Below are 143,854 nucleotides of genomic sequence, written 5' to 3' on the forward strand. Positions count from 1 at the left end.
AAAATATGGAAAAAAATAAAGGCATTCAAAAAATTAAAGACCTATATGCAGACGGCATGCTGCTCACATTTGATCAGTTATGTAAAAAGTATTTAATACCAACTTTTAATTTGAAAACAGAAGTTAAGTAGACTGCTTCATGTTTTTGCAGAGATGTATGACCCGATAATTAAAAAGAAAGCACTTTTTTAAATATTTACAATTGAAAAACTATTTGTCATCAAAACTGCAAAGGATTGCTGAACTTCCACCATTGACAAAAATAGAGGAGGCATGCATTAAGAATACAAAAGGGAAAGGTTTTCTCTCTATATATTATAATTTACTGATGCTTTCCTCCAAAGACTCAGCAGCAGATAAACTGGATGCTTGGAGAAGGGAGATCCAAGAGGACATAGATGAAAATGACTGGAACCAGGCTTGCTTAAAAGCACAAAAACAAACAATAAACACACGCTTTAAACTACTGCAATATAAATGGCTCACGAGAACCTATATAACACCTGTCAAGCTTCATCATATGTCCAATGATATTCCGGACATCTGTACTAAATGTTTAGTTGAAAAAGGAACTCTTCTTCATTGTCTATGGGAGTGTCCTAAAATCCAGGAATTTTGGAAAGATGTTATCAAATATCTTTCTGAAGTGTTTAAGGTAAAAATCCCTTTAAAAGGAAAACTCTGTGTACTTGGAATATATCCAAGGGAATTTAAGCAATCGGGGGAAAAAATGAAATTACTGGACTATGGACTACTTCAAGCCAGAAGAGCCATTGCGCTATGTTGGAAGAGTATGGATGCTCCCTCCATGGGACTCTGGAAGAAGGAAATTGCAGTCTCTCTAGGCCTGAAAAGACTAACATATATTGCCAAGGGCAAACAATGGGACTTTGTGAATATGTGGAATCCATATATGGATATTTTAGGGAGTGGAGGTGAAGGACATTTATGAAAAAGAAGGAAAAGAAGAAGGGAAGGAAGGGAAAATCTTGTCTCTCCTAACCCATTGTATTTTTGTATTACTGTGAGAACTGTGCTCATTTCTACATTTGAATGTGATGTAGGCAGGTTTGATGTATGGATGGGTGTGTGAATGTGAGGGTGTTCAATATTTGTTTGTATTGTACTATAAAAAATTTCAATAAAAATATATGGAAAAAAAATATAAACAAATATAATTTAAATGTCAGTTATTTGATGTGGACAGTTTTTCTCTTTTAATGACTGATCAGACACACAGATTAACAAAATACAGACACAGCAGGAGTCACAACTTTACAAACATCACAGGAAGCAAAACAAAATGTTCAAGCACACACAGCATCGGGCTGACATAATTACATTTTAATTACTTGGGCTGTCTGTAGTCGGTTCCAATAACGGTTAATTAGGCAGAAAGAAGTCCAGTCCTGAGGGTAGTAAGTGTTTACTGTTTACTGTACGATTTAGTCCCATGTTGCAACCCCGGCATAATGAGGAAGCTCCAGCAGGTGGCTGGCAAATAAAAAATAAGCTAGCAAATAATAAATAAATATCTGATCAACCCCCACCAAACAGCAGTCAGAAAAACTAGCTGGTGAAGATAATCAGTCCCTTTTTTTAATCCCATAACAGAGCCAGTAGTAAGTAACCCAACAAGCACCAATCTGTGCTTGTTGGGTGTATAAATGCTTCATTTTTCTCATAGTGGTTTTTATTTTAGATAATTACTTAGAGAGAACATTAAGTGTTCAGATTCTTATTGTGTTCAATCAGCAGCCTTTTTTGAAGCGTGTGCCAAACTCACCGTCCTTTCCAGTAATACGTGTTTGCTTATTGTTTTGTCTTCCGGGTCTGATTTGCAGACAATGAAAGCCTGTGAAAGCCATGCTTTTCGACAGCCAGCATGTAAATATCGGATGCTGAAGTTTCCTTAAAAGATGCCACAAAAAGAAAAGCTCCTGCCACAGTTGGGATTACCACACCGCAGTCGGGGAGTTGTTCAAAAGTCTCAGCAAAATTACTTTTATATAAATATTATTGTTAAAAAAAAATTGGAGTAAAACTCGTGTCTTCGTGAAATAATTGCAGTATCTTGATGGACTCAGTGGAGCTTTAATTAGATTTTCACATTTGAGTTTTTCCATTTTTAATGCAGCGATTTGCTTCCATTAATTTGTGAGCAGTATTATTTTAAGCTTGCTGACACTTGCTTGGTAACATAACATAACCCTAAGAAAGGAAAGGTAACCACAGGAAAAACCCATGAAAATGTTTGTGCAGGCTTGTTGGAAAGGTTCAGCATCATGCATTTTTTTTTCTTTAAGATGTCAGATCAGAGGATTTTCTTATAACTTGGAAAAGAACTGAATCACACTTTATATTTTTGGCTTTGTCTAAAAATCTGTCTGGAAAGGGTTGCAAAACCATTTCTAAGATTTTGGGACAATGAGAGTCCATAAGCGCACATGGAGAAAACTTGGAACTGTAGAGAACCTTCGAGGAGTGGCCAGCACACCAAAATTACTCCAAGAGCGCATGGACGACTCGTGCAGGAGGTCGGAAAAGAAGCCAGAACAAGATCTAAAGAACTGCAGGCCTCACTTGTCTCAGTTAAGGTCAGAGTTCATGATTCAACAATAAGAACGAGACTGGGCAAAAATGTCATCTATAGGAGAGTTTCAAGGAGAAAAGCACGAAAAACCATACACACTGAAACAGGGTGGTGGTAGCGTGATGGTCCCGGGCGGCTTTGCTGCTCCAGAACCGAGACAGCTTGTTATAATTGAGGAACTGTGAATTCTGCTCTTTACCAAAAATCCTGAAGGAGGCATTAGTTGGTGCCCTGAAGCTCAAGCTTACACAGTTTCAGGTGGACAGTGATCCAAAATACACCATCAAGTCCCCCCTAATGGCTCAGAAATGACATAAAAATGAAGTTTTTGGAAGTGTCCGGTCAAATTTTGGACTTAAATCAGATTGAGATTCTTTGACACGACCTTAAACAGTTTATGATTGAAAACTTTCCAATGTGGCTTAAATAAAACAATTCTACAAATAAGAGAGGTCTAAAATCATCCACAGTGATGTGAAAGACTTTGTGCCAATTATTGCAAACCTTTGATTGCAGATGTTGCTGCAACATATTAGTATTCTTCTCCTTTAAGTGTTAGCATCAATCCTCAATCAGATATCAGTTCTTAAAGTCTATTTGGGTTTAAACTCTGCCCTGTTAAAAGACTGTTTCCCACCTTGACCCACTGTCTACCTGAAAGAGTTTCAGGTACACTGACCCACTCTCAGTACACTGACATGACCACAGAGGTCATGATTAAGGAGCCTGTCAGAATGCTTGGGGCACAAAAACAAACATTTTGGTCCCCAGCAGCAGCATTCAAATCATGTGCTTGCGTCATTGTTTCTTGGCCTTAATTACACATCAATAGTTCTGAGACATAATGACCCTAATCTGGTCAAAGTAGCAGAGTAGGGTACATAATCTGCTTTGATCAAAATGGTTAAACTAGAGACAAAATGCCCTACATAGAGCCTGACTAATACATCAGTGGGTGAAGATTTATTGATTTATTGGTATCGGCTGACAAATGAAAATGTAAAAAGTAAATCTACGACTAGTTGTGACAATCTTAGTAGGTAATATCTGAATAAAGATTCATACAATAACATACAATAACTGTTTAGAAAATCTATACATGGTTCATGTGTCTGAAAGGAAAAAAGTATTGTCTGCTACATCGGATTTTCAGCTCATCAAATATCAGTATTGGTCTTAAAGATCATTATTTTAATCTTTGCAGTTTATCACACTGAAATTCAAGAGACCTTCAGCAATGATGGAGATGAATAACTTTTCAACAATAAGTAACATAAGTAAGCTATAAGAACATTTATAATATATTTGTTTTTTTGCTTTTAATTTGCGATTATTATCTCCTTTTATTGTTTTGTTATTCATCCATCCATCTCTTTTCTGGTGCTTAACCAATCCAGGGTCACGGAAGGGCTGAAGACTATCCCAGCTCTCAGTCTGTTGCTGGGCTAACACGTCGAGACAACCACTCATGCTAACATTAATAACCTAACCACTACGCTTTACTGTAAGACCCTTAAAGAATTTTAAAAGATTGATAAAAGTATTTTTTAATGTTGCTTGATTTGACAAACGTTTAGGATGTGTCTTCTTCTGCCCCACTAGAAGCACAATATATGAGGAAAAGTGAAAATCTAACCTTTTCTTCCTACGTTATGAGACGTTGTGAGAGCCAAAAATAAACCAGAGGGTAGCTCATGAATGGGAAGTGGGACACGGATTTATCCAACCACTTACTATACTTTCTAATCTCATCAGGACATCTCACTCCTACGAGCTGCACACTCCACATGGGATTAGGCTCAGGATATAAAATTCACACTGCTGCAATTCTCTTCTATTTCATTTGCAATCCTGCACATCCCTGCATTGCATAAAAGTCCTGCAGACAAATTACTGGTAAGCTTTCTCTCGCTTGTGCTTGTGGGAAGGCGACGGCGACCATCACCTCTTGACCCCGCAGCTTCGGCTTTCCTTTCGCCATTTCAGGCATGTTGTTGTGCACATGAGACACTCTGAGTTTACCTTTCATTACACGCTGTGGCAAATACCTCCTGTTTTTCCCATAAGTGGTCACTTTCCCACTGAATTGATGCATCAACAGGAGATGGTGTTGGTGGCCATTCCTACGGCCTGCAGTGATTTACAGATAAACGCCAACCAGAGGGTATTTCAGAGTAAACCGAGCGTCTGTCAGAGACATGGGACAAACAGAAATCCTGGAGGAGCAGCTCTGATTATTCCAGTAAGGTTTATTTTAGCTAGACAAACAACAGGATATGATTATCTTGCAACAAACAAGCTTTGATGGAGGATGTAAACAGGTAGTGAATTGGCGGTGACGATTAAGATGGCATTGTGGGGTTTTTTTTTAAAAAAAAAAGGAAAAGAATAAAAAAAGTTTTCAGGAAGAACAGCCTCGGATATTTTCAGCCCGTGAGAGTTCAGTTGTGAAGACGGTGTGAAATACGTAATCCTGGTGTTTTTGCGAGTGTGAGAACATCGCAGGATCAAAGGGAGAATCAAGTTCTGTTTTCAAACAATGGCTGGATTGCAAACAGATTTTCCTTCCTCACTGTTTCTCCCTCGGTTTCCTAAATAACAGAGAATCTTAGTCTATTTAGAGAAGAGCCAGACAGTTACCGGCAGGAAGAAAATTAAGGAAGGTTTTTTGTGATTGGCTCTTTCCTTAACAGCATGTGATCCTGGATTAAACTGGAGGGAAGGAAACAACTAAATTAATTAATGCACAAATCCTCCAAATTAGTTTCTCTCCCGTGTATAGATTATGTGAACGTGGAAATCTCGACTTTTTATCTGAAAATATTTTAATTGAGGAGCCACTGTGTGCCCGTCAATTCATATTAATCGTAACACACTGTGATTACATGACAGGTACTTTCTGCTGCTTCCTTATTTCCCAGTGACCTGCCACAGACGATAGATCTTCATGATTAGGCGCAAATTTTATTTATTTATTTATTTTAATGCCGGATGCTCTTCCTCACACAACCCTCCCATTTACAGTGGGGCAAAAAAGTATTTAGTCAGCCACCGATTGTGCAAGTTCCCCCACTTAAAATGATGACAGAGGTCAGTAATTTGCACCAGAGGTACACTTCAACTGTGAGAGACAGAATGTGGGGAAAAAATCCATGAATCCACATGGTAGGATTTGTAAAGAATTTATTCGTAAATCAGGGTGGAAAATAAGTATTTGGTCACCTCAAACAAGGAAAATCTCTGGCTCTCACAGACCTGTAACGTCTTCTGTAAGAAGCTTTTCTGTCCCCCACTCGTTACCTGTATGAATGGCACCTGTTTGAACTCATCATCTGTATAAAAGACACCTGTCCACAGCCTCAAACAGTCAGACTCCAAACGCCGCCATGGCCAAGACCAAAGAGCTTTCGAAGGACACCAGGAAAAGTATTGTAGACCTGCACCAGACTGGGAAGAGTGAATCTACAATAGGCAAGCAGCTTGGTGTGAAAAAATCAACTGTGGGAGCAATCATCAGAAAATGGAAGACATACAAGACCACTGATAATCTCCCTCGATCTGGGGCTCCACGCAAGATCTCATCCCGTGGGGTCAAAATGATCATGAGAACGGTGAGCAAAGATCCCAGAACCACACGGGGGGACCTGGTGAATGACCTGCAGAGAGCTGGGACCAAAGTAACAAAGGTCACCATCAGTAACACACTACAACGGCAGGGAATCAAATCCCGCAGTGCCAGACGTGTTCCGCTGCTGAAGCCAGTGCATGTCCAGGCCCGTCTGAAGTTTGCCAGAGAGCACATGGATGATACAGCAGAGGATTGGGAGAATGTCATGTGGTCAGATGAAACCAAAGTAGAACTTTTTGGTATAAACTCAACTCGTCGTGTTTGGAGGAAGAAGAATACTGAGTTGCATCCCAAGAACACCATACCTACTGTGAAGCATGGGGGTGGAAACATCATGCTATGGGGCTGTTTTTCTGCCAAGGGGACAGGACGACTGATCCGTGTTAAGGACAGAATGAATGGGGCCATGTATCGTGAGATTTTGAGCCAAAACCTCCTTCCATCAGTGAGAACTTTGAAGATGAAACGAGGCTGGGTCTTCCAACATGACAATGATCCAAAACACACCGCCCGGGCAACAAAGGAGTGGCTCCGTAAGAAGCATTTGAAAGTCCTGGAGTGGCCTAGCCAGTCTCCAGACCTCAACCCCATAGAAAATCTGTGGCGGGAGTTGAAAGTCTGTGTTGCTCGGCGACAGCCCCAAAACATCACTGCTCTCGAGAAGATCTGCATGGAGGAATGGGCCAAAATACCAGCTACTGTGTGTGCAAACCTGGTAAAGACCTATAGTAAACGTTTGACCTCTGTTATTGCCAACAAAGGTTATGTTAAGAAGTATTGAGTTGTATTTTTGTTATTGACCAAATACTTATTTTCCACCCTGATTTACGAATAAATTCTTTACAAATCCTACCATGTGGATTCATGGATTTTTTCCCCACATTCTGTCTCTCACAGTTGAAGTGTACCTCTGGTGCAAATTACTGACCTCTGTCATCATTTTAGGTGGGGGAACTTGCACAATCGGTGGCTGACTAAATACTTTTTTGCCCCACTGTATCTGGGTTTGAGTGTTGTGTGTCCTTCCGGGCTCAAACCGGGGATCTGTGATTACAGACAAAGTCCACCATCCCAAATCACAGGCTCAGCTGTGAAAATGCACCCACCTTAAGATGTTGGAATGCTTATTATAATTTTAAAAGGTTCTGCAGCTCATTCTGAATACGCCCATGTCAGCTGATCTTTTTGTAAACTGTGGTTTACAGTTTGAATTAATAACTATAACAGTAAAATTGCGCAAAACAAGTTAAACAAGTTAAACTTCATGAGGGGGAAAGGAAGTCCAGATATCCTCTGTTTAACAGAGGATTGAAGTTGATGGAAAATGCACAATTTGAGTTCACTTCAATGTTTTTAATAACCGGATAAAAACGGTAATTAAAAAACAATAAACAAAAATTCTAAATGATGCATTTGATAAAAGTCATGGGCATTGCTTTGTTTTATGATAATCACATTACTACTCATTTATCTACCTGATAATTCGCCTCATGTTTGACTGACTTCTTTGGGTTTTTACTGGCAGCACGGTGTTTACAACTTTAGTAAATATCCATCTTATTTCACCACTAACCCATAATCACATCAGTGTCATTTTAAAGGAACACTTTGTCTGCTACTACACAACAATATTGCTTGTTCGGTTCATTAATTTACAAAGAATGTGGGTCTGTACACACAGCGTGCACCTAATATAGTCTGGTTTCAAATCAGGAGATTACAGTACTTTATGTTTCACTGTATGTGATCAGTAACCTCGTGAACTGAATAATGTTTACTTCCGGAGGTTATCTGGCCTTTTTTGGAGCTCTCTGTTCCTTATTTGGGTGTTTCCTGTGTGATGTCTGTTATGGAAAACAAAATGCTCTTTGGTTTATTGTCTTTCTTTTTTTATGTGTGTGTAATAAACCCATAAAATGTGTATTCCTTCGAGTCAGAATATATATATATATATATATATATATATATATATATATATATATATATATATATATATATATAATATGTATAAATATAGTTAACTAGTAAATATTGCTTATTTAAATATTTTTAATTGTGAGATGCACATAAAAGTGCAAAGTGATTATGCTTACTGGCAAAACTGTTGTTTTTCCTTTAATTAATTTTCACAAGGCTCTAGTGATAATAATAATAATAATAATTTCTTTTTAGAATTACAAAGTACCCTGTCTACTCAAATAAAGTTAAATTGAACCTGAAAAGAAAAATATTTTAAGAGATGCTTGTTTAGATATGTATTATTACTGTTATTATTATTAGTAGTAATAGTATTAGGAGTTAGTAATAGTGATATTTAAGGAATAACTTAAATATCACTAAATGGTAAAGTAATTTATTTAGGGAGCAACTTGAATGATTATTTTTTAGCTAATCATTAATATTTAGGTCTTTAAATTTCATAAAGTGTAAATGATTATTGTTTTCAAATTCACAACAACCACAAACATGCAAAAAATAATAATTTAAAGATTAATTGGGAGTTTTTGATGAATTTTATATCGATCATTTGACCGATTATTTCGTCTGTAGTCGTACATTTAAAGTTCTAAGTACGTTTCAAATCGAGTGACACGGCAGTAAATCTAAAGCAGTTTTCGAGGTAAACTTCTCCTTGTTGCAAATTAATCGCAGGAGTAACTGTGTTACTTTCTAACGCGTTACCGGCTGACAGTAGGATCAGTTTGTTGTGTAATCCAATAAGCTCCAGTCCGTATTTCCCCTCAAGCCCATCTGGCTCACTGGCAGGGTTTGTTTACTGGCGGAGGGGCTGGGAAGAAGGGGATCCTACAGGACCAGGGAGACCTACCTCTGTGTGTGGAAGAAGAAGAAAAGGAAAAAAACAACTATAAACTCCGATAAACCTACTTTCCTCTCGTTTAGATACACACTTTTGACCGTAGCGGGCCGCCGTGCAGTGCACTGAGCACAAATTGGAGCGTGTATGTGAATTTCTTTTCTTTTTTTAAATTCCCAAACAAAAACAAAAAAAGGAGAGTGGTGCTTCTGCTTCTGAGCTGCGACGAAGTCTGCGCTGTCAGCCTTTCAGAGAGCGGAGGTGTTGCTGAAATATCTACACGGACTGTGGAGGAAGTTTTCCAGCCAAGCCGACAAAATTCACAACACAAACATGAAAACTGGGCTGTTTTTTGCTCGCTGTGGGACTTGACGGGATTTTTTCTTCTTTTTTCTGTCTCTATCTCGCTCCCTCTTTTTTTCACGCTAACGTTACGCCACGCATGCCACAACCATCGAGTCAGCAGCAAACGACTCCCCTATTTTTTAAAAAAATCCCTCTTAATCACACTAAAGCTCGCTTTTATTAAGATTTTTGTGCATGCATCATTTCTATTTTTTGAGGATGAAATGCATTGCAGCCGAGTTGCCACGCGTCGCATTTGGTGAAGTTAAAATTAACTGAGTGGGCTGCTGAAAAGCGGCGCAAACTTCGCTTGTGGCCTGAGCTGGAGTGGAGCAGGAGCCAGGCTAGCTAGCTCAACTGTAGCACCAGCGCTAACCAGCTTCTTCTCGGCTAGCGAGCCCGTTTTTGCACTTTTTTTTTCACCGACACTGACACACTCAGCTGGGCCAGAATAACAACCAAAAAGCACTTAAAGTCATAAAAGAGCACCCACGCCCTGTGTTGGCGTTTGTTGATGGTTGCGCCCCCCGCCCCACAGTGAGGTGGCTAACTTTAGCAGCAGCAGCACTGCTAGCTTGTGTTTGACTGAACACGTTGGAGTCGTTCCTCCGCCCATCTTCCGGGATGTCTTTTATTTATTTTTGTTTACCTGTTGGCCCACGCCGCAAAACAAAACCAGTTTCCTGAAGGTACTTCTCTCTCTCTCTCTCTCAAGTCCGAGCTGTCCTGCTCGTCGGGAGGTTTTTCTTTTTATATTTTTCTGATTTTCGACCGGGAGTAAGCGCTGCATGGTGTCAGATATGTGGCTCCGGACTTTGCTTTTGGGGTTTGTTTTGACCGCAGTCTGCTTTATGATGAGCTGTCACCAAGCGAGTGCAGAGAGTAAGTAACACCAATTTTCACATTTCATGTTAAGCTCTTTTTAAAAACTGTGTGAAACTTAGAGTAAGTAGCTGTTTGTGCTGTGCAGATGCCTGTTTTCTACCCTGAGAGAAAGCAGAAGTTTTTTTGCGAAAAAGAGCGGAAAACGCACAGATTGAAATTACGCTTGATTAAAAAATGACAGCCAAGTGCTGCGAAAATTCTCCTCAGTTGCAGTGATTGGGTTAACGAAAGCAATCAAAAAATCTTTACACATATTTTAATAGTGCCAAGATAATGGTTGATCGATTTCATAAGTGACTTATCAGGTTTTCTTTATCTACAGATATTTACACCCACGTAGTAGCTGCTGTAGTTATTATATGAACATCCAAAAACACAGTAAATCACTATTATTATTATTACGGTTTTACTCTTAAATGAAGCAAACATCCCGCTGATTAGTCGGATACCCTGCTGCAATATTGCCATACTGTTTTTTTTTTCTCTTGTTTTGTTAGTGATGGTGAGTTGATAAAAAGCACGCAGGCTGCAGCAGCAGTGCTGTAGACAGCCCCTGCATTGAAGGGACAAAGGTTAGCAGTTATCGGCTGTGTGAGTCTGCACTAACTGTAAACAAATTAAGTAAGTAGTCTGAGAATTTAGTAGAATTAATTGGTTGTTATTGTAGATGCTTAAGCTTGGCTTGTTGCTCTGCTCTGTGCAGGAATGTGACAATAAGCCCTCTTTAAAGCCCCTCACAATCCCTTCTACACCCTGTTGATAAGAATGAATGAACGGCATTTGCAGTGACTCTGCAAACTGACAGTTTTCCACTGTGGGAATCTTTATTATAAGGGTAATATTACTAAGAAAAGGTGTGGGACATTTTTAAAGATGTCTGCACAGCAGAGCAGTGATATGGCAGAGATCAGTCATTGCCCCATATACCAGGAAGTTCAGTTTTATCAGAGCAGATGATTCATTCCAAGTTATCTTTGATTTATAGGTCAGAAGAAAAAATTTAAAACCTTTTTTTTAATCTGCAAATAACTCTTGGGTTGTTTCCTTATTGTCCAGCCAGAATAACTTGTTGAAATAATGCTTGTCACAGCCTTTGGTGGAAGAATATTGGCTCGTGTTTGGTACATCTGTCAATACTTTTTGAGTTTTATACAGTGAAATTACTCCCGAAGTGTGCATTTTTAAAATGACTTTAATGTTAAAATCAGACTTTAAATGTGGTGTAAATGCCCTTTTTATATGATCTTCAAAAGTCTGATGTAAACTGGTAAGCTAACCAGTTTTCCTCAAGTTGTTTGTTTACAAAAATGTTTGCCTGTAGGTTCATTTGATGGTCAATTTTGTGCGCGGTTGCAAAGTAAAAACGATGTTGTACTCATCACTTTTAATCCTGTTTAGTTACTGTAATATCTAAGAGAAAATGCTCTGCTTTTTGGTACAGTTCTGTTACACAAGCACACAAACACGTTTTCAGATGAACAGATAAACAGAAGCCCCTCCCGTGTATGTACATTATGACATTTATACAGTGTGTGCACAGCCCCAGGTAGCTTTGACACTCCTACTGCTTCACTATATGGCATTGGTTTGACGTAAGAGGCAATCGGATAAAAAGAAAAAGCGCAGAGTCTCTTGCCTTTCATCAGATTTAAATGAGGAGCGTTTGGAGCGATGCCATCAAGTCAGGCTGAGCGAGAATTTTAAGATATAAATCTGAAGCGAGTTGTGTAATTGCTGTGCAGCCCCCCTCTCGCTCCTCTCAGACTTAAGGGTGAACCACAGACGGGAAGAGTGGAACCTGGGCCCCACACTGCTCGATTTCATAAGCTGCACTGACCAGTGTTGAAGTCAGAAAATCTTTTGAGCTACTTGTTTTTCGCTGCCCAGCTCAGCTTGATGGAAAAACTCACTTAATAATGGAAACTTCATATTCACCGTGAATTGATTTCATTCACTAAACATCAATTGAAAATGTTGAAGCCGTCACCATTTTTGGTAAATATTGTGTATTTTATGCTTTTAGCTGGACCCTGTAAAAAGTACCACAGATCGATTAGAAAGAGTTTTTTTTTTTTTTACATTCACACTTTGAACATTTGGCGACTGCAGAACTGATGTGATAAACATCAGCTTAAGTCATTTATAAGTGTCACCTTCTTTACTGATGTAACAGTGCAAGTCACCAAGAAGAGTAATTGCCAATACATACATCCAAGAAACTGGAAATATGACTTCAAGTGCCAGAAGTTTACGATTCAGAAAGCAAATAATGTAGGAAAAAAAACATAAATACAGTTTTTTCTCCAAACGAGGGCAACAGAAACAGGTGCTTAGTTTGGGGTTGTGTTTTAACGTCAGGGGGGAAAACAGACTAGTTTATTCTAATTTAAAAAAACAACCGACTTTCAGAACCTCTAATATGTGTAATCCTGCTCTGTTGTTAAATTCTGTTAGTACTTCCCCAAATTATGTACTGTCACCTTTAAAATATACTGTGTGTGCTGTCACATGACTGTTCTGTGACTCCCCCGTCTGTGACATGAAAACATCATGGAGGAAATGTCAAACACTGAGCCAACTGCGCAGTTTGTACCAAATAAAAATGGGTTGGTTTTTTTTGCTGTTATTTGGACGCTACTTTGGTTTTAGTAAAGACAACATCAACCAAAGCAAAGGGAACAAAAAAAGAGTGCGAAAAAATAAGGCCATACATCAGTCTGTTCCAACACTTGGAGTACAAATAAATCAATATATAAATATTCAGGGTCTTATCACAGCAGTCTAATAGATTGGGTTAAATTTAAAAATATATTATTAAATATAAAATATATAAAAGCATGAGCTGCTTCGATCTTATGTCCCCTTACGTCGCGCTTCAAGGGCTCAGGTGGTCGAGTCGTGTTATTGTTGTGCCATGATAACATATCACCTTAAGAGCGTTAAACAGCCGGGGCTCGCCATGAAGCCACCGGCACCCTGTTGTCAAGCACCACTTTGGTCAAAAAATCAGGCAGCGATCCAGCAACCTGGCGCCCTTGATTTACGCCACCCGACAAAAAGAGCAATTGTAGGGCAATGAAACTGTCCCTTCCCCCCGCCACCTCTTCAAAAACACTACACACAAGCTGCCACTGTGCCCTCAAGTACCAAAGTCACAAGTGCAGTTGACATGTATACAATAGTGTGATTTTTGCATTTGTCATCCGAAACAATGGCTCTCTAATCCTTGTTGGCACGTTCAGGTTTGAAATTTATGCACTGCTTGAAAACGGTAATCTGACACACCTGCACTCATTCGTTTTATCCACTCATGCTGACGGTGAAACCTTGTAGTTTCTGATCTTTACCCTTGACACTGTGGCCTTGTTTAAAGAAAATATGCTTGTTAGCGTGCTGTCACACTTCAGAGGTAATAATTACCTCGGTGCTCGTGCTGTTTGTATGAACTCTGTGGGGTTTGTTTTTTTTAAAAGGCTCTTATGAATCCCGGTGGTTAAAGCCAGTAGTGACATTAGCTGTTTTGGCTGCTACTGCACTGTGTCAGCAGTTTTGCAAAGTAACAGGCGCCCCAAATTTAAAATGAAGGACAAATAATAGGGTTGTGATTTATATTTTTACATAAAAAGGGGGTACCAGCCGAGAGAATAATGTGTGAGTGCTGCTGAGTGGGTACTAAATGATCTTTGGTCCACAGCCACAGTATACAAATCACACAATCCCAAGGGGAACTTTGTGGTGTGGTCGGGCTCTCTGTTTTACTCAGTTTCACTCTATTTAAAGACTGAGGCCTGATTTCTTTGGTTTTAACGTTTTCCTTGTTTTTTGCACTGTATTGTTAATGTGCTGTGGTTCCCAGTTGCTGACATATTTGATGATTAAACTCTCAACCCACGCCCGCTTTCTGGACTCTTGTAAGAGATTCTACACTGCGGAGGATGACTTTGACTCTTGACCAATTTCTGAAGAAAGTTGCATCTCTTCAGAGTCGTAGTAATGTCACTTTCTGGCTGTTGTAATATCTGATCTTGCACAATTCAAAAATGATAAATTTCTGAGCTGTAATTGGTGCTCAGGAGCTCTCCATAGCAGATAGTTGGATGTTTTGTTTTGGTTTTTTTTTTATAAATGCAACATTTAGTTGAAGTAATTCTTAGAATAGTTTTGAGCACGATGTTAGATAAATGAAACCTTATTTTTACAATTAATTTACAATTTACAATTTTTCATTTTCACTTTGAGGTTTTAAAACCCGTCTTAAAGAGGATCACATCACGTGCCAGTTTGTGAATGTTCAGTTAGTTGTAGCCCTGTTTGAGAAAACAACACAACAGTGAAACTTAGAAAAGGGAAGTGTTGCAATCACTGAGTGCTTGCGCTCCTGCATGCTTATTGAGGCTCAGTGATAATATACACCATCAGCCTAACAGCCCGAACCCCCCCATCCACTTCCTTCTCTACATCAGAAGCCTTCTGTGCCTGTTGATGCTTGCAGCTGTAGTGAAAGGATTGCGGTTTTGTACGTAGTGCCACTGAGCACAAAGTGGACAGATTGTGGCGCTCAGACTGTGCAGCATTGACTCCTTTGGTTCACATATGCACACAATTTGTGTTCTGCATTAAAGCTTCAGTGAGCTATAGATTAGTGCATGTTGATTCAAATTAAAGTGCAACTTGTGACCTAGGCGGGATTTACACGAGGCATTCACAATCTGCTAACTGTGTGGATTAATTATGAGGACGGTAACATCATAACTGTGTCTGCACTTACTCATGAAATTAATTGTGTGGTCTCGTTTGCTGTATGGCTTCATTATTATATAGAATTGGGTCACACTGTTGGAGCTTGTGGGTAGATTTAGTTTTTCTCTCAAATGTGATCAACTTCTATGGATTTCCTTTTTGCCTGATTGACTTTTATTACAGACTGATTACATCGTGAAGCAGACCACCTTCAAACATCACCCAATGAATCTGAGTGCAATAATGTGCCGTAGAGCTTTTAGAGCGATTAGTCGATGAGCTGGTTAAGGGAGAATTAGTCTGCTTGTGTTCTGATGTGAGATTTCTTTCACATTGTCCAACCCTTAAGTTGGATTGCGCACTCTGAAAGTCAGAAAAGCCCCACCAACCCTGACTTCTTAAACACAAGTAAAACTGTAAAACTTGTAATTTGTATTACCGCTGCTGTGTATTTGCAACTCACTAGCAGGCAGCGATCCAACACTCACTATATAAGCTATACACAAGCACGCGGATGTGCTGCAGCGATGTTTTTAAGCACAATAAAACCAGGCATTGTGCTGTATTGCTAATGATGGATGAATGGCTTTACCTTGCTAGGGAGCACAACAAAGGCTGCTTTTCCATCTGCTACTACTGGAATGCAGTCAACTTGGGAATGACGTCACTCCCAGCTCCAATATCCAGATTCTGAGGTAAAAGGGGTAAAAGGAACGCTGCATGAATCCATGTCTGGAAAACTGGGTGATATTGACATAAGGTTGAGTTCCAGACCAGTTGGCTTTAAAAAAAAAAGTTTTATGTATAAAATTATTAAACAATGACAAATAATAATCTGCTTAATTATCAGCTTTAAAAATAATTGTTGGGCTGCAACTTCTACCTGGTGGTGCACAAGTTGTGTTGGACATTAGTACAAAGTCTGTGACGTCGGATTGCACTGGTTTGTGCGAGAGTAATAGAGTCCAGTTAATTCACAGCTAGTCACTGGAGTTGTGAGTCATATGTGCTGCCTCCTAAATGTAGGGATGTCACCAGAACCAATACATATGGTACCATTTGATTTTAAAATACTTCAAGAAATAATTCAAGTTGAGTTAGTTTCAAAAGCATCCAAAGTATTACGTTTCTTTTGTTATTCTGAAATGGACGTATTGAATTGGGTATCGAGAATTGCTTAATTCTGCCGGTATCGTTATAGACATTCCTACCTACGTGTTCCTCCTAGGCAGCACGCTCACTTAGGGCCATGTGTATATATATGGTTGCAGACACAGACAGGAAGCTGGAGATGTGTAATTTGTGCATTGTTATGTAAGTTTTCTGTCCACATGGTCACAAATAACATGCAAGCACATGGACATCGGCACGGGTCCTTGTGCTCACCATGATAAAATTGACCTCATGCGGACCCGAGCAGACTTCTGGATGTGGAAAGTACAGTCCGGGTGTAAGGGTGTTTGTATGTCATTCTTAATGAAGGGGCCAGGCACCCAGCAAGCATCTCACTTTCATCTTCTTTCCAAACTTCAGCTGGGCACCACGTCCATTTGTCAGGTTGCTTGCGTCGCCTAGGTCACAAGTGTGACTTTGTTGGTATTGTGTCTCGACCTCTGCACGTGCAACGTAAAGGATACATGGCTATTTTACACCATCTCTTGTGGTCATCTGAAATTCACAGGACATCGTTTCATGTCTGCACCGTTTAGTCGTTTAAACCGAACTCTGGTTTGTTTTCCTGCTTGGTGCGCTTCATTTCTGAAGATATAATTGCATTTGGGTGCAGACCAAAACAACTGCACCAGGACCCTTTAGAGGAGCTGGTCTCGTTTTTTTCCAGATGAACTCAAGAGTCGTTCATTTATCACGAGGTGTTCAGACCTCGAACCAACCTAACTGTTAAGTGTACACTGTAAGTTAAGTCCCTTCCAGGCTCCAGCTTTTCTTTGCATTTTGGGATTGGAGAGAGTACCGTTGACCAGCGGGCCACGGACGACGTACCGGTCTGTGAGTCGTTTGGTACCAGGCCACAAGAGTTAAGGCTCGGGTGTGAAATGTATGGTTTTTAGAGTTTTTAGAGTTTCTTTTTTAATCGTTTTAATCGTTAACTCAGTTTCCCTGGGTCTTTTCCTATGTGTTATGAATAAATCTTCTTTTTTTGGTACCAGTACTGATTTTATTTTATTGTATTTATCCACGACACCTTAAATGCCGGGCCGTAAAAATATTGGTCGGACATAAACCGGTCCGTGGCGCAAAAAAAGGAAAAATAGCCGCAATCTCCAATCGTCCTTTATATTTCTTCATCGTTTGATGTACCAAATGTTCAGAACTCAGACATATTCACCTTACAGTGAATAATTTACATTGAAAGCAGCAAATCTCCTCCAGCTCTGAGAAGCTGATTATTTGTTTAACTAACTGCTTATCAGAATGTTGTTTCAGTGCTAATGATCTGCATTTTCCCCTCATCCAGATAAGATAATCCAGACACGGTAGTATATTGTGGACGTGTAAATGGAGGCTGAGTTATTTGAGCGATAATTAATAAAATGCCCAAAGAGGCCAAAACCAACTATTTATCCTGCTGATGAATGGTGTTAAAAGACCCAGTTTTTCATAATAAAAGAATATGTTGCTCAAAAGAATTCTATTTCGTCTTTTCGTGCGATTTGTTGCTCATTATAAATTTCATTTAGGGAAAACATTTACACTGTGATTATTATAGTTATTATTAATACATTTCTGCCTGCTCTTTTGTGTCTATCATAGTGCTCCTATTCGATTAATTATAAAGTAAATCTCTCTCAAAGGTGTAGGCAGCGAGAGACATGATGTCTGTGGTGAATAGAAATGTGCCCCTCTAACGACTCTAATTGATGACTCAAAGCAGTCTTTTCAGTGTCTGGTTCAGACTAAGGGATGTATGGAGAGTGGAAACCTTTGTGAAATCTCCCAGTTTCTCTGTTTCTCACAATACAGCATGTAAATTCATCAGTGGTCCCAGTTTGTCTTGTTTCAGTCATGACATGTTGTCATGAGCTAAATTTAAGCCGCCTTAGTTTTTGTCTGCCAGAGTTTTGTTTTTGAACTTGCTGTTCGCAGGTAGAGAAGAGTGCTCGGACAGTTTCTTTCTCTGCCGCTGCTCCAAAATTCCTCACTTACACACCAGGGCTGCTATGTTCCACTTTCCAATGTGAGCCACTATCGGTAGGACTGGAGTGTATTAGATTCTCTATTGGGAATGTGGTGCTAAAAATACTGGCCTGGCTGAAAGTGTACACTGATAGGAACTTGCACTCGCCGCCCTGTGATTATTCCCCTTCTCATTTTAGTCCTCTGCTTTCTGCCTTAGCTGTGACTACACAGCCACTGACCCTTCGTATTGTAAACTTCGGCTGTTGTTTGTTCTTTTTAATGGCGTTGCTCGACTGTGTGTGGGGCCTTGTATGATACAGAGAGAAGCTTGTAGTTGTAAATGTGTTTCCTAATGGATCTACAGTAGGCTGCTGGCAGTTTGTCAGTCAGTTTGATGTGAAAAGTTTAAATTTGAAGTAGATGTGCTGAAAGTAAAAGGATTGTGGCCCGTCATATGTGCTTACAAGTTAGCAGTGCCTCCAAGGAGAGCTGCTGATCTTTGTGTAGTTTAAGAAGAGAAATGTGCTTTTTAACAAACTGAGCTGCTTTTAATGGGCAGCAGCTGAAACCCTCATTTGAACATTTTACGCTCCGTTTTAAACACGCCTCCGAGTTGTAGGCTCAACTCCAGATAAGTGCTGGAGAATTAGCTTCCTGGTTAAGGTTACAAAGTGAAACGCTTGTTGTTCAGTCTCCCGGTGATTGGACTCCGTGTTTGTGCTCTGCTTGTCTTGTACTGTTATGCAACAGAAGGTGTAAAATGAGCTGCGGCCATAAAGACAAGTACACCTAGTGGTTACATTCGTCTCCACACGGCTGACCGGTTGACTGGTTGATGTCCCCGGCTCAGCGGTTGGTCCTTTGGTAAACAAATGCAGTCCACTCTCAGCAGGCCGCACACCTCCAGCATGACTAAGGCTGGGGTGACCCATATAGCACTTCCATGAGGTTAAGAGTTTGGCTCATTTGAAAAAAGGCATTTTAGGAAATTACCTTTAGTTTTCTTTATACTCAACTCCCTGTTTTTTTTGTAGCTCTTGCAACACACTGGACATTCATCTAAAGCTGACGAAATCAATTTATTTATTAATATTTCTTAATTTCTGCTGCAAGTAATAAAAGTAATTTTATGTCTGCATGACTCTTACACCTGGCAGAGTCATCAAAAGTCCAAAATCTTTTAATTCATGCCTTATTTTTTAATTCTTTCTATTTCAAGCTGGGCATGTTCTGTTTACATAAATATGCAGGTCAGGAAACTTAGTTCAGGGTGAGTAAAAATGTGAGAGGATTTCAAAAAAATACCCAGAAACTGCTGTGGTTCTTAGGGTTAGCTGTAATATTGTTGAGTTTTGGACTAAACATAAGCAGTGGTGTCAAAATAACACTTGACAGACGAGTGATAGTTTCTGGCTAACATTAATCTCACGTGTTGCGTCACAGCGATACAGTAGACAGAAAAACATGTAACCCGTCTGCGGGGTGGCATAGTTAAGGAATTTCTCATCGAACAGGATCATGTGTCTGGGTGAGCACTGACAAAGCCACAAATCTGCTACTGGTGCAATACATGGCCATTACCAAGGACAAATATTTTTAATGCATTAGCTAATGTTTTTTATGGTCTTGAGTTACAGAAGCAACTCCACAAATCAACTCGGCATAACCAAGGATGAGCATAGCCTCACGTTGATGACAGCGCTCCATATTTGACAGAGGCTCACAGACAGATATGTGGTTGCTAAACAAAATGTCAAGGAAGATGGTCTGGTCTTTATCAAAGTTAGGGACATAGCCACATATTTTCTTCAGGAAAGAAATATCTCCTAATTATCAAGAGATCTATTTTCCCCCCCATCTGTCACGTCTTACTTCTTCGACCTTGTTTTTCCTGTGCACAGAGCAGACATCTTGTGTAATGCACGTTCGGCACTGAGAAGAGCAGACAACACATAAGATTAATTGTCCTTAGAATTTTTTTTTGTCTTCACACCCAAGAGCCAAAACATTTTTCTGAAACGCATCACAGTTTCGTCACTCTTAATGGCGTACTGTACATTTGAACCTCTCCACCAATTTACTGTTTATTATTCTGTATGTGACACTAGAACTCGTTTCTAAAGAATATGTTTCTGTCTTTCTGATTCTCTTTTCAGTTTGTCCAAGCAAGGACATCCGCAACAATGTGACCAACCTGCGGACGCTCGAGAATTGTACTGTGATTGAAGGCCACCTGAAGATCCTACTCATGTTCAGGACCAGGCCTGAGGATTTCAGAGGCATAAGTTTCCCCAAGCTGACAGTCATCACCGACTATCTGTTGCTCTTCAGAGTTTACGGGCTAGAGAGCCTTAGCGAACTCTTCCCCAACCTGACGGTCATCAGAGGCAACAACCTCTTCTTCAACTATGCCCTGGTTGTGTTTGAGATGCTCCAGTTGCGCGAGATCGGCCTTCACAGTTTGATGAACATCACCAGAGGAGCTGTGAGAATTGAGAAGAACCCTGATCTCTGCTATCTCTCCACCCTGGACTGGTCCAAGATCCTGGACTCGGTGGAGGACAACTACATCGTGGCCAACAAGAATGACAGAGAGTGCGGCGATGTGTGTCCAGGGGCGGCAGTCGGAAAGACCACCTGCCAGACGACCACCCTCAATGGGCACTTCAGTGAACGCTGCTGGACCCACAACCACTGTCAGAGAAGTAAGCAGCTTTTTATTAAGATTATCTACTAAAACGTGTGCTATCTGTGATGCAATCACCTATTAACACATCCATTCATCCATGTCAAGTCAAGTTTGTTTATATACCACATTTAAAAAGCAGCAGCTGTTGACTAAAGTGCTGTATTAAAAACAAAAAATAAATAAAATCAAATAACATAAAACAAAGGACAAAATGATAGCCTTTAAGAAAGGAAACAAAGTGAGAAAATCCGAGTAAAAACAACACAAATAAAAGGAACTCTGAACTCAAGCATTTAGAAGCCAAACATTAAAAATGGTTTTCAGGTGTCTAATGTCAGAGAAGTACCAATGTTGGCCAGTTTGATTCACAGTTTTGGTGAAAAAACTGCAAAGGTTTCTCAAAACTTGGATTGTTGTTACACACTTCTAGATTCCTTGCAAAGGATTTTTTAAAAAACATTTTTAAAGGGCTGAGGTCAAAGTCAGGAGCACCGAACACTGACCTCTGCTTTCTGTTCATTTAAGTTAAGAACATTTAAAGCCATCCATGTCCAAATATCTCCCGAAACAGCGCAGCAGGGCCTTCAGAAGAATTGATGTTTGAGTGGCACGTAAGTCTTCAAGTCATCTGCATATAAATGAAACGCAAAAATAAATAATAAGTAATAAATAATAATAAATAAATTTTTTTTAAATGAGCAAGGGGGAGCATATGAAATAGAAAAAAGGGCATTTGAGAAGATGTATCTCGGTATTAAATGCAGCGCTGAGGTTTAAAAGTACTAAGATGGCAGAATCTCCTTAGTCAGTAATAGTTAAAAGGCATTTAACTTGAAAGTTCAATCCATCCATCCATCCATCCAGTGAAACACCATTCCACCTACCCATTCATCCTGAACTTTTCAGTGACTCAGATAGTCACAAGCCTTCTTTTATAACAAATGTTTTTTAAATACAAATTCATTGGAAATTCAAATTCACTTCTAAATCTACACTTGACAGTTTAGATATACAAAGATAAAACTTGAAAGGTCTCAAAAAAATAGTCCTGCAATAAATCTGGCCTTCACGAGGAGGATAATGTCCAGTTTTCACTAACAATGTTTGAGGTCGTGTGTATTCGGCTGTGTGATCATTCTTGAATGATGCAGTTTGACATTGACCCGTTTCTATTGTGTGCTTATACCCTTATTGATATTAATATGAACAAAAGAACATGGCTACCTGTATGGATAGCATGGCCGTGTGGATACCATGAAAGGGCATGGAGGGCACCACAGGAGCTCCTTGTGACATAGCAGGCATTAATGACAGCAGACTGATTGTAAAATGGCTTAAAGCACAGGTGGTGCAGTTAAAGTAGGTTTTTGTATGCAGGCTGAAGCATCTTAACTGGCATTGCATATGATCTTTGCCAATAGGATGTGCAGAAGGAACTCAGCTGAAGCATCGGCTGATGTGTTGTGGCACTGATTGCTGGTTGAGCTTGACTTGTGGGCTGCCAGAGCCCAAGCTGTGCTCATTTTGTTGAAAGATATTTGTTATTTCCACACAGGTGAATTGCTTTTGCTTCTGTTGTTGACCAAAGGCTCTCTTTTTGGCTCGAGCTGAGCCTAATGGGGAGTGACAGCTGAAAGGTCACCGATGTAAAGGAAAATTGTGCCCTGGATTTACAACATAGCACAACACAAAACAAGGGCTTCAGTACAAAATGTAATGCAGCAAAATCTCCTTCATAGCTTGATTTTTCAGTGTAATTGTGGATTTAAAGTCATAATAAAATGAAATTCCATCGAAACATAAAACCAAGTGAGGGCTATTGTGTTTCAATGCATTTGTTTCCTTCAACAATTTTAATCAAGGGAGTTATCGAAATGTTCAGATCTTTTTATAATGATTATTGTTAAATAATGTCCAGATTTCTCTATCTCAAGTTGAGATCTATTTACGAGCCACCATTTTTATCTGGAGATCAACTTGGCTCAGTTTTTCTCCCCTTTATGTCACCATTTAGTGTTTGCAGCAGTCAAAAAATCATGTGGTTTTTTTTTTTTTTTTTTTTCCATGATTGTATAAGAAACTGTGTCTAACATTAAAAATTAGATTTGCCTTTTAGTTTGTTATGATTTTTGCCAGCGATTAGTGGCAGCTTTGCAGAGCCCTTCTCAGCTTCTTTTCATTGGTACATCAATATTTCCATTGGCTTTTGCCACACGTCTTACCCATCCAGCTTTTACAGAGTTCAGTTCAACTTAAATAAGAGCTGATGAGGGTATTTGTTAGAAACAAAACATGTCTTTGTGTCAGAGTAAATCTCATAAATATAAAATACAGAGACATAACAAAACAAAAATGGGCATGTCGCTCCTTCTTGATGTTGAAATGTCAGACCTCTGTCATGTGCTAGGGTAAGTTAAGTAGGCCAAGCTCTGTGTCAATGTTGCCTGAACTGTACTCTAATGTGATGCAACACCTTTCCAGTTAGTCTGTGAATGTTTACTCTCAATAAACTGTAGTGTCGTCATTTCTTATGTTGTGGGGACGTTGTATAGAAGACGTTAGACATCATGAACATTCATGATGTCTAACGTACATTGTGCCTTTTACTGTACAACAAGGAGCCCACCAATTTACACATAAAGAGTTCAAGTTCAAGTGCTGAGAAGAGTTTTACACATGGGTGTCGGCCCATATCATTACACAACGCTGCCTACATTATGTCCTGATGCATGCTCAATAATCCAGGTAAGGAAATCCCAGAAAGTTGATTCTGTTCGTCTGCATGCAGCGCTTTCAGTGGGAGAAACGTTTCATCACTCATCTGAGTGTCTTCTTCAGTCTCAGGTTTATGAACCGTAAAGTTTCAGGTGAAGCCACTGGAGATCCCATATGTGTCAAGATTATCGGTACAGCTCCAAACACAGCATCTCTGTGCCTTTCAACCCCCAAATAACACACTACACCAACAACTGAACTCAAGGGGCTTTATATTGTAAGTAAAGACCCTACGATATTAAAAAGAAACCCCCCAAATCACTTGATCTCCATAAGCAAGCACTTGGTGACACTGGGAAGGAAAAACTCCCACTTAACAGGAAGAAACCTGGGCTCGGGGAGGGGCAGCCATCTGTTGTGACTGGTTGGGAAAGAGGGGAAAGAGAAGAGAGCACAAAATACAGTAGTAGTATATAAACAACCAGAGAGAATGAAGAGTATCAGGAAAACCAAACAACCTCTAGCTAAGTTGATGGCACAACACAGAAGAGCTACCTCATTACTGTACTGTCTGTTTACACCTACATGCCAGCGGTCCCTCCTTCGGTGATGAGGATGGATATCCTGGACAGGGAGTAGTGACGCTGAACTGAGGAGGTGCCTTAAGAGTGGATCCTCCACCATGGTAGAGTGCTGTAATTAGGGCTGCTCAATTAATCGAATTTTAATCACGATTACGATCTGGGCTTTCAACCTAAACCAAACCAAAAATGCCTGAGCCGATTATTAGCCCCTCCCTCGTGCTTTACTCTCACGCTGCTCCGTGTGGCAAATCGAGCGCACCTCTCTGCATTTCGAACACGTGTCACAACAATTAAGAGCAGCGGTCCCCAACCTTTTTTGCGCCACGGACCGGTTTATGCCCGACAATATTTTCACGGACCGGCCTTTAAAGTGTCGCGGATAAATACAACAAAATAAAACTAGTACCGGTACTGAAAAAAAGAAAATTTATTCATAACACACGTGACAAGACCAAGGAAAACCGAGTAAACGATAAAAACGATAACAAAATAACACTGAAAACCGATTAAAAACCCTGAAAACTATACATTTCACACCGGAGCCTCAACTCTCGCGGCCCGGTACCAAACGACTCACGGACCGGTACCGGTCCGAGGCTCGGGGGTTGGGGATCGCTGATTAAGAGGACCCGAGGGAAGCTCGGAAAGCTAAGCAGAAGTTATTTGGAGAGGAGAGTGACTGCCGTTGGTTGAAAAGAGAGGTAAAAAAAAAACTTCAGTGGTGTGGAAACATTATGGGTTCGCGGAGTCAGACGTGGATCAAGTAGACATAGTGTGTAAACTTTGCTACAGTGTCGTAGCTGCACCACAGAGCAACACTGCAAAGTTCACGAAACATAGATGTTTACATTTTTCATTTATTTTTTATATTGCAAACATTTGCACTGTTATCAGTATTTGCACACTATTTTATATTATTTTTTGACAATCTTTAAAGTCATTATTCAATACATTGTTATTGTTAAATAAATATCGTCAAATAATCGAGATCTCAATTTCAGTGAAAATAATCGTGATTATCATTTTTGCCATAATCGAGCAGCCCTAGCTGTAATTGTAGCCATTTCCCAAGTGTCAGTGAATAATACTCATGGCCACTGATCAATGGCAGTGAAATTTGAATATTAACAGTCATGAAACTGAGGTTGTGGCTGATTGTTTGGCACTGGTGTGAGTTTCGGCTCCCACTGAAAAACTGGGACTGCCTAGATTAGTTTAACAAGTCCACTGAACCAGTGTTTGTTTGCAGCAGCGGTAGTTTCTGTTGCGCTGAGCGCGGCCCCATTATTACGCTCATCAGCGCCTTTGCCACTGAGAAGTGTGTTTATAGTTTTTCCACTAATGACTTTTTTGCTTGTGGCCACTTGGTTCACAGCCATCTGAAGTCCGTCTGAAGTATCTGCAGAATCGGCTCAGAAGACCTGTTGTCAGTTTGCGGTGGCGGTGAATCTTAATCCGGAAGTGTTTAAATAAAAAGTCTCACCGATGATTTCCTAATCGAGACAATGAATCAAGGCCAGATGTTGGCTGGCAAGCACTGATCTCCAATCATGGGCCTGCGGTATTGTGGTCTGTGACCTGCGGTTTTTTTTTTGCCTACTTTCACTAAAGCATGAAAAAGACCTGTTAAGCTCCAGCTAGAACCACAGGGCACAGTGTTGCATTCGGTGTCCTCTTCTGATGTACTCTGTCACTGCTTTTTATAGACCTACAGGAGTGCTTCAAGTTAGAGGCTTTCCAAAAACTTGCTGCATTTATTTCCATGATGATTTACACAAAGGAACATGCATGCATGTTAAATATAAACACAGGAATACACCTGATAATAAAAGAAAAATGTAATGTAACCTCTTTCTAATGCATAATAATTAATCACTTTTACTGCTTTTTGCTTTTTTATTTTGTTGTAAAAGAAGAACTAAAATTTATCATACTGTGATACTGTTATTTTTAAAGGAAGCTTTGGATAGACAGTGGTTAAGTGCCAGGGGTGACTGTGGGTCTCTTACACACACACACACACACACACACACACACACACACACACACACACACACACACACACACACACACACACACACACACACACACATTCTTTCTGCAGTCTGTACAACAGCACGAAACAAAGCTGCGCAACCACGAGGCTTGGCTCGGCTCCCATATTTGGAGTAACAACCCATTTCTCTTCCCTGCTTCTATATCAGGGGTAATTTGAGCCTCTCGGCGAGCAGCCGCTGCAGATTCCCCCTCCTTTTTACCCCAAATTGGAAGCTTCCGTTCAGCATAGTGGCAAAGCACGGTTACCGGAGATGCTCATTACCAAATTTGATTAGATTTAGCTACAGGGGCGCAAAAAAACACCATGTAAACAGCCGTAATAGTGGCAAACATGAGACACCGCCCTGCTCCCTTCTTTATATTTGCAATTTGCTCTTTGAAATGTCCAATTTCAGCTTCAATTCTGTTTGTTATGAAGTTTCATTAAAACTAAATGCCAGACAGAAAATACACATCCACGTACAGTGCACTAGTGTTTCTGTAGTTTAGTCATTCCAAGATACAAAAATGTTTTTGTTTTATTTTTTAATTTTTACAGAAAATGACACAATCACCCCCCAATTAGACAGCTAAGTTGTGGATTAATTAGTAACTGTATTTACTTAGGCCCAAAACAGACTATGCTTTGAAGTCATTATATCAAATAACCTGAATAATAACACATAAACATAAAAGGTAAATAATGTTAAATAAAAGTCAATTATATGTATTTTATTTTAGCTCTTTTTAACTAGGTCATTTACTAAAATCACACTCTCTTGTAGCCTGGATGTTGTTTGGAGGGTTAAGGCCGAACTCCATCGGTGCTCCGCTTCTGTACAGGTTAAGACATGCCACGTCACTATTCAACACCAGTAACCAAATATTCACCTAAAATTAGCCTGGGGAAATGTGCCAGGACACTGGAGCTGTATCGTCACCGCTAGACACTCGTTAGACTTGCTTACAGCATCATTCGTGACACGGTACAACAGAACTGTACTGTGAAATGAAGTCAAATGAAGTGCAATGTTTGTATTTTCCCCATTTTTCTGTAAAGTAGGTTAATATAAAAGAATAAAGGGAGTTGCAGTGTAACCGAGGGTAACCACAGGTTTATCAGCGAAGAGTGATTTATTTATTCATATAAGAGAAAACATGACATTAAACCGAAAGCAGCGCACTCCGCGGTGCATTAAAGCCAAAGTGAACAAACAGAACAGAGATGTTGTTGCAGAAAGGAATGCTGCCTAACCCTAAGTGAACAAACAAGACACAAGACATGTACTGGGCATAAACTCCCTAGAACACACACAGAACAGGAGGAGGAAAAGAAACGTACTCGACAAATACAGAAGGAATAGAAAGAGTCTGGAGGCCAGTAACAGGACCGAGATGATGATGATGATGATGATGCTGTCAGTTTCTGTCAGCACCAGAGTTACAAGGCTTTAAACAGTAAGCTGTTACAAAACAATCCATCAGGAGCAGACACTTCAACAGGCAAGCCAACCAGTCAGGTCATTCAGAAACAAACCTGCAGGCCTTATTTAAAAAGGCATGTTTTGGCTACGGGACAGGCTTAATGCACTATTATAGACAAATATTAAGCTTATAGAATGTAGTTTAAAAATGTGATCATTGTTAATTGATCCACAGACGCACACATTTTTCTTTCTGTGACCAGGAAAGTAATTTACAGAACAGTTTCCTTCAAATCTGCAACAAGTGACCCTGAAATAAATGAAGCCAGTTGAATAATGGTGCAATAAGTGTACTGTCCTCTCACCTCATCGTTTGGTGTCATTGTTAGGTTATGTGAATGGCACTACGTATGGTTCGTGTGTAGGCTGTAATTTAGCTGTAAAATCTCTTATTAAATGCAACTGCTTTGTCCTGTACTTAAACCATCCATGCACACTGAGATCAGCTGAACCTCACAAGGGTCAGTGTGAACGTGCTTCTATGGCCACATGGTCTCCACAAGCTGAATACGTGCACGTCTTTTTAAAGAGACATCTAATGTGGCGCAAACCAAATCAGCGCCTTTATGCCAAAGAAAATATCGACGCCCACTTTGAAAGACGTGGTCGCCACTAACAGTCGATGGTTACAATGCTCCTTCCTCTGTGCATATTTCTGTTAATATCTGAAGTCTTCTGGCTTTTTGTCTGAGAGGCGAAACAAACCAGGCCTTTATTTTCCTTTTAAAAACTGAAATTGTGAGCTGGCACGAGGGGGAATGTTGTACTTGAGTCTGTTTTCTTTTTAATGAAGTGCTGTTTCTTGCCAACGCTCAACTGAAGATAATGGGCATTTGATTATGGTTTGGTAATGGCTGTTATGTGGCACGGCTCGTTTGGCTGTTAAGTCAGCTAAGCCTGAGTCCTTAAAGGGGCTGGCAGCTGAAAATATTGGATGTGCTTCAATAAGAAATCCGGGACTTCCACTGATGATCCTAATATTTTCCACTGTTTAACGCTGCTGACAGACATTTCTCCAATGTGTCTGTCAGATTTGTCCTTTTATACATGAGAGAGAGGGATGAGGAATTAAATGCAGCGTTGCTTCTTCGCTGTCCCCTAGTCTTTCTTATCTAGTAGTCTTTTAATTTGTAAGGCGAATGTGCCTGAAGAAATAACAAACAAATTGGATTAGTGCGCAGTGTTTCACTTACCAGCTAACAGTTTAGCTCTGATTTGAGGAACATGAAGAATCACATTTACTGAAATGAAGGTTTATTGAGGCATTATCTGTCATTGAGAGGCTAAAAAGTCATAAAAAGTAGACCTATAATGCTCATTTAGCATTTTTCAGGATTCATAGTTCAAAATAATCCTTATTTCTCTTACACTGGGCTCGGCGTCTTTTGTCTGAAACAAGCTGTTTTAGTGCCTCAGTCTTTTTCCTTCTGATTGGCTGGCTCTTACAAACAAAATGCTGAGCTCATCATACAGAGCCGAGAAAAAAAAGCTGTCTCAACTCTTGCTCACGTGCAGACTTCAGTATGCGCATCCACTGTTTTATCAGTGATATAAAAGAGAAACAGAGCTGGGCGGGCTTTAAGTGTGTCTTTCGCCGCACAAACGCAGCCGCACTGGCTACAAAAATGTGTGAATATACTCGTGCAGGCTGCTTGGCGCAAACGGAAAGTGTGATTGCCAGTCAGTTGACAGTTTCAAAGCTTTGAGATTTGAAACTAACACTGTCACCACTGCTCCCTGCAGAGGCTCATAAAGGGCAAAAAATTAAATTGTCATTGGATATTCCACCCATCTGTGTTCTACAGGGTATCTGGGTACTGTTTAATTAATTGATTACATAAAAAGTTGTCAGACTTATTGCAAAGTCTCAACAGAAATGTGATATAGCTTTCCATCATACACTACTTAGGCGAGCATTAAATTGCTGTGTTTGGTATCAGAGATCTTTATATTAGACTGCTAAATACTGCTTGAAGGACGCTGGAGAAACAGTGTTTTAGGAGTTCATAGTCTCTGCCAGAGATGCGACACTCAGCGGGTACCATCCTCATCCTCTTCCTCCCCTGCCACCACAGCAACTTTCACCTGTGTCTGCTACATAATTAATAAGCATCCATGAGGTGGAGTACAGCTCTCTGCAGAGACACAGCCTGCCTCAAATTCAACGTGTGTGCAGGCTGATTCTCTGACAATCGGGGAATTGTTGCGAAACAGCCCGAGCGGGTCAGGTGACGATCGTGTGCCGGACCTCGCTTGAAATGGAGCGCCCAAAATAACCCTGGGCTCATGCCATGTATATCTGCGCTCCAATCATGAGATGAACTGGGAGATTTGTCAGGGTCAGTGTGTCTGTGTAACAGACGGACTATAAATCACACGGGGACATAACCTCTGCCAGTGTGTGTGTGTGCAGACAGAGCGGGCGGCCATTGTTTAGTCTTGCTGCTAGGAAACACGGGAGTAACATTGTGGTGTAATCGTGGATATGAACGCATCAGTTATTCATGCAGGCCGTATCGGAAGGAAAAGCAAAGCCACCATGGGGGTAAGGGAATGGGGCCCCACCTCGCCGTTGACCTCAAGCCAGTCCTCTGTGTCGACCTTGTCGCAGGTCCATCACGCAGCAGTCAGCGCTGGCGCCATAATCCCTTTCCATTCTAAACAATGGTGGTTGTAGAAGTTCACGGAGTGTTCTTCCCAATTGTTTCCTGTCTTTGTGGTCCGCTTCCTCTCCGAGGTTATGAATGGACGTTGAGGCCTAGAGTGTCGCCTCGGTAGCGGCAGACACTTTTATGAGACCAAAATACTGAAGGCTGACCTGTGGAGAGTTTAGCTCGCAGAAAAAAAGACAAACTTCGCTGCTCGTAAAGCTGTTTGTAGGGAAATGAAGGATTTTCTAACCAAGTTTTATTATTTGGGAAAATTGAGTCACCTCTGAGAAAATCTTTTAAAAAAGCTTCATCAAAGTGTCTTAAATGACTCATCGCTAATATTTTTATTTTAAACTATGACTCCGCAGGTGTCTCCATCTTTGTCATGAAACTTGAGAGCTAAACTGGTATTTTTCCTTCCACTCATCCCATGAATCTTTTTTTCTCACACACGGCACTCGTTCACGCTGATTTCCTATGATTTATATAATATTAATCCTGAAAGCTTAAATCTGTAGCTTTCTGCACACCCCAGCTGCAAGACGTAAATTAAATGGTATTTAAACTAAAACAAAGGTAGAAAATCCAGATCCGTGTGTGAAAGACGGCGTGTCCTTGATGAGCCTAAACAGCTTTTCTACCTTTAAACACACGCTAACACAAGCTGACTCACTTACACTGTGCACAATGTATCACACCTCCTTAATACAGGCTGCTGTGGTTTTATTAAAGGATTGAAACTGCTGTTTAGTGACGTCACAAATTTGGACCAGAAGCTGTTTTTTTTTTTCCATCCAAAAGAAGCAGCACAATCCCAATTTTATGTCTGAATTCCCTTTCTTTTATTTATGTTTCCGCTGTGCTTCTTTGCCAGTGTGCATCTCATCTGTGAGCTATTTGGTTTTCTTTCTTTCTTTCTTTTTTATCGCACCACAGATGGAGTTGTCTTTTTACTTAGAAATAACCAAAACTACATTTAAGAAGCGCCTTTCAGAACCAGTGCAACAAAGCGGTGCATTTTGGAAAAGTTATGCAAGAACGAGAGCACATCTATCAGAGGAAGGATCGATAAAATGCTCAAAGTTGCTTTGAAGTAAAATAAGTGAGCAAAGCTGCTGAACTGAGGTTGCTGTTTATTTGAGTTGGCCATGGCAAACACCAGCTCGGTTCACAATACAGTAGTTGAGCTGTGCAGTGATGTATGAGGACCTTAAAACCCAGTTAGCTGATAAATTGTGTATAAATTCTGACTCCTTTGACCTTATTGGTATCACAGAAGTTCAATTTGGAATTGGGCAGGAAGTGGGGAGGGAGGGCAGAAAAGATGGGACAAATGCGCCAGTCATTAAAACTTGTTCCTCTTTTTTTCTTCCCCCCTCAGCTACAACTATGCTCTTCATGGTCGCAGAGTACTATTTCACCAGCATAAAGCTAGCCTCAGAACCCCCAATACACGCACCACAAGTCTATTTCTTTGAGCTGACTTAAGTGCTCTGGCACTCAGTGTTGTGGAGCTGCACCCTGCAAACCCTCTCCGTTCAGCTACTGGAGCCTTTCCCATGGAATCCCAGACATCTCAGGCATCTGTTAAAGCAGGGCCGACAGGCGTTTCTTCAGCGGCGTGCACGCTCACCATCGCCATAGTGGATTTGAAACATCTCGCGAGTTTTGGTTTTGTCTAATCTATAGCTTTCACAATATCAGATTCTTTCTAGATGATTACAGTGGCCACAGTAATTTGAAATAAGTTTATTAGAACAATGTTTATTGATCAGAGCTACCACTCATCTAATTTACTGTGTTTTGTCTTTTATTTGGAAATTGAAAAAGTGAATTAAACTCTGTGTTTGGAGGTGGTGAGAGCGTTTGGAACCACATGTGCACAAAAGCATAAAATAAAATTGAATACAAATGATAAATAACATATCAGCATTCTTAATGATCGTGGTTATTCTTAATACTAGCATTTCACAGTACCATTACTCTGTCTGACGGTTATAGAAAAGCAGCAAATATGGCCACCTAACTATAAAATGAATGTTGACAAAAAAAAAAACTATTGAATTAAATGGGAAAAACACAAACGAGTTCACCTTATTGCACCTACCCTTTTTATTCAAAATGTCGACATTTTTATAACCAGATTTCACCAAAACAAAGACCAGAGAAAATAACACAAACTGATGCCTCATTCATGACACTTGTACTTTGAGTTTATATTTGTTCACTGTCTGACTATATCACACTTGTTTCAGAAGTTTTCCTCTCTGACAGATACAGATTTTATTTTAAATATTTTTTAAATGTATCTACCCCTCAACCTTTCAGTTAACTAGTCCAGACAAAATAATTTTTAAGCAAAATTTCAACGTTTCAAATAAATAAATACACATAAAAGAAGAAATGTGAGATGTTATTAGCAGTGGTGTCGCTGGTCATCACCAGTGGATTGTTGTTGTTTTTTTTTTAAATTTTCCTTTCTCTGTAAGACTTTGGTCAAATCAGCATCAGGTCTTAAATGTCACCCACTTGATTAATTGCCACCTTTGCACTTTCATTTGTCATGTATAGAGGGGAGGGGTAGGGACTAATATCACATCTGTTCCCGACAGGCAGTGCTATGGTAGTAAAATGAGTTTGTGTCAGGTAGTGCAATGTGTCTTTACTGCTTTAGATGAGCTGAAATCATGAATTCAGTGATGGAAAGGATAAAATCCTGGATAACTCTGTAAATATTATGTCTTGCAAAAATAACTGTAGAAAATGACTCAGCCACTCTGTCTTCTAAAATTACTCTTTCAGCATATTGGCAGAAAAAAACAGACCAGTGTATATCAACTTCAAGTCTTCATCAGAGTGTGTCACCAACACACAATCAGTCAGAATGAAACACCAGCCCTGGGTGGCAAACAGCTAACGCCTGTGTCAGACACAGGCATAAGTCTTGAGTCACCCCTTATTTCTTTTATATGCTGCAGGAAAACGGGATATAGGTGTAGTGATTTATTGATGCATTTCAAGCATGCATAGAAACAGAGGTTTATAAGGCAAATGCAGGTTTGTACAGAAAGAAATTTGCAGATTGTTCTTTGGACTTTTACCTGTCTCACTGAAGAACACCTGTCAGATCAGTCATCAGAGCCATATATCAGGCAGCTCGCATGTGATTCTCTGTCAACACAGCTGATGTTATTAACAGCGGTGTCCAGAGTAACATCAGATCAGCCAGTAACAAGTTGGAGTTTAGAAGAAGCTGGAGTCAGAGACTGGATATACTGCTGTGAAAGAGTAACGGAAAATAAACTGTTAGCAAAAATATCCCAACCTTTCGTACACAATGCTGCACTTTCTCTGAGTCCACCTTCCCACGGTTGTTGTGCAAAGCAAACGCACCCAAACTCGTACTCCCACATTAAAGTTCAATCTGTCTTTAATCTGTTACATTAGGGCAGATTATTCTTTACTCTAGGTCTTTCTCTGCTAGCCTTTTTTTTCAGCACGATCCTTGAGTTTAGCATCTACAAACAGAAATGTATTTTTTTCTTCATTTTTCTTCTTCTGGGCCTTCAGCAAAAACCTTCTTTCATAGAAACTAAATACTACCCTTGTCATAGCTGTGGAATTTTAATTGCCAGCCACTGCACCACCACGTTCCTGTTTGGCATTTTCTCAACTCTCATGTGATCTCAATGCAAAAAAGGTTTGAATAGGTCGTCGTTTCATCACCACCAAAAGAGGAAAAAGCTAAAAAAAATAAAAAATAAATCACTAAATTATTTCAGGGAGGATTGTGGTTAATGAAAACATGTAGAAACTCTTTACAGTTTATAGCGCTTTAACTGCTTGAAACAACACAATAAGAACCTCTTTATGCAGTTTGTGTTTTAATTGCTCAGCGGTCCAGAACAGTGGACCTGTTGAAAACTTGAGTGCGTCACTTTTTCTGTCTTTCTGACACCCCACATTGCTGCAGCTGGGCAATGCAAATCTTTTTTTCTTCACCCCCTTTTTCCAAGTTGGCACTGACTTGATAGGCTGACGGAGACCTGATGCGGTGTTGGTTGTTGCTGTCCCTTTTGGGCCGCGGGAGATTGAGCGCCTTATTGTGCCGCGCTGCCGCCTCATTCAAATGAAACCTCAGCTTATGAGATAACGTGCCAGACATTTCTGCAGGCTTATTCCCCAGCCTTCATGCAATCCTGCTGTACTTTGCACGGAAAAGACAGAAATTGACCAACGTGTCAGTGAAATAAAGCAATAAGAACCAGGAGACTTTTTTTTTTTTTTTGCACGCATCTGTAAAGAGAAAAGACAGAGAGGGAAAGAGAAGTGTTGATATATCGATATAATGTGACCAGGTGATTGTACAAACAGAAGATTAGAGATGGAGAACTCAAGCTCAGTGTGTCTAATTGGTACAGATCAAACTGAGAAAGAACCTCTGCTCGTCAAAAACTGCCAGCGTCGGTGTTGACAACAAAAAGAAGAAGAAAGAAAGCAGCCATGTATTTAGGGATTTGCATGTTTTAAGGAAAGAATAGCAAACCCCTCCAAACAGCCTCCTCGGGATCCTTCCCCGCTCTGGAAGATCAAAGGTAGCTTGGTGTGGCCTCGCTCTCACAGGTCATCACGGTCTCCACCTTGAAACATTTCTGACAACCGCACAAGAAATGAGTATCTCCTTCAGTGTGGTCGCTCGTTATTATTATTTAAGCCTGCATGGATTGCGATAGGGGATACTTGTGATAATGATCATTTAGGATCATTGAGCAGCTTCGCAGATATGGCAGAGTGTGGAGTAAGTCATTTGGACAGTGAACAAGTGACTTTCGATTTGTAAGTTTGCTCACTTACAAAGAAATGGACCGTCTCACTTTTATGGTAGTTTCATGTTAATGGAGAGAGACAGAGTATCAAAAAACAAAAGTTATAAATTGATTTGCACATCGTTGAGTGATACAAGTGTTCATTCCACAAGCATTGAATTGTTACTTGGTGGAGGAACTCAAACCTTCAGCTCACTCCACAGATTAAGGTCTGGAGGCTGGCTAGACCACTCCATGACCTTAATGTGCTTCTTCTTTAGCCACTCCTTTGTTGCCTTGGCAATATATTTTAGGTCATTGTCATGCTGGAAGACCCATCCATGACCCAATAATCACACCAACAGTGTCATCTTCTTCTTTGTCAGCTTCTTGCTCATGTTTCTTGATGTCCTGTCCTTTGACAGCTCTTTGGTAGAGGTTGAAATGGAAGAAATTGAATCTTTTGTCAGCTGTGCTTTAAACATATAAAGAGTTGAGATAAGGAGTATCTGTAATTGATTGATTGTAATCTGTGCCACATGGAAGCCATAATCTGGATGGTTAACGGGATAAAATAGTTATTTCACTCAGTGCAAATCAATTTAGAACTTTCATGTAAAGTGTTTGGTTTCTGGATTTTTGGTTAATATTCTGTCACCATTAAAATGAAACTACCATAAAAATGAGAAAATGTTCATTACTTTGTGAGTAAACTTACAAATTCAACGGGGATACGACGGATTTGTCTGAGACTGTCATTCAGGAAAATACTTTAGCGAGCCTGAGCATGAGTATAAATGGTGACATTGCTGGTGACATTTATGTGTATATTGGGCTGGACAGTGTAATTTATTTCCTTTCTGATAACTTTCAAACTGTAATTATATGAGGCTATCCTGCAAAAAGTGGCAGTTTTTCGCATTTTCAAAATCTCTCATTTATATTGAGATAGTAGCTTTATATTCTAGTGGTTTACACCATCATCAAACAAATTAGAGAGCTGCGGTTTAATCCTGAGAGGGGCGAGAAATCCCTTTGGGATAGTGTCAGGAAGTGTATCCGTTTCCACAGAAGTGACTGCTTGTAAAAAAGGGAGCAGCTAAACATAACTTTTAATTTGTATTGCAATAAGTAGCAGTGTATGGCATCAACTAAAATTTAATTTGTGTTATTTATTATTGTATGTGAAAAAGGCCTACATGATGTTCTGAGTGGACAAAATGAATCTTTTAACAAAGTATTTCTTAGACCAGCAGTCCAAAACCTGAAATGAAAAGACTTTATTGGGAGTTAATGGCAAAACTGACTAAATATTATTATTTTTTTAACTTTCTGTAAAGTATTACTTCAGCTTTGTTTGTTGCTCAGTTTAAAATCTTAGCACATCCGTGTGGTTTTGCTGCATAGGAGGTTGTAATCGGTTCTTTAATTATAATGGTTCCGCATTTAAAAATTCTCACTGAAAGCATAACGAAGGAAAAACATCATCGCCATCTTTCACCACATTTATGGATTTCCTTGGACTTTAACATTTAACTAACTGCAGTTGCAGCTGAGGGAGGAGCTGTCAGTTGCTGAAAGCGATATTTCAGTCTGGGTGGAAAAGTTTCCAAAGCTGTTGAAATCTGTAAGAACTCGTAACAGGTTGTAGACATGATGAGGCACGATCATCGTCCTGAGGCGCCGAGCTGTTCAGTGCACAATCAAGATTGTCTTAGCATGAGTTTGTAGCAGAAGGAAACCATGTTTTTCTCAACTGGCACTTTTCTTTTGAATGTCAGAGATGCATATGCATGCTAAAATATACTCCAGGCGCTCTTAATGGGAGCAGCTTGTGGTTTATATCAGCGTAAAGGCAGCTGATTCATAGCAGTGAGGAGATGGAAAGAGTGGAGCCACGCTCCTTGCTTTCCCTCAGCTTGAGCCTGTTTCTGTGTGGCTCTCGTGTTGGTTTGCGTATGACTGTTTGAGTAGGACACAAAGGGTTAAACCGTCTGCTTGTCTTCCTTGGAAAGGGGAGAGGCTACTTGAATGGCTAGCTTCTACAGCCAGCCAACACATTGGCTAAGGCTGAGGGTGGATCTGTTGGGTCTGTGCTGCGACATGGAGCACACTGGAGGATCAGGAGTAAGTCAGTACACACAGTAAAGCTTTTGTGTATGTGTGTCTCTTTGTGTTTGTATGTGAGTGGGGAGAAAAAGCAGAAATTCAGCTTTTAAATGAACTTTGGTGATGGAGGCAAAAGGTCAAAGCAAGAAGCAGTTTATTTTATTTTTCTACTGTCTGTAAATCCTGACTGACTGACGTTGATAAGGGGCAATTATATCATTTGTTTTTCTAGCTCGGTGCCCCCCTTTAGCTTCCCTCTCACATTCTCATATTGCTGCTGCCCTCACCAAGCACACTCCTCGTGTGCCTCAGCAGCTTACCTCTGTTAATAAAAGAGGACAGGGGGGTACATGTTGTTTTGTTCATTTAATGGCAGACCTCGTGACACTAATGAAGACAAGCCGCTTCAACACATGCACACTGAATCCGAATGGTGCTCAGCGATCGCTGCCCAGCAGAGGAAACTGCTACAACAACTGCTGCACGTTACTCAGATTCATTGTTTCCTTTCGCACACATTCCCCTTGCATTTAATGTCAGTTCAGCCTCATAAAGACGCACATGCTCACATCTATACGGCCTCACCTGTAATGTACCCTCATTATCAGCCCTGCTGCTGAGCGGTTTTAATCTGACTATCGTGGATGAGGAGCTAATCTCAGCGGGCAGGTCAGTCTGCTGTATTTACCTCTGAGAGTCCTACATCTCCCCTTGGACTCATCGACAACACAGTGTGGCACATTCACACACCTGCCAATCCACACAGCCTCCTGTTACGTAATGACTGATTTACACGCATGCACACAAGCAAACATGTGTAAACAGCCGATCTGCAGACTTGAGTCTTTAGTTGAGCTTGTTTACGCCCAGGAGACATTTAGTCGCATATTTTTTGTAACCGTCAGGACGCTGCGATCTTTCAGTGTTTTCATTTCTCTTGCAGAGCTCTCTATTCTCCCAAAGAGAGGCCCGTGGATACATTTTCTGCAGCCGCTTTAGATCATTTGTTTATTCCGTGGCTGTTTCGGCCAAGAGCTTAGAAATACATGGATATTAAACACAGGCCATAATTAATAATATGTTTTTAGGTTATATCATATCATACATTCCAACACTTTGTGGTGTGTGGCAGTTTTATCAACATTAAGGCTTCAGCTAAATATTGTTTTCATTGAAACAGGACAAGGTTTCTCACAGCCTGAGGAGGATAAAGCTGCAGCAACACAAGCATAAAAATGCCTTTACAAAACATCCCAGACCCAAATGACGAGCTAAACTAGTAACTGACATTTAGATTAAAACATAATTACTTATTATTGACCTTCATAAATAAACTCTGAAATAATTCTCCCAGCATTAATTAAAAAGACACGTTGGTATGTTCTAATGAGCCAGACAGTTTGATTTATTATTTGCCACATCTTAAAGATGGATTGTTTGCATTTTATATTAGTTTCTTTTAAAACCGTTTTGGAGGTGCACAAAATTATGACACACACTGGTCTGTAACACTGAGATCAGAGATGTGGGAGAAGAAATCTTCATAAAGGGCTGCTGAGATTTTAAAACATTTGGACAGAAGTTTGGAGCTCTATCACCGATTTCCAGTCTTTGTCAGACGAGCTCCAGTACTTCTTAATCAACAGCAGGTTTCATTTGATTTTACTGCCTTGCAAGCCGTTCAGATAAATTTTAAACATGTGAAGTCAGCTTTTAGGTCTGTTTGGTAAATCCTAAATTCATACTAACTATATGAGGTGGACATTTAAGTATTTTTAAGCATAATTGTATTGCAAATAAATAGCAGATATTGCTATTGAAATGTATTAATTAGTAAAAAAACAAAAAAAATCTTTTTAACCCCTTAATCCATCATTTTCAGCTTCTTTGTTATTTTTCCAATAACTTACAGACTATTTAATCTTCTCAGCTGTTTGCTAATTAGTTTTCATTAGCCACCGCTGCCCTTTTCATTATAACAACTATTACAGTCGCATATTAAACGTTTTTTATATAGCACCTTTAAAAAAACAGTCCTTTTAACGTACAGGCATGAGAACAACAGTAAAAGATTAGATTTAATCAGAGAGCAAACATAAAAGTTCACAAAAAACATGAAAATGTTCCTTGACTGATTAACTTAATCTTTCCATGTACTGCTTGGAAAACAAGATAAATACCACCCAGGGTACAAGTATCCCTGGTTACTTGTGGTCTTGTGGAGATTATCATATCATGTCTCCCAAGCACTTCAGTTGCTTAGTCATTGTTTTCTTACTTAACTTCATGAGCTTGGATAGTGCAAAGCTTAAATGACAATAAAAGGGATTGCAAATAAACTCATTTTTAACCAGCCCTCACGTGCAAAATACTTGCATACTTTAAATGCCAGTTTCTCCCCTTTGTCTCACTTTCACCAAGCCTTCTGGAGAAGTATTTTTCTTTGGTCGACTTGGTATTGGATCCCTGCTATTTGTATTTAGTATGCTCCTTGGCCAATGGCAGATGGTCCTCGGGGCTGCTGGCTTGCAGAATAGGGAGGGATTTCACTCCTTCTGACAGAGATCTGATCACATGAGGTAAAAGTTCAGTGTCAGTGGGGACTAATCAGAACATGTAGGTGTTTGATTTTTGATAAGCTCCTTTTCCTGTCCTTTCTTTAACTCGTGTCATCTTCGTTTCACCTGCAGCACACTCTTTCTAACCTCATCCTCCTTCTCCAATCCTCAGTGTGTCCTGTTCAGTGCAAACATCGGGCCTGCACCAAAGATGACCAGTGCTGCCACAGCCAGTGCCTGGGCGGCTGCCTGGAGCCCAACTCAGCCAGTCACTGTGTGGCCTGCCGCGGCCTCCAGCACGAAGGTACCTGCGTGCAGCGCTGCCCAGAAAACCACTTCACCTACAAGGGCTGGCGCTGTGTCTCATTCGAATTCTGTCAGAATCTGCACAACACATGCAAGCGGGAGAAGGAGCGCAGCAAGAGCACGGACTGCCGCGAATACGTCATCCACAACGGCGCCTGCATCCCCGAGTGTCCCTCTGGCTACACAACCGTCAACTCCTCCTCGTAAGTGCACACGCCGTCAGGCTGAGAGGCTCTTAATGGCCCATAGAAGAGCCACTGGATCAATGAGGCTGCAAACATAAACACACAGACCCCAACGATACACATTTACCTACTCAATGGTTTTGTTACACGATGCATAATTTTCCCTACAAACACGTCTAAATTTGTCTAAATTGGGTTGCATGTTGCTAAAAATGCTGCGATACTTTCATTTACCAGTGCATTTATAATAACTGCAGGCTGACTATTGTTAGTGAGCAGACATCGCAGGAATTTTGTTATGATGGTTTTTTTTGGCACAAAATGCGAGATTGCTTCAGGGCGCTTTTTTTTTCTTTTTAGTTAGAGGCAATCAATCAGAAAGATCTTTCATCCTGCAGTAACATGAAAAAACAAAAACAGAAAATATTCAACAAATTCAATGTGGAATTAAAAATAGTCGGTCGTGTTGCTGCCACTGTGTGTGTTTGTAGCACACCATGACGGTGCAGGAATTGGTCTTCTTGCTGAGCTCAGACGTTGCTCTGTGTCTGTGTGTGTACACAGACACAGAGCAACGTGCACACACAGACACAGAGACCTCTTTTTCTTTCTGTGTGTATATTTGTGTGTTTGTCAGACACCGCAGACAGCTAGGTCAAAGTGGTACGGCACAGCAGGGAGCCGGGCACGTCTGCATTTCTGAATTTGACTCAGTATCCTACATTTCTGTGTTGCTCACTCGCTCGCTGTGTACCAGCCAGACGCTTGTGTCTGCACTGCAGCGTGCGATCTTTATGTAAATGCAGACACTTGTGAGTGAACTGTGTTTTCCCTTTTCTCTAGCTCTGCAGTTACCTCAAATAGGTGTTGTGCTTGTGCTGACCTGCCAGTGACCTTCGCTGTGTCCCTCTGACACCTCCGCTTACTGTGACTGGGCTGTCCACAAGGGTGGGTGTGCCTGTAAGCACAAACACTCCAGACAGCCGAAGTCTTTCTGCTTGGGCAAAGGCTGAAAATGCAGCTCGGTCTTTCAGGACACGTAGTCGTCTGTTACAGAACCACTGGCCAGTGGTGAAACATCAGGGGACAGGCTGTCAGCACCCCGGGTGCTTGGCCTTGACTCCCCTGGCTGGCTGCGGAGAGATAGAGGGCGTGTCTGGCAAGCAACACGCAGCAACAAAGTCCATGCAGTCTGTCAGTGATGACAGGAAAGGTGGCAGTGCCACTGCTGCCAGGTGTACGGCGTTACGTGTATTTCACCTTTATTAATCCACAGATGATTTGCCAAGCACATAATCTCTGTTTGAACCACATGCAGCTTCACATTCATGGAGTTGCATGCGGTACATTCACACCTGACAGGTCATCTGAAAGCAGATCCATCTCCAGTGGAGCAGATGAGGTGCTTTGTTTGAAAACACCAGTGTTACAGCCTCGGGCTTCAGACAGCTTTAAGCTTTCATTTTCAGGCAGTTTTCTATTCTTTGCTTTATATTATGTGAGTTAGTGTCATCTCACACACACATCATCCCATCTCTGGCTCTAAGCACAGAAGCCCGACCTACATGCTGTTCAAAGGTCATGCCAATCAAATGAAAGTGGGCTTAATTGGTGGTCTGCCTTAAATGCAGAGGAGCTAAGCAGCTTCTTCCAGACGAAAAAGGAACCAAGGCACTGCACTTTTGCTCATCACAAGATAAGCAGCGATTATTTTGATATGCAAATCATACAAAGACACCCTAAAATCTAGGGATTAAAAACTTGGAGCTGGAAATATGAATAATAGGTCCCCTTGAAGTCAGAAAAAGGGTGAGTGTGTAAGTATATGGATGATAATTTATATTATTATCACCAAAAACCTTTAGCAAAAATACTGAATATAATATTTAATATACCTTTAGTTTTGTGTATAAAGGTTTTAAAGAGACGGCGCATTTTCCAGCTGCAGCTGATTTGTGGCGATTCAGCTGTACTCCCATTTCATCCTTTTCACTTTGACTTCCTTTCTGTTCCCTTTTTTGGTTCCTCCTTCTCAATGGCGTCCTCCTGCTGTTGTTGGCTTTAAACTAAGCTGTGGAAATGAAAGTGCTTTGAAGGATAAGCAGTGTACTCAAAGGTGTGATGAGTGTCTGGGCTGAAAGTGCAGATGTGGCACTCGGGAGGGAAAAGGGTCAAGGGTAGTTCAAGGCGGGTTTTGAGCCAGATTAGATAATAAAAGAGAACAAACCTTCCTTTACTCACCGGCATGAGTAAACTTCTATTTTATTTGTTTTTTTAGTCATTCTGGCTTTTAAACTGTTGTCATGTGGCTGGTTTGTTTTGTTGAAAGCTGTTGTTAATTTCATATACAACTATATCAGTGCCAAAGCTCACAGTGTATACTTCATTTTTGAAATATTAAGTATTTATAGTCTGTAAATGAGTGATTACCATTAAAAGCGTACCAGAAGAATCCATTATTTGCCATTTTTCTCTAATTGTCCTGCCTGCTTAATCAGCTGTTACTAAACAAAGGCCATTCTCACCTCATAAACCAGGACAATGACCTGGAGCAAACAGTCCGCCATCTTCTAATCCTCCACTTTAATCCCTTCAATTTGAAACATTTTCCACAGCAAATGTGTGCCGGCTGTAGGATGTCTGTTCAGTAAGCTGAGAGGGAGAGAAAAACGTGCACAGATGTACTCTGTTTGTGTTTACCTATCAAATATGTTTTGGCCTTTTTCCACTGAAGAAAGAAAGAGGGACAGAAAAACGGTAAAGTAACAGATTCTGTGCCTTGACTGTATTTGGATCAGTCATGCTTACGTGCATAGGCTCACAACAAAAGGCTGATTTTGAGCCAGGAGAAACCTTTGCCAATGCCACTCCTCCTCTACTGGATGTGTAAATAGACATGTTTACTAGCAGGGTTGTCATATCACCTTGAAATATGACGTCAGAGTTGATTTTGAGACGTTTGTCTGCTGTCCAAAAATCACTCATCGCAGGTTTAAGGTTTTAGTATTTCCGTGTGTGTGTGTGTGTGTGTGTGTGTGTGTGTGTGTGTGTGTGTGTGTGTGTGTGTGTGTGAGAGAGAGAGAGAGAGAGAGGGAGACAGAGAGAGAGGGAGAGAGAGAGAGAGAGAGAGAGCAGAATATAATTCAAAACTCATCTTGTTCCTTCCTGTTCTTTAGGCTCAACTGCACTCCCTGCGCAGGGCTGTGCCCCAAGGTGTGTCTGGGTCTGAAAGTCGTGGACTCGGTCACTGCTGCCCAGGAGTTAAGAGGCTGCACCATCCTCAACGGGAGCCTGGTCATCAACCTGCGTGGAGGAAGTGAGTGTGTGCGGTTTGTTTGGCTGAATCAGATTACATCGTGCAGCAGATCAGCACAGCAGAACAACAAACACAGAGATGTTGACATTGCAGGAAACCAGGAAGATACTCCAGAATGTACAATCAAACAACCAGCAACGTTAATTAAAGAGAAAATAAAAGCTATGGGAACTCTGGAAAACATAGATGTGTGATGATTTTTGAACATTTTAAAAGCTAAAATAAATTTTAATAGGAACAAACAGCAAGCTCATAGTTTCATTTAGATTTGATGTACAGTGGTGCAGAAGTTCCTCTTCATTTGAAAGTTAATGGATGTGAATATTTAATGCAGTCATTAAAATATAAACGCTGTGCTGAAATCAATCCAGTTATATTATTTACAAAGTAAGCCTGCGATTTAATGGGAAAAAGATGAAAAGAAAATGGGAATCACAAATGAATGAAAACAGTTTGTTGTGTGTCTTTTATGAGTCATGCTGCAGAATCGGTAGTCAGTTTTTAAAGCTCATGTTTTTTTTTGTTTTTTGGGGGATTTCTGTAGACAACATAGCTGCTGAACTGGAGGCCAGTCTGGGCCAGCTGGAGGAGGTCACTGGCTACCTGACAGTGCGACGTTCCTACGCCCTCGTCTCCCTTTCGTTTTTCCGTAAACTCCGTGTTATTCGTGGAGAGGAGCAGGAAATCGGGTGAGACTCTTTCTTCTTAGCTGTTCTCATCCTTGCCATGTCCTGTAATTATGAGTTAAAAGCGGAAGGACTGACCTTTTCAAAATGTCTTTTTGTGGTAGCCGTTTCTGGTTAGACTTTCCCAAATCATACACGAGGCTTCGTTGAGACGAAGTGGAAGACGCCTGCAGCACAATGAGCTGCACTTACAGAAGAAATAGCAAAGGACAGACATGATATAAATTGAAGACTAGCCATGCTCAGATAACCTCCTGCTCATGTTACTCAAAGGAGCTTTTTGTACCCTCAGCCAAATGTCATGTATCATTAAAGTATGTTCATGCTGTCTTCACTCTTCTTTTCCAGGAATTATTCCTTCTATGCACTGGACAACCAGAACCTGCGGCAGCTCTGGGACTGGTCCAAACACAAGCTGACCATCCAGCAGGGGCGCATGTTTTTCCACTACAACTCCAAACTCTGCATGTCTGAGATCCGCAAGATGGAGGAGGTGACGGGAACCAAAGATCGTCAGGTCAAGAACGACATCGCCTCTAAGACCAACGGAGACCAGGCTTCATGTAAGACCCTCGGCCCTCGAGTCGGCTTTTGCAGGATGTTATTATAGCAACGAAAAACACCGAGTCGGGCTTGGTACATGCAAACATACTCATGGTTATTGTTATGATGGTCATTTCCTGTCCTGTGTTTGCAGAAGTCTTCCTGCAGACCTTTTACCGACATTGTGTAACTTGTGTAGGAACAACCAACAAAGCAAAGCACTCATAACCGCTATGCATGGTAACTTGGTGATCTAGGCGTTGCTCTGATTGTGTCCTTTCCATCCTAATTCATATGTGTACGAGCTGGTTAACAGGATGTTATAAAACCTGGCACCAGCATGGTGCCTCGACATTGCTGGACCAAAGGTTTGACTGAAGAAATTCATGATTTCTCATCAACCTGGGAATTTTATCTCAGTTTCGTCAAAAAAATAAATAAAAATCTCCATAGTCACTTTTCAAGTTTTACATTTCCCAAGTGGGGTCCATTCTGTACCCACAGATCTTCAGTCTGTGTAACTTGGACTTGTGTTTATATAGTTGGGATCTTGATGATCAGCTTCTGATTGGCCCTGAGTCTCTTTTTTACCCCTCAGCTGTAAAAGGCTGATGGAGTGTTGTGTCACCCTCACTTTGTGAATACAATATTTCTACAAATAGACAATGTGAGACTTTCAAATTGACGTCATAGGTGGATCTAATAGGAGGGTGATGGGGGTAAGACTGGCGGCCATCAGGGTTTTTGATAACTCTGAGTTCAGGTAGATTTCCTGTCATCCGTGTTTTACTTCTGCTGCAAAGGCCACAGAAAACATTTGAATGCCAGAGCAGTGCGTCTTCATAAATTGAGCCACAGAGATGCACAAGGCCAAGGTCGTCTTTCTTTACTGACATGTTAAAAGCCTTCGTTTTTTCTTTATCAAAGACCTTGATAAATTTGGTAAACATGTAGGAGTGAAGCTGCAGACAGCGGCGCTGAGGAGACCTTTGTTGTTGTTGTTGTGTGCTGGAAGACTTTAATTGTATGTCTGCTGTGCTTTTGAATTGTTAACCCAGTTTTGTTAGTTCTTTGTAAGCAAGAGATGTGCTTTTACACATGTTCAGCAAAGCAAATGAAAAAGGATTTAGTTTGTAAGCTGAAGAAGAATTTAAGTTTAGAAAAGTACAATTGGCTGAACAAGTGGAGTTCATGAAGATCTTCTCACAAATGAACAAAAGCAGATATGATTCCTTAGTTTTCTCCAGTCAACAGAGATTTAAAAACCTGCATAATTACTCATTATCTTTAACCTTCACTATTTCTGTCTTATGTGCTCTCAGGTGAGAACCACGTGCTCAATTTTACCCAGATTCGAACCATGAGCGATAAGATAATGATCAAGTGGCAACCTTTCTGGCCGAAAGACTTCAGAGACCTGCTGGGCTTCATGGTGCTGTACAAAGAAGCGTGAGTTCATCTCGAGTCATCAGTCAGCCACTCTCACAATCAGACTCAGAATCTGACTCGGCTCTTTGCCAAACCAATATTGTTCTAAGCTGCTCAGATACTCTGCAGAGGACAGCAGAGATACAGTAACTTCTGAAAAGTATGTTTTAAAGCGACCAGATCAGTTTTAAAGAACGTTATTGTTTGTCTGTACTCACACATCTGATACATGCTCACCAGTGTTTACTGGCCCCTCAAAAGTTTCCTATAATTAAAAGTGATCCCTATAGACCGATAAAATCTTAAGATAACATCCTGGAATACCCTCCTTTCTAACCAGAAGCGCTGTGAGCGTCACTCTAACATCAGTAATCTTATATGAGCAGATTTTCCTCTGTAGGCTGTTGAAATAAATCGATAAATTATTTTTCTTACAACAGACCGTTTCAGAACGTAACGGAGTTTGATGGGCAGGACGCTTGCGGCTCCAACAGCTGGGTGATTGCCGACGTGGACCCTCCGCGCCGAGCCACAGACGGAGAAAAAGAACAGATTGAACCGGGTCATCTAATCTTCCCCCTAAAGCCGTGGACACAATACGCCATTATGGTGAAAACCCAGCTCTCGGCCTCTGACGAGAACCAGGTCCACGGAGCCAAGAGCGAGATCATCTACGTCCGCACCAATGCCACAAGTAAGTGTGATGAGTGGATCGCAGCTTCTTCCACCTGAGTATTGCCTTGATGTAGTTGAATTGTGAAGTATATTTTGATTGAAGACTGTGGAGTTGATTTAGGAGACTTTGTCCTCATGCAGGAACTTTACTACCTGCGACTGTTTTCCACTAGTTTGTTTTTTTAATACCAAAAATGTTTTGTGACTCTACCTTAACATTATAACAGAAGCAACTTGTCAGGGTATTATTACCAACCACAGCACTACTCAGACATCAATGATGTTGCATTGTCAAGCCTGTTCTGGACCTGAATCTAAGGACTGTCCTACCAAACCAGGCATAAAAATTGCTCTGTGTAATCTAAACATGGAAACCACTGCAAACCTAAAGCTAAAGATGTATCAGCTTCTTCAAAAGCAGGTCATCGGCTGTGAAATTCTCACAGTGGAAAAGGTCAATATCTTGTCCTGTACTAGAATTCAGCTATTTTTAGGCTCATCCTGCGGTGTTACTATCATTGACTGGTGGAGTCAGTGTTGTGTGTGTTGCTGTTGCCAAAATGTCCTTGGCACAAGAACAAGGAGGAGGAAGACAGATGGCATGATTTGCTTACAGTGCCACAGACCTGCAGGGCCTTACCGCGTGCAAGGTGTCCGTATCAGTCACTCAAGCAGCCATCACCGTGCTCTTCCCCACTGCTTAATTGTACCTTGCCACCCACAGATCTCGCTGTGTGCACCATGGTGATGGCCTGTCTAGCTAGCTTCCTTTTAGACAATATACGTTTCCTTCCAGATGAACCGCATGAAACATGACATCTCTCGCTCACATGAAATAGGCTTCCAGCAGAGGCGCATCACTCACACAGACAGCCATGTCAAGCAGGGTTTTGGGGTTTTTTTGTTTTGTTTTTTTTACCCGTCTGGCAGGCGCTCCGGGTTCCTGGCCTGTGTCAAATCTAACCAACAGGGCAAAGCTGTCATTACAAATAAGCTGTTGCTGGTGAATCTTTGTCAGACAATGTGGTCTGACCAGTGTGTGGCAAGAAACAAGGACAACATAATCACAGTGTGACAACAGAGCTCAGGTCTCTGCAGCTCCCAAGGGTTCTGTCTGGCGCCCCACTTTTCTCACGTACACTCTCCTGATCAAACACTGGAAGCTCGGCAGCGTCATAACGATACTCCATCTCAGGCCAGAACACTTTTGAGATCTGAAGTGTCTCTTGTTCTTCCTCCTACTCGAAAAATCTACGTCACACTCAGAAAGAAGGCCATGTGTCAGCGATCAAATACAGGGCGATGCCAGTCACTGATCAACCCACAAGCTAGCAACCTATTTTTTCTGATCTGCAGGGCTTTTTGTTATCAGCTGACCACAACTGATACAGATTCCAGATCATGAAACCAGATGTTAAAGAAAAACAAACTTGCAAAGCTGTCAGATTTTTCCCCCCCACATATTTACTAAACCTCACCAACAACACACACTTGTATAAATTACACACACACCCCCAGCAGTTAACTCAGTGTCAACATCAGTGCATGTGACACCACAAAATAATCACCGGGGTAATTACAGTAAACTAGAAGCAAAGCAATAGCTAGTTGTTTCAGTAAAACTGTCATCAAATTGCAGCTGAATGAAAAAGTTAAAGCTACTGCCGAAAGCACCCATGAAAAGTTCGATCTTCATTCCCCGTAACCTGAAACGCTGGGCTCTGTGAGAGTTGCACGTTACAAGCATCAAACTGTAATAACAAATAACAAAACTGACGGGGAATACCCTGAGCAGGCAGCTGCTGGTCACAGAGCCAAACTGTGCCAGTAAGCGTGTTTCAGTATGAAATGCAAATTGGATAGAAAGAGGACTCCTCGTCCTGCAATAACAACAAATGCAGATGATCAAACCGCAGCCCGATCTGTGGAACAGTGCAAGTTTTCATCTCAAAGAGAGTAGAGAGTCTCAATATAGACTCATAGAGAGAGTCATAAAATAGACTCGTAGAGAGTCTATTTTATGTAAATTCAGATTCCTGGTGCTTTTAATATGTGTACATTGAAGCGAGATGTTCCTAGTTCATTAAATGTGAGTGAGGGGGAAAAATGAATAATCAGTAGAAAATTACAGTGAAAATAGTCAAAACTGAGTTTAGACATTAACCAGACGGTCCTTTGCAGCAGATAACCACAATCTTCAATAACTTCGAAACTGTTTTAATCTGCTGAAACGGCAGCTGCTGTTTGGGATGCAACAGGCCTGTGTTGAGCAGAGTGTACAGGGTGCAGAAAAGCCAAATGTAATGTCCCCATAAGTATGCAGGTTCTCAGGAGCTTAAACTTAGCTGAGTTATGGTCCTGCAGATAGCAGTGCTAGGTGGTGACACGGCCTGGATCCAGCTCTTTAATTTATGCACCAATATATGGAAGAACATGGTGTATGTTGTCTGTCTTATTTATTCATTCTATTATGCATCTATGTGATGGTAAAATAGTGGAAAGACTAATTTCCTCCTGGCAAATTTCAGAGAATTCACAAATACAGGAAGAAAGTAAATATAGAAAAGTAATTTTTTTTGGCAGCAATTCTGGTAACAGGTCATAGTATTCACGTCCCGCAAACAGCCATCCATGTGTTGATAAAACACTCTGGGCAAAAAACAAAGATTTCCCAAATTTGGGAGTCTGACTATCTAGGGAGATCATGAATGACTAATTGAACACATCACTAACAATGAGTAACAATCTCAGTATTGTTCTTTTAATGTAAAGTCATAATTTAAGTATTTATTAAGTCTTCTGTGTATTTCTGAACTGCACTCTTGGGATAAATAAGGCGATTTATTACTCGGTGTGCTTAATATACGTGTTGCTTCATTTTAATCGGCTACTTCTGTGATTTTCCCCCCAGAACCGTCGGTACCGCTGGACCCCATTTCTTCCTCCAACTCCTCCTCCCAGATCATCCTCAAGTGGAAATCTCCCAATGACCCCAACGGCAACATCACTCACTACCTGGTCTTTTGCCAGCGTCAGCCCGAGGCCAGCGAGCTTTACAAGTTTGACTACTGCCAGAAGGGTTAGCCACATTGTTTGTGGTCATTTTGTGTTTGTGCGTCTGCTTCTGTGTCCGACACGCTGAATGCTTTTCATTAGCTCGGGAGCTCGTCTCAGTTTAAGGCTCTTGACTACTACAGGCTGCTGCAGTCTACTCGTATGACACAGTAAATATTTTGTGATGTAATTCTTCTTGATGGCTTTTGTTACCTTGAAGAAAGGAAAGTGCTGTGATAGTTTTATTTAACCTAAAGTGTATTTATTATGGCAGGGCAATTAACTGAATTTTATCTATAGTTGTTGTTTTGCTTTTCAGTTAATTTGAAAACAGATATCTATCTTGTCACCATCTTAACTGGCAGGTTCCTCTTTGTTTTATTGTGCCGGTCTCTACAGATAACTCCTGTGCAAGTAGCCCGACCAGTGAGAACACAATGGCTTCACTTTCAGCACCTGAAAACAAATAACTAATAGATTTGCTGAATCTATTTTCAGAATAATGCTTTTGTTTTGTCTCATTAGCCAAAGGACCAGTGACCTTGGGTCATGGTGAAACGTATATCCACATTTCACTAGAATCACTAATTCCCCTACAGTTTTGGTAAGAATTTGATCAGACTTGCACATAATAATAGGTCTCCACGATAGGTTCAAAGTTCAGGTTAAATATGTCCAATAACCTCTGAATTTGAATGCACTCTGCCCCAGATGAGCTACTACGTCATTGCTGTTCTGGTATTGAAAATCCAGCTTTTGTCTTTACAGCCGTGTGAGGGAGTCTTAACAAGTTTCCGTAGGTGAACCTGCACAAACATCATTAATGGTTGTTGTACTACCCTTTCATTTTTGTCTGACACTTGGGGTCTCTCCCTCAGTCCAGTGCAGGCTCTATGCACCAGAGCTGTTTGTTAGCTGATGACTTGGGACTCATTCCCTCTCCACGGGTTCATTATCTCAGGAAGCCACTGTTTCCTCCATCGGCACCTTTGGACCTCCTGTGGTGAAGGCAAAGGATGGAGGAGACCAGTGGATGAAAGACAAACTGAATAATCAAAAAGAAAACACACTGTTTAAAATATATTTTAAATGATGTTCCCAAAGGAAATGAGTCACCCAAACCAAAACACTGGCCTGTTTTTTCTAAAAGTCACTAAACAAGGAAATGAAATTGAGTAAAGTTGTGTCTTTTGTTAGGGCTGCAGTGCATAACTGAAACTAAATGAAACGTGGTACTAAAACAGCCATATTCTTCATCCACTTTAACTCCAATTCAGGAAGACTTCATATCTTAGTTGATTTATTTTGGTCGTAGCCCAGCCTGCATGTGTGCCTTTCCATCACTGCCCGTCTGTGTCAACGCAATCGCTCCTTTTTTAAACTCCCATAACGCTCGCTCATACAGAGATGGGAGTCTGCAGGGAGGTCGTGTCACTCGTAATTTATCTCCAGCAGAGAGAATGAGGACCTGGGGATGACAGTGACAGACATGCCACCGGGGCATGGGGGGTGCGAGGGGTTGTGCATAAGACTGTGTTGTGTATCCGTGTTTATCGCACCTGTCATCCCAAACTGCCTGGCTGAAATGCATTTTTATTCTCTCCTGACTACGTGTCACTAGGGATGAAGGTGCCATCACGACTGCCCACTCAGGTGGACAGTGACGAGGAGCAGAAGTGGAACCAGACAGAGGAGCAGGGCCAGGGGACACGATGTTGCGCCTGCCCCAAAACCGAAAAGGAGCTCAAGAAGGAAAAAGAGGACTCAGAGTACCGCAAAACCTTTGAGAATTACCTACACAATGAAGTCTTTGAGATCAAGTAAGACTCCTGACAACAAACCTGCACAGGAACAATAACAGTCACTAAAAATGTCCTATGTTTGTTTGTTTGTTTGTTTTATTGGCCTGACTTTTTAAATCATTTTTAAAGGGTTGGATGCACATAACAAGTAATGTGGTTTCTGTGTTTGAATAACTTTAAATTTGACCTCTGTCATCTAGACGCTCGAGAGACCGGCGTGATCTGAATGGCATCGCCAACCGAACGTTTTCCTTCCTAACCACCGCACCAAGCCCTCGCGCGGGTACGAGCATCCCCGAGGATGAGGAAGCCTTTGAAAGCACCAAGACCGTGGTCACCGTCCATGCCAAGGAGTCCACCATTATCTCCGGCCTGCGCCACTTCACCAGCTACCAGATCGAGGTCCATGCCTGTAACCACCCAACCGACCCGGCGCGCTGCAGCATGGCGGCGTATGTCAGCGCACGCACAATGCCTGAAGGTAAAGAGGCATTGCTAACGTTACCAAGGAACTTGGTTATGTAGGTCTGTGTAATAAACCCGGATCTCTTTTAGCTAACCTTCTTCTGACTCGCTCCTTGTTGCAAATAGAAAGTTTGAAAAGAAATGACCATATTTGGGATTTCCCCTCTCTGGGACATCATACAGAGCCGAAAGTAGTAAAAACCTGTGTATAACAGAGTGTTTAGCACAGAATGAACCCCTGAGCTTTTGTCTGTGAAGGTTCTCAGTCATCCAGGTCATCGTAGTCAAAGGAGCTTGCAAAGAAAAGCGCCTGGACTTCTTTAAGTTGCTTGAAGACGGATGAGAGGTGAAACGTCTTCAAGCAACTTAAAGAAGTCCAGGCGCTTTTCTTTGCATGCTCCTTTGACCCCTGAGCTTTTGGCTCACAGGAAACAGTTTTTAATATGAGCAGCTCATCTTTTATTTACTCCAAACACGCCCAACTCTTCACACAAATATGACTCATGTCGTTTTGTTCGCCACAGACAAAGCCGATGACATCTTGGGTCTCATCAAATGCGAGGTGACAGAGAAAACAGTACACATCACCTGGATGGAACCGCAAGCCCCGAATGGGATGATCATCCTGTATGAGATCAACTACAAGAAGCTGGGTGACTCTGAGGTGAACATGTCCACAGGCTTCCACATCTGCATGCACATTTGTCATGGCTTTACTGCCTTAGTATATGTAATAGTTTGAATCTTGGATGGCAGAGTTCATTGCAAGTTCATGCCAATGCAAATGGTTCTTACACCAAGCAATTTTTATATTCCTCTTTCTCATTAAACATAATGACTTTGGCTTTCAATGGAAAACAATATAGAACAAATTGTTCAGCTTAAAGCTCACCACGCAGCACAGACGGCTAAAAGCAACGCTTATTATTTGGTCTGTTGGTCTCACTAATGTCATTTGGGAGATAACCTTAATGGAGGAGTAATTTTAACGATGCACCATGTTTTAGTTGCTATAGAGATCAGTTAGTCAGAACATCTTGTTGATGCTGGTGATTTTATTTGTAGTGCAAAACAAACCAAAAGAGTAACAAACTTGTTTTTAACGCACAGATATGAAACAAAATGAGTCTAAATTAAGTTTTAAACTTTCCAAACCTGAACGGCCGCGTTGTTCCTCCGCAGGAGCTGCACTACTGCGTGTCGAGGAACATGTACAAAGCGAGTCGCGGCTGCAGACTGAAAGTGATGCATCCTGGGAATTACACGGTGAGAATCCGGGCCACCTCACTGGCTGGGAACGGATCATGGACCGAGCCCACGTACTTCTACGTCGAGGATCCAAGTAAGTAGACAGAATGAGTTCAGACATGGTTTGTCTACGGACACCTTCTGTTTTCTGAAGGCATGTGTAGACGGGTTTGTCCATTTATTACAGTCTGATCTATATCACGTTCTTTGTAAAACATGATGAAAATGTATGTTTTCTTCTTGGCTATCAGTATATTTTGATTTATGCACTAATAAGAAAAAAAGTAATCTCTCTTCTATAAACCTTGGCACTCTAATGTGCCAGCAAAATTAAAACAAAGATTTTGAACTTAGCTTTATGGAGTGTTTGGATATTAATTTACAAATATAAGTAAATATAAGTTTCAGCATGGTGACTTTGCTCTAGTCTTGCCTGATCTGACCAAATCCTGCTAAATCAGTTGTCTATTTTAGACACACAAAAATAATCTAATTGGCCTGCTGTGCACACAAAATTATAAAAGCTTTCAAAACCGTATTTAATAAAGCACCTCCTGTGGTCCTACCTAAGAAACCAAGGTGCTTATATTAAATTTTATACAGTTTGATGTTCTTATTTTGACCTGCTGCTGAAAAAACCCCTCTGAGTACAGCTCAGAAATGAGTGTAAATACAAATAAATGCAGAATTTTAACTTGAAAACACGCAGACAGACACCTGGCATGACTCAGTCTTCTTAAACCAAATCAAAAGCTTGTACTTGAAGCAGATTAGGATCACAGAGCAGCATATTGATCCCAGCTTAGCAGGTTTATTGTGTGCAGCTTGTTTTTGTTTTTCACCTGAAATTTGACTCACTGTCCGGGCGGACTTGTTGAACAGGCGATCCTCTGCATGTCGTCAAGATCGTCATCGGGCCCGTCATCTGCTTTGTCCTGGTGCTGTTTGTGGCTTTGGTAGGCTTCGTCATGTTCAAGAAAAGGTAAATATCTTTCACATCCGGCTCATTAGTCATTCTCTTATTATTCGACGTGTTACCAGTGTTCTTATTAAGCTTGTTTTATTTTTTTCTCCTTTTAGTCAAACCCAAGGACCCAGCGGGCCCATCTATGCCTCTTCAAATCCCGAGTATCTCAGCACTGATGGTAAACAGGGTTTGGGTCTCCTGTCAACAACAGAATAGTTAATGATTTTAGCTAATTTAAGGGATTTTGACAACTTAGTAGCAATTACACATCAGCGTTATCAGCGATTGGATCCCCTGGTTTGTGATTGGCTGGTGAAATTGTTCCTGGTGGATCAACTATTAAACTAACTGTTGCACCACGACATCTCTGCAGGATCTCATTAAATTAGTTTTGTTAGCATGAATTTAATTGCTGCTGCATTTTCTACTCTCACTTGCAAAGATTTAATCCAATAAGATCTACTATTGCATTAGTTGATAAACATTATTTTTGGGGTTTCAGCAGTACAACTAATGAAATTTGGATTTAATTTCATAATGTTATTCACATAGTTTATTTTATTTTATTATTAGTAATGATGGGCATGCCTGTTTTCCTATGCATTTAAATGTTTTTTCTTTCCCTTTTTCTTTTTGCAGTGTATGAGGAAGATGAGTGGGAGGTGCCCAGGGAGAAGATCACCATTTTGCGGGAACTGGGTCAAGGCTCCTTTGGCATGGTCTATGAGGGCATTGCCAAGGACATTGTCAAAGGCGAGGGTGAAACACGAGTAGCGGTGAAGACGGTGAACGAGTCGGCCAGCCTGCGGGAGAGAATCGAGTTCCTGAACGAGGCCTCCGTCATGAAAGCCTTCAGCTGCCACCACGTGGTAAAGAGAAGCAACATGTTTTTCTCATGTTGTTCATGAGCAGAGGACATTGATGGTTTTGGTTACTGGCGATGTGTAAAAGTTTAAGGTGGGGTTGGAAGCAGTGGGCCGTAGCTGTGTGTGTGTGTGTGTTAGCTGTTATTTTTGAGTATTTAGAACAGAAAGTACTAAATGTACTAAAATCAGAGCTGTGTGAAAGGCAAGCACCTGCTTCACCTGCTGACTTCTAATTCCCGTTTTTGAAAAAACTAAACTACATTAAGATGAAAATCCCCATGTTTCTATCTGCCAGGTGCGTCTGCTGGGTGTGGTGTCTAAGGGGCAGCCCACCCTGGTGGTTATGGAGCTGATGACCCACGGAGACCTGAAGAGCTTCCTGCGCTCTCTGCGACCCGACGCTGAGGTAAAACATTAGTTTGAATTATGTTTATTCTTCTTTTAGTTCAGACTGTACTTCTGGTTTCTTTTCTTCTTTTCACTTCTGCATTTTGTGAGTATAATAGGCAAACTAGGCTTAGGTTGCATTTTCTCGACTTTATGCAAAACAATCTTTTATAACTGGATGCGGAAATTATTTTTACACTGAGCAGCATAAAAGCTTTTAAAGCGTCATGTTTTAACTGGGCTAATTCTGCTCAGTCGAGGAGCTATTGCTGCTCTTACTGACACATTAGGCTCTACTTTGGTTCTTAGTGAGGTCTTATCTAGAGAGGTGCTTTAAAGATACATTCAGTTTACTGCAAAAGTGCAGATAAACAACACTTTAAATCCATCAGTGTTTAAAGTAAGCAGCTGTTAACAAAGTTGGAGTCATAGGGTATTTTTCCTGGTGAAACATCTGCTATTTTGTTTCCAGTCAGATTGTTTTGGACTAAATCACATCTACAGAATAATAGTGTGTTACATCAGAGACTGTGTGCACAAATATGGATCAGTTTATGTGGCATTAACACTGAAGCCTTCAATATCAAAATCTGCATTTTCTTTTAATACATGTTGAGGGGGCTTCTGTGTACAAAGCGATGCGGCGCCTTTTTAAGTAAACATGCAGATGGCGTTTTTGTTAGAGCAGAAGCAGGGCTGAGCTGCAGGATGCTGACAGAAGGTTTTAGCAGTAAAGCCAACTGAAAACATGGCAGCTGCCTTGAAACAGGTGGCTGGTGTGTTGGGAGCAAGGTTATAATAATTCACTAATCTAAAAACTAAAATGACTTAATATTGATTTTCTTGTTTTACTACGGTGACCTGACCAGACCTCAGAAAGAGAACAAGTCCAGAAATTTACTTTTTATTTTTCTAATTTTCATAAGATTAAAACACATCTCATTGATCCATCTTTGTTTATTTTCTTTCAGTTTTTAACTTGAAGATGTTAAACTGTGTCCGTTCTCTGAACTATTGTACTTTAGTTTTTGCATTTTTTTTAACTTGTGAAAAGAACATCATTGATCAATCACAGAGTTAACAATACAGTATGGTAACAAAAAATGTATGTGTGTTCAGTGTGCGTACTTTTGCCTTTTTAGCTGAGACGTGTGCTGGATGAGGATTTGGGACATAAAAGTGTGTTTGGGGTTTTTTTTTAATCAGAAACTGTTCAGTTGGCTACATTTTTCAGGCATAGTTTTGAGAAACAGTGTAGTTAACACAACAAACAGTGGAAATCTGAAATCTGCTGTATGGCTAGATAATGAGTCAAGTGTTTGTACAATATTTTGCTTGGTTGATCTTCAGTCTGATATCATGAAAAACTACTACTTAAACTGAAATTGAACATCTTTAAGATTAAAAATGTAATTTGCAATGAGTAAAACTCACTCTGGAAATTAAACTGGAACTAAATTGATTAAACTAAATTGAATTCAAAACTAAGAAAACTGCAAAAGTGTTTCTGAACTGACATGCTATGTTTGTTGACATCTGCACAAACCTCATTATTTTTCTGATAAGTTCTGAGTGTTCAAACTGAAAGTCGAGCCTGTGTCGGGGTGTTATGTTGTGTAACCGTGTACGATGTGTTATCTTGTCAATAATTTACCTAAAGTGTAATAATATAATGACTGTGCCTAGGGCTGCTCGATTATGGCAAAAATGATAATCATGATTATTTTCACTGAAATTGAGATCTCGATTATTTTACGATATTTATTTAACAATAACAATGTATTGAATAATGACTTTAAAGATTGTTAAAAAATAATATAAAATAGTGTGCAAATACTGATAACAGTGCAAATGTCTGCAATATAAAAAATAAATGAAAAATGTAAACATCTATGTTTAGTGAACTTTGCAGTGTTGCTCTGTGGTGCAGCTACGACACTGTAGCAAAGTTTACACACTATGTCTACTTGATCCACGTCTGACTCCGCGAACCCATAATGTTTCCACACCACTGCAGTTTTTTGTTTTTTTACCTCTCTTTTCAACCAACGGCAGTCACTCTCCTCTCCAAATAACTTCTGCTTAGCTTTCCGAGCTTCCCTCGGGTCCTCTTAATCAGCGATCCCCAACCCCCGAGCCTCGGACCGGTACCGGTCCGTGAGTCGTTTGGTACCAGGCCGCGAGAGTTGAGGCTCCGGTGTGAAATGTATAGTTTTCAGGGTTTTTAAATCGGTATTCAGAGTTATTTTGTTATCGTTTTTATCGTTTACTCGGTTTTCCTTGGTCTTTTCACGTGTGTTATGAATAAATTTTCTTTTTTTCAGTACCGGTACTAGTTTTACTTTGTTGTATTTATCCGCGACACCTTAAAGGCGGGTCCATGAAAATATTGTCGGGCATAAACCGGACCGTGGCGCAAAAAAGGTTGGAGACCGCTGCTCTTAATTGTTGTGACACGTGTTCGAAATGCAGAGAGGTGCGCTCGATTTGCCACATGGAGCAGCGTGAGAGTAAAGCACAAGGGAGGGGCTAATAATCTACTCAGTCACTTTAATGATCGTTGAAAGCCCAGATCGTAATCGTGATTAAAATTCAATTAATTGAGCAGCCCTAACTGTGCCAAACCTTTTGTTGGTAGATCAGAATTTCAAAGTCTGTCTCATGTTCCTCAGAATAACCCTGGCCGTCCACCACCCACTCTGAAGGAGATGATCCAGATGGCTGCTGAGATTGCGGATGGCATGGCTTACCTCAACGCCAAGAAGTTTGTTCACAGAGACTTGGCAGCCAGAAACTGCATGGTAGCTCACGATCTTACAGTCAAAATAGGAGGTAAGAATTCATAAAGTAAATGGGCACAAAAAACTGCTTAGATTTTGGTGCCTCATAGTGGAAGCATGAAAAGCCAACAATGCACTGTCACACTGATGGGTGTTTATATTCAGTCATCAGACATTACTAAGACAGTATTCAAATCCACAGCTTTAGGTGCCATGTATTGACTGAACAGGTGTGAGCAGAAGCAATGGTAATGGCACCCTTATAATTAAGATAAATTAGATATATCCTGAATACAAAAGGGAACTTCACAAGGTTACACAAGCTGATATCACAGCAGATAGTGAATGTAAAATAACAACCACCAGATCTTTCTGATAATTGGTGCAGGTTTGGCTGTAATTTGGAGTCTGATTTATGTTTTCCTTCCAGACTTTGGTATGACCAGAGACATCTATGAGACCGACTACTACAGGAAAGGAGGGAAGGGTCTGCTGCCCGTCAGGTGGATGGCACCTGAGTCTTTGAAGGACGGCGTCTTCACTGCACATTCAGACTGCTGGTTAGTGACACGTGTGAATTTTAGACTCCTTCTCCTCCTTCATCCTTTACTTCTCACTTTTGAAACCATCCATGTGGAAGTTTTAAATATATGACAGATATTTAGGCGACATGGGAGCAGACAGCATTGTTTATCAGTATCACCTGCACCTGTCTGCACTCTGTCTATCTGTTAACAGCATCAATCATGTTTGCAGGCAGATTTATTCTAGGGTCTAATTGCTGCGTTTTCATTCTCCTCATGTCGTTCCCTCTTCTTCGCTTGTTTACCAGGTCATTTGGGGTGGTGCTGTGGGAGGTAAGCACGCTGGCTGAGCAGCCGTACCAGGGCATGTCCAACGAACAGGTCCTCAAGTTTGTCATGGAAGGAGGCTTCCTGGACCGGCCGGACAACTGCGCTGACAGACTGTGAGTATGATCACGGGGATTTGGTGGCTACGCACTGAGAAAAACAACTTCTCCTGCTTAAACTACAAACTGTGTCAAAACACTTTTAAGCAGTTATTTCACAAGTCCACAGTCAAAAGTTGAACTTTATTCAATTTAGATCACTGAGATTGGAAGTGAAGCATAGGATTTCATGATGTTCATAAATAACTATTAACGATGTGCTAAAATACATTATAAAATGGAATGTGCAGGGTGCTAAATCTGAACTCAGCTGTGAGAGCAAATATGTAAATATTTTTTTTAAAGAAAAAAAAAAGAAGCTGCTAACAGATGTACAGTTTACTTTTTAGTTTCCTAAAACAGCTGGGCAGAGCAGTTTTTAGCAGGTGTTGCTTAAAGTGTGCTCTCAGGGTGGCCATATTTTTAGCTGTTGATGTCTGAGCATTTGCTGCAGCAGGACAGTGACTCAAAATAATCAGTGCACATGGACAACAGAGGTGAGGGGAAGGGAATAATATAAATCAGGGAGTTGGTTTTGTTTTTAATGTTGTTTATTAAAAGGATAATATCGTATCTATGAAGCCTGATCAGGTGAAGTTGATTTGACTGAAATATTCTTAACAGAACAACCATAAGTACATTATAAAAATAAAGATGTAGACAGTTCAGCTCCTAATCTCCCCGTCTCATCCTGCAGACACAACCTGATGCAGATGTGCTGGCAGTACAACCCCAAGATGCGTCCCACCTTCCAGGAGATCATCGAGATGCTGCGGGAGGACCTGCATCCAACCTTCCAGGAGGTCTCCTTCTTCTACAGCGAGGAGAACAAGCCGCCAGAGAGCGAGGATTTCGACCTGGACATGGAAAACATGGAGAGCATACCACTGGACCCCTCGTCGTACTCGCAGAGGGAGCAGTGTTTGGACAGGGACGAGGCCTCCTCCATGGGCCTGAGGGGCAGTTACGAGGAGCATCACATCCCGTTCACACACATGAACGGGGGAAAGACCAACGGACGAATACTGGCCCTACCACGGTCCAGCCCCTCCTAACATACTGTACACATCCCACACAAACTCATTGATGCTATAGATTTAAATATATTTTTGTTGTTTTTGTTGTTTTATATAGCTCACACTCAAACACTCTCCTCAGCAGCCCCTCAGTGCATATCTCAGGACCTTATTTTTCTCTTCAGATGCCACAAACACACACTACAGCAAGTCCAAGCTCGGACGCCAGAAGACACTTTTTGTATTTGAGGATGAATCTCCTGTGTCTCTCTTGTTCATGATTGTAGGTTATATACTGTATATAAATATATATATATTGCCAAGTTTGTGCTAGTCTGGGTGGATATTCGATTCAACTGTGAAACAAACTCTTGACAAACAAGAAGGCTGCTAACCCCACTGACCCCCCACCCCTAATTCTAGACTCCGTCTCCTCTCCCTTATTTCATCACAAGAGTTCATCCTGAGTTTTTGGGGAAAAGAGAAAAAAAAGTGCCCTTCTATTTTGTCTGTGGCCTACATCACACATCATGGAGCTGCGTCTGAATCTTTGCACGCACACGAAGACGAACTGAAAAGGAAAGCTTCGGGAGCTCCCTGCTGGATGGTCAGAAGCGGCCCATCCTCGAACAAACTCTTATTCACTGGAGAAGCTGGCTGAAGCAGCCTACCTCCTCACACTCTGCAGTATTCCAAAAAAGGCACACGGGATACACACAGGACGTTTGTCGGGTTCTGTTTTTTAATTTATATAATGGTCTTTCTTTTTTGTTTTCTCCTTTTTCCCTACTTATTTTTGTTTTGGAGTTTTCACACTTATAGCTGAAGGATATTTAAACTGTTTTCAAAAACACGTTGCCGAACGAGTTCCTCAGATTGACCAATAGCTGCTTCGTTGGTATATTTTAGTGGGTATAGAAGATAAAAAAAAATATATATATATATATAAATGTTATATTGATGTTTTTGTACATAGTTGATGTCAATTTTGAGGTATTTCCGGTCATAGAAAATGTTTTTACATGTTAGTCTATTACCTTTATTTTTTCTAATCCAGAAAATCATACTAATTAGCTTTTTTGGACTCATGATCAACCAACAGCACTTGGTCTTTTTACTATGTGATCTATGTGATGCCCGGGGGAAGGAGTGTGTGGCGTCTTCGGCTTAAGATGTTTGCCCGTCATATCAAGATCAAATAAAATAGTGCTGTAAATAATGCAGCGAGATGCATTTGTGAGTAGGCTCTGCCACTGCTTGTCTTATTTTTCCAGCATGTTTGTGTTCACAAAATGGTTATGTGTAAATTTGATGTTTGTGTTTTTCCCCAGTGAGTACAACACATCTGAAGCATTTTGTTTACCTAAAAAATATCATATACATACACAGAAGTTAGTTTACATACAAAGTGGCGGCTCTGCGTTACTTCAACACTTGATGCCGTGATGTTTCTGGGTGTCTTTGCCATAGCAACAAACACCTGTCACTTACAAAGCAACCTAGCCAAGCTTTGGTTAGGAGTTGGCTATCTGTCTGTTACTAAACAACATGGTGATGATTAAACTCTCCTTCACTTTGATGCTGAACTCCACAGCCGGCTACCTCACGCTCTACTGATATATTTCTAACGGGATTTGATTGGCTGAATCCGGCTCTTTTACCAGGAGTGAAGAAACAAATCTACAATTCAGCAGCATACGACTTCACCCCATTCAAAGTAGAGATGGACCGATCCGATATTAAGTATCTGTCCGATACTGGCCTAAATTACTGGATCGGATATCGGAGAGAAATAAAAAATGTAATCCGATCCATTAAATATCAAAAAAGCACCTCACAAAACTTGCGACATGGCGTAACTCGGCTCATAACCGTAGCGTGTTGGAGCAGTATGCATCACGTGATAGAGCGGCTGTGGCGTGCGAGATCTGTTGTCTGGTTCAGCATTTGGAGCTTCGCTACCAAAGTGGCATTTCATCTCCGAGAAAGTTATCCCAGAGAGAAGTAAAGCAAGTGTGTAAGTTCATCTCTGAATGTTTGTAAAGCATTCCAGCATTAAGCTCAACAACCTGAACAGCCTCTTCTCTCTCCTGCTGCCACTTCAATCGTGAAACTGATCAATGATCAGCTGATCAGCTTTTCTGTCGCGAGTGTATGTCTCTCATGTTTGTTTATCGGCCACTTCGCGCCAGAAAGAGGAAACCAGCGGCTGAACAACAGCAGCACGTTTAAGCTTGATAAGCTGTTGTTAGAATTTATTTAATATTACTTTGTACACCACGATCTTTTTCTACTTAGCTGACAGCTGGTAACTGTGCAGGGGCGGATCTAGCAAAGTTTAGCCAGGGGGGGGGGGGGCGATAGGGCATTAACAGGGAGAAGGGGGCACAAAGAAATACTTTTCTTTCTTATTCTCATTTAAAATGTCTAGTTTTTAATAATTATCTGAATCTTACACCCAAAGTTTTAATCTGATGTAAAATGTATAGAAGTCCATTACTGTATATAGTAACTGTTAAGTCTAATATACCTTAATATACACTTTTTCCTTTGGGAAGATACCATCTGTGCAGTCTGCACTTCTGTTGAAGAAAGATGTTGAATCTATTTAATTATTCTTGAAAAATAATGGATTTCTGTGCATTTTCTTTCACACTGAATCAAATTAAAGTTGATTACATCGATTAAGCATCATGAGGTGGAGGGTGGTTCCCAATTTCTTTTTTTTGCTGGGAGCTTGCAACCCTATTAATTAGGTTGCTTATGATATCACTATGAAATATTTTGGGTACATTGTATTTTTTTGCATACAGGTATAACAGAATAGCTTTAGTGTTTGTTTGTTTGTTTTTAACTTGAATTTGAACTTATACAAAATGCAGCAAGATATTACAAAAACAGTTTTAATTAAAAAACACTATATCAGATTCATATCGGTATCGGCCGATATCCAAATTTATGATATCGTATCGGACATAAAAAAGTGGTATCATGCCATCTCTAATTCAAAGCAAATGACAGTAGAGAGCTGTGAATTCTCATTACATGTAAGATCAACCAAATCTGAAAAAAGTTGCCACCTTACATCATCAAAATCAAATTGTTTGTGTGGTTACTGAAGCAATTCAACAGTTTTTCCCTCAAAATGTGAAAATCTGCAGTTAGAATTATTTTGTACAGCATTTTTGCTGGTACTAAGTAATTACTGTAGTTAGCCAGATGGAGTTTTCAGGACTCTTTCCCCATTGTACACCCACCAGGGTAATCCTTGTTTCTTTTCTGAACTGAGCAGTTTATGATATTTCAGGCCTGTTTCTAGAACAAAATGATTAGGTATGGATCAGAAATTTTTGAGGATAATCTCTCCCTGTATAGCCTACTTCTCTTTCCTTGGGAGAATGGCTGCTAAACTATGTCTTTAATGTTATATATTAATATGTCGAAACATACTTCATTAGGGCTACAAGTGAGTTTGTCAAATACTAAAAAATGTTGATGGGGGAACAGTTAACGCTTAAGTAAAAACTAACCAAATCCACTTTACACTTTTTCCAAGTGTCACTATTATGGAATATATCATTTTTACAGTAGTAAAAAAGGCACCAGTCTATGGTCTGTGACTTCTTTCTACCTACATTTTGATACCAAGATTCATAGCTGGAAGGTAAAATTTTGCATCAAGTGTACATGAGTTAGTGCTGTGTAGCTGACCTGGCACTTCTACTCCATGTCTGCGTGGGTTCTCTCCAGGTACTTCAGCTTCCTCTCACACAGTCCTCAGACATCGAATTAGGTTGTATGGTGATTCTGTTAGGCCTGTGGCATATTGGCAACCTGTCCAGAGTGCACCCTGCCTCTCACAGCTTATGCTGTGACCCTGAGTTGGATGAATGGATGGATCGATCTGCTAAATAATGTAAAACTGTACTTGAGACTGAATTGTGTTTTGTTGTTTACTGGATATTGTTGTTTGTTTTGTTATATCTGGGCCTGCAGGATAGGATCAATTAAGCTGAACTTCCACACAGTTGATAGTGAAATGGCGCCCCCTAGTGCATATCACTGTATATATGTCACAGGATTCTCCACAGCATTACATATACAAACATTTCAGATGCAGTGCATGATGTGACTAAATTAGCTTTCAGTGTGTACTGTTTTAAAAGTTTAACAGCTAAGCTGAGGTTACATGCACTAGTGAAACAATCTGTAACTCTGTGGTGTCTCACTCACTCAGAATATATCCCTTAAAACAGCTTCTAAATGGAAATGAAGAGAGTCACATCTTGCTTGCTTATACACTCAAATCCCTCTGAAGCTACTATGATAATTTCCTGAGGTAGTGCTGCTGGACAAAACCCAAACTGATTTTTCTCTTATGATACCTTAGCATTCTGAAACTGATGGAAATCATTCAAAGTTAGTTTAAGGAGCTTAGAAAGAAAGCAACTGGACTTCTTTAAGTTTCTTGAAAACGTTTCACCTCTCATCCATGAAGCTTCTTCAGTTTTAAAACCAAAATGTGGAGAGTCCCAAGTATTTAATCCCTGGTGGGAGTTGTCCCTTAAGAGTTGTCACTATTGATCATCTGGCTCACCACATGAGCCACGGTGTGAAAAAAGGCGTCGGTCATTATCAACAGAAGTTTCAGGTGAGGGATCTCAAAACTGCATTATAGGTGGCAGACAGTTGGTGTTGCAAAGTCTGTTCAAAGATTTTTCATTCAGTGGACACAGATGGCCCCTTTCGCTTCTCTTTCAAACCATCTGTCTTCTCTGTCCAAAGTGTGAACATCAGCATCCTTAAAAGTGTGACCTTTATCCTTTAGATGATGCAGCTAAGTTTTGTTGCTCTCCATAAAATCAGCTCAGCTCTATGTCCCGACTGTGGATCCAAGGCACAAACTCTTGGGAACAAGTCGGCTTTGTCTGCATCTTAGGTTAAAGTGGAGGTAGTTTCTATAGTCCGTTGGTTTTCTTGATTCCCTTTCATATTAAAGCAACAGTTGCAGTTTTTTCCTCCCAAAGTACGAGGCAATATTTCTGTGTAAGTTCTCAGTCATCCAGGTCATTGTAGTCCAAAGAGCTTAGAAAGAAGGTGTGTGGACTTTCTTGAAGACATTTCACACCTTGGTTGTGGTGAGGCACATGTGGGTCAACAACCCTCTTCAAAGGACAACTCTCACTAGAGATTAAATAGTTGGGATTCTCTTTTTTTTTTCTTTTAGAACTAAAGAAGCCGCTGAAGAAGCTGCCCAGGTAAGAAGTGAAACGTCTTCTAGAAACTTAGGTAGAAGAAGAAACCAGTCACTATCTTTCTAAGCTCCTTAGGCTACATAACCTGGATGACTGAGAATTTACACAGACATTCAAAATTTGTTATTTTAGAGTTTTCCTCATTATGCTTCACTGGATTGTGACAGAATAAGAAATAGGAAATTTGGTACTAAAAAGTATAACTCTGAGAAACTTTAACACCTTCTAATAATATACTAGCTGATTATAAAAATCATTAGAGTTAGGATTTTCCCATCCAATCATCCATTTTTATTTAACCATTTGGGAGTCCATCTCAGGTCCCACAGAGAGAGAGGCAGGGTCCACCCTGGATAGGTTGATGGCCCATGAAAGTGTTGACAAATAGATGTGAATGATGTCTGTCTCTATGTCCAATTCAGAATCACCAGTTAAGCTAAAATATATGTTTGGACTAAAACTATTAAAAAAAAATTAACTAAAAGATTCACTCTGGAAACTAAGTTTAGGTAACCTGAACTGAAAATAAAATAAAAACCAAGAAGAAAAGATGAAACTAAACTCTGGACCAAATCTTCTGGGATACGAGATGATAGGAGCAGCAGAGCAATGTGTTGGGGAATTCTTAGAACTCTGCTTTCACTTGCTCAGTGCAGTTCAAGGATGTTCAAAACCTCAACTTTCTGCCGCTGCTATGTTATCATCATTGGGACGACACAGTGGCGCAGAGGTTAACACAGTGGCCTCACATCTGATCATCTAAAAAATTATTATTATTATTATCATGAATTGGTGGATTTGTATGAAAAGTTTACTAACACAGGGCTTGGCCCAGCATAGTGATTAACTTGTGGAGTTGGTGTGGATTCAAAAGTTTTGGAAGAACTTTATCAACATAAAACAGACCAATGTTAAAAATACACTGGGAAAAATGAGAGACAGCAAGAAAATATTACAAACTGATCCTGATACAGATATGCTTCTGGATCCAGGAACTCAATTTGAGCATCCAGGGGACTTCTCTTGTATTGTTTCTTTCTATTCTTTTGGACCAACAGCGGTCACTAAATACACTATAAACTGAAGTATGAACCCGTTGACTACATCTCTGTGCAGGTTAACTTTTAAGGTTTAGCTTAATTATTTTCTTTCAAGACCCGAGCTGTCAGTGTTTATACCAAAGGCAGGTTCTTAAAAGTATAGTGATGATATTTTGCAAAACAAGCCTTTAATTTTGATTTTCCTTAATACTTCAAGGCCCAATTGTCAACATCGAATTAAAGTCTTGACACTCAAAAGTCTGACTAAAAGGCACATTTTTTTCTTCCACTATAAAATGACTGAATGTTTTTCCTTTCTTTTGGGCTTTTTAGCCTTTATTTGATACACTCAAAAGAAGTCAGAAAAGCTTGGGGGAAGAGTAGGGGAGAGACATACAGTAAATTAACTTGGGCACATTCATACCCAGCCCTCACCAATAGCCTGACAGCACAGGACAGATATTTTTTTAGAGCCTGGCTTTTATCCTGTAGTTTGCTTGAAAACAACAACAACAACAACAAACCCCAACCCATTGCAACTCAATTTTATTAATAGTACCAACTGATGATGATAGCCACCTCAAGGACCTTTATATTTTAATTACAGATCCTGCAGTATTAGAACAAGAATACCTACAATCAATCAATGTGAGACAGAGTAGACAAAAGTTAGTAATATGTAGTAGGGACATATGGAACAAGTGGAGAAGAAATGCTCAGTCCATCATGGATTAACACTTCTGTTAGAGATTGGTCACATGATCAAGTCCTTTATCATAAAGGGAAATAATATACAGGTCTTCAGATGCAGGTTAACCTGCCAACACCACACCCTGATGTAAACACTTCCACAAAACATAATACAAAATACTAAATCCAGCTACAATACCACAGTTGCCTCTGAGTGTGGTACAATCTTCTTCTTCCAGCTGCTCCCTATACACACAGCAGATTATCTACCTCCACCTCATCTTGTCCCTAGCATCCTCCTCTGTTACACCAACCCTCTGAATGTTCTCCATCACTAGACCCATCTTCTCCGTGGTCTTCCTCTTTTCCTTCTTCCTGGGAGCTCCATCTACAACATCCTTTGTCTAATAAATTCACTATCCCTCCTCTGTCATGTACCTCTACATACCTTTTTGTCTCCAAACCGCTCAACCTGAGCTGCCTCTCTTATGTACTCATTATTAATCCTGACTATCGTGGTGACTCCCAATGAAAATCTCCAATTTTACCAACTCCAGTTTGGCATCCTGGTTCTCTGTCAGTGCCATCGTCTCCAAACCATAAATCATAGCAGGTCTCACTATCATCTCATAAACCTTAGTTTTACTTTTGCTGTTATCTCCACCATCTCCACCCAGCCTGCACTCTCTTGTACACGGTTTGTTGCTTTGGATGGTCAACCCCAAATTTAAACTTATCTGCCTTCACTATTTCTCCTCCTTGCAGCTTCACTGTTACTCCTGTCTCCTTCACATATGTATTGTGTCTTGCTTCTACTGTCTTTCATTCTTCTCTCCAGAGAATATCTCCACCTTTCCAGGCTCTCGTCCACCTGCTCCCTACTCTCACCACAGATCACTCATCTGCAAACATCATAGGTAATTCCTAGGAGACTCCTGTCTGACCTCATCTGTCAGTCTGTCCATAACCACTGTAGCGCTTGCTTCCTCTATACTAATTCTTTGCACATCACTAACTTTCTTCCTTCTCTCCTCTTCTCTCATTTTTATCATTCATCAGCTTCTCGAAGTACTCCTTCCATCTTCTCAGCACACTCTCTTCACTCCTTAGTACACTTCCATCTCCATCCAATCATCCTAACCAGCTGCACATCCTTTCAGCTCGATCTCTGCCTTTTCTCCTTCCTTAGTGTCCAGGCTCACATTAAACTCATTATATGCCTTTTCCTTTGCCACCACCCCTGTCTACTCCCTTCATCTCATTTTGTCTTTGCTGAGCTCTTCCTTTGAAAACTTTACTGAATTTCCTTGTTCTACCACCAAATCTCCTTGTCCTCTGTCCAAAATACCTTCTAGACACTGAGTGTAGTATAACTTCTGTTAGTATTAGCTTACCAAAAACGCACAGACACACACCCTCAAGACAGTTGCTTTAGCAAGCAAAATAAATTAAAGAAATGCTGTCTCATTTATGCTAGCTGAGCTCCTACCTGCAACACCTGATTGAACCTACACAAAGGACAAGTGCGTGTTTTTGCCAAAATAAAAGCATGTAACTATTCACAGCAGTTGTTTTTCACTAAAAATCGCTACCAGAGTTTCTTACTGGGAAGGTGAACTGCAGCAGATGCCAGCTGTCTGTATTAATTTAAGGATTGAGAGAAGAGGTAGTTGCTGTATGAAGATCAGGTATTACTGAAGCAGCACATTCCCACAATGCTTAGAGGAGGAAGGAGGGTTTACACAAAAGAGGCTGGGATTTGTTTTAAAACACTCCCTCCCTCCCTCCCCAGCTCCATTTTTTTCCTTCTTATTTGTGCACTTGTTCCTTCGGAGACATCCTCTCTGTTTGTTGTTTTTAGCGGGCGCTGCTGACAGATAAGATTGATCTCGCTTACCTTTACCTGGAAATAACAGAAAACCTGTCTTCTCGTTCTTTCGGCTTCATTTCAATAGCAGGTAAGATGAAACCGTTCTCGGAGTTAACTATTATTGTTTAGCATATGAGCATCAAGTGGATAGAAGTAGTTAACAAGCATGAAGGGATTGCGTTAGCAAGCTAAATTAGCTTACTAACCCCGTAAAACGCAACGCTGCGTCGCGAACGCAGAAAGTTTTAAGAAGACGTGAGCAGGAAAACTGACTCGACTTGACTGTCTTGAATTTGGTCGCTAAATTAGCATAACTTCAGCTCCGTATGCCAAGTAGTGGGAAAAACAGGAGTCATAAACTTTATAAACAAGGTTGGGATACGTGTTCAGTCACCTGTTGGCGCTCCCTTCTCTCTCGACTCTCCTGGCTTTACACCTGTTTCTGTTCCTTTCGGTGAAAGCAGATTCACTATGACAGGTTCTTCAATAACATACGCACTGAATTAAAGTTACCTTGTCATACCTCACATTCACATTAGAATGTAGTCGGAGTTTAGTTCGAGAGTTTATAATTATCATGTGTAACTATCCTATGAAATTAAGAGTATTCTCTGAACTTTCCTTTTGGGGTGTCAAGTCACTAGCTACGCAGTGACATTAATCCATAACCGTTAAAAACGTACAAAAATAGGGTTATTCCATACGCGGAGTGATATTCATATACAACGTCGAACCAATAAAACGCACAGGAATGGAACGTTTTTCCTTTGGCGGAGTGATACGTAGAGCTCTGCCAGCTGCACATATATTAAAATTAGGACGTGTCGACCAAAATAACATAAAATAAAAATAAGTAAATTTTAATAAGAAATGTATCTGAAATCCATAAATTTAATCATATACAACTGAAAAACCTCAAGTGTCAGCTAAATTACAATTGCTGATAAATCTTGGTGTCCGCTGAAATGTAGGCTAGTCATAAAAGTTTTTAAACCTTGGCTGATTAAAAAAAGAAAACAAAAAAATACAGAGCATTAAGAAGCTAGTTGTATATGTAAGCATATAACTTGTAACAGTAAAAATAAAAACAATGTATGTGTGGTTTTTAAATAATGCCTCTGAAAAATATTTCTGATAGACGTGTTTATGCAGGTCTGAAACCATTAAAACTTTAGATGTAAGTTTGAACTAAGAATTTTAGACAAACCAAACATAATCAGAAAAGGAAAAATCTAAATCTGCTTAACAAAGCTTAACAGTTCTAGTTGGAAGTATAGACTGTATACGAAAGATGGAAGTAGCCATTGCAACGTCATTACACCATTTGTTTTGGTATTCGCAGCCTCAGGTCTAGCGTTTTATTGGCTACCATTTTGGGGGTTTTGAAGCCAGAAGTGGCCATATTTAGATCATATTAAGATCTGAAAGAGTTCAGGTGTTGCAGGAAAATTATAGAAGTGGCATATTAAGTTTATTATCTGAGTAAAATTGAAGCATTTGAAATTGGATTAAATGATAGAAGTCACAAATTTACCCGCAAGTTTAAGTTCACTGAAAGGTTAATCTTTCAAAGTTTTTGTGTACATAAAGCTTAGAGCTGAAGACAATTTTTGCTGGTTTTAAAAGTGAAGATTTGAGAATTTGAAGGACTGGGCTGTAGTTACGTGCTGCAGATAATTAGTGGTATTAAAAGCCCAGAGAGGCAGACAGTAATCACTGACTTTTTAAGGGCTTGTTCAGATTAAGTAGAACAAGATACAAAGCATTAAAATATGTTAAAAACACAACAGCCTTAATAAAAACAGAGTAGTTTGGGCCTGGAAGCAGGGTTCATACGTCATCACTTGACAACCGGATGGATGTCTGTGCAGGATGTGATTATTATTTATTTAGGTTTTAAAGAGGATGTGAAACATTAATCATATAAAGGCAAATTTAGATCATGGAGCCCTGCTCTTGAACACTGACATAGATGTAACACTGTGAAGCTGGATTTAAGAAATAAATACTTAAAGTTTAAGTTTTAAAAACATGTTTATCGCCATTTCTGTCAATATTGAACTACGTCATGTGGTTGGTTGTGACTAATAGACTTAGTTTATGTTGGCTAACTAGTGACAGAATCGGTAACTCAGAGGAAAATAAGGACAATAAGACCATTTTTGATCTGCACCTGGCTGCAACAATGAGTTTTATGTTAAATAACCAAAGATATACTGTCCACTTTCACTCTGTATTGTTTGGCTAGCTGCACTCAAACTGAAAAATGCAGCTGTTAGCGGCCATGTTTGGGTTTGTAAAGCACTTTTCATGGTTGAATCAGAAGAAAAAATATCCTGGGTATGTTAACGTGCTTTTTAAGGGCTTTGTACCGTATCATTAATACATCTTTACGTGATATAAAGCTCACATCATCATGTGTTTATATATCCCAGTATGCACTGTAGGTAGGTAGATAGAGCCAAATATTGATATTATCAAATTAATATCGGCACGATAAGATCAATACTTTGTTTCTATCCTCTACCTTTAGTATGTAGTCCACTGAATTGTGTTAACAAATTATTATTATTATTATTATTATTATTTAATGAAAATATATACCTCAAATTGTGGAAAGTAAAAAACTGATTTAGTTGTCATGAAAATGTTTTCAAAATTTGCAAACTGATGATTCATCTCATAAATCACGACACACTGCTCTCGCCTACATAAGCTGACTTTATAAGATATAAGTATTGGTATAGGCAGTACTAGCCATTGTATCAGATAACTGCCTAAATTTACAGTATTGCACAACAATGAAAAAAGCTCAGGCGTGTCTGATAGCAAGAGTTGTGTGTTGCCCTGCGATGACGTTTTAGTATCTAAAAAGGGAGCTACTTCAGCAATTTCCGATAAAGCACAGAATTTTGCAAAGTATGTAAGAAATCCACTCCTGATGAAGACTGGAAACAACAAACTTGTTGGGCAAAAACACACCGTACACCGAGGCTACAAAGGAGGCGATACTATCAGCTGGTGATGTGTGGCCTAAATGTAAACAAATGAATCTGCTGAGCATTACAAGCTGCATTCAGCTAGCTGCACTTCATAATGACAGGAAGTGCAAACAGTGGATGATGCGCTTACATGTTGGAAAAGCAGGGCTTTAAGCAGCTGGTTTAAAAGATAAAATAAAATAATAATCCAAGGAAGCGAATATTTTTTCAATCTTATTGTGTGACATCAAGCAGCACATTTTGTCATGTTTACAGCCGTATTCCAAAATGGAATAAATTAAATGGACCTTTTATTGAATTACAGCATCAAGTCTTTTTGAGTGGGATGCTACAAGTTTTTTTGTGAAGTTTTTCCCATTCTTTTTGGCAGAACCTCTAAAGGTCCATTTTCAGATCTCTCCAGAGATGTTCAGTCTGGGTCAAGTTTGGGTTCTGGCTGGGCGACCCGGGGGTATTTAGAGTGGTCCTGAAGCCACTCCTTACTGGTGCGCCTAACTTTTTTTTCTTAGGTCCGCTAGCCGTAATGCTCCAACAATAAGGTACACTTTTGAGGAAATGAAAGGATTTTAAGTGCGCCTTATAGTCCGAAAAATACGGTACTGAAAAAGTTCTTGTGCTTAAAGTGTTTCACTGAGCTGAAATTTAAACTCAAAATATCTCAAGATGTATAAAATAAAAAGAAAGTCAAAATTAAAAGTGCCTCAAAGGCTTCGAACTGAACATCTCAGTATCTGAACATCTTACCTTGGGCATGGGCATCTGAGAGGTTCTGCCCTTGATTATCTCTGATTGGTTTAGACCAAGATATGGGCATAATGTGTGTCTGTTATTGACCACACAGAGACATTCAGAGTTGCGGCTGGTCGTACCAACCTAGGATTTTTTTTGGCGGAACATTAGCACATTGGTGGAATGTGCAGGTGTCGCCGTGCACTATTGGATTATCTTGGGAATTCTCTACGTTATTTCCCCTTTCTGCGCATCTATGCAGAGATGCGCGTGACACACAAATCGATCGAACAGCAGCAGCACGGAGTCAGTGCTGCGATGCTTCAGCGGCGTGTTCAGCTACTCTAAGCAGCACCTTCATGATTGGTTTAGGCCACGATATGGGCATAATGTTGTCTGCTGTTGGCCACATAGACTTTCAGAGTTGCGGAGACTGTTTTATATACTGTTGGAAGATGAACAGGTTTTCGTCAAGGACGTCTCTGTATATTGCTACATAAATCTTTCTTTTGAAAAACATCCCCCCCCAACATGATGCTGCCACCACCATGCTTCACTGTAGAGATGGCATAGACCAGGTGACGAGCACTGCCTGGTTTCCTCCGCACATGAATTGAAGGTCAAATTGAATTGACCTACTGTTGCATTGTAATGCTGCTGCTATTTCAGTAGGTTCACACCTAAAATTAGGTATTAGGTGAGTCATCAATGACAGTAGCTCATTGAAGAATAGAAAAGGCCTTTCATTTACTTACACTTATAAATGCTGTGAGCACTGATAATGTTGAGTATTTTTGTTTCTATATCGTCAATCTTATCTTTATCACAGATTTTCTTGAAATATGATGGGATGATTAGCGGCTGTATTGCCCACCAGTCATTTGTACTACAGGTCCCACTACAGGCTCGAGATTTAGTGAAGGAAGGGCACCCGGAGTAAAGTCTATTCAATCAATTATAGTAATCAATCTGTTATAGAAAATAATGGAGCGGCTAAAAGGGCCTTTTGTTGACATTTAAGGGAGCTGCAGATGAGTGTTGGAAAGGCGTTAAAGCAGCATAATCGGTCTACTGTTTTTTTATATTGTTTTACAGTATATTTAAGTATTAAAAATTGCACATAATATACTTTAAGGTTTCTAAGGTTTATTAATTAGTCTCACACACTTTAATGAATTCAGGTGAACCAATAGCAGCTTGAAATGGTGAGAAAATACAGTAAACGTCTGTAATCTTATAAATTCAGACCACAAATGGAGCTGAAGGCCTTGAGGTTGGTGTAACATTTAAAGGTTTAGCCGTGCTCTGGGTTATCCGGGACTCTAACTCCACGATGCAGACACATGCTCTTGCTCCAGCCTCACATTGAGGACTCAGTAAAGGTCAGATTCACCTCTTCATACTGACAGAAACACATTGGCATGCGATTACAGCACACTGCAGTGGAGTTAAAAACACCCTGTTTCTAGTCAATAAGTAAACTGTGTGTCAAGGCTGCACAAGAGAGCAAGCACTGCAGTATTTCTCTCTCTGATCATATTTTCTACTGTAGTTATGTGTGAAATGTACGTTGTTTGGGTTTTATGAGGGCCAAGAGCAAATGGATCACTGGATTTGTGGCCTCTTCTGGCTCTGAGCTGTGGGTGGCCTTGCTGGGGCTGTCTTGCCAGGAGAAGTCCTCCTGTTGCTATGCTGCTGTAAGTCTGAGTAAAGCTACTCTTCAAACACGTCATTCACCAGTATTTTCCCGTCTCTGTCCTCTGCAGAATACTCGGCAGACTTGCCAGTCTTGTTTTTTGTTTTTATTTCCTTGCAGAGAACGACCTGTATTTCACGCTGCTCTGCTCCCTCTCCGCCCCATGTGGGTGAATCATTTGAGGTGTGGCTTCTGTCTTCAACGAGCTGTTGAATGATACAGCCACTACATGGATAACCATGTGCCATGCAGCTTAAAAGCTGGTTTTTAAAGAAAGTGCTGTAACATGATACAGTAAGGCATGATGCTGTCTTTGTATTCTCACTTTGGTTTATTTTGTAACCGTTTTGATTTATGTGGACATCATAAAAGATATCTCGCCCTTATCTGGTCTTGAGTAAATTGAGTAAATACAACTTCAGATGAACAACAACTGATTACATCTTATGTACATCCAATTTATTAATCAAAAAATAAACAAATATGCAGATGCAGTGTGTGATTCAGTTGCTGGTAGAGCCACCTTCAGCAGCAGTAACCTGAAGTAATGGTATCAGCCTCTCACATCGCTGCAGAGGAATTTTGGCCCACTCCTCTTTATAATGTTGCTTCAGTTCATTGAGGTTTGCAGACATTCGTTTATGCACAGCTCTCTTAAAGTTCCACCACAGCATTTCAATAAGGTTGAGCTCTGGATTCTGAAAATAAAACCTAAGAATCAGTGTGACTGACTCTGTCAGTCATTCATGACCCACTTTCAGTCAGGCTTTAGCTGTCCGGTTGTTCAGTCTGACGTCACTAGCCATGTCTGGGTCTAAACTCCGCTGCAGGTCCATATATCAAACGATCACTATGGCATTACTGAGAGTTGAAAAACTGTCTAAAGTCTTTCATCTTTAATAAAATGATCAGCGTTCTGCTCTACCAGGTGCAACAATTGAGTTTAACATCCAGGCATCCATGAAAACGGAATTTATGACATGTAACGGAGTTAGAAGTTAGCAGGGAGTTAGCTCGCTAGCTTCTATCTAAATACAATATAGCATGTCCTGACTGCGGGGTTTTGGAAACAAATTCAAACGTACAGCTCTGCTATCACTTCCAACATAAATGAAGACAGAAAACTAAACAGCAGTGACGTTTGTAGGGTTACTGAAGTTGGGCTAGCTGGTATATAATGATGTGCTACGTGACCGCTAGCGACACAGCTATGTTAGGATAATATAAACAAGCTAACTTTTTTTCCACTCGATAAAAGTTACCGTGAGTGTTCTCGGTGGTCAGGAACAAATGTAATCGCATGGCAGGATGCTGTAAAAGGACCAAACTTCAGCCAGGAGAACAACTGAGATAATCCATCCACAATACGAGGTTAGTCATTCATATACTGCTGCATGGGCTGGGCTGTAGTTACATCCTAAGGTTTTAAAAACTGAGCTTAAATAAATGATTAGTGGTAAAAGCAGAGGGAGGTCAATAGGGATCACTGACTGTTTTAGGAGCTTTTTGAGATTAAATAGAAGGAAATACAAAACATTAAACATGTTAACAACACAAAAGCCATATTAAACGCAGACTACTTTAGACCCGGAAGTAGGATTCGTCGCGTCATCACTGAACAACCGGGTTGGGCAGATGTCCTCACTCTTTGACGCTAAAATACTTTGGTATACATCATGGTGCACTCAGTGACTGCAAGGTGCCCAAATCCTCAGCTCTCTACTGATGTGCTGTGTTTGGTTTTTTGTTTTTTTACAGCCAAACATCTCTGCTGTCCAAAGGACATCTGTTCAGATGCAGTTTTGCAAACCTCAGCTGTGCACTCACTCTCTTGGCATACCTGACAAACAAGCCAAGTGTATTCAGTCTTTTTTTTCAATTACTCTGTCATGAACTTTTATGAACTTTAACATTTAACATGCTAACTGAGACTTCCAGAGTCTGAGAGAGAGCTCTTGGATTTTTTTTGCGGTTTCTCTGAGCATTGCACTGTCTGACCTTAAGATTATTATTATTATTCACATTATTACATGTGAATAATCTTTTGCAGTACAGAAAGATGCAGTTCGATTGTTTGGAAATGTCCTTATAGCCTTTCCCAGATTGATGGGCAGCAGCAATTGGTTCTTTAAGATTGCTAGCAAAAACATCTTTTTAGAGGTGCTAACACCTGCTTATTATCAATGAGTTGCTTTTTATTAGCAGACCTACGTCTCGCACTCTTAATTTCTGTGGAAGCAGTAACGGGTTACTGAGTTTTTCCACACAATGCTTCTGTATTTTGACTTTTTGTGAATTAAGTGCAATATGCCCCATTTTGTAGTTCATCCTAGATTGTATTTCCAGATTATTTTTGTTAAATATACTTATCTCCTGATATATAAAATGTTAGAGACAGTCAAAGTAAATAGGTAGGTACACCGCCTTTAACTTCTAACTTGCTTGGCTCATGCTGTAGCTCTGTATCCTAAAGATCACTTGTGGTTCTACAAATAAATAACATGATGGCAGCCAAAAGAATAATGTTGAAGCTCCGAAACTGCTTCTTTGAAGAGTGTGCTGCAAGTATAAGTTTAGATTTCTTCTTGTTTTACAAAAAAAAAAAAAAGACATAAGTTTGCAGGCGAGAGCTATGTGTGTTTATGAGTTGTGTCATAGTAACGTGTGTGTGTGTGTGTGCTTTAGGTGTGTCTGGCTTTGAACAGCTGCTGCCTTTCCTCCTTAAACTGTGGGGTGAAATGATGAAGCTTTGAGCTTGGGTGTGGTGGGAAACCAGTAAAATACAGATCTTTGCTGCTAAAGTTGTGACTGTTTTTGACGTTTACTCCCATCATCATTTTCTTCATTGCGTTGTTCATTCTTTTGTCAGACCTCCAGCAGGCTTTGCTGCTGCTGATTAAACACATGTAGGTGTGTGCAAAGACCAGTAGATTGTTGTCGCTGACACTTAAGCACCCATTAGCATGCGCACACTGCCAGCCAGCAGGCCCCCATATACTTTTTTTCCTCCTTTTGTTTCTGTGCACTAATTTAAGTGTCTTTTCTCTGTTGCACCCCCCTCCCTTCCCCCGCCCCTTGTCTCAGGGAAACGGTGACACGCTTAAGTTGGAAAACAAGCGAGGCAGAAGTGTTAGAAGCAGATGAGTCACTTGGGGTCACAGAAAAGAATATGATAAAAAGTCATTTGAGGGACGAGGAAAAGCTGAGTGTAAAAGGATGTGTCCGTAGTCATCTCCCTGCAGAGATGCAGATCTCTGAGTCAGGAGGAAAATGCTGAGCGAAATGACCCTTCAAAGAATAAAAGGAAATGTTGATCTGTGTTTGTGCAAGCAGCTGCTGTACCTGTGTTAATTGAATAAATGACATCACTTGTGCAGCTCCACTTGTCTTGCATAATTTTTTCTTCTTTTAGTTAGCCTGAAAGCTGGTCTGACTTGAGCTGTGTTGTCACAGTTTGCTAAACCAGTTCCCTCTACACAAGACTAGATTAGTTTTGTAACCACTTGTCTGCCAATATTGTTCTTTTTCTTTGGTAGGAAGTCTTTTTGTGTAACTGTCTGAGGACCGAGAGATTTCAGAGCCGAATAATAAAGTTATATTTTACTTTATTTCCCCTAAAATGATAAACTTGTGTTTGAGTTTAAGTTGTGGCTTCACAGATGGCAATAAGCAATCACGCTGTGACCTTCAGCGGTATCATGTTGCCCTGACTACATAAAGTTTCTGTCTAAATTGATATTCTAGTAGTTTGCTTTAATCTCCAGTCACACAGACCTGGAGACCGGTTGATTGGCCGGTTGATTGAGGTTTAATTGCTGTTGCTACGTGAAATTACTGGCCGAGAATTACCACTACATCGAAAGCCTCCTTCCATTGGGTTATCTGCAATGAAGAATAGAGTGAATGGAGTAAATGAAGAATGTTTGCCTTCAGTTGCACACTTCTACTTTGAGGCAGCTCAGAGAGTAGTTGGCGACTGTTTGCAGACAGGAATGAAGTCTTCCAAACAAGTTGTGGGTAACAGCAGCAATCCGCTAGTGACGAAGCAGCAGCAGGGGGACATTTGCGATGTAGCAAATTTGCTAGAGATTCAGTGTTTTAACCACCTGACACTTTAGTCTGTTAGCAGTCCTCATCTTTCTGCTCATGTTTCTCACAGACTGTTTTTTGCTCTCTCACACAGCCCTGGGGAGAGTATTTCTCCCCCAGCCCACAATGGCCTTTCAGCCAACTTCCTCGGTCCACGCATGACTGCCCCCCACCCCACCCAAAAACACCAAAATCAACCCCTCTCTTCTTACAGCAACACAAGCCCCAGGTGTGTACGTCCCCAGGTTTAGTTTTACTCCTGATACAATAAATAGGCTGTTTTCTAGTGAAGAAACTCAAACCTAACCACACATTCCAAGTTGTGTGATGTTTGTGTTATTCTTTGTGACGTTGTTCCTTTGTGGGGGTTTTTTCTTTCTTTTCACTCAGTAGAAATTGACAAATTAGCACAGATGGAGGAGACCGATAGCTGGAGAGATCGGTTGAAGCTCTCCAGTGAGGACTTGACTGATCCCATCAACCTCGAAGGTCAGTCGGTCAAGCACGACCTGGAGCTGCTCACAGCTCCTCACTTCTGTCACAGTCGGAAAATAATGGTGGAAACTTCCTGGGTGAAAATACCTTTTTATAGTCTTTGTTGTTCTTGTCCATAAATATATTTAACACAGTCCAGTGCTGCTTAGTTTTACTCACTTTTAATATTTTTGTATGCAGTTGTATATAAATAAGGAAAAGACCTAAATCTGTTGCTATATAAAGAAAAGTTATTAAAAGCAGATTCAAAAAAACCTGTGTAACCAGCAGTGAATCACTGACACGCACTCATATGACCACAAAGCACAAGCCTTGTTTTGTGTGTGTGTGTGTGTGTGTGTGTGTGTGTGTGTGTGTGTGTGTGTGTGTGTGTGTGTGTGTGTGTGTGTGTCATCCAGACTCCCATTATACCCTGCTGCAACTCGAGCTTGAAGCCGATGCCCAGAATTTGGAGGCAGACTCCTGGAGTCTGACTGTGGATCAGAACTACCTAAAGAACCTGAGCAAAGAGGAAATAAAAAGACAAGACATCATCTATGGTACGCTGAGCTATACTGAATCAAGTTGAGGCCTAAATGTTGAATGCTGTTTTGCTCTTTATGGGTATTTTTCTATAACCTGTCAAAATATATCCGTGCATAAATTCCTGTGTTTGTCAGCGTGTCAGAATCTTATGTCAATCACCCATTGAATTGAGAGCTCTTTCTAATGCCTATAATTATGATTACAACAGCGGTGGTGGATTCTCTCTTTACCTCATAGGACCTTTTGCTGAGACACACTTCTGCTGTGATAATAAGTACGATGACATTAGTAATTCTCTTGTCTCCCTTTGAACGCTGCTTTGACCTGCTGACCCTGTCTTTTACGCTGCATTGGGGAAACATTTAGAGTCACAGTGTTTGGTGCTGAGAAAGAAGAATATTTTATCAAGAGTTTTTCTCTTCATGTACTTCCTAGAATTGATCAAGACCGAGGTGCACCTCGTGCACACCTTAAAAATCCTTCTCGGGGTCTTCATGCACGAGCTGAGGCAGTCCCAGCTGATAGAAGAGGATCGGCTGAAGAGGCTCTTCCCGGGCATCGAATCCCTACTCGTCATCCACGAGCACTTCCTCAAATGCCTCAAAATGTGCCGAAACCAGAGTCAGGAGGAAGGAAACCCGATTAACTACCAAATATCACAGATAACAGATGTCCTCATCTCTCAGGTAAGCTGGGAAAGCAGTGCGCCGTATCTGCTTACATGTTTATTATTTACTCATCCTGAGGGTAAAATGCTTTAAGAGTTTTTATGGTAACACAACGCAAAGTGATGCGTTAAGGTCAGCTTCCACAAAATACTTTCAGGAATCTGGAAGCCATTAGAGGTCCAAATGGGGGGAAAAAGGTCCTGAAATTGGAGAATAAACAGGTTGTTCAACATCCTGAAGGATCACTTTTCCTGATTGAAATTCCAATTCCAAAAATAAGCCTATCAGAGGAGTGGCTAAACCAACAGTCTGGTTCATTCTTGAAAAAGGAATGCACTGACCAGCTCAGCTACTGAAAAAGGCCCTAACAACCACAGACAGACCTTGATAGTCACAGTAGGAGTGATTATCAAGGTCTACAAACAAGAGAAGGCTTCATGAATGGAGGTAAAAAGGGATTATAACAAGGTAAAAACCACAAGAACAGGAAGGCCAGATTAGACTTTTACTTTAACGAGAGCGTGCACAGTTCTGAAATAGATTTTTTATTTTTTATTTTTGGACAGATGACAGAAGCAGCAGGATGAATTGTGAAGCGCGCAGGGCTCTTCACTCTGCCCAGATTTAGCCCGATTCTGCAAAACTGAATGGATGTTCACCCAATATTTTCTTAAGGCAAAGAAATAAGATATTCTTCAGTGCGCAAATGAGTCAAATGAGTCTGACCTCAACCCAACAGGGCAGTTTTTCAGTGACTCAAGACAAAACTGAAGGCACAGACCCACAAACAAAGAGCAGTAAATACGTGCAGGAACGATGCAATGCCACTGACGTCATATTCCCACACACACTTTTTTTTCATGCTCCCCATTTATCAACACATTTCCTGAGTGAGAAATGAGAATCCACACAGTGCCACACTGTTATAGGCCCTCAAAGTAGTTTGGGAGTGGGTCAAAAATGCTCAAATGCTCATGTGGGATAAGTAATCTTCTTATATGCCTGATCTCAACTGGCTGTCATCAGTGTGGAGGACTAGCTGCTCTTCTCCCAAATGACAGAGCTCCTCACCCTGTCTTTAAATGAGGTGTCATTTAGAGGAAGCTCAGTTCTGCTGCTCATATTACTCAGTCTTATTCTTTAGGTCAATACCCAAAGGTGAGCCGGAGGTGAGAGCAGGTAGACCTGCTGTCCCTGGAGCCAGGCTGGGAGCTCACTGACCTTGAGCTCACTGGCCTTAACCTGTAGAGCCCGTCTAAGTGCATCCCTCTGTGAGCTGAATTTGTTGTTGGGCAAATCCAGACACCTCTGATGATTTTTACAGTCATTGGTCAGCTGGGAAGCAAGAAGGAAAGCTCGGATCTGAATTTTTCTGTTTCATATTCATTTTTCACACAAGTAGAAATGTTAGTCTTCGTTCTCTAACCTCTGCTTCTGACACAGTGTATGGAAAACTTTTTCCAGTGTAACTCGATGCTAACACAGAGGGTTCATGTTTATTAAAACGCCTACACCTGTTGTTGTTTTCTAGGTAAACTCACAGATCTGTGAAATCTTAACGCAAGTCAGCACATCAGCATATATCAATGTCCTTTTTAAAAAAAAAAATCTCTTATTTCCAGCATCCACACACCAGGAAAATGTTGTTGCGTGAATTCAGCACATCATTGTTAGTATTAACGCCTTCATATCCCTTTTTTTTTTTTTCCCCCCCTGAATTATTTCAGTTTTCAGGTTCAATAGGAGATCAGATGGTGGCTTATTACGGGATGTTTTGCGGCCATCACTTAGAAGCCGACCGCATCTACAAAGATCTGATCCAGAACAACAAGCGGCTGCAGGCCCTCGACAGAGTAAGAAATCCACACTCGCTGTTCGCATCAAGTCGAAATGATTTCCTTCAAATTTTAGCTGAAGAACAAGAGCAGGTCCGCTTTGTTTATCCTTTGTTTATCCTTGTTTATTCTTATTGTATTCTAATTTTTGCCTCATAACTTTTGCACTGTCCACTTCCTGCTGTGACAAAACAAATTTCCCACGTGTGGGACTAATAAAGGTTATCTTATCTTATCTTATCTTAAATTTAGATCAAGTGTTTACAGTATCAGGTCACAGGAACCATTGTGTCAGCTGCGTTCTTTAATACAAATTACTAAGTACGAGTTTTCAGGTACTGCAATGGAACTTTGCTTTTTCAGGCTGTCTTTGAATTCAGCCCCTCTGCAGGTTGATCATTTTCATTCCTATCAAACGATGCGGCATAGATATCCAGTACAATTATTTATTTATTTTTCTCATTGACATCTGATGTATTTTCAGCGTTTTTGACCAGTGTATTTCTTTGTAACCACACAAAGCGGCTTGTTTTTTCTTATTCTTCAACATGTTGTGTGTATCACTTTCTCTGTCTTGCTGTCTACTGTCAAACAGTGTTTGAGACTTTCTCTTTAAATGGCAGTCACACATCTGGTACTCTAATGTAATCTCTTGAACAAGCAAATACAGTAACAAATTTGATCAAGTATCTAAAATGTATGAAACTTCTTTGTTTTTATTTTATTTTTTTTATAAATAAGAAAATAGGTCAGCTGCCTCTGGTGCGGAGGTTGGGAATCTCCGACTGCTTACTGTTGGTGACTCAGCGCATCACAAAGTATCCCGTGCTGGTGGAGCGACTCCTACAAAACATCGACGGTAAAATCTCAACAGCCACCTTAACGAGACTTTCAGTGTTTAACTAAGCAACATGTCTACAAGCTGAAATTAGTGAAATCTGCTCACCTTGCTGGCTGCAGGGTTTTAAAAAGAAATAAATGTGGTTGGATCGTTTATTTCTCGCTCTTACAGCCGACACAGACGACCACAGGTCTCTCAGCAAAGCCTTGGAGTGCATCAAAAACACCATCGCCCAGGTGAACGCTCAGGTCAAAGACTATGAGAAAGCCGCTCGTGTGAGAGAGATCGGTTATCGTCTGGATCCAAAATCTGTGGGGCGGCTGAACGGAGGCGAGGTCATCCGCAGGGAGGATCTGATTCAGGGCAACAGGAAGCTGGTGCATGAAGGCGCGGTCACCTGGAAGTCATCTGGTAAACAGAAAGGTGTGTGACGAGCTCTAATGACTGTGGACGTGCGTCTGTGTATGTCTGCGTTTTACTAAATATCCAAAGTAAACAGTGACTGACGGTCCGGTCAGTTTTCCTGAGTCCCGACCTGAAAAGGATAAAAGTTCTCAATGAAAATGTCAGTTTTCAATGTTGATTTGTTGTGATAAATTCTTCATTTTTATTTTTCTTAGTTATACATTTATATGTTATAAATTTCTGTTTTATATTTTGTAGACTGTGCAGAGAGACAATAGTTTAAGACATTTTGATCTTCGAGCCGAGCTGCTGAGCTTGTAATGAGATCACAAACCAGCAGGTCTCATGTTAAACAAGCCTGAAACCTGAGCTTTTGGCTTTTTTCCTCATTTTTATTCTTTCCGCTTCTCTTGGTTCAGCATGATATTCGTGGTTATGTATATATAAATAAGATTTAGCCACACAGATTCATTTTCAACTGCATTCCTCAGCAAGTTGATGGTATTTAAATGAATGAACAAAACCAAATGCACAGAAGCGCATGAAAATTTAAACGCAGGCGCATATGTTAAATAAAACACACATGCATGTAATATATCAAAGATCAAACTTAAACTCAAACAGTCAAAAGGTGTCACAATCAAACACTTTGATCTAGTAATGGCTGTTTTATCTGTGTTCTGTCTTAAGCACATTTAATTATATGTAAACTCAACGGAACCTGTGTAGGTTTTTACAAGGCCTTGAGCCATTGAGAGCAGCAAAATAAAACAAACCCAAAAAAAACGAACGTAAATGCTCAATATAAGAGGATTGTTTTGAACTGTGAGTCATGCAAAGCTGCTCTGAGCATAATAGAGACTTTAAAGCCTGCTGCTTACAGTTCAGAGTGTGTCCTGCTTTGTGAAACAGTTTTACTTCCTCGTGCTGACAGCAACATCCATTAGTGTCGTATTCGCTTTGTGCGGCTGTTGCCTTTGAGATATTGCCACAGAGTTAAATTCAGCCGGGGGGAGAATTTGTAATAATACAAAGAGCATGTCACATGTCTCAGCCAAGTGTGACGCACATGAAGATTTCCACTCGTGTCCATATTTAGACTTATGCTTTACACATAACTTGGACCCGCCTTGTTTTCAAAATGCAGTGGTGACTGTGAAGCGATCAGCAGAGGTCAGACGGTAAACTGAGGGTAGCGTGTGTGTACTCTGGTGTGATTTTTAATGAAACTTTGAGGATTGAGTGCTCAGTGGATTACCACTTTGACTTCTCAGTGCGGCTTTTGTCAAAATCCGAAACAATCCGACAACCGGCAAAACTACTTTTTTGTCATTAAGCGATGATGAGCAGTCCTGTTGAGTCACAGCATTAAGTGCTTGTGTTGTTTTGATGCTGAGCAGCTTTAATCTCCCCCTGCAGACGTCCATGCTGTGCTGCTGTCAGATGTGCTGCTCCTCTTACAAGAGAAAGACCAGAAGTTCGTATTTGCTGCTGTTGTGAGTTCTTCTCAAACGTTAACGGCTGACACCGTTTACACACCATTTACTGTATCATTTATACATAAAAGGTTTCACTGCATTTAATAATAAGATCAGTGTTTATGATTGCGCCTCGTGCAGGATAACAAACCTCCAGTCATCTCCCTTGAAAGACTGATAGTCAGAGAAGTGGCCATGGAGGAGAAGGCTATTTTCCTCATTTGTGCACGCACCGTCGGCTTGCCGGAGATGTATGAGATCCGCATGGGCTCTCGAGAGGAGCGCATCACGTGGGAGGCCATCATACGAGAAGCGTTGGAACGGTAAGCCGAGTGCTTCTAGGAAAAACGTTCAAATCGGACGTAGTTTCTGGAAAAAGGAAGCCAGTGCAGTCTTTGGTATGAGGTCATCTCACTAAAATGACCATAGTGTAGTATCAATAGTTCTCTATGTACCCCAGGTCCTCCTTGATGGGTGGACCAGTCTGAACTAAAGTTTGCATCATCAAATGTACAGCAAAAACATTTATTATAAATTTTGATTTTATCATCTGCCTGCGAATGCACCGTTGCGTTCTCTGTTTGCTTCTGTTCACATGTGTCGCATTCAACATATGTCACCATGTGTAAATGTGTAACCAAATTTAGTCTCTGGGACTGAGTTTTGCTCGAGTGACCTCTAAATATTAGAATGAAGATTTAGAAAAGTTGTTGCAGGCTCAGTATCAATGTGTTCAATTAAAGATCAATTCTACTTTGGTTATTGGAGTCACACAGGGAAGCTTATCCAGGGGAAGCTCATTGGCTAATGATTAGTGTTGGGATTAAATAATTTGCAGTGCCTTAATAATGCTATGCTTTTTATTAATAAGTGCTATAAAGTTGTATAGTATAGTATTAAGTGGACACAGCCCTGAAAAATAAAAGCATTAGACCATGTGTCCTTGGGGATTCACCCTTCGCTCCACCCATCGATCCTTTCTGGCTTCCTTCCAGTTAGCAAGTTAGTCAGTATAAATGTTACATTTCATTCAGAATTTGGTAACATCACTGATTAAATAGCCTCCTAAGGGAGATGTTTTGGGCGGGTCCTTCCAGGAGATCAGGATGGAATCATTGCTGGAGACAGTGATTCAGTTTAATTCACTTTTATTTATATATAGCTCCAAATTACAACTGTCACCTAAAGGCGCTTTATAGCGTAAATACCCTACAGTAATACACAGAACACCCCAACAATCACACAATCCCCTTTGAGATGGCTCTTGGCGGCTGTGGGAAGAAAAGAAACCCTAACAGGAAGAAATCTTCAGTTTCTCCAGGGAGAAGTTGATCTCTGTTTAGACTGACCCTGACCAGGATAAGGTATAGATGGATTTTATTTGATGCATTTTATTTCTAAATAAAACAAATTCCTTTTCTTAAATCATGGTGAGTGAAAGCCTTCCTATTAAATTAAAAACAAGTCAATTATTTAAATTGTTTTTAAATCTGGCCATTGGTTAACATCTCTCTGATCAAAGTGTGATGTCTCTTTACTAAAGACTTGAACGTTAAAGCATTAAAGCAGCCAACAGCCAGCTTTTGTTGTCTTTGTGAGATCATACCCATTTATTTCTTAGTGTTTATATTTATTTTACAGATTATTTCTTATTGACACTTGTGCATGTGTTAAAGTGGCACGTTTCACGTCATATTCTCGTCCCTGTACAAATAAAAATGTATAAATTCTAATTAAAAATGATACATAAAAGTGGATACTGAGTAGGTTGTCTATGTTTTTCAGTCATCAGCAAGAGGTGCAGTACAATGAAATGATCACTACTCTGCAAAGGTTTCAAGGTAAGCCGGCCGAGAACATCGGCCACTTTTGTGCTCGGCAAATCCTCCGGTGTGACATTTTTGCAGTAATTAATTTGAGGGAAACTTTACCTGATTTTACTGCATACATCTTCATAAAGGAAAGGGATTTAAAAGATTTAAAAATTGCATTTTTGGAAATTGTTTTGGAGATTTGCCAGTTTTTAACTGATTTTGGGTTTGTGCTCACCCACCTTCTTTACTTAAGATTTTTTTTTTTTTTTAAATGCATTTTCAACCTGTCCCAGCCGGAAGATCAAAGAGTGTGGAAAACGACCTTCTTCCTTTCTCTTCTTGTTATAATGTTAGGTGTACAAAGCGAGAGTCACTGTGTGCTAAGCAGTGTTGGGCAAGTTACTTCTTCAAAAAAGTAACTGAGTTACAATATTCTAAAAGTAATTAATTACTTGAAAAGTAACTATTGCGTTACTTTAAAAAGAAAAAAGAAAAAAAAAACGTTTAACCCTCTGGGTATAATTGACCATTTTTAACTACTTTTGATGTTTCCTCTACATTTCACCTTTAAAATCGATTTACTTTGCCGTGTTTGGTATCATTGTTTTCAGCACAACCTCACGTGTCTGAATTTACAGTTATGTTTTCATTTTGACATACTGTATTAACACAATTGATCTAAAATCAGACAAAAAACATAAAATCGGAGTAGAAAAAGTTCTATTTTTTTTACTGTAACAACCACAAACATGTTTAATGAATCATATTTCATAACTTTAAATGCAAATATAAATTGTCAATTTTAAAGTTAAAGTTTTGCAAATAAAGTTATTTGCATCCATTTACCTTTTACCTCGATTTTTTAAATAACCATTTTAAACCATTTCATTTATCTCCAATCTACCATTCCTCTCAAAAATTCTTGAAAAAATAGTTGCTTCACAAGTCCATCTACACCTAACTGATAATAACCTTTACGAACAGTTCCAGTCTGGCTTCCGTCCTCTGCATAGCACCGAAACTGCTCTTATTAAAATAACAAACGACCTTCTTATGGCAGCTGATTCTGGTCTCCTCTCCATCCTTATTCTCCTTGATCTGAGTGCAGCCTTTGACACCATCTCTCATCCCATTCTTCTTAGCAGATTAGCTTCTATTGGTCTCTCTCATACTCCACTAGCCTTGTTTAAATCATACCTGTCTGACCGCACTCAGTTCATTCAATTAAAATCCTTCACTTCTCAGCCTTCTCCTCTATCTACTGGGGTGCCCCAGGGATCTGTCCTCGGGCCCCTTCTTTTCATCATTTACCTTCTTCCACTCGGACATATTTTTCGTAAATATAATATTCAGTTCCACTGCTATGCCGATGACACCCAGCTTTACCTCTCTACCAAACCCGATTCTACTCTTCCTCCATCTTCCCTTATCCTCTGCTTAGCTGAACTCAATTCCTGGTTCTCCTCCAACTTCCTTAAACTCAACAGCAATAAATCAGAACTTCTCCTGGTCGGCACTAAACGACTGCTATCCAGAATTAACAATTTCTCTCTCACCATCAATAACTCACTGGTCCCTATCTCTCCCTCTGTGAAAAGCTTGGGTGTCATTCTTGATAGCACATTATCCTTTAATTCACATATCAATAATGTCACACGTGCAGCATATTTCCAACTCCGTAATATCAATCGCCTCCGCCCTTTCCTCACTCCTCATGCCACTGCCATTCTCGTCCATAATCTTGTTATCTCTCGAATTGACTACTGTAACTCACTATTATTTGGCCTTACACAAAAATCTATTAACAAGCTCCAACGTGTCCAGAACTCTGCTGCCCGTATTATTACTAGGACTTCCTCTACCCACCACATCTCCCCAATCCTGAAGCAGCTTCACTGGCTCCCGGTTAAATTTCGCATCCATTTTAAAATAATCCTCTATACATTTAAGGCTATTCATTCTCTCTCTCCACCATACCTCTCCGATTTAGTACAGATGAACTTCCCATCCCGGTGCCTCAGATCTTCATCTTCTCTTTCTCTCTCTGTTCCTTCCGCTCGTCTGATTACAATGGGGGGGGGGGGGGGGCTTTTAGTTCCTGACCTCAGAAATATTAGTTCATTCCCTCTTTTTAAGTCCACCCTCAAAACTCATCTGTTTAAAATTGCTTATGTTTAAACCTCTGTATGCTCTAACTTTTATCTGTTATTCTTATTATTGTGTATATTTCCAGTTTCTGTGTTTTTATCTGTTGTACAGTGTCCTTGGGTGCTTTGAAAGGCGCTATTTTTAAATAAAATGTATTATTATTATTTATTATTAAACTATTTACAGAACAATCAGCTGTTCTGCATTCAATAAGACACACACAAATTATTTGTGCCACTCCAAAAAAATTATTTCTGTCCACTATAAAGGAGAACATCACAGCCTGATACCTGCAGGTCTGACAGCAGCAGGAGTATCACTCCTGTTTCTACCTGGAGACAGCAGTCGCCTCATTGTTCTGACACACAACACAAAACTATCCACAACACTACACACTAACTACACAAGACAACACATTAACTACACACTCCAAACAAGTGCAACTGATATAAGATGCCGTAAGCTGAACACAGCTTCAACCGTCTGTTTGTTGAAAAATAGTAACGGACCGCGTTTTCTTGTTAGTAACTGTAACGGCGTTGTAACGATAGGAATAGTAATTGGATTACTCGTTACTGAAAAAAAGTAACGCCGTTACTAGTAACGCCGTTATTCCCATCGCTGGTGCTAAGTCTATTTTTCTCTGAATAAAAGATTTCCACTGATTTATTTATTTATTTTCATGGCGCAAAAAAAGTGCTTTTGTTGTGTTCTGCTGCTCTTTAGTTCATCTTAAGGAGAGGGACGACCGCATAAAGGAAAGTCTGACAGAGAAGCAGCAGCTCTTTGCTGCTCTCTATAAACATGTGACTGGACAGGAAACCCCCTGTGATGGACTGCATCTCGTAGGAAGCGCCAACGACCTCCAGCAGCGGGAGATGCTGTTGAACACAGCCATCGACGAAGGTGAGGGAGCGACTGAGATGGAGGTGGACTCAGTTTTGTTGTAGTTTCCGGTTGTTTTGTGTGATGTTGCTGGAAAACAGCCGCGTTTTTAAGGTAGAAGACGTATGCTGAAGGTGTGATCTTATCTTTTAAGGAAGAGATTAAAGAATTGTTTCTTTTTCTTTTGTCAGTGGAAATCCTGCAGAACCTGCTTGCCTTGAAGACAAGCAACACAAACGCTCCCGTGGATGAGAGTAACGCACGGGGAGGAGTGGCAGATAGTAAATCTGCAGCTAGCACTTGGAAATGTAAGACTGATGTGCTGTCCTGCTTTGTGTGTGGCTCTTATAGGACACATGTATACTAAAGTAACACAGCTAATGCAGAATCAAAGCTGTGACATGTTTAACTTGTGGTGACATCAGTGAATGGAAAGCTGCCTTGTAATTTTCTCAGTTACCTGATGGAGGTATCGGTGGAAGTGTGTGGTGCCCTCTTTAATCTGTCGGCTCCCTGCTACATAGTTTTTGATTGTACCGATTAGAGCTGATGTGAGCATGACACAACTGGTCTCACATCCAAAGATCGGCAATACGCTTCTTTCAAACGTACCACAACCACTACCCATGATCTGCTAAAAACAAAGACATCCAAAACCTGCAGTGACATCGAATATGAATGATGAGAGGATTTGTTTTTCTCAGATGGCGAAGAAGCTGATGACCTTGAAAATTTCAGTCCCCCGACTATGAGCCACAGCTTTAGTGACCAGCTGCAGCAGCACCACTCCTCCGAAGGCCCAGAACAGTCTGTGAGTGATGTGAGACGATGTGAGAACCTGACGTCCATCCTGTGGTGAAACATGAACATTTACACCATTTGTGCTTTTTCTTTTTTTACTTCCAGGCTGATGAAGAACCCCACGATGCCTCGCTGCTACATTTAACCGAGGCTGAGGTCAAAATCTCATATCTATCGTCTTAGTTACTGCAATCGTTTCCTCTGTTTTATTCATGAATAAATGTTACTTTTTTGCCCCCCCTCTTTTTTTTTTCTCTTTACAGGTTTATGACAGGGTGATAATGCTCGGGCAGATGCTCTATAGCTTAAAAGTAAAGCAGCTTATCTTAAATTCGGATGTTTCTCTATTTGGTATCAGCCGGCTAAATTAAACTTTCCATCGTGCAGGCAATCGTTGCTCAACAGGACAGCGAGAACGCGCTGCAGCACGCTTTCCAGTCACAGAACCAGCGGGCTGCTACCTTCAGCAACGCTTTGTATGAGTACGAGAAGCAGCGCAGCTTGGAAAAGCAGAGGGAGGAACTCAACAGCTTGAGCAAGCAGCAGGCGCAGCTTCGAGAGGAGCAGCAGCACTGGGAGAAGGAGAAGGAGCGGCTCAGGCGCCAGATGGAGGTTCAGGAGGCTCAGCTGAAGCAGAAGGAGGAGGAGTGCAGGAAGTTTGAGGAGAAGCTCAGCGAGGAGAAGACCGAACTCGACGTGCTGAAAAAAGAATACCAGCAGGACCTGGAGAGACTGAGGGAGACCACAAGATCACTGGAAAAAGAAAAGGAGCGGCTGGAACAAGACAAGGAGCGCTTAGATAAATTTAAGAAGAAGTTCATGCCAAGCTACGACGATCCCACACAGGTGAGGAATGGGATTGGAATTAGATGAATGCAACATTTATCACCATTAACGGTGTGATTGTGTATTCATGTGGCCATTTTTTTGTGTCCACTGAGCTAAACAAAAGGAAATACAATCTCCAAGTACGATCTAGTGAGGAAACATTACACCAAGGCAAATTCAAATGTGAAAGAAAATTTAAATTGCGTATTTATTTTTTTTTCCCTCCGAAGTGTTTGATGTACTCGTCATTCAGGGGAAGCACAGTGAACGGAGGCCCTCTGACCTCAACGCTACAACTCTACACAAAACCGTTCGATTCTCTGGAAATCCCCCCAAAAGTTCCACCGCGCAGGGAGAGCATCTGCATACACCCGGCCAAACCCAGTCTGCTCCCCAACCTGGTCAGCACCACCAACCAGGCGCTCAAACCTGTACCCGTGCAGCAGAAGATCCCCACAAAACTGGCCAAGGAGAAGGACAAAGTCTCCAAGAAGAAAACCCACAAGAGGGCCCAGAGCGCAGGTCAGGAAATAGGTTAACGTTTAAAACCTGAAGTTTGAAAAATATTTATCAACACTTAATCTGAAGCCAGCTGTTACACCACATGGCTGTGAACTGAAACCATTTCTCACTGTGTTTCTAATTCCAGCCTCTATAGACCTGAGCGAGGTGGCGCCCATCCAGGTGACGGTGAAAGAAGGAGGAAGTCTGAGGTTCCAGAGAAAAACCAGTCCTCAAAGGATCATAAATACAGGTACGACCGGAGAAAAATGTAAAAAATGTTTTTACTTGGTTGGCTAAGAAATAAGTAAAATAGATCTCAGTATGTGCTAAACGTGCACAGTCATGGCTGGGAAAAGCTGCAGGAGACACAATGAGCAAATCAGACTCGAATCCCAGAGAGTATAAACAAGTTTTAAGTTTAGATTTAAAAGACTGGATGGAGGGAGCAGATTTGACTCTTCAGTATTTCACTTGTCAGTATTTTTTTAACTAGAATTATTGTGACTGTGTGCACGGAACTTGTGAACTCGTTGCCTTTGAAATGTGACTGAGACCAGGTCTACGACCGCTAGCAGTCAGTTGCCATCTTCCAAGCAACCTTTTTTTTTGTGTTAACACGGCAGTAAAATTGCAATAAGACAGGAGACATGTTCATTTTGTGTGTGTGCTCAGTTTGGCAGTTACTCCTGTAACTTCTGTAATCTGGTTGTGATGCGAATAACTGTGAAGAATCAGCCATCCACATCACATTAAGTAGTTGTATTCAGAGTCCAGCCAAAAGCGCAAAACTTCCTCCACAAATAGTGATGTAGTTCCTGCAGGACAGCAGTTTACCTGCAATATGATGTGGGCCACCTTGCATTTATACAGAAATGGATCCAGAGTAAAAGCAACGAGTGGCAACGCCCGTGATCGTATTTGTAGTGTTCATCCTTAGTTCACGAATGACTGAGCAGCACCCTCTTGTGGAGAGTTTGTACCTTTTCAGTTTGGTGGCACAGAACGGACGTGACTGAGGTCCTAATAATGAGATCCTGCTCTCATGTCTCATAAACAGGAGGGACATAAAATTAGAAATGTGGTCATTGCAGTGGGTTGCACTGCTACACCTGTACAAACTGCCGCCTCAGTGATAAACACCACTGAATTTGAGCTTTTATTTCCCTGGAGTGCTGGATTTGTCTTCTTTCTTCCTTCAGATACTTTCAGTCCTCCAGCATTTGTCCAGAACGTGAAGACGCCTCAGAACCTCAACAGACGGAGGAGCAGCGACACTACTCCACCAGCTCCACCTCCTTTCCCCAAGGACATTGCCAAACAGAAAAAAGAGAAGGAAATCTTTCTTTAACCCTAAACTTCAGACCATTGGGCGAGTCTGGAATTATAGACGGAGCGTGTGTGTGTGTGTGTGTGTGTGTGTGTGTGTGTGTGTGTGTGTGTGTGTGTGTGTGTGTGTGTGTGTGTGTGTGTGTGTGTGTGTGTAAAGAAATAATTGTAAACAAAGCAGATGTTTGATGAATGTATACACCGTCCTTCTAGACCATGTTGAAAGAGTGAAGACGTTTGGCCACGTTTGTACATTTGAGAAAGATCTTATTTTGTATTTTTATGGCCAAAAAAAGTGTTCTTTTTTTTTTTTTTTTTTTAGTCATTTTTGTTTTAAAGTACGATCTGTAGCCACGTAGCACTCGTGTCTTAAGCTCTTGCTTTTATATAGTCAACGATGGTGTGTGAGTGAGCAGTACATCTGACAGATTTACCTATTTAAAACTGAACTGTAAAGCATTTTATTTTACTTTTGTTTGAGTGAATCAGATATCAATGATTTTAAATTTTTTCTTTTTTTTTAACCTGCTGAGCATGTGTACAAATTTGAAGTGTGTGTGGAAGTAGTGTGAGCGCATCGTTAAATGAACATGAACAAAGGCTCAGCAGATTGCATCCACAACACTTACAACTCTATTAAAATAATGTTCTGGGGATGTGAAATATTTAACCTCATGTACCTAATTTTCTCTGGTAGAAACACTCTCGCTCCTCTTTGTTCCATGTAAAATATTTGACATGTCGAGGAATAAAAGCAGGCTGATTTTACAGTCGTGTAAATTTTTTGTTGTTGTTTGTTTAATGACTTTTGCTGAGGGTTGAGCCTCTGAAAATAAAACTAGATGTGAAAATCATTTTAGGCAGGTGGAAGTTATAATTACTTCACTTTTTACTTGGGTAAAGAGTACAAAGAACACAAACACTCATCACACAATCCACTACGAGCAAGCAATGGGTGATGGTGGGGAGGAAGAACTGCTTTCTAACAGGAAGATGCCTAAAAATTGATTATCTTAAAATTCAGTTTTTCTCTTTGGTAATTTTAAGTTAAAATGTGGACTTTTTTCAGCGAGGGAGAAAAGCTAAAACAACCAAGGATCAGTAAAAGTTAGAGGATTATTTTGAACAGCAAAGCATGAGTTAGACTCCAAGAATAAAAGTTATCTTTGGGGTGCAAGATGAGGTGATTAAAAACACCAACCTGGCTCCAGAGTTTGAGGGTGCTATTAAAATATATAGCAGCACATACGTCACTAAAGGGCCTTTTGCAAAACCACTAATAGTCTGCTGGTTGATCAGATAAGTGACCCAGAGTAAATGGACACTCTCCATCCTCCACTGATGAGGTGACAGAGGCTCTTTGTGCTTGCTGTTAATCTCTGCAGGGACTTCTCACAGCTGGAAGGCCACAAAGAAAAGACTCATTCAGAGTCTGGAAGGAAATGTGAACATAAATCACCCCGAGATCAGCTCCTGGGGCGGGGGTCCAGCTAAGCCGAGAAGGTTCCTGGCTCAAGTCTGCTGGTCCTGGCTTTCTCCTACAGCCCAAAGGCCAATTTAGACCATAACAAAAGCAGAGTCCCACCTGTCCAGCAACAACACATGGGAGGTGTGGCGGGGCGTACAAGACTTTATAATCCACAGAGGCTCTGAAAACAGAAAACTTGAGTGCTCACAGAGGAGATAAATTGCCTCTTCGCCCACTTGGAAACACCACAACAGCAGCCCTCATCTGCTTCAGGCCTGCTCCCATCCACCTCATTCCTGCACCGCTCCACTCACTTTACGGAATATGATGTCAGACGTGTATTCTTAGCAGTGAACCCCAGGAAGGCTGCCAGTCCAGACAGAGTACCTGGCAAGACGCTAACAGCGTGTGGCCACCAGCTCACCCTCATCTTTACCAGAATATTCAACCTCTCACTAGACTGGGCACCCTGTCTAAAATCAGCCACAATCATCCCAGTGCCGAAGAAGTCTCCCGTCACTAACCTGAACAACTACCACCCTGTGGCCCTCACTCTGGTAATCATGAAATGCTTCGAGAGACTAGTCCTTCAGCACATCAAGGACTACCTCCCCCGAGACCTCGACCCCTACCAGTTTGCATATCATGCGAACAGATCCACAGAAGACAGCATCACCATAGCCCTGAGCGCTGAGCCCCCTCCTGTATTGTGTCTACACCCACGACTGCAGTTCCACCCACCACAACTTCATCATCAAGTTTGCTGATGACACCACGGTAGTCAGATTCATCTCAAAGGGAGACGAGGCAGACTACTGAGAGGAAGTCCTGAAATTGGCAGCATAGTGTTCAGAGAACAACCTGGCACTGAACACCAACTTGTGGACTTCAGGAGGCACAGCACTGACTTAGCCCCCCTGTACATCAAAGGGGAGTGTGTGGAGAGGGTCCACACCTTCGGGTTTCTCAGTGTCCTCATCTCCGCTGACATCTCCTGGACAGACAACATCACAGCAGTCGTCAAGAAGGCCAGCAGCGGCTGCACTTCCTGAGGCTGCTGCTGAACTTCTACCGCTCATCCATTGAGAGCCTGTTGACATATTGCATCACAGTATGGTACGGGAGATAAAGTGAGGCTTCAGAGAGAAGTCAAAGCAGCACAGAAGATCATCGGCTGCCCTCTCTCCTCCATGATGGACATTTAGTCCTCCCGCTGCCTCAGCAGAGCAACAAAAATGCGCTACAGGTGCATCAGCATAAAGACTGACAGACTCAAAAATAGTTTCTTCCCAAAAGCCATAACCACCCTGAACTCACACATGCACTGACAATACAGTCCCACCCCGATTCCAAGGCCTTCCCTCTATAAACAGACTACACAACTATCATTACTGTGCAATAGTTTACGTGCAATAACCCTGTAACACTGTAAATATATCACACTAATTATTAATTCCCCCCATATGTATATTTTATATATTCTTTTGAATACTGCTCATATGTATATAGTGCAGCAGAACTGAGCACCTCACACCCGTTTCTTTTACCACGTTTGCACTGCGTAGGAGATGCTCTGTATCTCATTGTACATGTGTATAGTGACAAAAGGCATTCTATTCTATTCTATTCTATTCTATTCTATTTGAGATGCAGCAGTGTGTGGATATAGAGTATAGATAAAGTGTATAGAGTAGATCAGTCTTGAAAAGTGTGATATAAGAAACACAGCAGGCCTAATATTAAATACAATGGTTCTTTATTATACATATGCCTCTGTGGAGGCATTAAAAACCACTGGGTGACACCAAACTATCCTGGTGAATGAATAATGTCGTCCAGAAAACTGTTCAATCACATTCGGACACCGAGGCCGGACTCACTCGCAGCACGCTGCTGTCCAACATGATGCCCTCGGGTCAGACAAACAAAAGCAGAACAAATATGGGACAAGTAGGTCGTTACCATGGTTTCCGTATCTTTAAACCCTTATAATTATGCATAAACATACACGTACACACACATGAGCCGACAACAGGCCGTTTCATGAGTTAAAATGCTGTGCAAATGTTTCAATACAAACTAAAAACAACCAGAACCACATACTCTCCAGTTCACACATGAAACTGCAGCACTTTGAGTCCAGCACACGGTTTTCAGAGAGCCTCCCCCCACCCCCCCACTCCAGACGTGGACACGGTAAGGCCAAAAACCCAACTCTTAATATAACACGAGCACCTCCCGGGTGATGCAGACTGCAGCGCTCAGCAACATTTACAAAGTCTGGGTCATATATCTGGGCTAAAATCAAAATAAAAGCATGCAAACACAAAATGTAACAAAAGCTTGATGAGAAAATAACAAAAGTGCTTTGGCTCAGTCAACAACCAGGTTAGCACCACATTTTAAGGGGTATGAAAGTTTTCAGCGGCTTCATGCTCTGACTCTGGGACACACGCTTCAAAAAGGGCTTTTTAAGGGGATTTAAGTCTCAGTGCGTTTCAAATTAAGTGCTTGAAAATTGATGGGCTTGCAGAGCTGCTGCCATCGCTTTCTCGTGTTATGACCCAAGTCATTTTGCTGTATGTTGTTTGTGCTTATGTAAGTTCCAGGTGGAGGCAGATAATTGGCTAAGCATGGAATGAGGCTGGCTGCCCCGCCCACTTTCTATTTCCAAACAAGCTGTGCATTTAGCCATGGGTCTTGTGTTTAGTGGTGAGCTGTGTGACCAAGTTACTGTGATGAGAAGAGCTTGGTTGTCTTGTATTGATTGTAAACCTTGGTGATCTGGTTGCTGTTGGGGTTTTCTTTTAAAACCTTTTTCTCCTGTTTAGCTTAGTGAAATTTTCTTTTGGGTTTCTCGTCATAGGTAAATCAGTTCTGTTTCATTTCTGGAGTGTTTTGTTTGTTGTTTTGGCCATTCCCTCCCTGCTGCTTGCTATCTTTGGAGATTAATAAAATATCTGGTTGTTGTGAAACCGCAATCCTGTGGTAGCGTTGGTCTTTCCTTGGGAGCAGGCAGTGTGGGCATTACGTTTCCTTTTCTTTTTTTTGTGTTGCGCTCCGGTTTCCCCTTGGCTGGGTTGTAGCCAGGACCTTTAAAGCCCGGTCACACCAGAAAGACGAACAGCTAAATATTTGGGTCCGAGGCTTGGTGACTGTGGCAACAAACTGGATCAGAGTATCTTTCCACACCTCTCTGTCATCAGAGAAGTTTTAGCACTTTATTCTGAAGACTGAGAAAAATTTTATATTCGTTCGCTAACAGGAGCACCTTGAGGTCAAACACATCTGAGTCTGCTCTTCACTCGCATAGTAATTGTTCGATTTAGGATCCACTGTGGTGCAGAGAGGCAAAAACTACAAAATAAATGTGCCTTTCTCCAACAAATTATGAACCTGGCACTACCTTTAACTGCTAGATAAAAAAAACTGACTGCTATTTAGAATTTTTTTCTTTTGTCCAAAAGCAGAAAACAATGTTCGAGATGCCTTATTTTACAAGTTTTGTTTGTGTGATCAACATTTCAAAACCCAAATACTCTGTTTCTTATACATAAATGAGAAGCTGGAGCAAGAATGAATATTTAAATCTTTAATTTTCTGTTTGCCACCTAATATTTTACCATTTCTCTTTTTTCGCTCCATCAGGTTAGTTGGATCCTGGAGTTATTTGTATGAGACTGATCAGGCACTAAATACATTTTTTGATTGCTCAAAGTTCATTAAAGTTGGTTTTCAGGGGTGCAAAACATGCAGCTCACGGCTCACTAATTAATTCATTACCACGATTCCTTTAATAGCGATGCCAGTATTTCTACACAGCAACTACTACTATCGCTTATTTTTTTCTGCTCTAGACATGCCGTTTGAATTGTGAAGCACTAAAACCTCCACATGTGAAGTTTTTTCCCCTTTTCTCTGATCTGTAACACGTCAGGGTGCTCATTATAATTTATTACGATAATACGATTTATTAAACAATAGGTCAAAAACATTTTTTACTCAGGTTTAGATCTCAGCTTTTAAAAGGTCTTTTTTTCACCATAAACCACTTCTTAAATGTAAAGAAAACCAAAAATCAGGAGGGGTATTTTTTTTTAATCTGCCATTTAGCTCTGGTGTTACTGGTCAAGTTATACATTGCACTGTTATTTGCTGGCGTGACGGGGTCTTTAGGTTGGCACAGAGCTGAGAGGAGTGGAAATATTTATTGTTTTCTCAATGGAGTAGTGTAGATTGACTTTTCACTCACCTTTTGGGTGGTGCAAATTGTATGTTAGTAGGAGGTGGTGATGGGACTGCTTCTGTTTGTCTGTGCCCGGCTGAGCCCGACATTCAGAAAACACAGATTCGTACTTGGCACCGAGTGCAAACAAGCATGAGTATGTGAAATGTCCACTGACTCGGACACACTGTAGAAAGAAAATGAACAAAGTAAACACGGTGAAATGGAAAAGTGCCGTACTAGACGTTATTTCAGTTGGGTTTTTTTCCCCTCTTCATTGCTCTCCACCGGGGGAGTTTTCTGAGGCGGGTCCTGGGGGGAGTCTTCACTCTGACTGGCTTGCTCCTCTGCGGTTGGTGACTCTGGTTTAGCTGAGGCCTCCTTGGTCGGCGGCGCGGCGGTTTGTGTGCAGTTGATCGGTGCGAGCACTATGGCAGGCTGCAAGGGACAGAAAACAAAAGCCTGCATGAGTGAAGGGCGCCAGGCTGAACACAAAATTTAATGACAGGAGCTACAGGAGAGCAGAAGGCAAACAGAACCAAACGCTACACAGGCACAAATTTAACCCCAGCTAAAGAAGCTTTGTGCCCTCAGAGGTATTCGCAGGGATAGAAACGTCCCACTGAGGTTTTTAGCCCCATCAAGCTACGCAGAAATAATCTACATCAACATCAGCCCCACTAATGGGAGTCAGAGTTTCCCATGTGATCACTACTTTATCATCAATGCAGAAATGAAGCAAGGTTAAGAGAGCAGAGGGAGGTACTACGAAGCAAGTTCATAAAGCCAGGCTTACTTTGTGTTAGCTGGCTCAACAACACCTAAAACCCCAGTCAGAGGTAACAGGCATCTCAACAGTGGTTTTCAGCTTCCTGTGTTAGCTCAGGTTTTCTGCTTCAGGCTCTGAGCATGCTCACAATAAAGAGCAGGCATCTGATGAAAGTTATTTTACAGATTTAATATTCTTGTTTGTAGTCCTGATAAATGGACAACAAACAAACAGACCGACTTTCTAATCTGTGTTTTTTAAGCTAGAATTTCAGCAGGCTTGGCAGCAGATTTAAATAAAATACAAAAACAATCGTTTTCTGCATTAGAAAATAAATGCTAACATATTCCTGCCTCTCTTTCGGGGGTTATAGTGAAACACAGCTCTACCATGTATGTAATCACTTATGTATATACAAAATTTTTTATTCCTGTGCTAATTTTATTCTTTTTATACAGCTGCTGTAACAATAATTTCCCTTGTGGGAACATGAATGTATATATCTGCACATGGCATGTATAAAACCTATTGCTCCAGCAGAGAATCTGAATCTATCTAGAATCAGTGAAAACGTGGCACTTTTTAAATAGCTTCAGTTACCATGGTGATCAAGAAAGCCACCCCCGGGACACTGAAAACTCTGACTTAAGGCTCGACGTAGCTCACTAAGCCATTGATTTCGCTTCGTAGTACGCCCGTCGGGGTGTTTGATGGTAGAATGAAGCCCGGTTTGAATACCTGCAGTGACATTCACAGACAGCTGAACCCTCAGCAGCAGACTAGAGCACACCCACAGGGTGTGAGTAGGTGAGGAGTAGCGATGGGTGAGGAGTAGCGATGGAGGGGGACAGTGAAAACAGAAAGAAGCAGTTGGAATGGATGGAATTATTTAAAGGGGTTACTCAACTTGAAATTCTACTTTAGTCTGCATGTTATTTAAACCTAGATTTTTTTTTCTCCTTTTTTTTTTGTTAAGTCTTTTTGTTCTTCCGTAGTAGGCAGTCATATCAAACTGGTATTCACCACAAATCCACTTCCAGTCCAGAACTGGGGCAACTCCCTGCGCCATAGCGCAATACTGAGGCTGGTGAGCAGAGTGCAAGGCACCAGGTAGAGTAACGCCGGTTGACCCATCTGCATCACGGCCAGCGCCACGAAGGTGATCAGCAGGCCGATGCCATAAGCTGACGGGAGAGAGACAAAGACAGACGTCACTTTAGCTCCTGCAGGTGTTCTGCAAGCTGGTGTGCTGCTATATTCTTATTAACAGGTCGTCCTTGGCCTGCTTCTACCTTACTGAGCTACAACCATCAGAAAAGTTACTGAAGTCTTTTGTTCCTAGACTTGTTCCTAAAGCTTGTACCAGATCTGGCAGGAAAATGAACTGAAGTCCTCAGGAGAGGAAGTGCTGATGTTTTCTACTGGCTAGTCTTAACAATCTGTTTATTACATTACAAGCACCACGGTCATTTTTCTCGGGGTAAAACGATGAGTTGAACTACAGAGCAGAACCTCCCCTTATCAATGTCATTCCCACCTGAATGAGGCTCATCATAACATCAGCATTTCACAGAGTACAGCCCACCTCCATCCCCTCCTCCAGCCCACGTACGTACCAACTGTACAGGCCATGAAGTAGATCCTGTAGGATTGTGTTAAAATGTCAAATCTGTGACAGTACACAACCAGCAGACCTGAGAAAAGAAAACCAAAGAGGCATTCAGAACAAAGGGAACGACTAACAGCAGTTTCACAAAGCTTTCTTAGCAGACTTCCAGTTTTAGTATTTGTTTTAAATTCTTTGATGAAAATCTCTCATCCGTGACAGACTTACTGTTGGACAAGCCCTTGCTCTTATTTTCAAAGCATGTGAACTGTGTCATCATAAAACATTTGATTTGCATACCTGGTACTAAGATATCTCCGAAGCCAAGCAGGGAGAAGGGGCGGTCACAAAGAGCCAGGGGGGAGGAGTTTAACCGTGGCACTTTAAGCACCATGGGAAGCTGGGGAAAACACAAAAATTAACATTACCATCAACTACTGAGCTGAGAGGGGTGTTTGGAGGACTTAACCGAGGTGTACCACGTAGGCTCACCTTTTCATGTGTGGAGGAGTCAGAGGGACCAGCTGCTACCTCCACCATTATACTTTGCCCACTCTGGAGAAAAGGTAAGGAGTAAAAACACAAAGAACACAGCAAACAACAACTAAACTAAAGAGACGTGTGTGACAACCTGACATACCTTTGTGAAGGAAGGTGTAATAAATACGAAGAAAACATCATAGACGAACAGGACGGTCATTAGTAAAGTGCAAGCCTGCATCAGGGAGCAAAAGAAAACAGTTTATGATCAAACTTTTATTAAAACAATCAAACACAGTTAAAAACCTTTCAAAAAAAAAAAAAAAAAAAATCGCGTTGTGGTTCAGATCTGTCACCTTAAATGTGGGCAGCCTGACTGTTTTGAGCATGTAGAGACAGAAGGCGATCCCCAGGGCGTCCTGTAACACCCACGCCCACCTGGAAGACACATAACACATTAGTCAGCCAGCACCATCACCATATCATGTACCTCAAAGGCGTCATTACACACAGACTTTACGCCACCCGACACACACACCCACAATAATTCTGCCCTCAAACCAAAATTCTTGGGTGCTGGAAGAAAGTGTGCAGCACAGCCTGTAGGAAACCAACAGCTTCAGCTCTTTTGATACTTCAGCAAAAGCATCTTTCCAAGTGAAAGTGAAAAATTTCCCCCCAAATATAGCACCTACGGGGTCACTCTGAATTTTAAACCAGAAGATATGCACTTCTGGAGAAGCCCACAATAATAATTCCTTTCTCAAAAAGCTGAAATAGCCCGAGTGGTGACACTTCTGGATTATGTGATAAGGTATCTACTATTAGGGCTGGGCCATATCATACCGTTCACTGTAATACCGGTATAATGTTAGGAAATGATAAGAAAATTAAATATCGCAATAGAAAATGGGTAAAACGCGCATGCGCAGTGCCTTTGTTTTCATACGCACATGGTGGAAAAAAGCATGGCGGCGACAGAGAATGAGAAGGGCGAAAGCGGATCGCTGAATAAAACTGATGAAGCAGAATTGGTTTGTAAAAATGCTGCAACTTCAGTGGTGTGGAACTGGTTTGGCTTTCGTGCCCTCAGATACACACCAAATCACATTTTTTGGTAGAGCATGCAAGCGGGCCGTCGTTATTACCGAACCGAGTTTATGTGGTACATGCCGCTCAAAAATCTGTCAAAAAATGTTTTAGTACGACTTTGCTAAGTTACGAAGCCGCACCGCTTGATGGATTGTCAGAGCATTATGGTTACCGTAGTCGGGAGCCTCGCCGAGTGATACGTACTGTGCTTGAACATAATATTACCGTACTGAGTGTGTATAACCTCTTTTTAAGTTTTGTGGATATTATACATGGTTATGCTGAGGACATGTCGGCCAATTTCCTAAGGACCCCAAAGCGCTTCACACATTCAGTCATCCACCCATTCACACACACATTCACACACTGGTGATGGCAAGCTACATTGTAGCCACAGCCACCCTGGGGCTCACTGACAGAGGCGAGGCTGCCGGACACTGGCGCCACCAGGCCCTCTGACCACCACCAGTAGGCAACGGGTGCTGGGTGAAGTGACATTATTAGTACAAAAAAACCCCATCAAAGTTGTGGAGTTGTAAAGTATTTTGTCTCGCATCAGTTATATTGTTATGGCAAATTTTCAAATCTATATCGTGATAAATATTTTTGGACATATTGCCCTGCCCTATCTACTATGAAACATTTAGTCACAGGTTATGGTTAAAAGTTTACTTTCTAATGTGAGCCAATTCTGATCTAAGTTGAAAGGGCCGCCTACAGATAAGGCTTAGACCATGGCTATTCAACTAAGAAGTTAGTTGGGCCAGATTTTCAAACAGAGGAGTTTATCTGGGCCAGATATTTTTTTGCAGCCAGTAAGCAGCAGATCATGATCAATTTCAAACCCACACAACTGTATTGAAAAACAAGTAATTTCTTTTATTCCTTTTCCCCTGTAAATCTGGTGACCTCTCAAAAATGCACATCGAAAGGTTCATTTATTTTAAAAAAAAAAAAAAAAAGGAAAAAAAAGGGAGGTATAACTAGCTTTTTTTATTTTGCACATTTGAAATAATAATAATAATAATAATAATAATAATAATAATAATAATAATAATAATAATAATAATAATAATAATAATAATAATACTACATTTGGACATTTCCCTTTCAAATTAAAATAAATATTTTGCTGACCACTCACTTTTCCTGCCATGAATGGAGCCCCATCTGTCACAAGTATACAGACACGCTTCATATCCAGACCATTTTCCTCAAAAAGAGCTGAAATCTTCTCAAACATTATTTCGCCAGCTGTGTGTCCCTCTAACGGTAGTAAGCCGAGCAATTTTCCATCCAAAAAACGGACATATACGCATAACTGTGCATTATCAGTTCTGTCTGTGAACCCATCTCCTACTATAGACATTAAATCAGTTTTCTTCAGGTCATCTGACAACATTTCAAACTCGTCTGACGCCAAAACTTCACAGAACTTCAACTCGATGAATATTTGAACTGTCTGACAGGGGTACGTTTTTAATAGCAGATGTCACACTTACTTTAATTTTTTTTGTCACTTATTACCGCATCCACCACGGCCAGCATGCAGTATTTCACTGTTTCAGAATCTTCGGCAAGAAGCAAACACGAAGGGAAGATGCTGCAGCTCTCTCTCGGGCTGTACAGGACCCTCACCATGGTAGTACAATTCCAGTTGTAAGATTATTAAACTCGCAATTAAACTGTACTTGCTGTTGTCACATCATACATTACAATGATAGTTTAATATATTTACATCACGGTGCATTGTGGGTTAAATATTGCTAGGCTACTAGGAGTGTTGCATTCACAGTCTACACTACGCTGTAGGAATTTTTAATTTTTTAAAATTAATTAATTAATTTTTTGCGTTTTCTGTGTTTCTGCCAGGACCACAGGCAGGGCCACTCGCAGGTTGCTTCTGGGCCACATGTGGCCCGCGGGCCGCCATTTGAATAGGCTTGGATTAGACCCAGACAGAGGTCTAGGTTTTTATTTTTTTAAAGCTATCGCAGTTATTACTATCGGTATATCCTGGTTATTTCCCACCGCTGCACATGTCAATCAATAGTATTCCTTACTCCCATTCACCTCAAGTTAAACTTCGTACCTGACCTCATTTTTCGCCTCTCATGATTATTCCCCCTTTAATCGCTACAAGCTGGTGAATTTGACCTTTTCTTCTATGACTGTGAAGCCCTGCAGCGCCTTTGTCTGTAGCTGTAGTGGAATGAATTCAATTGTTTTTTAAATTTTGTGTTGTGCACTCACTGGTCTTCGTTGCGAAACACCATCCAGATGATGCTGACACCAATGCAGAGGGCCGACAGCAGCAGCATGCGGATCTGCGGCCGCTTGTGCAGGTACGGCAGGTTGTTCTCCGGGATCCTATTTTTCCAAAACATAGGTCAGATGTCAGCCACTACACCACAGCACTTTCTCTCAGAGAAATACAGTCACTGTTAAGCATGAAATGCAACTAAAAAGTGTTTTTATTAGCATTAATCTGCAGATAATCATGTTAACCATGTATCATTTGGTCTACAAACAAAAGAAAAAAGGGTGTACAGAAGAAACAGGAAACAACTGCTCAATCCGCATTGCTGAAAAAAATATAAAAAAAAGGTTCCTAAACTGTTCATCATGCTGTAAGTATAATGAGTATTTAAGTATTTATATGAGCTTTTCTGTTTCCAGGGTGGAGTGATTGTACAGCAGGCATCTTTATTGAATTTAATAAATAAGAACTGGGCGAACAAGTTTGAATTTATTTTAGATTTGAGAAGCTCAAACATATATATATACCCTGACTAATATTTGGTTGAATCATCAAGTTGCACCTCGACCAGACATAGAAAACATACATGAATGGAGAGGAAAAAAAACCCAAATGTCATGCTGTTTAAAGCATCATCGCACCTGCTAATATGACCTGAAGACTCACCTGCACTTGCAGAAAGGAAGTCTCCTGACGAACGGCCACAGGCAGCTGTACAGGCCGACAGAGGAGGCCAAACAGAAGATCCTGATGACCCAAATGGCTAAACGGTGAAGAAACAGCAGACAGAAGCTGAGTAGATATTATCGTGTGAGGAAACCCGCTTCTTTGGCATCCCCCCTCCTTAAACGCCTGAATAGTGGTATTGCTTTCCCTTTTGTACACTATTGCCATCCGCAGCTTTCAGCAGCTTTTTAATCTGTTTAAAGGCGAAATGTTATCTCAGCCATTGAGCTCTTTATCAGTGCAGCCATTCTTTACACTCAGCAGGGTTTGACTCTGCTGCAGCTTAATGCTGGACAACAGGTAGCTCTGCGAGAGGAAATGATCTCTGAAGAATCTCAGTTTACCCTGGAGCTAAATGGAGAGGGGATTATTAATTTAATAAGATTAGTTTAGAAGCTTGGACTTTTTAACCAGAAATCCTGTTTTATTCATTTTGTGTATTTTCTTGTTGCACCTGTGTGTGATGTGCATTTTTTTAAATTTCTTCACCCTTCTTTTTTTTTAATTTTTTTATTCACAACCTATTCTACTGTATTGCATTTTAATCTTTACTTATTTTGCTCATTTAATTGGTTTTATTTAATTGAGCTCCTTTCTATTATTTGGTTTTTACCTTAAGTGAAACTTGCTTTGTCGTATTGTCTTTTTATTTTGTTAGCAAAATATTTATTCTACTTATTTAAGCTAGTTTTTAAAGGAGGAAAGAGGCAGCAATGTTAAAGGCTTAAGACACTGATGGTAAGCCTTCTATCATCGTGGACAAAGTGAGACTGCACAACAACAGGATTAACAAGCCAGCGGACTTTATGAGTTCAGTGCCAGTGATTCCTCCTGTGCATTTCTGTCTAATTTTTCCTGGGGATTCTGGGGAATGGAGTCTAATAGACTAAGTTTCATCATCCGAGCGACATACAATGTGCTACCTTCCATAAATGTTAAAGAGGTACATATTTCTCAGCTGCAGTGAATAGATAGAATAAACTGTAGAAAACTAAACAGGAGAAAGAAGAAAACAATTTTAACATAAACCATTGACACACTCCGGGGCCTGATCAACCCTGGCAGGGCCTCCTTGGATGAGGGTGTCTAGTGATAATGGCCGAAACAACCGATGAATTCAAGGTCCACCACTGACGATGTGTCTAAATTTTAATGATTTAGATCAGATCTCTAACCCCTAAACCTAACCAAGGAAAAATGGCAGATTAGCTTGTGTAAAAGAACAAAAGTTGAGACACATAACGATGTGTGCCACTGGTAAAGTTTCTGGGATGCTTTTCCTCATAACACCCATCCCTCAAGATTTTCTCCATTAAAAGCAATGCATTGTCAGGAATTGTGACATCTAGTCCTTTACCAAATCAACTTGGCTTTTAAATTTATCAGCAAGAGAGCAACAATATAGGAAATAATAACCGTATTCTTAATATAAGGACCTTCAAATATCAGTAAATTCCTGGAGGGAGATAGCTGAAAGTATCAGAAGTGAGATTCAGAAACGTGTAAATAAGTTGTTGTTTTTTTTTTTTTAAAACGTGAGCGATAGTTATGTTTACCTCTAAAGAAAACTGACCACAACAAGTAGCATGGACCCCGGAGGGGAAAAAGTGCCAGCATTTTACTTGTTTCTATCTGCTGGCTCTGCATATAAAACACTGAGACACAACGAACCTCAGCTGCCGAAAACTATGCTGCACAAACATGTAAATGAGCTGTTATCAAGGATGTACTCAGGATGGGCCTGAGTGTGTTTAAGCATTAAAGTCCAGCTTGTTTGACTAACATAATTAACGTGCTGTGCCCGGGTGCGGTTCAGTTAGACTCGGTACAGTATGCATGTATCGCATTCCCCTGCACTTCCCTCTTTAAATATAACTCTGAAAGGAAAGCGTTCCACCGCTTTCATAATAAAGTCCCAAAATCCACAAACTCATAAAACTCATCAGGCTCTGCAACAGTGTTTAAGTAAATCAGAGAGTGACTGTGAGGGAGGAGCTGCTGCCAAGATAAATGTAAGCATCCTCTGGCACAGTGTGAGCACTGGGCAGCAGGAGGACAAGTGTCCCTAATCTGAGTAAGCTACTGCATACTGTAGATAAAAAGAATATAAACTTGCCAAGTGGTGAGGAGAAATTTGACATTTAAATTAGTTAACAAATTTGACAATGAATGCCTAGTAAGTCCAGGAATTATCCATACAGGTGTTTCAGTCAAGAAAAACAAGGAAACCTGTAAGATCCAGTTAAAAGCTGCAGGCTTGAACTAAATCAGCTGCTCTGGAACCATTTTTTTGATTCTGACAGACTGTAAAAATAAGCATATCCTAAATTATCAATTCATTTGATTCTAAACTACAAAGACTTATTGCAAAAGCACCATTCTGTGTTTCTTTGCACTTCTGGAGGTTTTTTTTCAAATATGTTTTGCTCTGTTTTTTTTTTGCACATAGCAAATGCTGGGTTTTTTTAGGTTTTGTCACATCTTTTGCACAACCTCAATCCAGAGAAAATCCCTACTGAGTGATGCCAAGCCACAGTGAGTAAGGACAAATTAAAAGCTTTGAGAGGCTAACCGCCCCCAACACACTAATGAATACTGGGCAGAAGGAACTGAAACCACCATCATTTACTGTTCCCATAAACGTGCTTCTGATCGAACGGATTTACTTATCTTTTAAATGTTTCCTTCAGCGCGACTAGTAAAGCAGCGGTTATATTCTGTGTACGCTTCGTGAGTATCTGCATCGTACCCAAGTGGTCGTAGAAAAAGTATAGTAGCACCAGCATGTTGCAGCACATGACGACGAACACACAAATCATGATTGGGGTTACGTCTACGGTCTCCTCCTCTTGCTTCTCGGCACTGTCGTCCCGCTTGTGCTTCATGTACCGTCTGCAGGAGGACAAGCAACAGTGAGTAACTCTAAAGACAAAGAGTATATATGCACACATGTTTGCTCTGAGGTTTTGTCTTTCACATTTTAAATTGCAGATTATGGTCCAATTTTTGGTGATTTACCAAAACACACGGGATAACCATATTGCCATTAAAAGTCTATATTTATAGTCATTTGGTCAGCTGGCTGGCATTCACTTCCATCCTGAGTTGAAAACACGCACTCATGATTCCAAATGTTTTTTTCTCTGCGGTGCTGTGCGTCAGCGACCCCATCTCACTCTGCCCTCCTTCACCTCAGAAAACTCCAAAAAGATGGACTCAGATTGGCTTAAGCCAATGAGTCACCCATACTCAAATAAACAGTGCTGCCCTTTACTGGAGTCGCAGCGGTAAGATGCAGATTGCTTGGTTTGAAAAGAAGAGAAGCACTCATAGTCACCCAAAAGGAAAGTCTTTTGCAATCATGCACTTGTATTTTGTTGCCAGGAAAACTCTGACCAATGTTCTCTGGAGCCTCTCCTGATGAAATCTCTCTAATGTAAATTTAGCAGCTGTGACTAAATGCATCGTTTGCACTCACTGAAGGAATTTCTTTGATACCCAATACTTGCATCATTGTATTTTTGTATCACTTAATGCAGTTTTGTTCAACCCAGACTAAAATCACTTTTTAACTTTAATTTTTTCAAAAAGTCTGAAAACTCTGGCTGTCATACTGCAGTACAGCTGAAACTCTGGCACTATGGGATTTTCCACTGAATCGCTTCCACAGAAGCACTTTTACAGGACCAGTAAACTTACTTCTTGCTGTCTCTGCTGCCGGCCCAGTAGCCTCCAATAGCCACCGTTCCTACTGCCATCAAGAAGATGATCACCATGTTATAGTCTAACACTGGCTCATTGGGTGCGTACATGGCAACCAGCTGTCCTTTACCAAAGGTCTGCAGAAGTAAGAAACAGCATTAGGTTTGCCAGATGTAAACCTTCAAAACTAAATAAAACATGCCAAAATAAGGAAGTGCTACTTAATTTATATTAAATAAACCCTAATTTAGCCTACTTCAAAGTAAATTAACTCTGATGTTGTGATTATTAAGCCCAATTCAGTGCATAACACTGGACTGAAGTCATGAATTGCAACAAGAGTCTCCGTCATGGTGCTCAGTTTTAGATACACTTTTCCACTTAGATACATTTTCCACTCCACTGGAAAAACAAATCTGTCTGAAAAGGAGCATTTAACCAGTTGCTTCCAGCTGGATAGACGTGCCATGTGCCGTTTAACGTGTATCAAAGCTTAAACCATCTCTAAGTAGTTCCCTGAACATGTCAATCAGTTCACTGTACTCAAATGGACTCTGCAGTCACCAGATCTCAATCCAGCACAGCACCTTTAGGATGTGGTACAATGAGAGATTCTCATTGTGGACATGGAGTTAACAAATCTGCAGGAACTGTGTGACACCATCATGTCAATAGGGAGCAAAATCTCTGAGAAATACTTCCAGCACTTTCTTGAATCTGTACCATGAAGAATTACAGATGAAAGGTAGTTTACCCTGCTACAAACAAGGTACACATATTAAAGCATCCAGTGACACAAAATTAGAAAAGGGATAATAAGGCTAGGTGTAGAGCTTCTAAAGTGAGAAGAGAAATATCGGTTGGTAGCTGACTTCTCACCTTGCTTATATCCAACATATCAGAGTAGCTGAGCAGTGCCACAGGAATGTCAATCTCTTCATACTGAGTCTTGTTTCCTGCTGGTGGCGTCTGTAGGAAAAAAACAAAAACAAAGCACATTTCTGATTTGTCATGAACCAAAAGACCTGTTTAATTCTGACACAGAATAGCTGTGAACAGCTGTCTTACCAGTCTGTCCTTGCTGACGATGAGCAGGCCCTTGGCACCATTAATCTGGGCCAGGCGAACTTTTTCATAGAAAGTGCAGTTCCCCCTCATCACCATGGGGATGCGGTTCGGGAAGCCTCCCTCTGGGACCTCAGAGGGTGAGCACAGGACCGATGTTGTCAAGTCATGGATCTGGAGACGTGACTTTGAAACAAAAGGTTTGGAAATACTCTCAGAGGTTTCAAAATACAGTAATTAGAGATGTTGTTTGTTTTAATTAATTACTCATTATGTACTGTTTATTATTCTTTAATGGAACAAAGAAGCTTCCTCATTTAGTGTAAAAAGGGGCAGCCTTGTCATAAAAATCCTTGTACTTCTAAAAGACTAGTTTGTTTCTCATTATTTCTCATTATTGCCTTGAAGCAATTTGAAATTTTACAATGTTTGGTTAACCCCCTTTGTTAGTGACTTACTGCCTTATTGAGATCCTGAGGTAAACGTGCCCACTGGGAGTTGAAGAATATGCAGTAATCCTTTCCTTTGCTCTTGCCCTTGTCACTGAAATGGGCCATGCCGTACTCTCCCACCACCTGTCAACATAAAAACAATGGCTGGATCATCTCACATGTCCAAGAAAAAGTAAATTTTTATATCACAGAGTTGAGCTTTAATTCTAGCAGCCCTATAAATGTTGATGTTTCGCTGTCTGCATCAATTTGAGACGGCATAAAAATTCCCAAAAGCCTTTTTGAAGCTATGATTAAACTATTCGTACCCCTTTTAGTTGGTTTTTGTATACCCTTCTTCATATAAACGGGGTGCACACAATATGATAAACCCTTGAATGTATAATAAAGCTCAGCAGCACTACAAACTACAGCCTTCAGTGTATAAAAAGGCTCAGTAACAGCTCCTACAATCAGGGTTCCTGCAATGTACTTGAAGTTAGATTTAAGGCTTTTAAACACATTTCTCAAATACCTCTTCTTTCTTTCTCTTTCCACATGACAATCTTTAGCTAGATTAATAGTTTTTTCACTGCACACAAAACAGAAAAACCTGTTCAAATTTTAGTTGGCTCACTCAGTTATATTGTTTCTGGCAGTGACTTGAAATATTTCACTCTTAAACTCTAATTTCAGACGCGTTCCATATTTTACAGCACTACCGCAGTCCAAGTTGTCAGTGGTTAACATCATATTCGCTGTCTCGTAATCACTGTGAAGATAAACCCAGTGTCGGTTTCAGGTGAGGTGAATCGATCGGCAATAATCCCCCTTCATTAATGCTGCATCAAAAGGTGAGTAATGTGTGGGTTTCCAGGGCCCACAGAAATCTCCGCAAGCTAACAGACATAGCATCTATGCTAACGTTCCCGGAAAACCGCAGGGAAATAAAAACCCAAATCCTTGTTTGTTAACCGCAGGCTGCTACCCGACAAAGACGCACTGAGGGACAGTTTTCGAAGAAACAGACGTGGTGTCTCTCACCTTCTGGATGAGAAAAGCGACCCAAATCAGTGTTTCGGGGACCCTCATGATGTCTAGCTTGTTGTTGTCTCCCCCATCGACCAACCAACCAAACGTTTGGCTCGAACTCCCTGCACGAGAGCCCCCAACGCCGGCTCTAACAGGCCGCGCCCATTTCGTTCGGCTAGGCTTTTTAATTGGATGATATTGTCATGTGCCACTTTGCTGTTTGGATAAAAACAGACTGCCAAAAAACTATAAAAATAGTAGCGGTCACTGACAGCACGAAAAGCCTAACATGCTTTACAGTTAAACATAAGTTTTAAAAACCCCCAACAACAAATAAAAGAGGAGTTATAGAGTTTGGTTAAAAGTTTTTCAATTCATTAGCATGAATACATAAATCAATCAATCAATCAATCAATAAATAAATAAAGGGAAACTATTTTTCTTCAATTTTTCTTCATTTTCTTCAAAAATGCAAAACTCTTAGAATGTTTAACCCAAAATTTCTAAAAAAAAAAAAGAAAAAAAAAGAAGAAGAAATAAAAATACAAAAGAAAATTACAAACAAATACAAAAAAAACAACCCAAAAAACAAAAAACCCACTTGTATGCAGGTGATTAATTCCAATATCTTGGAGGTAAGTGGAGCGGCTGCTCCTGGTACAGCTTCTGCCCCTGCTGAGCTCATCACTGGACCCAGTTCAGTTTGCCTACCAACCTGTGGCACCGGAGTGGATGACCGTCATTCACCTCCTACATCGTTCAAAAATCATTTTCACTGAGTTATCCAGTGCCTCTAGAACCATTCTTCCCACAGTTCTGAAGGACAAGCTGGAGAACATAGAAGTGGACCATCACCTCACAACATAGATACTGGACTATCTGACCGACCACAGTATGTGAGAACTCAGGCTGTGTCGGACAGGGTCATCTGTAGTACGGGGGCCTCACATGGAACAGTTCTGACTCCGTTCCTCTTCACCATCTACAATGCAGGCCTCTCCCACAACTCCACCCAGTGCTTCCTGCAGAAGGACGGACAGTGTAGTTTGCTGGGGCAGCAGCATCACTGCTGGGGACAGAACGAGCCTGAACAGGCTGATCCAAAGGATCAGCTCTGTTCTAGGATGCCATCCGGACCCAGTGGAGGTGGTCAGTGACATGATGGCTAAGCTGTCATCCCTACTGAACAACAAGATAAGATAAACTAGGTTTAAACTAGGTTTATCTTATCTTATCTTACTTCAGTCACTTTAATTTTAAAACTGTGTAATTTAAAAACTGTATATGTTAGGTATTTTAGTACCATGGGAGCATTTACTGGATATTGTTTTATAGTGACATTATACAGGAAAACTCTGTCATTCAACAAGGTTGAAATACCACAGAGATCACTCCCTCAGCTACATTAGTTTCTTAATCTTTTAGACGCCTGTTGAAGGCCAAATGGTTTGTTTCAGATTTCACTAATGAAAGAACTCTTCGTTTTGTGCCTTGAAAATATGTCGCTGAGATAATCACAATTGTAGCTGAACTGATACACTACACAAAGGATGCTTCTTCACCCAAGGGCAGGAAGACGCTGCCTTATCTTGGTCTGTACTGGTTTAAACTGATAAATCTGCTGTCTCATGAATTTTACCCTCTATATAAACTGTTATACTTGTGAATAAAGTTGAGTCACTTTGGGAAGACAATCTAAAGCAGTCTCTGTTTTCTTGTTCTCCCAAGCTGCTCCCGAGCTGCTCGTACTAACACGCTGAATGGCATGCTTGAATATTACTTGAGAATATATTTGACTGTGTTACAGACTAAGGGACATTCTCTGCTGATAGGTGAAGGTACATTCTCTGCTGATAGACGTCCACGCCTCGGAGGAAGCCGATCCACGGAGTAGGCCCTGGAAACAGTTTCCTTCAGTATATACTGTATATTCTGTGTATTTATTATTTCAATCTTATTGCCTGTTCTTATTGTCCTTATCTTCAACGTTATGCTGCTCTGTTGTTTGTTAATTGTCCCTTGGGGATAAACCGGGTTCGATTCCCGGTCAGGGAACTAATTTTTTCAAACAATGTCAACTCTGTGCACATTTGAGCACATATCAAAGTCTAACTATGAACTCCTTGGCTCTTTTAACCGGATTTACGCACAAAACTAAATATCCTACTCTCAAAACTCTAGTATCATAAGATATGGTCCTTACTTAAACTTCAATCATAATTTCCAAGAGCAGAGTGTGGAGGACTGCATGGGAAGATCCGAGAAGACATGAGGGTCTGCTCGGATGTTTGCATACTGTATATTTTTTATGATCAATACATGTGCACAGAAACAAATACATGTTGTTATTAGAGCATGTTTCTACCAGCAATTCCTTACATTTTTTATCTTTTAACCAGGTACACTCTCAGAACAGCATTCAGGTCAGATGACCAGATGCGTCTGGTCGGACAGAGTAGCAGATTAAAGCACTGATGAGATCTTATCTCTGCTGTACCTGCACCTAAACTTTGGAACAAACCAGAAGCTCATAGTCAAGCTCATATTCAACACATGTTCAAAACATGTTCACTCTCAACCTCCACTCAGCCTCCATCTGACGATATCAACATTATATGCAGGATTCTGAAGGCGCAAAAACCGATGCCCACAGTCCCTGGTGGTCTAGTGGTTAGGATTCGGCGCTCTCACCGCCGCGGCCCGGGTTCGATTCCCGGTCAGGGAACTAATTTTGAAAATGTAAGGTCGATGAAAGTTCTGTTCATTCCTACCCTGCGTCAACCCCCCTGCTAAAATCCCGACCTATTACACTAGCCAGATGTTAATTTCCAGAAATGTCTCTCTGTCATAGCTTTGAAAACATGCTCGTATTGTGTCTAATTACAGTATTTTAATAAATTAGTCGTTATTAGCAAAACCCGTTGTTATACGTTCACTGTCTAATAGTGCGCCTCTTCCCTGCTCTGGCCTCTCTTTAATCTTCGCTGCTGCATGCTCGGTCTTGTTGCTCACTGACGTACTGCAGCAGGCTGATTCACTCAACATGATGTCATTCCATATGTCCTCCCTTCTGTCCGGTGTTTACCTGCGTCAAGATGCGCAACGACAGCGGAACTTAAACTACTTCAACTTTCACAATAAAGGTTTTCTTACAAAATCAAGGCTAAATATTTCTATTTGCCTGATAAGATCTTAACTTAAACTTAATACAGTGCTGCCACATAGTGTGAAATGATTCTTATTAGTTTTTATGGCTGGTTGATATTGTAAACAAAAAAAAGATTGCTAAAGAAAAAGAACTGTGAAGCCAAACGAGAGCCTAGCTATGGTTTTGTGGGGCCTTAAATAGAATTTGACATCACCCAAGCTGACCACATCTTGATTGAATTGAAGGTTTGTTTGATGATTCTGTTGATCTTATATTACTGATAAGTATTTATGGAAACATTACTTCACGCTTCTCTCTTTTCTTTTTAGCCCCAGAGGGATAAATCCTTTTGGTAATAGAATAGAATAAAATAGATCTTTGTAGTCACTGTTACAAGAAAAATGAAACATAGTTTGGCATTCTCTGTTGGCACATGTAGATTTACATTCAGATTGTTTTAGCATAGGAGAAGAGATAAAAATAGACATAAGTTTAAGGGCACCTTCTCAGGGAATGTGTGTGACACACAATAACGTTAGTATCTACACAGTAACACAGGCATTTACACACACACACACACACACACACACACACACACACACACACACACACACACACACACACACACACACACACACACACACACACACACACACACACACACACACATCTACTTGCAAGTACAGTGTGCATGAATGTGATTCCAGGTCTGACAGTGAAAATGATAACATCAGTAGCATTAAGTTGTCGGTCTATTAACACACTTATGATTAATATTTTGAAAATATTTAATAATATGCTGACAAAAACACAGGCGCTGGAGGTGGTGGACTTGAAGATGTTAACACGTCAATTGGGCGTGACCAGGACGGACAAGATTATAAATGAGTACATCAGAGGGAGACTTTGAAGTGAGTGGTTTGGAGACTGCATTGATTGGCGCCGAAGGTTAATGCTTTTACTTTTGAAGGACACCGGAAGCTATGTGTTCCGCCGCAGTTAGCCTGATGTTTTCTCAGTCGGCGAGTTCACACACAACTACTTGGCAGAGGAATGCAGCACTCGTAGCCAGCCGTACTGTAAGTATCTGTAGTAGAAATCCCTTCACTTTTGTGTGACTAAATATATGCGTTGTTGTCAGTATTTGAGTTACTATGAATCCTTTTCTTTGTCTTTATTAAGCGCTGTGTTTCTACGGGACGCTAATGTTAGCTTCACAGCTAAGCTAGCTGGTTTCCGTCGTCGGGATTCCCTTTATTTCTTTCCTTAAATTCTTTAATCAGTGTTCAGATTGTAATAAGTTAACACGACGATCCCGTTTCACGAGTTTACCTTTGTGTTTGCTTTAAATAGGTCTTCCTTTGTGCCGTTTTTCTTTTATGATGGAAAAGTGCAATATAAACGTCGCAATTTAGCATCTTTTTAAAGTCATTATCTGTGTATTGTCAGTTAAACATTGATTCATTTGGCTCGTAGTTTGTTATCTAGCCAGTGAAAGGTAACATAGTTGGTTGTGTAGTCCCTTTAATTGAGTCGGAGAGCTGATCCTGGGAAGGACATGATGTAGTAGGACTGGTATGCAGAGGTCTGACATCAGCTAAAAAGTCTCCAAAGCAGCGTTGACTCCAAATAAGGATGAAGAAGCCCTAAAGTGCTAACACTGTCTTATCACTTCCTCCATACTCTGTACTCTGTGGTGTCTGTGGCCTCTGTGTCACATATCCACGTTTAAGTTATTTTTTTATTTTTTGGCTGCAGGAAATCTGAAGGCGTTACTCCCATCATCATCATCGTAAGAGTCAGCACACCATGGCTGGCTTCAGGCAAGAGGATGTTGAGTTGTACTACGAGATGGGAGAGGAGCTGGGGAGGTAAGCTTTGTGGGCCTGTTTTAAAACGTTTAATTGAAAGCATTATATGTGAAAACCCTGCTTTCTTCTTCATTGCTGTCCTATCCAGCCGTTGTGCTGTGTGCTTCAGTTCATCTGAAAGTGTAAGAACACTTTTTTTGCATTTGTAAGACACATTTTTTAAGTTGTGTAAGCGATGAGTTTTCAGCTTATCAATGCTTTCCATAATTAAAAACAGATCTAAATGTGAAATGCTGCTTGAGATGGATTTTAATGCCAGGTTGGGACTGATCTGAACAGGGCTAGATATTTAATATGTGTGAGCAGCACTGTATTAAATGTCATCTTTAATTCTTTTCTGCTGTGCTGGATAGTTTGTGAATGAGTCATCACATTTTTGGAGATGAAACACAACTTTCTGGCTTACCTTTTTTTTTTTCTGCAGTAATGCAGCAAAAGTGTGACGTCACTGCCTCTCAATGTGCCCTTGCACCTCTGCTGTAGTGTAAGAGAGGGGATGGTGTGTGTGTGTGTGTGTGTGTGTGTGTGTGTGTGTGTGTGTGTGTGTGTGTGTGTGTGTGTGTGTGTGTGTGTGTGCAGATACTAAATGGATCTAAACCACACTGTTTTATTTACAAATGTCTGTTTTATTCTATGTGGAATAAAACAGAATTTTCTTGTTTTTAGTTGTGTTAATGATTGTTTTGTTGTGCTGACAACGCACTGTTTTGCTTTCTTGAGCTTCAGTCAGAGATTTTAACTTCTGTTTGGATAACAGACATTTAATTTAATTCTGGATGGAGCACTTTCAGTGGCAGAAACTTTTTGTCACTCATCCAAGTAACTTCTTCAGTTCAGTCTCTGCTGACTGCAGATTGCAGTACCACTGATTAACAATGGGCTGTGAGGTCAGTTTCATGATCATTGATCAATGCCCAAGAGTACCTTTGTTAGGACGGTGTTCTCTCTGTGTTGTAGTGTCCTGATGACACATTTGTGCTCTAGTGGATGATGAGAGTCAAAACCTTAAATGCTGATCCGTGTGCGTTGGTTTACGGTACACGTCGACTTTTAACTGTGCCCCATTACTGATGGAAATTTCACAGTCTAAGAAGGCTAGCACAGCACAGTTGGATCAGGCTTAAGCAGTATTTACACTTGTAGGCCAGTGGCCAGTGACTCTTTCAATGATGAGGATGTACACATCCTGGACAGGGAACATTTATGTGAAAATGGAAAGACCATCTTGGAATTGAGGAAGAAGCTCAGGGTACATCTTTCACCATGTTACAATGCTGTGATTGCAGGCCATTGATCAGTGGCCATGATAATATGCACATCAATGATCATGAAACAATTGTTAATCAGTGGTGCTAGTTTTGATCATAATCATGTGCGGTTTGTTGGTGAATTTTGGCTCATGCTTCTTCACTATGTTGCTTTAGTTTATTGAGACATTGGACATTCATTTATCACAGCTGTCTTGAGGTCTTTTCACAGCATTTCAGTCTGGTTGAGATGTCAGTTTTAATTTACTGTGGCAACACCTTCATTTTTTTTTCCAGTCATTCTGTTGGAGATTTGTTGCTGTGCTTGGGGCCATGTCCTGCTCCATGACCCAGTTTCAGCCAAGCTTTAGCTGTTGGACAGATGGCCTCACATTTGACTCTAGAATACGTTGGTATACAGAAGAGTTTGTGGTTAAGTCAGTGACTGCAAGGTGCCCGTGTCCTGTGGCTGCATTACAAGGCTGGATCATCACCCCTCCACCACAGTGTCTGACAGTTGATGTGTTGTGTTTGATTTTGCTATATGTTGGTGTGCATTATGGCCAGATATCTCCACTTTGGTCTTGTATGTCCAATAGAGCTGGGCGATAGAACGATAACGATATGTATCGCGATATAACTTTTACTCGATAGAGAAATTAAGCTATCGCGATAGACCTCGCCGCTCTTGTCCTCTTAAAAAAAAAAAAAAAAAAAAAAAAAGGTCAGCCAATCCAAATTAAGTAGCGCAGAGCCGAACCAATCACAGCCGCAGCGTCACGTCGCGTGACTTGTTACGTACAGCACAAGTGCCAAGCCGCACGTGTGTTTGTTTGGGAAGCAGCCAGCGGGTAATGGAGCCAGCGCGTAATGGAGGAAATGAGTGTGCCGACTAGAAAAATCAACCGAGCGTGACCGAAGAGAAAACAGATGATGGTTCCAATGCCGGAGAGATTGTCGAACGGAAGAGCCATAGAAGTTCCGTAGTGTGAAGGTATTTCGGCTATTTCAAGTCTGACAAAAAACAGAGTAGCGTGCACTGTAAATTGTGCCGAAAGCAAGTCTGGAAATACAATAAACTGGTGCATGCGTCACACTGTGCGCCACGTTATTGTTTCGGTGAAATGAATTTCTACAATACTGTTAATTCTACTCTCTGCAGTGTTTAAATGCTTACATATACACACAGTTACTGTCCCTCCACACATACGACTCTGTTCTGCTTCTATGCCCCAGCTTTGTTTACTTTTTCCCACCGAGGCTTCTAGACTTCTGATTGGCCAACATTTCTGCACGGTTAGGAATCTAGCGCCACCTGCTGCTTTGGCGTGTTCATAGCAGCGTTTTCCTTCATTTCTGCCTTTATGTGTGGACGGGATTATTTTTTAAAACGAAAACGGAAAATCTCCGTTTTCAAAAATACCCGTGTACGTGTGGACGTAGCCTCAGTCTCTGACTGGAAGCGCTAATTCGTCATTCGGCTTTTGTCAGACTAAAGTAACTGTTAAAACTGTTTGAAAAGCTCAGCTATACAACAAGGAGAGATTGAGAATTTCCTTTTAGTTCTCAGTTTATTTGATATTGACAAAAGTTAGTCAGTTTTGTCTGTTCTTCTGTAAAACAAACTAAGATTTATTTTTAGAATTAATATTTTGTTTCTAAGTGGAATTGACAATTTAGTCTGTTTCGTTTGTTCTATTTTGAAACTTAAACGCTTTAGCGGCTGCCTTTTGTGTAGTTTGCAATATTTGCCTTTATCTATCTGAAAAAGTCTCATGTTCTTTAAGTACATCTACCCTGTCGAACTTATTATGGGAAATAAATATTTAAATAAAAACAAGCTGCTGATTATTTCACATTTTACTTGTGAGCAACGGCACATTTAAATCTTACAAATATACTTATTTGGCTTATATCGTGATAGATATCGTTATCGCCTGAAATGAAAAAAACATATCGCGATATGAAAAAATCTCATATCGCCCAGCTCTAATGTCCAAAGCAGATTGTTTCTGAAGTCCTGTGGTTTGTTCAGATGCAATTTTGCAAACCTAAGTTTTGCTGCCATGTTTTTGGTTTTTTTCCCAAAAATTTAACAAACTTTAACATTTAACATGTTAACTGAGCTCTCTAGAGTCTGAGATGTAGTTCTTGCGTGTGTTTTGCAGTTTACTTGAGCGTTGAATGGTCTGATGTTAGGGTGAATTTGCTAGGATCTAAACTTCTGGGATGACTTAATCCTAAAGATCAGCAAACTCCCAAAACGTCTGCTTTTATAGAGGTCCTCACACTTACTGTTGATTGGTTGATCAAGTACATTTGATGACCCTCTTAATTCCTATGGAAGCAGAAAGGGTGTGCTTTGTTTGCCATAGGACTAGGGCTGCCACGATTAGTCGACTAGTCACGATTACGTCGACTATTAAAATCGTCGCTAACTAATTTAATAGTCGACGCGTCGTTTGAAGCTTTGTAAGATCCCAAAAGACGCAGGAATAAGTAGTAGGATTTAAGAGCCACCATTCTCCCGAATTTCCACCCGGACAACAAAATTGAAAAACCATATCGCAGATATCGTGGAAGCAGCCAATTCCAGTTTTCAACAATGGCGGCAGCTACTTAGTTTTAATATCACTCTTATTTCTCTTTTAACATATTTTCAGGTGAGAATGTAGCTGTGTAAACTTCAAATATCTGAGCCGACCGACACATCGTTTTCAAACCCCCGCGGTCTTTCACTACTCGGGTTAAACATGATATACAAGTCACTTTGATAACTTAAAAATGTTATTTTTTGGCTTTTTCAGTGTTTTATTTGTTCGTGAGTAAATCGGTTTGACTGAGATTAAAGTTATTAGATTAAATAAAATTTACCTTTATTAATCCCTCGGGAGGGTTCCTCCGGGGTTTTCACACAGCTGAATAAACATCAAGCAGAAAACTAATTAAAGAAAGTGTGAGACGGTCGAGAGTTTACGCCAGAGCCCGGTTATATTCTAGATAGCAAGGAGCAGACGGCAGAGTTTCACTCCACCGAGGGAGCTCGTGCCATACTACCCGGCTTTCTTTAGACCGCGAAGGCCGGGTCCTCAGGTGGAAGCAGCCTCTGAATTTGGACACCCCCGCTGTTTCCGGGCCGGTGTTCTGGGAATCCATCCTACCCGACAAACCATCCTACCCGTTGTTTCTGCGCATGCGCGCAACACGAAATTAAGTGGCGAACCATCCTACCTTTGTGAATGTGACCTACAACCATAATTTAACAGCTAAATTTAGTGGAAAATTGTCCTACCTTTGTGAATATGAGCCAGAAGCATACTTTAACGGCTAAAATTAAGTGGCAAATCATCCTACCTTTGTTAATAAGAGCTAGAAACATACTCTGACGGGTGAAATTAAGTGCCAAACCATGCTACCTTTGTGAATGTTACCTATAAGCATACTTTAACGGGTAAAATGAAGTGGCAAACCACCCTGGCTTTAAGAATATAAGCTACAAGCATACTCTGATGGGCAACATTAAGTGGCAAACCGTCATACCTACTTAAATTTGTGCTGGAATTACTCTGTGACTGCAGAAATGTGCATAAACTACCTACGGTAGGACGTTTTGCCAAAGTAGGATGGTTTGTCAGAACACGGGTCAATAATAACGGTGACATTTAACGTATTTTATCCGATAAATAAACACTGTAAACTGTATTTATCACCCCCCCCCAACAGCCCTTTTGAATGTCTCTCTAAATCTGAGGTCTCAAGGTTGGCAAGTATGGCCACAACACCTCACTCTTGGAGCACTTTTTTGCCACATGTATCACAAACCACGTCTCAGCTGTTTGTGGAGGTAAAATGCGTCCGCACAATTACGCTCAGCCATTGTTGTGAGTGCGCACACCAAGGGGCTGCGAGACATTTATACAGCCGTATTTCGCACATGACTATGAAAGGCGGAAGAGGAAGTAGTTCCTTTGAATGTAGACGATCTGAATGTTATAGTTTCTTTCCACTGTGTTCCTGTTAATGATAAACTATAAATTTACTCTAAATTACTAAAATATCGATATTTTAATGTGAGAATCGATTCTAGAACATAAATGATTGGTATCGGAGGAATCGATATTTCAGGATCGATCCGCACATCACTACTGCTCAGTTGTCAACAATGGTGGCAGCTAGTTGGTGTTAATATTACTCTTATTATTCTTTCTGGGTCACAAAATAAACGTTTAACATATTTTCAGGCGAAAATATCTGCTCAGTTTATCAAGACATCACATATTTTCAAAAGCGCTCCGACGTTTTGTGCTCCGACGTGGGTAACGGACGTCTCACCAGCTCGATAGCTAGCCGGAGTTCAAGGCTCACTAGAGCCGTGAGAACACCGGACTCCCGGCAAATCGTTTTCAAACCCACCGCTGTCTTTCGCTACTCAGGTTAAATATATATAAGTCACTTAGACAACTTAAATATGTTATTGTTTGGCTTTTTTTTAGTATTTTATTTGTTCCTGAGTAAATCGGTTTGGCTGAGATTGAAGTTATAGTTTTTACACAGCTGATAATCAGCTGTCTGCTCTGTGTAACACTAGATACAACTGAGGTTATTAGCTAACAGCATTTAGAGGTCTTTGCTGTTAAATATCTATGATGATAGACAGACATGCAGTGCCTTCTGCTTAAGAAACATCTTTTTTTTTTTCCCCCATCACAACATGAGGTAGGAGAACATTGCGTTGACATCTCTCTGATCTTTCCTCTCTGCAGCGGACAGTTTGCCATCGTCCGTAAGTGCAAGGAGAAGAGCACAGGCATCGAGTACGCAGCCAAGTTTATCAAGAAGCGGCGGCTGTCGTCCAGCCGGCGGGGGGTGAGCCGCGAAGAGATCGAGCGCGAGGTCAACATCCTGCGCGAGATCCAGCACAGCAACATCATCACCCTGCATGACATCTTTGAAAACAAGACGGATGTGATCCTGATCCTGGAGCTGGTGTCTGGAGGAGAGCTGTTCGACTTCCTGGCAGAGAAAGAATCTCTGACTGAGGAGGAGGCCACGCAGTTTCTCAAGCAGATCTTGGATGGCGTTCAGTATCTCCACTCCAAACGCATCGCTCACTTCGACCTCAAGGTCAGCACTGAGGGGAAACTTGAGGGGCTCTTATACAGCGGTGGTAGATGACATGTTGGTGAGAGCAGACAAACACGGCTGCCCTGATTCTTTTGGGCTAAAAACATGGTAAAATATATTTTGGGCTAAATATCTTAACATTAATGAAATCATATTTTCAGGGAGGACTACTCTCAATGGGGTTAATGTACTAATCTCATTTTTGATAGCTAAAAGTTAGACATAAGCTTCTAATAAAGGAAAAGACTACTAATCTTTATCAATAAAGATACGGTGACCAAAGCCTTTAAACTGTACTGCAACATTTAACTTCACGAGGATAGAATAAAAATCGTATAATAGGATTATTTCTGTATTATTTTAGTTGGTGGATGATGGCATGTACAGGAGCAAAGCTTATTTTTATGGACTTGTATGCAAGCTGCTGACAGTGGTGATAAAATGCAAGTGTCATGGTTCAAAAGCTCAAGTAGAAAATGCTGCTTTGTCAGTGTCTAATGTCATCGACTCGCCCTCCTCCTCCTTTCAGTGATATAGTTGTTTTGTTTTTTTCTCCATTTTTTTTTTATCTTTCAGCCTGAGAATATCATGCTGCTGGACAAGAATGTCCCCAACCCCAGGATCAAGCTAATAGATTTTGGGATCGCTCATCAGATCAAAGCAGGAAACGAGTTCAAGAACATCTTTGGAACACCAGAGTTTGTTGGTGAGAGCTCGTGGCCTCCTAAATATTCACTTCCAGCCTTGTGCCAGATTGTTTCCATGCAGTGAGTCAGACCCTGTGAGAGGGTGATCGTGGCTTCAGATTACATCTGCTTTGAATTAAAGGGCTCATTCCTGTGTTTTACAGCACCAGAAATAGTCAACTATGAGCCACTTGGACTGGAGGCAGACATGTGGTAAGATACCAACCTGCTTTTTTTTTTTGTTTTTGTTTTTTTTTTGTTTCCCCCCCCCACTTTCTGAAGCTGTGGTTTAACCTAACAGTTTTTACTGATCTTTATTTATCCTCTCGTCTCTGCAGGAGCATTGGTGTCATCACGTATATTCTGTGAGTGAAGCTTATAGTTTGTAAAAAAACAGAAACCACCTGATTCTTCAAAACGGGCTCTAAAGTAAAGTTTCTGACTGGTTACAGGTTGAGCGGTGCCTCGCCGTTTCTGGGCGAGACCAAACAAGAGACGCTGACCAACATCTCAGCTGTCAACTACGACTTCGATGAGGAGTATTTCAGCAACACCAGCGAGCTGGCGAAGGACTTCATACGCCGTTTGCTAGTAAAGGATCCTAAGTAAGAATATCTTTATGATTTTTATCCAATGCTTGTTGATGTCACAATTCCAGAAATGTATTAGCTATAGCACATTGTTGTCGTCTGCTGTGATGAGCTTTTTTCTAGACTTGCAGAATTTTAACTTTTGCTTATTTACCTTGATCAATCAATCAGCGGTCGCTCAGCTGCAGCGGGAAGATAAAAAATTCTTAAATACGTAGTGTAATGATTGTAGAACATGCAGAAACTGAAAAAATGCAGCACACTAAATCAACAAACACGCACATGGTGAATCTCTCTCTCTATATATATATAGATAAATATATCTATATGAATGTACAATTTGCATAGAATATTTGTATACTTCATGCAGATGCTGGCACTCACAGTGCCCTGGTCTTCAGCATTTAACCAACACTAATGGATTTTCTTTTGCAGGAAAAGAATGACCATTGATGACAGTCTTGAGCACCCCTGGATTAAGGTTTGCAGTTTAAGTCTTTGTTTACATCTTTATAGATTAAACATTCAGTGAAGTGGGAAAAAAATTGAAGAACTTCATGTGAAATTTCACATCTGATAAACAGGCCAACTGAAAATATGACTCTTTTTACTCCCATCTTTTGGTTCTTGTCATCAAATTCTTGCTCGTTTTTCAGACCTGTACCTTTTTACCTCTTCAGGTCATTAAGAGGCGGAACGTACGCCAGGAGGACAGAGATCACAAGACTGAGCGCCGGCGCCTGAAGACTACTCGTCTCAAGGAGTATACCATCAAGTCCCACTCCAGCATGCCTCCGAACAACACCTACGCCAACTTTGAGCGCTTCTCCCAGGTGCTCGAGGAGATTGCGGCGGCTGAGGAAGGCCTGAAGGAGTTGGAGCGCAACCAGCGCTCTTGCCGCGAGGACGTGGCAGCGCTGCTATCGATATATGAGGAGAAGGAGGGGTGGTACAAGGAAGAGAACCAGAGCATCTCTGGCAACCTGAACCACATCCGCCAAGAGCTGCAGCGCACGCAGACGCAGCGCAAGAAGTGCCAGGAGGACGCGCGGGTCACTATGCAGTCGGCCAACATCCTCAAGCGCAAGTTTGGGCGCCTGGAGAACCGCTACGAGGTCCTGGCCGAGCAGGTGGCCTCCGAGGTCCGCTGGGTGGAGGAGCTGGTGAAGTCAATATCGGCAGAGAAGGACGGCCTCAGCTCTGGCAGCACGCCGTGAGCGGCGCTGACATCCAGCAGTGAGGGTTTCATCATCAAGCTTTCATCTTGCCTGTCGTCTCTGCTTGTGCACTACACAGCGGAGTTTGAGAGGGTCAGTCGTCATCATAAGCTACGCCGCCGCTGTCGCCCATCAGAAAGGGAAAAAATAAATAAATAAAAATCCTACTTTTATGTCACGTTTGAGAGAACAAGAAGCAGAGAGGCAACATGTGGAAGCCATTCCTCTTTGAAAAATCATTCCTGTGTCAATGAATTTATTTAGATTTTTACTAATTTCATGTACTGTAATTCAGCTGTTTGCTTGTTTTGGGGTTGTTTTTGTTTGTTTGTTTGTTTTTTGTTTGTTTTTTTACACAGAAATGAATTCATTTGTTTACTTGGTTATTATTATACCTGGTTATTATTTTAAAAATTGGTCTTAACTTCCTGTTGCTTTAAAAGCCTTCACTCTCCAATCATCTGTTCCCGCCTCAGGTCACATGAGAAAGCTTCACAATATTCGGTGTATAGTTTCAGGTTTGAGGCATTAGGTGGTATTTATTTTTTGCCTTTTTACATTTCAAATGACTTTAAAATTCATATTTGGGACGTGTAACTATAAATTATGCAAACCCTCAGCACAAAATAAAAGTTTTAGGGCTTTATTTTAATGTCTGATTATTATTTTTTTAAGTTTATTGAACATTTCTGGGAAAAATAAACAGATTACATATCAAACAGAGGCAGTTTTTAGACTTTAGGGTTAGTTTTTCACAAGTTACATTAACAAAGGTTTTGGGGTTTGTTTTTTTTGTGCACCTCAGACATTTTAATGCAAAAGAAATCACCAGCAAAGTAGAGCAATAATTATTTTAATCAGTTTTATTTCAATCAGAGACTTTGCAAATGTTATTTCTTATCTTTTCCTTTGTTTTGCTCAAAGTCAAAATAGTCTGGAAGAGAGTCTCTGTTTTACCTGTAATTGGTATCAAATTACATGTTTTTTCCCCAGTAAGTGTCCCAGGAAACAATTTGTAAGTTGTTGTTTCTTGAATGAAATGGAGCAGTGGGAAAACCAGATCTGGGAATGTATATACTCGTCTTTGCAGTGCCTGTAATCTCATTGACCTTATTGCCTCTGTGAGCACTCATCCGTCACCCAGTGAACATCATCTGCTCAGTGTCTTAAAACGCAGTGACTTTTGCACAAGCAGCCTTGTAAACCAAATAGTGTGCATGGAAACTCCGTACGTATGCTCTAAATCCCTGCGCACCTTAAATGCTCCATCGATGAGTTCCACATTCAGCCGACACATTCCACATGTACAGCATAGAAGGCATTGTTGTATAATCTGTAGTATTTTTCTGTAGAGAAATGTATCCATTTGCACCTATGAGTGTAGAGGAATTTTAATGTATTTTAATCTGTCTGTTGATGTAAGAAAGAGCTGTAAAGCATCTGTCCAGACTCGTTTCAAGCAAATAAAAGTGACACTTCAACCAAAGCTTACCTGTGTGTAGATTATTATTCATTTTATCACGCTAGCACAACACCATGATGCATTCAACATTACAGGAGTTAAATCGCTTAAAGTGAATACCTTTTTTTTTAAAATAAAATGTCTTTTCTTTTTGAGAAACTTAAAAATTACAGTGGGGCAAAAAAGTATTTAGTCAGCCACCGATTGTGCAAGTTCCCCCACCTAAAATGATGACAGAGGTCAGTAATTTGCACCAGAGGTACACTTCAACTGTGAGAGACAGAATGTGAAAAAAAAAAAAAAAAATCCATGAATCCACATGGTAGGATTTGTAAAGAATTTATTCGTAAATCAGGGTGGAAAATAAGTATTTGGTCAATAACAAAAATACAACTCAATACTTCTTAACATAACCTTTGTTGGCAATAACAGAGGTCAAACGTTTACTATAGGTCTTTACCAGGTTTGCACACACAGTAGCTGGTATTTTGGCCCATTCCTCCATGCAGATCTTCTCGAGAGCAGTGATGTTTTGGGGCTGTCGCCGAGCAACACGGACTTTCAACTCCCGCCACAGATTTTCTATGGGGTTGAGGTCTGGAGACTGGCTAGGCCACTCCAGGACTTTCAAATGCTTCTTACGGAGCCACTCCTTTGTTGCCCGGGCGGTGTGTTTTGGATCATTGTCATGTTGGAAGACCCAGCCTCGTTTCATCTTCAAAGTTCTCACTGATGGAAGGAGGTTTTGGCTCAAAATCTCACGATACATGGCCCCATTCATTCTGTCCTTAACACGGATCAGTCGTCCTGTCCCCTTGGCAGAAAAACAGCCCCATAGCATGATGTTTCCACCCCCATGCTTCACAGTAAGTATGGTGTTCTTGGGATGCAACTCAGTATTCTTCTTCCTCCAAACACGACGAGTTGAGTTTATACCAAAAAGTTCTACTTTGGCTTCATCTGACCACATGACATTCTCCCAATCCTCTGCTGTATCATCCATGTGCTCTCTGGCAAACTTCAGACGGGCCTGGACATGCACTGGCTTCAGCAGCGGAACACGTCTGGCACTGTGGGATTTGATTCCCTGCCGTTGTAGTGTGTTACTGATGGTGACCTTTGTTACTTTGGTCCCAGCTCTCTGCAGGTCTTTCACCAGGTCCCCCCGTGTGGTTCTGGGATCTTTGCTCACCGTTCTCATGATCATTTTGACCCCATGGGATGAGATCTTGCGTGGAGCCCCAGATCGAGGGAGATTATCATGGATTTCTAGTGTGGTTCCCCAGCTGCACCAAGGCCGATCAGCAAGCACTCCAGCGGGTGGTGAAGGAAGCTGGCAGAATTATTGGAACAAGTCTGCCAGAGATCAGTAATATCTTCCCCACTCGCTGTCTGAGGAGGGTGCACAGTATCCTGCGGGACCAACATCACCCTGCGCGCCACCTTTTCCATCTGCTGCCCTCAGGGAGAAGGTACAGGTCTATACAGGCCAGAACATCCAGACTGGCCAACAGCCTGTATCCACAGGCTGTGAGGCTCCTGAACTCTCTGCCCCCCTCTCACGGACAATAACCATATCCAACTTCTTAATTGCAATGAACTGGTCTGCATTGGTGCATCATATCTTTATTCTCTTCCCCCTCCTGCCCCCCCCCTCTTTCTTAAATAGATAACTATCATATCTGATATCATATCTCACAGTACAATAATATTGAATGGGTTGCATTGTTGTATTTTGTCATGTTTCTCAGGTCTTTGTCTGAATTTCTACGAACATTATTGCTAAGGATTGTCTTATTGCATTGGAGTCACACTGGGTTAAATATGTACACTTGGGTTTTAAGGGGTATTTATTATTTTCTTCTTTTTTTTGGGTTGTATGGAAGCCCCAAACGCAATTTCATTGTTCTTGACAATGACAATAAATAAATAAATACTAAATTATCAGTGGTCTTGTATGTCTTCCATTTTCTGATGATTGCTCCCACAGTTGATTTTTTCACACCAAGCTGCTTGCCTATTGTAGATTCACTCTTCCCAGTCTGGTGCAGGTCTACAATACTTTTCCTGGTGTCCTTCGAAAGCTCTTTGGTCTTGGCCATGGCGGAGTTTGGAGTCTGACTGTTTGAGGCTGTGGACAGGTGTCTTTTATACAAATGATGGGTTCAAACAGGTGCCATTCATACAGGTAACGAGTGGGGGACAGAAAAGCTTCTTACAGAAGACGTTACAGGTCTGTGAGAGCCAGAGATTTTCCTTGTTTAAGGTGACCAAATACTTATTTTCCACCCTAATTTACGAATAAATTCTTTACAAATCCTACCATCTGAATTTTTTCCCCACATTCTGTCTCTCACAGTTGACGTGTACCTCTGGTGCAAATTACTGACCTCTGTCATCATTTTAAGTGGGGGAACTTGCACAATCGGTGGCTGACTAAATACTTTTTTGCCCCACTGTATGTCCATAATTATCTGGACTATGACAAATTAGGTTTTGTCTCTGCCTTCAGCTTTGCATTTGATAACTGAAAATCATGCTGTGTTGGGCTGAAGTCATCGACCCATCATCAATATAAACACCAGCAGTCATGCATGCCCATACCATAATACCGCCTCCACCATCGCTGAAACTTGTCTGAGCCCCTCTCTGTTTATGCTCCAGGAAAAACCATGAGGTCTAGCTCAAACTTAATGCTATCCATCCCATGGACTCATCTCAAATCTCGTGGTGATAGAGCCTTCTCTGTGGCAGGTCCCAGACTTTGGAATAGTCTTCCCCTAAATATTATATTAATATAAAATAGATCTGCACAAATAGTTGATCCATTTAAATCACTACTAACAACACATTTTTATGCCCTGGCTTTTAACACACAAGCATTTGTCTTATTTAATAGTCTTAGTTATAGTTTTAATTCTTTTATTGTCCTATCATTGCTTTATATTGTTATTGTTTTACATCGTTTCTTTTTAATGGCATTTTTATATTGTTAAACACTTTGTGCAGCATCGTCTGTCTGGAAATGTGTTACATAAATAAATTTCACCTTAAATCAAATTTCCTGTTCTCCAGTGTAACCGGTGGCTTGCACCTTGTTGTAAGCACTCTGTATTTACATCTGTGAAGTCATCTTTTGATTGTAGACCTTAACGGTAATACTAATACCTCCTAAAGAAGTTAGGTGTTGGAAGGCTGCTTTTGTTAACAGTGAAACAATTCTGTCATCATCCACTTTAGCCGTCTCCTGTGGTCTTTGCATTCCTTCATTTAAAAAAAAAAAAAAAAAAAAAAAAATGAACCAGATGGTTGTTTTGGCCACTTTAAGGTTTTGTTGTCTCTCTGATTGGTTTATTTTAGCCCAATCATGACATAAACATTTCTTTGGCGCTCACATTGAGAGTTTGGGTGACTTCAGATCTTTTATGTGCTTAATTTGTTCACAAAGTGTCTATTTATTTGTCGTGAGGTTCAATAAACACTATCGCTTTAAAAAATAAAAAATAAAAAAATTCTGATACTTATTTCATTGTTTAGGCTTTACAGGTTTAAACTAGTGTCAGCGTTAATCTCGTTAAAATGATGTTGCATTAACGCAGCAAATATCAGTTAGCGAGTAAGCACAGATCGCTCTGTGCGTGGGGCAGCCCCTCGCAGTTATGCCGTTAACGTCATTTTGACGAGATTAAACGCTGACAACACCAGTTTAAGCAAAAAAGGGAAAAGACAAAGAATGAATTTTAGATAAAGAAGGACCCTAAAATCTCAGTAAAAAAATAAATAAATAAATAAAACATTACACAAAGAAAACACTGTTTTCTAACTGTTTTATTTGTATATTAATTATGACAACAATAAATAACAATAAATAACCTTGTAGTCAGTAAAACTTTCATAAGTCAGCACAACCGTTTGCTGATGGTGAACGTATCAAATTCCATCTTGAAGACAGGAGGCAATAATCTGCTTTGTAAACAGTGAGATTGTACCGCGTTTGTCGAATGTAATGATGATCATTTGTTCTCTTTGTCTACAAATGATACAAACAAAACAAAAAAAAAAAACATTTAAAAACCATTTTGAAACAAATGGATAACTCGAGTCAGAACTGCTACGATCACTACAGCGAAATGACAAGCGGTGAGAGAAAGAACTGCTCATCTTTGTTGCTTTGGCTCACTTCTCATCTCAAAAATAAATGAAATCTGACCGTCTCAGCGTCTGTTAACATCTTTAACTATTTTAGGACATTTAGGGAAATCACTCCTGTTTATCAGAACTAAATGAAACTCCAGTTTTAGCTGTTTTTTGCTGTTCTACAGCAGCTCATAGTTTGTTTTAGAACAGATTTTATGGATGACTTTTAGGGCCCTTCATGGCCTTGCTCCAGGCTATATCTCTATCCTCTGAGCACCATATGCACCAGCATGCACCCGGGGTCCTTGGGCAAAGGCGCCAACCTTGCCTGAGGAAATCATGTCAGTAGAGTCAGCCACTTCCTTTAAACCTATTTTTATGGGAAGGCTTTTTTATATGAATTTCCTTTGAGACGTCTTTTTATCTCCCACAGTTCACAATCCCTGACATTTTTACTACAATTTATTGGTCTTGGAGTTTGTTTTATTCTGTCTAATGTCAAAATCTCACTGATCTCACAGGTGTAGCGTGAGTACTGAACATACTGGAAGATATGCACAGAAAATGAGCGCCATGTCAGTGCAGAGGAAGATATCGGACCACGTGAAAGTCAACAGACTACAGAAAGATGCAGAGGAGTTTTTCACCTTCACCAGGGCGATCGTGGCTCAAGAGTTGGGAGTTCGCCTTGTAATCGGAAGGTTGCCGGTTCGAGCCCCGGCTTGGACAGTCTCGGTCGTTGTGTCCTTGGGCAAGACACTTCACCCGTTGCCTACTGGTGGTGGTCAGAGGGCCCGGTGGCGCCAGTGTCCGGCAGCCTCGCCTCTGTCAGTGCGCCCCAGGGTGGCTGTGGCTACAATGTAGCTTGCCATCACCAGTGTGTGAATGGGTGGATGACTGGATATGTAAAGCGCTTTGGGGTCCTTAGGGACTAGTAAAGCGCTATATAAATACAGGCCATTTACCATTTACCTTTGATATTGCAAATCAAAGCATTTGATGCAGCAGGCAAAATTTGATTGCTGTAACTGAAAAATTGTACTCAGTAGTTTGTTTCTATGGCAAATGTCACTTGGGCTCCATGGAGCCAGGCAGCGAAGAAAGGACCCATTAGAGCACGTCAGTATTCATGTTTGGATTTCTTCATGTTCTATTGTGAGTTTGATCCTTTGTTATATTTTTGAATCTGTTTTTGGTGCTCATTTGATTCCTGTCCCAGGTGAGAACTTTCAGGTTGTGTGTGTCCCTGTGTTATTTTCTCTTCATTATTCTAAACTCTTGTGTTCCTTTTGTGTAACAAATGAGTTTTCTGGTGTCTGTGTTAAGTTGGGGTGAAAAATAAAGTGAAAAAAAAAAAAAAAATTTTTAAAATCACCTGTAGGTCAGAATTTCAACTTATCAACTCAAACTTCTGAGAAAATAATTTTCAATAAGATAATATCCCAAATTTTGACTTATTGACAGCAAAAAAAATAAAAGTTTTTGGTAGCATAAATAAACTTTCATAGATTGTAGTCTCCTGTGTGTTGCTTTGAGTTTTACCTCCTCCCCAGTGATTACCTAGTTTCTCTGCACCTGTGTATCATATCCCCAGCTGTCTCCACTTCCCTTATTACCCTGTGTGTATAAATAGTCCTTCCCCTGTTGCCTGGTTTGCTGCGAAGAGTTGGATTTTTATATGGTACCTTTTTGGTTTAAGTATTTAAATGTAATAAAATGTTGCATTTTAATCCTTCAATATACAAAAGATGGCAAATATAGCCTTTTGCAGTTTAACTGGTTTTGAGTGATTATGGGAAACTTAAATATGCACTGCTGAGACTTGTAAACGTGAAACTATCAGGAGAAACGAGCCAGAGCAGCTGAGGTAAAACTGTAAAATCATCTGAGAGCGAGTCGACTTTGAGTCCTTGGGTAATGGAAAGCTAAAACCCGGAAAAATAGTTGGCAGTGGTCTTTAAAAAAAAAAACAAAAAACTGCAGTCAGTTCAACTCAGCGAGCTCTGCTCTCTTTTGTGACAGTGTTTAAAAATAGGCAGTTTAAAGATGAGCAGCACTTCCTCATTGTCTCTGCAGAGGTGAGCAGATCCTTGCTTTTCTTTACATTCACTAAGAGGAGGAATGTTACGCGTTTATGCATCTTTGAGGGAGTTGATGTGCGCGCAAAGCTTCAGTGCGGGTCCCAGTTTAAGGTTCATGGTGCTGACCAGGTGATCCTCTGTGAGAAGCAGCAGAGCCTGCCCATCTATTTCCTGGGAGCGAAACTCCTCGGCTACATCAGCACCACCTGATGGAAAGAGAACCGGAGTGGTCATTCTGTGTGACCTATAGCCTCATTTTCCAGTTCTTAGCTGATAGATGTAGCACCCAGTGTGGTATTCTGCTGCCGAAGCCCATCTCCTTCAGTTTCAATGTGCCAACAGTGCCAAATTTAAAGTAAATCACATTTTTTGCTCAATCTGATGCTCAGCTTGAATTCAAGCAGGTCGCTGAAGATATTTGTGCTAACGAGCAATTGAACAGGTGTACCTAATGAAGTGGCTGGTGGGTGTACACTATGTGCAGTCACCCTTAACCAGCACATGTCCACATGAAACTTTCATGCCTGCAAATCATATTTAACCTGTCAAAAACTGCGAGAGAGAAGCAAAACTTACCTTAAAGCAAACCCAACACACCAAACTACAAACCGACACAGACGTGCTGCGAGGTCAGAGGTTGCCATTTCTTTAGCAATAAAAGCTGTGCCTCAGGAGTGTGAAAAACCGCATTACCTGGCAGGGTGCTGATGTAGGAAAACACTTGCTCCACGTTCCACTGAGACGGACAGCCGACGTCGTCTTCTGCGTCTGAAACGATGATCGTTTCTACGGTCCTCTGCTCCCTCACCCTCTCTTGCGCTCTCTCAGCCTGTTTTCGAAGCCTGGTCGTCATGGGAACGGGAGGTTCTTCCTCCTCTTCCTCCTCCTCCTCGTGATGCTCATCTTCCTCTCTCGGTGAACTCTGTTGGGTCTCTTTGGAGCCAAATGACCTGTGGGCCTGAGAAGCACAAAGACACAAAAATTCACAGTGTATTTCAGAGCTGGACTTCATACAGTAACAAACAGAAAGCAGGTGTTAGACCGTGTCTCAGGTGAGGTTTAATTCTTACCAGTCTGAAATAAATTTTAGTTATAGCTCATTGTAAGTATTGACTTTGAGCTGCAAACTCATTTAAATGTTCATCTCCTTTATTTAAAGGATCTTTTAGCCTCTTTTAACAATGCTATTAGAGATGCAAGGGCTGCTTACTTTTCTCAGTTGGTTGCAAAGAGCAGAGGTAATCCTAAGGTCTTATTTGATACTATTACTGATATCATTACTCCTGCTCCACCTGCTGCCATTATTTCTTCTGCTGAAGACTGTGAAACATTTCTTGCTTTCTTTTTAGAAAAAATTAGCAATATAAGGAAAAAATTGTCCCCATCAGCATCTGCACTGTCAGTTCCCACGCCAGTTCGGCCTGTTGTTTTAGAAAGATTTTTACCTGTTTCACTATCCGAACTGGGAAAAATAGTTAGTGCAACAAAAGTATCCTCTTGTTCACTCGACATTTTACCCGCATCGTTATTCAAAAATGTCTTTTACTCTATTGGTCCCTGTATGCTCACTATAAGTAACACCTCTTTGGGATCTGGCAAAGTCCCTGCTTATTTTAAAACTGCTGTTATATACCCCCTGTTAAAAAAGCCTATGCTGGACCCATCTCTCACTAGCAACTACAGACCGATCTCAAAAATACCGTTAATTGCTAAGATTTTAGAGAAGATTGTGGCTAAGCAGCTTACAGCAGTTTTAGACAAATATAATATCTTTGACAAATTTCAGTCTGGCTTTCGTAAAGCTCATTCTACTGAAACAGCCCTTCTTAGAGTTTCCAATGACATTCTGATGCAAAGCGATGCAGGTAAGTGTTCTGTTCTCTTAATGTTGGATCTCACGTCGGCCTTTGACACCGTTGACCATTAAATTTTGCTTGATAGGCTGAAATACTGGGTCGGTGTATCTGGGTCTGCCTTAGAGTGGTTCTCCTCGTATCTTTGTGAACGATACTCTTCTGTGGCAGTTTCTAAGTACAGGTCATCTTCTACGTCCCTGTCCTTTGGTGTGCCACAAGGCTCTGTGCTGGGGCCATTATTGTTTTTAATTTATTTACTTCCTCTCCAGCATATTTTGAGCCCTTTTGAGGATATTTGTTACCACTGCTACGCAGACGACATCCAACTATATATATCTTTTAAACCTGAAGATGCTTCTAAGCTGCGGATTTTAAATGTGTATTTGGAAACCATCAAAGGTTGGATGGCCGACAATTGCCTCCAACTAAATGAAAATAAAACTGAAGTCCTTTTATGTGCTCCAGACAGACATGTACCCAGCATAATGAATGCTCTTGGTCCCCTTTCAACATTTGTGAAACCATCTATCAGGAACCTAGGGAAACCTTCGATCCTGCTCTTACATTGGATATTCACGTCAAATCTCTGGTTCGGTCTTGCTTCTATCATTTAAGAAATATTTCTAAATTGAGCCCCATAATATCTCATACTGAACTGGAGATTGTTATTCATGCTTTTATTTCATCATGACTGGACTATTGCAATTCACTGTTCACATGTCTAAACAAAAGTTCCCTGGAGCGTCTGCAGACTGTCCAAAATGCTGCAGCAAGGCTTCTGACGAAAACATCGAAATACTCACATATAGCACCGTTGCTTATACAGTTACAGTCGAATTCAGAGTCCACTTTAAGATTCTGGTTCTGACATTTAAGGCTCTTCAAGAACAAGCACCATCATACATCATTGAACTTTTACAGCCCTATGCCCCTAGTAGGTCTCTGAGGTCTTGTGGTCAGGGATTACTTGTTATTCAGTATACGAGACTGAAAACTAGGGGTGATCGAGCTTTTGCTACTGTGGCCGCCAGACTGTGGAATTCTCTTCCTCAGAACTTAAGATCTGCTGATTCACTGATTACTTTTAAAAAAACAGCTAAAAACATCTTTTTAAAATTGCATTTTGTTAACTTTTGACTGTACTTTGTCTTTTTAATCTGTTCCTATACTTTGTAAAGCACTTTGTGATCTTTTATCTAGAAATGTGCTATATAAATAAAATTTTACTTACTTACAAACCTCGTGGTTCGAGCTCCGTGGAATGTTTCAAGCATCAAATAAACATTTAAATGTCTTTTTAGAAATATTTCCAACCTGTTTCCACCAGAAAAAAAACATGTATGCATAACCACCTCTGGAGTCTATCAGCCTTCAAAAATCCATTTTTGTTACACCTAACTGTAATAATCATCAGCCTGTAAGTCTGTTCTTCATATTTTTGAATGAAGAGTGATTTAAAACAGCATATAACAGGGCAACATGCTTGAAAGCTCTGCAGCCTTAACATATTTTTGCATGAGTCATTTTAATGTTTGTTTCCAGAGCTGATAGACATCTAAGAATCTGGCCACCGGCAAAGCCCATTCGGCTGTTTTCATTAGAGATCCCCATCTGCCAGCTGACCCGATCACCCCCAATATTCTGTCCAACATGCTGGTTTGCTTACAAATGTGAAGCTGCAGATCGTTTTGTGTCTGCAGTGTGTTTGTGTTGAAAAGAAGTTGCAAAAGAGATGACATATGTTTTTCTTTTTGGATTGTGAGAATAAATTGACAAGATGCATACGATGTCGTTTTTACTCACAGCAAAGAGAGGCAAACCCAACACAACTACCAATAAAGTCCTTCTGGTAGATAAGTGCTATTAGTAAAACCTCCAAAGCTGTTCTTCTTTAAACAAACAGGCTTGCCTTTGTTTGTCATGTGAACATGTAGTTAGTCATTTACTGTTTGCCAAACTTGCACACAAACACTTAACTGATGAGTATTTCAGGAAAGCCAGCGGTGTAATTTCCAGGGGGTATAATCAGATCTAGCCAATATAACCCCCCCAATAAAATTATGAATTGTCTTGCATAAATAGGTTGTTGATTTTCTTTACTCATTTCTGTTAACACCAGCAAAATAGTTGCATGTTTAATCATCTGGGAATTTACCCAGATTTATTTATTTAGAGAGACAGAGATCCTGACCCCCCTAATGTTCAGCACAAAGTTACGCCCATGAGGAAAGCTGCAGAAAGCGCGATATATGTCGTTTTAACCCTAGAACATTAACGTGGAGTTTTAGTGACTGCAGAGCTCCAAACCTCCTCTGATTAACATCAGGATAAAAACTGTTCACAGGGAGCTTCATGCCATCCATTTCAGTGGCTGAGCAGCTCCTGCAGGTAACCCAGTATCTTTTTCGTCCATACAGTTTATACATGCATGCATCAGGCCGACGATACTACTGACCTGCATCACAAAGTGCTCTCTGGAGGCTCCGTTGACTCGGCTGGGGGGTCGTCCTCTCCTTCCCAAGGGCCTGTGAGCCATGCGACCTGCATGCAGCACCGCGATACGCTTGGTGCAGCTTACACTGAACCTGAACAAAAACAGCCGTGAAATGTTTGATTAACCCTTAGAGCACAGGTGTGTGTCCTTGATCCAACACAGCTGATTTAAATGGCTAAACGACCTCCTTCAGGTGTCTTGACCCAGGTTGATATCTAAAACCTGCAGGACACCAGCACTCGAGGCCTGGAGTTCGACACCCCTGCCTTAGAGGATCCTGGGGACATGTTGGGCCATTCCATTTTTTTAAATGGTATTTTTGGCGGTGCTGATATTAATTTTATCCTCAGGCCAAACAATGTCCAATTGAAAATCACTGAAAATACAACTTTTGATGTTTTCTGCAAAAGTGCCTTGCTGCTGAAATGATAAGTGTGTGTCCTACTGATGTTGGATGATGGTGTGCATGTGTGTGCATGTGTGCGATATCCACCTTCAAGTCTGTTCTCTTAGAAGGCCACACTCGGTGTTATGAACTAATTCGATAACAGTGAATGATGAGAACCCTTTCAGAGCTTCAACAATATCTCAGCAGCAGGAACCAAAACAAAATTGGACTTTATTTTGGTTCTCACTCAAGTAGTTTATGCATCTGCACGGCAGCCACAGTTAGAAGTATGCGCAGTAGTGCAGGAGCAGTCATTTTGGAGATGGCAAGACTTTACAGCACACACAGGCTCTGGAAGTGATCGTGAACCATGAGTGTTAAGATGGCATCCTCCTCCTCCGAGGACTCTGAGGCTGACATGGAGGAGGCCTCAGAGGTAGAAATGGACCAGCTGGAGTCCAGCTCTGACTCATCTGAAGGTGAGAGTGGAAAGGTTTGGTTGAAGCAGTGACAGGATAGACTCCTCAATCTCTTCTCCATCTTGGTCAACCCCATATTTTGGTCCCCCACAAAAACTGCAACGCTCTGCAACGCCCCAGCAGCCAGAGGTTTGATCCCTGGAACTACACACTATCCCACCAGCTATGCACTGCTGCTGGATGAAATCCTGCAGCAAACTGTGGCCCTGACAAACCTCTTTTCCTTAGGGTAAAAAGAGTGAGGATTTTTAAGGGTTATTTGAGAGTAAATAAATGCTCTAAGAGCTTGGAAGGAAATGCGTCTGGACTTCTTTAGGTTTTTTGAAAACTATGATGACCTGGATGACGGATAACCTTCACAGATGGTTAATAAGTGCATTCGTCCCTAATGTTATTATATCACATCATCCTTGAAGTCTGTGAATAAGTTGGGAAAGGTAGCATCGGGACTCTGAGCTGTCCTCTTTTTGTTGCTTTGATGGAGACTCATGGGGAAACCTGGGAGTGATTATCTACTTGCGTCAGCGGGCTGCAGATGTCAGATGATGTAATTCAACTTTACTGACACAGACTGTAATTTTCTGTAGTTTCTGCGGAAGAAAAAAGTGCTTTGTTGTTAAAGCAGACAGTTCGTGAGTGTTGCTCATGTTTTCCACAGACTCTAAGACAGTGTGGTGAACCTCAGCCGAATGACACACACCAACACTGAAAACAACAAAATAAAAAGATTCAAAATAATGAATCATCATTGTTCTCACGGACAAAGATAAACTTTTCATAACAAACCATAAAATATTACAATTTACACAGACTTTGTATTATGCATCGGCCCTGTGTTGTGAAACGCTGATTCTTGGATTTTTCTTGCCATCATAAATTCTTGTTTTGTGTTTCTTTTTAACACACCCCTTGTGTTCCTCTTGTGAGTGCTTCTTCCAGCGTACTTCCTGTTTTATTTTGAAGGTGGGATCCTAATGTGGTTTTCCACTACTACTACTACTACTATGTCCTTTTACTTCCCATCTTTGTTCTTTTAATTTCTGATTTAGGTTACCTGTTCCCTAAGTCTGCATGTCTTAACCCCTTTTTATTTCATAGTTTGCAAGTGCCCAATGCATCTGCTCCATCGCTTCACATTATTTTCTCCCATCGGTGATGGGAGAGGAGGAGGTGAGGAAGAGACATGAGAACAAATGAGCTGAGGGAACAGGCACTTAGAAAATTGAGTCATCCTCACAAATGTCACACCTCATTTTAAAGTGATGCCAATGAAATGTGTCATTTTTGTTCTAGCAGACCCACAGCTGGATTTTATGACATCAGACATAACTGTGCTCATGACAATTTCTAATAAATAAATAAATAGAATTACTTTAATTTAACACATGGTGCTTTTTTGTGCAGGGCAGAAACTTTGATCATGTTAAATAACGTGAAAAAAGGATGACTTGTTTAAAAAGAATCCTCCTCCCACTATGACTTGTATATTCCAGCTGTTTCCCACAACTCTTTTATATGCTAAAGGTAAATAAATGCATCCACAGTGGACACGCATTTGCATTCTCAATTATAGCTAAAGCCTCCTCTCTCCTCAGTCCTCCTGATATATTTTAGGAATTGAGATTTCCTTCAACATGGTGAACTGAGATTGATTTCATGGTCACGGGCAGCAGGATGGAGGTGATGAAGCGCCTGTTTTTTCATGCTGGAGGACCACTGAGCTTACGTGATGGTGAGGTGTCTGCATTCAGGTCACAAAAATTGGTCTGATTTTAGTGAAAGTCACACACGATGACCATAATGATGGGTCTTCGTCTGAGCTGTGCTCAGGTTGCTCATATTGGTCGTTTTACTGCCACTTTTCCGTTCTGCACTTCCCAGATTACAATAACCTGTGAGTTGTGATGCATCATGAACCAAAGGAGCTACTAGATGATTAAGGTTTTGTTTTTGCTTGGTTGTTTTTTTTTGTTTCAGCTGTTTCAGTGTCGTTCTTTATGTTGGCGATTGAACTGTCTTTGGCCTGGTTGTCTGTGTTGGTTATAGGTTAAAACCCCTTCTTTCTTTTTTTTTCTTTTTTTTGTGGCAGCAGTTTTTTTAGCATATTTTTATAAGTTTTCCCAGCAGAACTCTCACCTGGATCTCATGTTGTTAGTCTGAACTTCAAATATATCATCCAGTCATCCCCACAAAATGTTCCCAGGGTTAAGGTAATTTGTTTTTGTTTGTTTTTTAAAACAGCTAACAGCACTGTAGCCTAACAGAACCAAAACATTAATTGTTTTGGAGCTATTTTCATCAGTGGATTAATTCAGATTTCAGTCCCTGCTGAGTATTTACTGTATGATGTACACTCACATAGCACATATATTTGTGCTAACTGGTCGTTAGCACAAATATTTAATCAGCCTATCACACTGCAGAATGGCCAGACTGTTTCAAGTTGATAGCAAGGCTACAACTCAGATAGCCATTCACAACTCATTATAACCAAGGTATGCAGACGTAAAACCTTGAATCAGATGGGCTACAGTAGCAGGAGACCACAGTGGATACCGCAGTGGATACCACTCCTGTCAGCTAAGAACAAAACACTAAGGCTCTAGTTCACAGGAGCTCACCAAAACTTGCAATAGATGATTGTAAAACTATTGCTCGTCCTCGATTTTCTTGGTACACTTTGGGCCTCTTGTACCGACTGAGCACCATTAAAACACCACAGCCTACCCGAGCTGCAGACTATGTCTATCCCTTTATGACTATAGTGTAACAATCTAATAATAGCTTCTTTCAGCAGGATAACACCAAAACCCCAAAGCTCAAATCATCTCAAACTGGTTTCTTTAACATGACAATGACTTCACTGTAAATGCCCTCCACAGTCACCAGATCTCAGTCTAGTAGAGCACCTTTGAGATGTGGTGCAATAAGCAAAGCTTATGAGCTTATGGCTGATGAGCGTCTCGTAATAACCTACAGTTTGTTCATGTTAATAGGGTGAATCACTGAAACTATGTTTCTTTGGTAATAAATAATTACACTAGAGGACAAAACTTAGTACGTTGTGTAAATGTTTTATTTACCTTCTGACACACGACATGGAGCAGAAGCGTTTGGAGCGCAGAAACGTGCGAGCGTAGCCGCTGCTTCCACAGTACTCACACTGCAACACGTCTGGCACACTCTCCCCGAGTTCTGCAACTTCAGAGGACCAGCTGTTAATCATGCATGTTCACACACACACACACACACACACACACACACACACACACACACACACACACACACACACACACACACACCTCTCTCACCTTCTCCTGTAGGGCCGTCATTTTCCACCTCAGAGTCAGATGAATCTGACTGGTCAGCATCCAGAGGACTGTCGTCTGCTGCATCCCCATTGGTCGGTACGTCCTGGGGTTCTGGAAGGGAAGCCTGCTGCTCCGATAACAGTGATGACCGACCCACCTGCATTGAGTAGCACATTCAAAAATTGAAAACCTTACACCAATTTTTTTTAACCCAAATGGCAGAAAAAAAAGAAAAAGAAAAAAGTTTTAATTCACTGAAACAAGGTTTCACACAACTAACGTCCTGCACAACGATAACACTGCATGCTGACAGATTGCAAGTTGGCACTGACCAGTTCCTCTCACTATAGCCTTAACTAGTTGCATCAAGCTTCCTTGTAAAAAGACACCTTCTGCATAAATGAGCCATGCCAGCAGCTTTGATAAAGTGACAGACATCATTTGTTGACTGTAGAGCATCACCAGTGTTACAATGTAAAGACAGTGATGCAATGTCATATTTCAATTGTCATATTTACATCTGTTTATAATATTAAAATGAGACATTTACTTAAGTTTTAAATGCCTGGAAAAGTTTTATTCCACCTTCCTCTCCTCACCTGCTCCAGAAATATTTTCATTTTGTTTATACACACATAATTAAATAATTGATTAAAGCTGATTTTAAGTGCTTTTGTAGTGCTTCCCATTAATCAGCAGTAAACTTTCTGCACAGGGCACGTCCACATACCGGGAACGGCTCCAGGCCCTCTTTGATGACAAAGCCCTCCACGAGGTGTGTGAGGACGTGGGTTGACCTCTTGGGGCTTCCTGGGAGACTTGCAGGGGCAGAAGGAGGCTGGCTGGGGACTTTTGCTGAAGCAGGGAGGAGGGGAGGAGGTAAAGGAGAAGGTGGTGGAGGAGGAGGGTTGTTGGTGCCACTATTGCCGCTATTGTCAGTGGTCGTGAGCTGGGAGGACTCCTCCACTGGAGGACTCCTCCAGTGGCTGGGGGTGATGGAGGATGAACCCGTCACTGCTACACAATAAAAAGCATAAAGAGTGAGGGGTGAGGGGGTCTCATGGAGGCAGGTTATCCTGTTAACTGAATAATTCTGTACCTGAACCATTTTGATTGGGTGGTGTAGCGGTCCCGTCTTGTTCTGAACTTGGAGGATCTTTCCTTTCCTCTGAGCTCAGACTGTTCACGTTGCACTTTTGCCCCAACTGAAAATCAAAACAAAACAAAACCTCATTCAAACCAACTCATAATCTACTCAGGAGCTCTTCAAAGCAGGACGTGCTGACTCACGGGTGCAGTTTCGTTGTGTTTGACTGGATGCACTTTCAGATCAACAGCCACCGTTTGAGGAGGTGGCAGGTTCTGGTAGGGCATCTGGACCAGAGCCTCCGCCACAGGCAGTTCCCGCTCCGTTAGCAGTACCTGTCCTGACTGGACAGCCAAAGCCCGGACTGAGTGCAGGGACACCCTGTGAAGGGAGGCCGGGGGGTTCTGGGGCAGCCTGGGGAGAATGAGAGGAGGAGGAGGAGGTGGA

General features: G+C 40.9%; 5 protein-coding genes across 11 annotated transcripts in view; 3 read left to right on the plus strand and 2 right to left on the minus strand.

Moving 5' to 3' along the window:
* The first annotated feature begins 9,011 nt into the window (after positions 1-9,011).
* On the plus strand, positions 9,012-61,682 carry insra (insulin receptor a). 2 transcript variants are annotated; one of them, XM_080293390.1, is made up of 21 exons: positions 9,012-9,181; positions 20,301-20,849; positions 39,949-40,285; positions 43,444-43,583; positions 44,128-44,272; positions 44,618-44,832; positions 46,135-46,261; positions 46,681-46,934; positions 49,827-49,994; positions 51,591-51,789; positions 51,972-52,252; positions 52,761-52,900; positions 53,419-53,578; positions 54,367-54,466; positions 54,565-54,629; positions 55,091-55,320; positions 55,613-55,723; positions 58,377-58,536; positions 58,915-59,044; positions 59,317-59,451; positions 60,131-61,682. In XM_080293390.1, exons 2-21 carry the CDS (start codon positions 20,393-20,395, stop codon positions 60,486-60,488), a joined length of 3,912 nt encoding a protein of 1,303 aa, XP_080149516.1. In that variant the 5' UTR covers positions 9,012-9,181; positions 20,301-20,392; the 3' UTR covers positions 60,489-61,682. The 2 variants fall into 2 exon arrangements, with proteins under 2 accessions (XP_080149516.1, XP_026006462.1); XM_026150677.2 differs by lacking the exon at positions 9,012-9,181 and adding an exon at positions 9,300-10,263.
* A 7,547-nt stretch (positions 61,683-69,229) lies between these two features.
* On the plus strand, positions 69,230-94,158 carry arhgef18a (rho/rac guanine nucleotide exchange factor (GEF) 18a). 2 transcript variants are annotated; one of them, XM_026150057.2, is made up of 20 exons: positions 69,230-69,392; positions 78,915-79,049; positions 79,211-79,309; positions 79,714-79,854; positions 80,276-80,526; positions 82,236-82,361; positions 83,085-83,202; positions 83,356-83,607; positions 85,009-85,085; positions 85,209-85,390; positions 86,853-86,908; positions 89,756-89,935; positions 90,106-90,222; positions 90,619-90,725; positions 90,821-90,871; positions 90,979-91,026; positions 91,103-91,561; positions 91,774-92,065; positions 92,193-92,297; positions 93,247-94,158. In XM_026150057.2, exons 3-20 carry the CDS (start codon positions 79,234-79,236, stop codon positions 93,393-93,395), a joined length of 2,787 nt encoding a protein of 928 aa, XP_026005842.2. In that variant the 5' UTR covers positions 69,230-69,392; positions 78,915-79,049; positions 79,211-79,233; the 3' UTR covers positions 93,396-94,158. The 2 variants fall into 2 exon arrangements, with proteins under 2 accessions (XP_026005842.2, XP_026005841.2); XM_026150056.2 differs by having other exon boundaries at positions 79,214-79,309.
* Positions 94,159-96,580: 2,422 nt separating this feature from the next.
* Positions 96,581-113,237, minus strand: sppl2 (signal peptide peptidase-like 2). Of its 3 annotated transcripts, none has more exons than XR_003270352.2 (15): positions 112,242-113,234; positions 111,225-111,341; positions 110,770-110,952; positions 110,581-110,670; positions 109,699-109,838; positions 108,749-108,891; positions 105,940-106,036; positions 105,267-105,383; positions 102,278-102,359; positions 102,082-102,156; positions 101,934-101,996; positions 101,742-101,841; positions 101,452-101,529; positions 100,743-101,019; positions 96,581-99,504 (listed from the first exon to the last, which is right to left on the minus strand). XR_003270352.2 is itself a non-coding variant. In XM_026149571.2 (15 exons), the coding sequence occupies exons 1-15, from the start codon at positions 112,287-112,289 to the stop codon at positions 99,313-99,315; spliced, it is 1,686 nt and encodes a 561-aa protein (XP_026005356.2). In that variant the 5' UTR covers positions 112,290-113,232; the 3' UTR covers positions 96,581-99,312. The 3 variants fall into 3 exon arrangements, 2 of the variants coding, with proteins under 2 accessions (XP_026005356.2, XP_026005357.1); XM_026149571.2 differs by having other exon boundaries at positions 100,859-101,019; positions 112,242-113,232; XM_026149572.2 differs by lacking the exon at positions 100,743-101,019 and having other exon boundaries at positions 112,242-113,237.
* Positions 113,238-116,317: 3,080 nt separating this feature from the next.
* dapk3 (death-associated protein kinase 3) lies at positions 116,318-127,598 on the plus strand. The gene is made up of 9 exons (XM_026150464.2): positions 116,318-116,456; positions 117,136-117,248; positions 123,259-123,619; positions 124,196-124,325; positions 124,470-124,518; positions 124,644-124,670; positions 124,758-124,910; positions 125,331-125,376; positions 125,576-127,598. The coding sequence occupies exons 2-9, from the start codon at positions 117,187-117,189 to the stop codon at positions 126,110-126,112; spliced, it is 1,365 nt and encodes a 454-aa protein (XP_026006249.1). The 5' UTR covers positions 116,318-116,456; positions 117,136-117,186; the 3' UTR covers positions 126,113-127,598.
* A 5,475-nt stretch (positions 127,599-133,073) lies between these two features.
* Positions 133,074-143,854, minus strand: part of phc3a (polyhomeotic homolog 3a) — a 15,581-nt gene continuing 4,800 nt past the window's right edge. For 2 of the 3 annotated variants that reach the window (XM_080293271.1, XM_026150451.2), the window contains 8 exons: positions 143,611-143,854; positions 143,420-143,525; positions 143,051-143,337; positions 142,321-142,477; positions 142,093-142,210; positions 138,104-138,233; positions 134,486-134,750; positions 133,074-133,998 (listed from right to left, as the gene is read on the minus strand). The exon at positions 143,611-143,854 is cut by the window's right edge and continues 391 nt beyond it. In XM_080293271.1, coding sequence (XP_080149397.1) covers positions 133,844-133,998; positions 134,486-134,750; positions 138,104-138,233; positions 142,093-142,210; positions 142,321-142,477; positions 143,051-143,337; positions 143,420-143,525; positions 143,611-143,854 — 1,462 coding nt within the window. In that variant the 3' untranslated portion in view covers positions 133,074-133,843. The remainder of the gene's footprint in view (positions 133,999-134,485; positions 134,751-138,103; positions 138,234-142,092; positions 142,211-142,320; positions 142,478-143,050; positions 143,338-143,419; positions 143,526-143,610) is intronic. The other variant, XM_026150452.2, reaches the window with a different exon arrangement.

Source organism: Astatotilapia calliptera, chromosome 18, assembly GCF_964374335.1.
Source record: "Astatotilapia calliptera chromosome 18, fAstCal68.1, whole genome shotgun sequence".
Classification (NCBI taxonomy): domain Eukaryota; kingdom Metazoa; phylum Chordata; class Actinopteri; order Cichliformes; family Cichlidae; genus Astatotilapia; species Astatotilapia calliptera.

What these genes read in the sequence shown, in the direction of transcription:
- dapk3 (XM_026150464.2), top strand. Translation starts at nt 117,187, where the DNA reads ATGGCTGGCTTCAGGCAAGAGGATGTTGAGTTGTACTACGAGATGGGA. An exon ending in TCGCTCACTTCGACCTCAAG is followed by an intron (nt 123,620 to 124,195) that starts GTCAGCACTGAG and finishes TTTATCTTTCAG; the next exon opens with CCTGAGAATATCATGCTGCT. An exon ending in TGGAACACCAGAGTTTGTTG is followed by an intron (nt 124,326 to 124,469) that starts GTGAGAGCTCGT and finishes TGTGTTTTACAG; the next exon opens with CACCAGAAATAGTCAACTAT.
- arhgef18a (XM_026150057.2), top strand. Translation starts at nt 79,234, where the DNA reads ATGGAGGAGACCGATAGCTGGAGAGATCGGTTGAAGCTCTCCAGTGAG. An exon ending in ACTCCTACAAAACATCGACG is followed by an intron (nt 83,203 to 83,355) that starts GTAAAATCTCAA and finishes TCGCTCTTACAG; the next exon opens with CCGACACAGACGACCACAGG. An exon ending in TGCAGCTAGCACTTGGAAAT is followed by an intron (nt 90,223 to 90,618) that starts GTAAGACTGATG and finishes TGTTTTTCTCAG; the next exon opens with ATGGCGAAGAAGCTGATGAC.
- insra (XM_026150677.2), top strand. Translation starts at nt 10,170, where the DNA reads ATGGTGTCAGATATGTGGCTCCGGACTTTGCTTTTGGGGTTTGTTTTG. An exon ending in CTTCTACGTCGAGGATCCAA is followed by an intron (nt 53,579 to 54,366) that starts GTAAGTAGACAG and finishes CTTGTTGAACAG; the next exon opens with GCGATCCTCTGCATGTCGTC. An exon ending in CGAGTATCTCAGCACTGATG is followed by an intron (nt 54,630 to 55,090) that starts GTAAACAGGGTT and finishes TTCTTTTTGCAG; the next exon opens with TGTATGAGGAAGATGAGTGG.
- sppl2 (XM_026149571.2), bottom strand. Translation starts at nt 112,289, where the DNA reads ATGAGGGTCCCCGAAACACTGATTTGGGTCGCTTTTCTCATCCAGAAG. An exon ending in TCGTCAGCAAGGACAGACTG is followed by an intron (nt 110,671 to 110,769) that starts GTAAGACAGCTG and finishes TTTTTCCTACAG; the next exon opens with ACGCCACCAGCAGGAAACAA. An exon ending in ACTCCTCCACACATGAAAAG is followed by an intron (nt 101,842 to 101,933) that starts GTGAGCCTACGT and finishes TGTTTTCCCCAG; the next exon opens with CTTCCCATGGTGCTTAAAGT.